General features: G+C 37.8%; 9 protein-coding genes and 2 long non-coding RNA genes across 25 annotated transcripts in view; 4 read left to right on the top strand and 7 right to left on the bottom strand.

Annotated features, from left to right (window-relative positions):
* The window catches only part of dhrs11b.1 (dehydrogenase/reductase 11b, tandem duplicate 1), a 33,641-nt gene extending 5,792 nt beyond the window's left edge, over positions 1-27,849 (bottom strand). The window contains exons 1-8 of one of the 13 annotated variants that reach the window (XR_007925040.1): positions 27,379-27,849; positions 27,065-27,274; positions 21,110-21,204; positions 20,882-21,011; positions 20,700-20,792; positions 20,551-20,616; positions 15,779-15,923; positions 13,142-13,272 (exon numbers count right to left, since the gene is read on the bottom strand). Coding sequence is in view for 12 of the 13 variants with exons in the window: in XM_051861391.1 (XP_051717351.1) it covers positions 447-488; positions 20,551-20,616; positions 20,700-20,792; positions 20,882-21,011; positions 21,110-21,204; positions 27,065-27,274; positions 27,379-27,510 (768 nt within the window). In the remaining variant the exon portion in view is untranslated. Of the gene's footprint in view, positions 1-167; positions 489-664; positions 731-818; positions 912-1,004; positions 1,135-1,216; positions 1,312-1,396; positions 1,607-2,988; positions 3,196-3,669; positions 3,992-9,889; positions 9,956-10,043; positions 10,137-10,229; positions 10,360-10,462; positions 10,558-12,217; positions 12,428-13,137; positions 13,440-13,738; positions 15,924-16,081; positions 16,148-16,219; positions 16,313-16,408; positions 16,539-16,632; positions 16,728-17,528; positions 17,739-17,842; positions 18,471-18,634; positions 19,156-20,550; positions 20,617-20,699; positions 20,793-20,881; positions 21,012-21,109; positions 21,205-27,064; positions 27,275-27,378 lie in introns of those variants that run through there. The other 12 variants (XM_051861391.1, XM_051861385.1, XM_051861382.1 and 9 more) reach the window with 12 other exon arrangements.
* Positions 27,850-28,082: 233 nt separating this feature from the next.
* ca4b (carbonic anhydrase IV b) lies at positions 28,083-33,990 on the bottom strand. The gene is given in 9 exon segments (XM_051861379.1): positions 28,083-28,561; positions 30,035-30,198; positions 30,392-30,458; positions 30,875-30,967; positions 31,742-31,864; positions 31,866-31,888; positions 33,005-33,169; positions 33,378-33,422; positions 33,845-33,990. Coding segments are annotated over 9 exon segments (915 nt in total). The 5' UTR covers positions 33,903-33,990; the 3' UTR covers positions 28,083-28,384.
* Positions 33,991-38,089: 4,099 nt separating this feature from the next.
* On the top strand, positions 38,090-39,360 carry LOC127495413 (uncharacterized). The gene is made up of 2 exons (XR_007925119.1): positions 38,090-38,514; positions 39,024-39,360. It is a non-coding gene; the product is annotated as an uncharacterized LOC127495413 (long non-coding RNA).
* Positions 39,361-39,522: 162 nt separating this feature from the next.
* Positions 39,523-42,687, bottom strand: si:ch211-105f12.2 (RIMS-binding protein 2-like). Its single transcript, XM_051862241.1, has 5 exons — positions 41,718-42,687; positions 41,425-41,587; positions 41,203-41,306; positions 39,972-40,043; positions 39,523-39,852 (listed from the first exon to the last, which is right to left on the bottom strand). The coding sequence occupies exons 1-5, from the start codon at positions 41,922-41,924 to the stop codon at positions 39,787-39,789; spliced, it is 612 nt and encodes a 203-aa protein (XP_051718201.1). The 5' UTR covers positions 41,925-42,687; the 3' UTR covers positions 39,523-39,786.
* A 4,840-nt stretch (positions 42,688-47,527) lies between these two features.
* On the top strand, positions 47,528-54,253 carry ywhag2 (3-monooxygenase/tryptophan 5-monooxygenase activation protein, gamma polypeptide 2). The gene is made up of 2 exons (XM_051861623.1): positions 47,528-47,782; positions 52,234-54,253. The coding sequence occupies exons 1-2, from the start codon at positions 47,696-47,698 to the stop codon at positions 52,888-52,890; spliced, it is 744 nt and encodes a 247-aa protein (XP_051717583.1). The 5' UTR covers positions 47,528-47,695; the 3' UTR covers positions 52,891-54,253.
* An 8,911-nt stretch (positions 54,254-63,164) lies between these two features.
* Positions 63,165-68,900, bottom strand: camkk1b (calcium/calmodulin-dependent protein kinase kinase 1, alpha b). Its single transcript, XM_051861622.1, has 16 exons — positions 68,638-68,900; positions 67,800-67,847; positions 67,650-67,703; positions 67,445-67,496; positions 67,215-67,348; positions 67,061-67,097; positions 66,467-66,488; positions 66,298-66,386; positions 66,011-66,210; positions 65,871-65,924; positions 65,708-65,781; positions 65,516-65,603; positions 65,306-65,434; positions 63,975-64,078; positions 63,848-63,874; positions 63,165-63,731 (listed from the first exon to the last, which is right to left on the bottom strand). The coding sequence occupies exons 1-16, from the start codon at positions 68,893-68,895 to the stop codon at positions 63,659-63,661; spliced, it is 1,443 nt and encodes a 480-aa protein (XP_051717582.1). The 5' UTR covers positions 68,896-68,900; the 3' UTR covers positions 63,165-63,658.
* Positions 68,901-68,917: 17 nt separating this feature from the next.
* LOC127495138 (uncharacterized) lies at positions 68,918-74,896 on the top strand. Its single transcript, XR_007925066.1, has 3 exons — positions 68,918-73,227; positions 73,317-73,399; positions 73,494-74,896. It is a non-coding gene; the product is annotated as an uncharacterized LOC127495138 (long non-coding RNA).
* A 134-nt stretch (positions 74,897-75,030) lies between these two features.
* Positions 75,031-97,089, bottom strand: c2cd3 (C2 domain containing 3 centriole elongation regulator). Its single transcript, XM_051861621.1, has 33 exons — positions 96,912-97,089; positions 96,347-96,613; positions 94,394-94,551; positions 94,082-94,269; positions 93,329-93,456; positions 92,750-92,876; positions 92,508-92,645; positions 91,749-91,896; positions 90,886-90,971; positions 90,502-90,696; positions 90,286-90,395; positions 89,947-90,065; positions 89,715-89,846; positions 89,163-89,609; positions 88,866-89,017; positions 87,987-88,230; positions 87,726-87,903; positions 87,471-87,654; positions 86,976-87,148; positions 86,725-86,860; positions 86,010-86,278; positions 85,473-85,553; positions 84,476-85,096; positions 83,771-84,067; positions 83,554-83,692; positions 82,414-82,478; positions 82,083-82,288; positions 81,563-81,696; positions 81,334-81,477; positions 80,620-80,810; positions 77,845-78,667; positions 76,662-76,770; positions 75,031-75,367 (listed from the first exon to the last, which is right to left on the bottom strand). Exons 1-33 carry the CDS (start codon positions 96,961-96,963, stop codon positions 75,236-75,238), a joined length of 6,573 nt encoding a protein of 2,190 aa, XP_051717581.1. The 5' UTR covers positions 96,964-97,089; the 3' UTR covers positions 75,031-75,235.
* A 2,010-nt stretch (positions 97,090-99,099) lies between these two features.
* Positions 99,100-100,239, bottom strand: med29 (mediator complex subunit 29). The gene is made up of 4 exons (XM_051863165.1): positions 100,021-100,239; positions 99,861-99,931; positions 99,593-99,677; positions 99,100-99,481 (listed from the first exon to the last, which is right to left on the bottom strand). Exons 1-4 carry the CDS (start codon positions 100,177-100,179, stop codon positions 99,257-99,259), a joined length of 540 nt encoding a protein of 179 aa, XP_051719125.1. The 5' UTR covers positions 100,180-100,239; the 3' UTR covers positions 99,100-99,256.
* A 188-nt stretch (positions 100,240-100,427) lies between these two features.
* rrp8 (ribosomal RNA processing 8) lies at positions 100,428-106,865 on the top strand. Of its 2 annotated transcripts, XR_007925191.1 has the most exons (9): positions 100,428-101,592; positions 101,774-101,878; positions 101,951-102,218; positions 102,297-103,074; positions 104,015-104,144; positions 104,226-104,332; positions 104,437-104,533; positions 106,215-106,295; positions 106,473-106,613. XR_007925191.1 is itself a non-coding variant. In XM_051863164.1 (8 exons), exons 2-8 carry the CDS (start codon positions 101,795-101,797, stop codon positions 106,584-106,586), a joined length of 1,578 nt encoding a protein of 525 aa, XP_051719124.1. In that variant the 5' UTR covers positions 100,428-101,592; positions 101,774-101,794; the 3' UTR covers positions 106,587-106,865. The 2 variants fall into 2 exon arrangements, 1 of the variants encoding a protein (XP_051719124.1); XM_051863164.1 differs by lacking the exon at positions 106,215-106,295 and having other exon boundaries at positions 106,473-106,865.
* si:ch211-149e23.4 (uncharacterized) lies at positions 106,863-132,897 on the bottom strand. Of its 2 annotated transcripts, none has more exons than XM_051863163.1 (14): positions 132,756-132,897; positions 117,397-117,720; positions 115,888-116,196; positions 114,491-114,778; positions 114,260-114,407; positions 113,912-114,081; positions 113,535-113,822; positions 112,445-112,753; positions 110,435-110,722; positions 110,190-110,346; positions 108,526-108,686; positions 108,352-108,427; positions 107,989-108,019; positions 106,863-107,898 (listed from the first exon to the last, which is right to left on the bottom strand). In XM_051863163.1, the coding sequence occupies exons 2-14, from the start codon at positions 117,572-117,574 to the stop codon at positions 107,752-107,754; spliced, it is 2,550 nt and encodes an 849-aa protein (XP_051719123.1). In that variant the 5' UTR covers positions 117,575-117,720; positions 132,756-132,897; the 3' UTR covers positions 106,863-107,751. The 2 variants fall into 2 exon arrangements, with proteins under 2 accessions (XP_051719123.1, XP_051719122.1); XM_051863162.1 differs by lacking the exon at positions 132,756-132,897 and adding an exon at positions 119,571-119,746.
* Positions 132,898-144,179: the final 11,282 nt, after the last annotated feature.

Raw genomic sequence — 144,179 nt, 5'->3', positions numbered from 1 at the left:
CCCGTCCAGTAAGTTTTACTTTACCTTTGCTCTCGTTTATACTCAGGAACTTATACTTAAGAACTCTTTAATAAAAACGTGGAAATGCGTAGGTTCCAATACATAAGATAAAACCACGTTTGTGAGGTAAAAATAATCATAAAAAATAGACTTTATTCTCCTTGCAGTTCTCTATTGAATATTGGCATTTTTATTACAAGAAAACCAGAAAGAGCTATTAGAAAAGCACCTCAAGTATTTATCAAAATCATGTCAGTTACAATAAAAACAAACATCATGATGACACAGAAAAGTGTTTTGTGTTTTACAAAATGCACTTAAAAATGTAGTGATTTGACAATAATTTACATCATAGTATCCTATTATATTGGACACGTCTGTGATCTTTGATCATCTGTGAACTTTGATCCTTGATTTTGGCACTTGATCATGTTTATCTTCTCAGTTTATGTCAACTGCTCCACTGGTCTCATCTGAATGTCACCAATCTACAGAAAGCAAAGAAAAAACTACATTACTATTAAATTATTATATCATCAAGTTTATTCCTTACAAATATGTGGATATACTACAACAAAGTGTGAACTAATATTGCTGAAAGACAGCAAACATTAATGCTAATGTTGCAGCACAATAGTTTTCTCCAGTGATGGATGATTCTTACTTGAACATGAGGAGGAGCACTGAGTACATACACCACTGCATTTGCTATGTCATCTGCTTGCAGGCACTATAAATATGATATTTAAATATTATAAAGGTAAAGAATGACCTACAAAATGCTCAAGAATCAGACAAGAATCAGGATTTGTCTATACCTTCATACTTTTGTAGGTAGCAGCAGCCTTTTCTGGGTTTTGACTAAAAAGCCGGTAGGTTAACTCCGTCTCCACTAAACCAGGACTTATGGACTGTTAAAGAAAGAGCAATAGTAATGCCAACACATCTTTGAACATTGGAAATGCAATAATCATTTTCATAAATAAAGTTCATCCTGCTCTTACTGTGGCTCGTATGTGTGTTTTGGCCTCGCGTAACTCTTGTCGCAGACCTTCAGTGAGAGCAGTCACGGCATATTTGCTGGCAGTGTAGAAGTGTGCATCAGCGTTGTTGATGACCCGGTGCCCACAAATACTAAAACACATATTTTAAGATACTGAATACTTTGGTGCCTCCTGAATATGCATACAAAAGGTGAAATAAAATTCTACTGTACCTGTTAATATTAATGATGTGGCCATCATCAACTTTTCTTTCTTTCATGGACTGGTAAGCCTCACGGGTACACACTGACAGGCCAATGACATTCACCTGGAAAAATGTAACATTTTGAGAGGACTAACATCACACATTCTTCATGTTGGCATCAGGAATATTTGCCTATTGAGTTACTTACATCCATCATAGTCTTCCAGCCACTGGTTTTACCACTCAATAGAGGCTCTAGGAGAGCCAAACCAGCATTATTAATGCACACGTCAATGCCCTGATGTTGAACTTTGATCCAGGAGAACATGGATAACACTTCGTCCTCCACAGTCAGATCACATTTATACGGGAACAGAGTGCCGCTGAATCCACTACTGACACATTCTGCTGCCAAATTCTGTGAAAGGAAAAAGTTCTTTGAAATTCATATTTCATGAAGGTTTTAAAGCTCAAAACTATTATTAATGCTGTTATATCAAACTATTTTGACAAAATCTAATATACATTGCATTGTTCTTATTGAATAACCTTTGTCCACAGCTTTCAGTATTTACAATTAATTCTTTTAGCAGACATATTTATCCGAACCACTTGCAAATGAGGTCTGAGATGGCATTTTTTTGGCACAAAACAAAGATTGCGATCATCTTTTCTTTCCTATTGTGTGACATAGCCTACATCTGAGTGAAATGGCTTCTTTAACAAGAAAAAAATGTAGGGCAGGACTTAAATTTTGTCCATTGGGAATTGATTGGATGACAGCAATTTGCTATTGCTGTGATCTCATGTGAGTGACAGGTTGTCACAACTTCGCGCTAGTAAACACGTCATCAGCAGTGTTGGGGAAAGTCATTTTTAAAAGTAATGCATTAAAATATTGCGTTACTCCCATTGCGTTAGTTACATTTTCTCACCTGGGCTGGGCTTGCTTGTTTGTTTTTTAATAACAACAAAGGAAGGAAATGCATTTTTACACCTGTACAGTAGAGGGCGCAGCTCAAACAAACCTTTCAGCTCTGCTGCCATTCTGGATTAAAGAAGAATAGGATACAGGAGAAGGAAGTTCAACGCTCTTTTTTCTAAATCTAATCTAAAGTCATTTTTGCTTATTTGTATGGTTGAATTCAATAATTGAAGGTCAGCAGCAAAGACATTGGTTAATAAAGTGAGATTAAATACATAAAGTATATTTGTGTGATTTAATATACTTAATTATTACAAAAAAAATAAATAAAATAAAAATAAGAATTATTTAGTGATGGCCGATTTCAAAACACTGCTTCAGGAAGCTTCGGAGCATAATGAATCAGCGTGTCGAATCCGCAGTTCGGAGCTCCAGAGTCACATGATTTCAGCAGTTTGGCGGTTTGACACGCGATCCGAATCATGATTCGACACGCTGATTCATTACGCTCCGAATCTTCCTGAAGCAGTGTTTTGAAATCGGCCATCACTAAATAAGTCGTTTTTTTTTTTTTTTTTGGCGCACCAAAAATATTCTCTTCGCTCTATAATATTAATATTGAACCACTGTACTCACATGAACTGATTTAAATATGTTTTTAGTACCTTTATGGATCTTGAGAGAGGAAATGTCATTGCTCCCTATGTAGGCCTCACGGAGCCATCGGATTTAAACAAAAATATCTTAATTTGTGTTCCGAAGATCAACGAAGGTCTTACGGGTGTGGAACAGCACGAGGGTGAGTCATTAATGACAGAATTTTCATTTTTGGGTGAACTAACCCTTTAATTCCTCAGATAGCTGTGTATAATTACCTCAATTTGCTTCACATTTCTGGCACATCCGACCACCTTCATGCCATGCTGCACAAGAGACTTCGCGATTGCAGCTCCGATTCCCACTGAAGCACCAGTGACAAGCGCAACCCTGCCTTTCCAGCGATCCATGTTACAAGTTCACAAAACTCTCACAAGAGCTGCTGCGAGTTTGCAGATCTTAACTGCAATCCCTTATGTAAACGAACACTCCCTGAGAATCTAGCCAACAGCAATGAACGTCCGATTCCACTATTATTTCGCATAGAGTAGGCTTATACAAACGACCCCACGATATTTGCAATAGCAACACTTTTGTCTTATTCTTTAGCAATTGCCACAACAAAAGAAAAAAGTAATAATAGTAATAATAAATGCAGTGAATTATGGCTATTGTAAATGACACCCAGAAGAAAATATTCATGAAGTACGACAGCAAAATTCATTTTGCGGCAAACAACACCTCTGCGTCCAAAACCACAACTGTCACTTGCGTTTGAAATGACCCAAAGCGTCCCGTCCAGTGAGTTTTACTTTACCTTTGCTCTCGTTTATACTTAGGAACTTATACTTAAGAACTCTTTAATAAAAACGTGGAAATGCGTAGGTTCCAATACATAAGATAAAACCACGTTTGTGAGGTAAAATAATCATAAAAAATAGACTTTATTCTCCTTGCAGTTCTCTATTGAATATTGGCATTTTTATTACAAGAAAACCAGAAAGAGCTATTAGAAAAGCACCTCAAGTATTTATCAAAATCATGTCAGTTACAATAAAAACAAACATCATGATGACACAGAAAAGTGTTTTGTGTTTTTACAAAATGCACTTAAAAATGTAGTGATTTGACAATAATTTACATCATAGTATCCTATTATATTGGACACGTCTGTGATCTTTGATCATCTGTGAACGTTGATCCTTGATTTTGGCACTTGATCATGTTTATCTTCTCAGTTTATGTCAACTGCTCCACTGGTCTCATCTGAATGTCACCAATCTACAGAAAGCAAAGAAAAAACGTACTCGGTTACTAACGTAACCTCGGTTCCCTGAGATACGGAACGAGTACTGCGTATGGGGAAAGGTCTCCTTTTTCCCCGTTACTGAAGCCTTTTTCAATAACGCAGTGTAACTGCATCGTCATTGGTTCACTCATGGAAAGTTGTTGAACCAATGACGGCGCGGCATAGCTGCGCGGCCTATGGTGACAAAGCGCGCGAAGAAGCCCGCCAAAAGAGGCGGGGCTTACGGCTATATAAGCAGGCATTTCGCCATAGGATTTCAGGTCATACGACTGAAGCGACGACACTGAAGCCGCAGCCTCGTGGCACGGCATGTAACGCAGTACTCGTTCCGTATCTCAGGGAACCGAGGTTACGTTAGTAACCGAGTACGTTCCCTTTCGATACTTCACTCGTACTGCGTATGGGGAACGAATTCAACCGCGCCGTGCCACGGCAAGGAACGACTGAACTTGTCTTGGACACCGTGAGGGGACCAGTGGACAAGTGAGAGGGCCGGAGCCGTCGAACCCATGTGTTACACTTGCAAGAGGGGAGCTAACTCCCGGGGTGGCATGAGGCGGAGCTCGATAGAGGCCGCCGTATCATACCGAGAGGACCCGAGCTTGTAAGGTCGGGATATCCAAGTTATAAAATCTGACAAAAGTGGACGGTGAGGACCAGCCGGCCGCCTCACAGATGTCTTTAATAGGAACTCCACTGGACCATGCCCAAGAGGAAGCCATTCCTCTAGTGGAGTGGGCTCTAACTCCTATGGGGCAGTTGAGGCCCATAGAGGAGTAGCAAAGAGCAATAGCGTCGACTATCCAACGCGAAAGATGTTGCTTTCAGACCGAAGACCCTTTTGTGCGGCCGCCAAAGCAGATAAAGAGCTGATCGGATTGCCGGAAAGGCTGTGATCGCTCAACATAGGTCCTCAATGCCCTGAAAGGGCAGAGTAATTCCAGCTCTCGCTCGTCCGACGACGGAGGAAGCGATGAGAGGGAAATGACCTGTGCTCTGAATGGAGTCGAGAGCACCTTAGGAACGTAGCCATGCCTAGGTTTCAGAACGACTTTGGAGTCGTTGGGCCCGAACTCAAGGCATGCAGGGCTCACAGAGGGGGCCTGCAAGTCGCCGACTCGTTTGACCGATGCTAGTGCAAGGAGCAGAGCGGTTTTGAGTGTCAGGGGCCTGAGGTCAGCTGAACGCAGTGGCTCAAAGGGGGGCCCTTTGAGAGCTCTGAGGACCAAAGAGAGGTCCCAGGTGGGAACAGTGAGAGGACGAGGTGGATTCAATCGCCTAGAACCTCTCAAGAAACGCACCACAAGGCTGTTTCGTCCCACTGACTGGCCAGCGATAGGAGCGTGAAACGCTGCGATGGCTGCTACGTAAACCTTGAGCGTTGAAGGGGTGCGACCCATATCTAAACGCTCCTGGAGGAATGACAGTATCGGTGATACGTCACACTCCACAGGGTCTATGCTGCGTGCAGAGCACCAGTCAACAAAGACCGACCATTTCTGGGCGTAGAGGCGTCTCGTGGACGGGGCTCTCGCCTAAGAGATGGTATCTAGCACGTCCCCTGGGAGGTTTGGAGGCTCCCATCGAGGGACCAGAGGTGCAGAGCCCAGAGTTCTGGCTGGGGATGCCAGATCGTCCTGTTCGCCTGAGAAAGGAGGTCCTGTCTCAGGGGGATCGGCCACGGGGCTTCCGTGGAAAGCCTGAACAGCTCTGAGGACCAGATTTGGCTCCTCCAGAGTGGGGCCACTAGGAGGACTCTGTGCTTGTCTTCCCTGACTCGTCTGATAACCTGAGGGATCAGAGCGATCGGGGGAAAAGCGTAAAGGAGGGTGCAGGGCCAGTCGTGGGCCAGAGCATCTTCCTCCTTCGAGAAATAAATTGGGCAGTGAGAGTTGTCTTCTGAGGCGAAGAGGTCTATCTCTGCCCTCCCGAAGAACTTCCAGATCGTGAGAACCGTCTGGGGGTGGAGCATCCACTCGTCTGAGGGGACGTTGCTCTGAGATAGCATATCTGCTCCCAAGTTTGTTCTCCCGGGTATGTGAGTCGCTTTGAGCGACTGTAACCTCGGAAATGCCCACTCCAGAAGACGTTTCGCCAGTGCGCATAAGCGGCTGGACGAAAGGCCGCCCTGGTGATTTATATACGACACCACTGTCATGCTGTCCGACTGGACTAGGACGTGGCGTCCCGTCAGGTATGCCTGAAACGCCTGAAGGGCTCGGAACACTGCCAACATCTCGAGGCAGTTGATATGCAGATGGCTTTCTTCGCGAGACCACGAGCCGAAGGCCGGTCTGCCCTCGCAAAGAGCGCCCCAACCCATGTTGGACGCATCTGTCGAGAGTACTGTCCTTCTGGACACCGCCTGTAGGGGTACTCCAAGACTGAACCATACAGGGTTCGTCCAGGGTTTCAGAGCTGTCAAACAGGCCTGATTGACCCTGAGACGCAGGCGGCCGTGCCGCCAGGCGTGAGGAGGGACCCGAAATTTCAACCAGTATTGCAGAGGCCGCATCCGGAGAAGGCCGAGCTGCAGAACCGGGAAGGCGGAAGCCATCAGCCCTAGCATCCTCTGGAAGAACTTCAGAGGGAGGTAGGCTCTGTTTCTGACTGAAGCCGCGAGCTGCTGAATGGCCAGGGCGCTCTGGCGAGACTACCGCCGTCATACGGACTGAGTGGAAAACTGCACCCAGGAACGTGATGTGTTGGCTGGGAAGCAGCGAGCTCTTGGCAAAGTTGATCCTAGGCACTCCAAGTGGCTGAGGAGCACGGATCTGTGGAGTTCTAGCTCGGCTCTCGACTGGGCCAGAATGAGCCAGTCGTCGAGATAATTCAGAACACGGATTCCCATCTGTCTCAGTGGGGAAAGTGCCGCGTTCATGCACTTGGTAAAAGTGCGAGGAGCTAGGGACAGCCCGAAGGGAAGGACTGTATATTGGTAAGCCACTCCCTCGAATGCGAATCTCAAGAATCGTCTGTGACGAGGGGCTATCTGGATGTGAAAGTAAGCATCTTTCAGGTCCAGCGAGCAGAACCAGTCCCCGGGGCAAATCTGCGCGAGGATCTGTTCCAGCGTTAACATCTTGAACTTCCGTCTCATGAGGGACAGGTTCAAGACTCTGAGATCTAAGATGGGTCTGAGACCGCCATCTTTCTTGGGAACCAGGAAATAACGACTGTAGAACCCCGATACGCTCTCTGAGGGGGAGACTGTTTCTATAGCTCCTTTCTTCAGTAGAGTCATGACTTCGGCTCGGAGGACATGAGCGTCGTCCGTGTTTACTGAAGTCTGAAGCACCCCGTTGAAGCGCGGGGGCCTTCAGGCAAACTGAAGCGAGTAGCCCCGACTTATGGTTCCCAGGACCCAACTTGACACCCCGGGAATGGCTTGCCAGGCCTCGGCCCGCGTGACAAGGGGTTGTATGGCATCGGATGACGGACCGCCGGTCGAGGGCCCGTACACCGGAAAGAGTGGAAGAGGAAGTTTGCTCCTTTTTTGAGGAGGTAAAAAATTTATAGTGTTCGCCATGAGAACGGCGTTTTGCATGGGCGCAACATTTGTGGGCCCAGTTAGCGCAACACTGAACATATCTCCCACGCCCGGAACTAAACGGGGCGGAGGGGAGACTGAACGAAGGAGCTTTTGGGGTGGTCCAGCCTCGGCGAGACTTAGCCCCATCCTCTTCCTTCCTGGCAGATCAGGAAGACTTAGGAGGCATCGGGTCCAGCGAAATCTTAGGCCGGGGTCCCTGACGTCTCGGGAAGGAGGAGCGCTTTGCAGGGCGTGAGCGCTGGCGCTGTTCCTTGGGAGGTGCTGCCTGAGAGGTGGAGGGGGCAGTCTTGCTCTGCTGAGCCGGCGCAGGCCTGGGGTGGCTGGAAGCAGAAGCAGAACTGGAGCGCTTGGGCAGGAAGTGTCGCATTGCTTGGGACGACTTCTGTGCTGCGGTGAAGCGTTCCGTGAAGCCCTCTACCGCTGGCCCGAAGAGACCGGAGGGAGAGACCGGGGCGTCCAAGAAGGCCGTCTTGTCCAGGTCCTTTATCTCGGTCAGGTTGAGCCACAAATGGCGCTCGAGCACGACCAGGCTGGCCATGGATCGTCCAATGGCCTGGGCTGTGGCCTTTGTGGCACGCAGGGCTAAGTCAGTGGCGCTGCGGAGGTCACGAAAGGCAGGTGCATCAATGCCGGAATCGTCCAGAGAGCGGAGGAGCTTCGCTTGGAACACCTGGAAGATCGCCATGGTGTGCAGCGCTGAGGCAGCCTGGCCTGCGGACGCATAGGCTCTGCCAGCCAGGGCAGAGGTGGTCCTGCAGGGCTTGGATGGAAGGGCCCTCTTCGTCTTCCAGCCCACAGCTGCGGGGGGACAGAGGTGAGCCGCCACTGCTTCATCCAGGGGCGGTAGGTGCTCGTAGCCCTTCTCTTCAGAGCCGTCCACAGTGGTGAGAGCTGAATGGTGCGTAGTGCGTAGGCGGGCAGAATAGGGAGCGCGCCACGACTTCGTCAGCTCGTCGTGCACCTCTGGGAAAAACGGGGCGGAGCGTTGGCAAGGGGCCTGGCGACGGCCCGGCAGGAACCACTCATCAAGCCTGCTCCGCGATGGCTCTTCTGGCGGGGCCCATTCGAGGTCCAGTTCCTCCACTGCCTTAGAGAGGACGCGGAAAAGCTCGGCGTCTATGCCCGGCTTGCAGTCAATGGGCTCCAGCGAGGGTAGGTGGGCGGGGTCCGAGTCACCGGCCCATCCCTCCGTTTCAGAGACATGGAGTCGTCGAGCGGCTCTTCATCCGATCCGCCAAATGAGACGAGGTCGCTCGCATCTGCAGAGGGACGCAGCTCAGGGCGTGAGAACAGGACGGGGGATTGCTCTCTAGTGGGAGAGGGCGAGGCACGCGGGGGCTGAGCCGGCGTGACCACTTTCAGTGAAGAAAGCAATCCGCGAGCGCAGAGAGGCTAGACTCATGCTCTCGCAGTGAGAGCATGAGGTCTCAGTGAGCGCGGCCTCTGCGTGGGACTTGCCCAGGCAGCCGACGCACTCACTGTGCCCGTCGTCATCATGCAGAGGGGCTCTGCATGTGCCATAAGAGTGGCGCGGCATTTGCAGCAACGCCGCCGCCGTGAAAACGGCGTTTGAGGGGCTCTTTTAGAGCGGCGAGGGCCGCTGAAAGCTCTTTTAGAGTGGCGAGAGCCGTGAGAAAAAGCTCTTTTAGAGCGTTGAAAAACCACGGGAAAAAGCTCTAATAGTCACGCCGGATGGCGGCAGGAGACGCGCTGAGAGGCGGCCGGAAGCGGGAAGCGGGCGGCTCGAGAGCGGCGCTCGAGGCGGCAGTCTGCGAGGGCGCCGGCGCTGTCTTCCTCCGGCGAGCTCAGCTCAGTCCGCTGCGGGAGCCTCTTCGACGGCGGCGAGAGCTTCTTTAGAGCGGCGAAGGCTTCAGCTCGGAGATCAGCAAGGAATGCGTTGTCGTCGCTGAAGGAGAGAGAACTGAAATCCTATGGCGAAATGCCTGCTTATATAGCCGTAAGCCCCGCCTCTTTTGGCGGGCTTCTTCGCGCGCTTTGTCGCCATAGGCCGCGCAGCTATGCCGCGCCGTCATTGGTTCAACAACTTTCCATGAGTGAACCAATGACGATGCAGTTACACTGCGTTATTGAAAAAGGCTTCAGTAACGGGGAAAAAGGAGACCTTTCCCCATACGCAGTACGAGTGAAGTATCGAAAGGGAACTACATTACTATTAAATTATTATATCATTAAGTTTATTCCTTACAAATATGTGGATATACTACAACAAAGTGTGAACTAATATTGCTGAAAGACAGCAAACATTAATGCTAATGTTGCAGCACAATAGTTTTCTCCAGTGATGGATGATTCTTACTTGAACATGAGGAGGAGCACTGAGTACATACACCACTGCGTTTGCTATGTCATCTGCTTGCAGGCACTATAAAAATGATATTTAAATATTATAAAGGTAAAGAATGACCTACAAAATGCTCAAGAATCAGACAAGAATCAGGATTTGTCTATACCTTCATACTTTTGTAGGTAGCAGCAGCCTTTTCTGGGTTTTGACTAAAAAGCCGGTAGGTTAACTCCGTCTCCACTAAACCAGGACTTATGGACTGTTAAAGAAAGAGCAATAGTAATGCCAACACATCTTTGAACATTGGAAATGCAATAATCATTTTCATAAATAAAGTTCATCTTGCTCTTACTGTGGCTCGTATGTGTGTTTTGGCCTCGCGTAACTCTTGTCGCAGACCTTCAGTGAGAGCAGTCACGGCATATTTGCTGGCAGTGTAGAAGTGTAGATCAGCATTGTGGAGGACACGATGTCCACACATACTAAAACATGGGAAGATATTTAAAGAAACTGGATGCTTTGGTGCCTGGCACTGGTATAGGAATATAAATGCAGAAAATATATAACTTAAAAACATTATAGTACCCATTAATATTAATGATATGGCCATCATCAATATTTCTTTCCTTCATGGACTGGTAAGCCTCACGCGTGCACACTGACAGGCCAAAGACATTCACCTGGAAAATTTGAACATTTTGAGATGACTAACATCACACATTCTTCATGTTGGCAGTAATAAGTGGGGAGTGGGGTAAGATGAGCCAGTGGGTAAGTTGATCCACCCCCTGTATCTTGACAACCGTATACTTTTATTGTCATGTGTGACCATATATTTTGGAACCACCCATCATTTCTGCCAGACTGTGAAATGGAGAAGCACATGGGAGGAGTGGAAGGCACTCATTTACTTTAAAAACGGTTTTTGTCTTGTCAACTAAATCACCAGAATTCATACTGGTGATTTAGCAATGTATAAAACCATGCAATCATCTAGCTAAATATTAGCCTGAATTGGTAAGCTAGCAAGTTTTTTTCCAAAATGGGGTAAATTTTGCCAGTGTTTTAACTTAACCCACCATAAGGCACTTAAGTTTATTTGATAGGAACAGTGTACAAGTACACCAAATCCTTCTCTGAAATGAACCACAAGGTGCTTATATCTTTCCACCTGTAGACCCTAATGGCCTAGTCTCACATAGCCAGTCCTTCAGACTGACAGCAGATGGTCTGGACTCTATCGCAGCTTACATTGGCCAAGGACTGCCCAAGAAGACGTTTGACTGACATGTAACGCAACCAATCATAGTTCGTTTTGTTCCGCGTCAGGTTTAGGGGCATGAAAATGAAAGTCGATGTCCCTACCGGCGTGCATCTAATAAATGATTAATTCAAGAACGTTGTGCAAGTTTACTGCAACAATGGAGCCGCAAACTTCACATACTTTTGAAAATCCAGCGTTTATTTGATCCTGGTTATCACAGTTGTAAACATGATGGCGTTCTTCTACAAGGGGGTTTGGTGTCACGGCATTTGTTTCCAGGCGGACAGTTAAAGAACGCGACACACACGTCTCCCGGACATCCTGTAGAATTCAACCAACCAGATGAGGACTTTGAAACTCCTGAAGTGTTTCCAGATAAGTGTGCCATGTGCATCAGACGTTCAGCCAACAGTCCGAGGGCATGACGTCTGAGGCTGAGACTACTAATGGCCTAACATGGTCGACATTGCAGAAAAACTACCAGGCCAAGAACGTTTTGACTAAAATGTTTATTAGTTTCAGTGACATTTATTAATTCATTCATATTTAATTTTATTCAACAAACTCTCTGTTTAGTCTGTTTTTGGGAAGGTTACAATTTGGTGTTAAACATATTGTTTCAGAAATGCAATCAATTAAAGATATTGAAATTTCAACTCCATTTGGTTGGTTTTATGTTGTTTAAGTTAGCTTTAAGAAAGGAAATAGGATTAATTGTAAATGGAAATTTGATTAAAATAGTTTTTAAAAGAGGTAAATTATCTTTGCAATTTCACATTGATTCAGATTCGGTTAGATGTCCAGTTTACACCCAGATGGTGCAACTTACTTACTGACTTGGATCAACTATAAGTAAATTGAGCCACAGGAACACTTTTTTTATAAGAAGCCATATTTTTAGAACCCTTTGTCACAGATGTATTCTGATCATTTAAAGTGATATGCAGCATCCTGAAATTGCTTTAGATACTTTCATTGTACTTCTGCCTCATTTTTTCTTATCTTCAGGACTACACAAGTAAAAAATGGCTCATCTTACCCCACCTGCTTATTTGTGTTTCTGCCAAGTTACTTACATCCATCATAGTCCTCCAGCCACTGGTTTTGCCACTCAATAGAGGCTCTGGAAGAGCCAAACCAGCATTATTAATGCACACGTCAATGCCCTGATGTTGAACTTTGATCCAGGAGAACATGGATAACACTTCGTCCTCCACAGACAGATCACATTTATACGGGAACAGAGTGCCGCTGAATCCACTACTGACACATTCTGCTGCCAAATTCTGTGAAAGAAAACTCACTTATTTAAATTTCATGAACACTCTTAAAAATAAAGGTTCCAAAAGGGGGTTTTCAGAGCAATGCCATAGAAGAACCATTTTTGGTTCCCCAAAAGAACCTTTCAGTGAACAGTTCTAAAAAGAACCATTTTTTCTTAGTGTGAAGAACATTCTAAAAAAAACTTTTTTTTTCTTCACTATAACGAATCTTTTATGGAATGGAAAGATTCCATGGATGTTAAAGTTTTTTCATGGAACCATAGATGCCATTAAAGAACTTTTATTTTTAAAAGGGTCAAAGCTCAAAACCATTGGCAGGGGGACAGCAAGCAATAATGGACCAAGCATAAAAAAAATCATAAGGTTAATTATTATACCAAGTTTTAGAACTTCGTCCTTATAAGAAATATGAAATGTTATGTAAAGCATTTTAATTGTTGGCTTAACGATGAATCCGAATCATGTTCTTTTAAACTTGTATGACTTTTTATTGTGTAAATTTTGAATAATGTTCACACTGCTTTTTTCTCCATTAACTAACCAGGGCACTGTCAAACTTTAAAAAGTAAGCAGAAAGTTTATCAATAAGGAATCAGAAATTTTCAGTGTTTGCCTGCTCTTGTTTCGTGCCACACGTTATTCATTCGTATAAAAATTTACTTCATCATACGCAAACCTTTAATCCTCTGCTACAAATGCATAATGTAAATTACCTCAATTTGCTTCACATTTCTGGCACATCCGACCACCTTCATGCCATGCTGCACAAGAGACTTCGCGATTGCAGCTCCGATTCCCACTGAAGCACCAGTGACAATCGCAACCCTGCCTTTCCAGCGATCCATAGCCTATTGTAAGTTCACAAAACTGTTACAGAAGAGCTGCTGACAGTTTGCGGTGATCTTTACTCAATATGCATTCCGTTGTCAATGAATATACTCATTGAGAATCTAGCCAATAGCAATGCAGGACCGATTCTGCTACTGTACCACACCTGATCACTCCTCCCTGTTGAAAAAAAACAGCATATGCTGGTTAGGTATGTTTTGAAGCATGGAAGCTGGTTTGAGCTGGTTTAAGTTGGTCAAGTGCTGGTCCTAAGCTTGTCCTGAGCTGGAGCTAGTTGCTTAGGACCAGCTCATGACCAGCTAAAGACCAGCATAAACCAGCTCAAATCAGCCAAGGACGAGCATAAACCAGCTACCATGCTTCAAAGCAAACCTAACCAGCATATGCTGTTTTTTTCAACAGCAGTTCCTCCGAGATTTTTGCAGTCGCAAGTAAATAATGCGAATTCAAACAATAGGCAACTCGCATTTTTTGCAGTAGTTTATTGCGTCTTCTGCATTTTCCAGTGAAGCAGTAAAATTCAGTTCAGTAAACGTGAATAATTGCTTCTGCAAATTCTGCGTCCCATATTGTGCCTGTGTTCAGTTTTCAGTTTTTTCAAAGAAAAAAAGCAATTTGATAGTTTCATCACAAACACTTGAAGAAAAGCATGACATAAATCCCTCTTTTTTTTTATCTTCAAAACATTTGTTTATTTGTGAATGTTTGTCACTATAATCAATGTAAAGCAAAAAATTACACTCATTCTGCATTTTGCAAGATGGATAACTCAATACTTGTGCACTAAAGTGTACTTTGCATAATTTCTTTTTTCAAAACATTTTTTTTAATAACATAGATTTGATAAATAATTATAAAAAAAAAAAAAAAAAAAATGTAAACTTCATGATCACACAGATCAGTGTTTTGTGTTCTTGTTATTTGCATTTCAAAAGATCTGGAGTGCAGAAACAATTTATAGGGACATTATTGTGATTTTCCCTATTTAATATTTAAAACTATATGGGCCATTATACAGAATTGGTGCAAACTGCTGTCCCACAACCAAAAAACACATTTAAAAAGCATTTAAGTATTCAAATTTTAGATGTTTACTAAGATTATATTATCTTTTGAATCCCACAATAATATTTAAAATATCAGTAAGCTAAATGTATATTAAATTATCATTTATTGGGGTGTGGCTGTCCCTAACCCTAACCTCTAAATTTCAACTTGTGAAAATATTGAAATAATTTTTGCATTTTTTTTCCATTGTTGTTCTTAAAAATATATTTTTGATTTTTTTTTTTTTTTAAGTGAAGCTAAAAAAATCATGAAATTTTACGTTAAAAAATGGCCCGCATTTTCATGTCACTACCGTGCATGTTTTAGTCCATTGGCTGAGACTGATTTAACCACACTTCTACATTTTTGATCAGGAAATATTCCTGTGTCCCTCTCTCTCATAGCCTCTCTTTCATAATAGATACCATCATTTTGAGTTAAATATGTTCAAAAGTCTGAAAATCTGTGTGTAACTTTAAGGAACATCACTACCAAACACCTTTTTTCTGCAATTAAGCACACTTTTTTGGGTGTTATTCCATAAAATTTAGTTTTTATGTGTGTACAACTGTTCAGAACTGTGCTAGGTAACAATGTACCGATTAGCATCTTTGAGCTAGACTCAAAAGTATCTAAAATTGTCACTACCGAAGCAGTCACTACCGAAACGACATTCGTTTTTGGGGTTATTCGATAAAATTTAGTTTTTAATGTGTGTACAACTGTTCAGAACTGTGCTAGGTAACAATGTACCGATTAGCATCTTTGAGCTAGGCTCAAAAGTATCTAAAATTGTCACTACCGAAACAGTCACGACCGAAACACTTCTTCTTTGTTTTGGTAGTGACAAAAGGGAACATATAATCATTTATTTGGGGAAAAATAAACAAAATTTTAGTACAGCTATATGCAAATCATTAGTATTTTTTATATGTTTTAGTAGTGTTTTAGTATGCAAGTTAAAATTCTATAATGTGATGTGGTCCAAAACATGGGATGTTTTATCAAAAATAAAGTATATTGAATTATCAACTAAGATAATAATAATAATAATAATAATAATAATAGTGTTTGGTTCAATGTATGTTCAAACTAATGAATCCTTAACTTTGAAATCAGTATGATAAACTTTATGCCTTTTACAAAGAAAGATTGGATCCAAAATAAAACTAATCGCATAAATTACACTTGAAATATTCTTTCTTTTAAATATTCTATTTACAAGAAAGATGTAAACAAAATCTTAATAGGTCAAAGTAACTTACTGAAATTTATTAAATTATTTATTATTGTGTTTCGGTAGTGACAAATTTGGGAGAGGAAAAATATTCCAAAACTTTCTGAAAATACAATATGAGAATTATCTGCACAATTACTAGAAATGTGTACTTTGGATATTCTACAATTTGCATACATAAAAAAAAAAATTTGTGGAAAAGGACAAAATTTTCTCAAGACCTTTGCAATTCTGGCTTTGAACCAATTCTGTAGAATGGCCCATATATGAGCCTTTAGGATGATTAAGATGTCAGCGATGCCTGATCCTGTTTATCTCCTCAGGTTAAGTCAACTGTTCCACAGGTCTCATCTGAATGTCACCAATCTAGAAATGAGGAAGGAAAAAATAATTACATGAAATCTTCCTAGAAAATACACTGCAGAAAATTCCCACTGCAGCTCAACCTCATTGTATATTTGTATGAACAATCTCAGGAATCATTTACAGCACAATAGTTTTCTCCAGTGATGAATGATGCTTACTTGAACATGAGGAGGAGCACTGAGTACATACACCACTGCGTTTGCTATGTCAGCTGCTTGCAGGCACTGTGAATACCATTTAAATATTTAGAAGTGTAAACAATTTTTGTATAAACAAGAATCAGGATTTGTCTATACCTTTATACTTTTATAGGTAGCTGCAGCCTTTTCTTGGTTTTGACTAAAGAGCCGGTAGGCAAATTCTGTCTCCACTAAACCAGGAGATATACACTGTTAAAGAAAGAGCAATCTTAGTGCCAACAAGTCTTTGAACTTTAGACATACAATAATCATTTTACCTAAATAAAATGTTCACCCTGCTCTTACCGTGGCACGTATGTGGGTTTTGGCCTCGCGTAACTCTTGTCGCAGACCTTCAGTGAGAGCAGTCACGGCATATTTGCTGGCAGTGTAGAAGTGTGTATCAGCGCTGTTGAGGACCCGGTGCCCACTCATGCTAAAACACCAAGATATTTAAGGATGTTTTTTTTGCCTCAGCACAGGTTTGAATTTGAATACATGCAAAAATGTCTAATAAAACATTCTTGTACCTGTTAATATTAATGATGTGGCCATCATCAATATTTCTTTCTTTCATGGACTGGTAGGCCTCACGGGTACACACTGACAGGCCAATGGCATTCACCTGGGAAAAAAAAAAAAAAAAAAAAAAAAAAAAAGTTAAAAAAAAAAAGAATTATTTCATGAAATGGTTTAGTCTGAGAAGTTCAACAACTCACTTTTTTAAATCCAAAAATTAAGACATTTTGGAGTAAACCAGGTTCTTGGCTGATAAAGCAAAAAATTAGTTAATAGCACAACAAATAGGTTATATATGTGTTTTTCAACAGTTTAATCAACATACATAGAGAAAACAGTTGGTTTTAATAGCATTGTATTCAAACATTGCATTCAAATTATAATTGTAAAAGAAAATGCAAATTATATTGTGGTTCACTTTTATAAACTGGCACATACAACAAACTGACCGTGGACATTAATTTATAATAAAAACCCTTAAAGGGATAGTTCACCCAAAAATTAAAATTACTCACCCTCAAGTTGTTCCAAACTCATATGAGTTTCTTCTGTTGAACGCAAAGGAAGATATTGTGAAGAATGTTGATAACCATAGTATTTTTTTCCTACTATGGAAGTCAATGGGTACAGTCAACTGGCTGGTTACCAACATTCTTTAAAATATCTTCCTTTGTTTTCAACAGAAGAAAGAAACTCATACGAGTTTGTAAAAACATAAAGGTGAATTTTAATTTTTGGGTGAACTAAATGTAACAAAAAAAATATATATATATAAAATGCACGCTGTGATGTCAGAGAGCACGTGATCACGTAAACGAATAACTGAATCGGTTCATTGAAAGAACCGATTCGCTGAAATGAATCACTGACTGGCTTTATGGCGTCAAGTCGCTGTTCAGTTACTTACATCCATCATAGTCTTCCAGCCACTGGTTTTACCACTCAATAGAGGCTCTGGAAGAGCCAAACCAGCATTATTAATGCACACGTCAATGCCCTGATGTTGAACTTTGATCCAGGAGAACATGGATAACACTTCGTCCTCCACAGACAGATCACATTTATATGGGAACAGAGTGCCGCTGAATCCACTACTGACACATTCTGCTGCCAATTTCTGCAAGACAAAAAACATGCGATTCTTCAACTTGTTTGTAGGCCTTCATTTACTTCTCGCAAGCAGTGAACCGTACTGCTGTTTTCTCGTTCACGGTAGATTACCTCTATTTGCTCTAGATTTCTGGCACATCCGACCACCTTCATGCCATGCTGCACAAGAGACTTGACGATTGCAGCTCCGATTCCCACTGAAGCACCAGTGACAAGCGCAACTCTGCCTTTCCAGCGATCCATGTTACAAGTTACTCTCAGCAAGATGAAGTGTTGGACAGCTGACTGTGCGGTCACACTTTTGTGCAGTGATGATCAGGAGGTTGCCAGGTCCAGCAAAGCTTTTCAGCCCAAAGGTGTTTTAAAACCTGCACTCAGACAACTGCTGGATTTTCCACCCAGTAGCCTACCTCACAGTACACGTTTAGCATTTTTTTTGTTTGTTTGTTTGTTTTGTTTTTTACCCCTGTTTCCCCCTCCATTTATCTGATTTGCGTATATGATTTATTTTATTTGATACTTCTATGCTTAGAACTATGTATAGAACTTATGTTCTAAGCATAGAACTTATTACAATGCTTTTTCATTTTTCCCAGTCTTTTTGATAGTCTACATCTTAAATTACATTTTCTTTTAAATGGAAAATTCCTAAAGTTCCCACTTCCTTCTCTCCCTCTCCTCTTTTTTCGGTTGCCAGATATTCAACACCAATATCAAATCACCCAACTTGGCGTGTCAATGAATAATCTGTCTTCAGATAATCTGGCTAGTGAAAACACACTTCCTTTTATACAACTATAACAGGTGCAATAAAATCTACAGTAGGTAGAAAGTGTTCAGGCTGTAAAATTTTCACAAGGTTAGTTATTCATTATACATTGAAATAAACAATTATCAAGAGCATGACATATATTTTTTTTTATTAGTGCATCACTTAAAAAATATATACCAGCTCAGAACTGCAGGCACAGAACTGAAAAAGAAATGTATAAAAAGCATCAGATTTCCTCAACAATCTTCAAAACATTTTGTTCATTTGTGAATGTTCATCACTATAATCAATGTAAAGCAAAAATTACACTCATTCTGCATTTTGCAAGACTGATAACTCAATACTTGAGCACAAAAGCGTACTTTGCATAATTTCTTTTTTCAAAACTTTTTTAATAACAGATTTGATGTATGATGAATGTAAACTTCATGATCAGACCATGATCAGATCAGTGTTTTGTGTTCTTGTTATTTGTATTTCAAAAGATTTGGAGTGCAGAAACAGTTTATAGAGACATTCATGTGGTTTTCTCCATAATATTTGAAACTATATATGAGCCTTTAGAATGATTAAGATGTCAGCGATGCCTGATCCTGTTTATCTCCTCAGGTTAAGTCAACTGTTCCACAGGTCTCATCAGAATGTCACCAATCTAGAGATGAGGAAGGAAAAAACAATTACATGAAATCTTCCTAGAAAATACACTGCAGAAAATTTTCTGCAGCTCAAGCTGATTGTATATTTGTATATATGAGCAATCTCAGGAATCATTTACAGCACAATAGCTCCCTTTCGATACTTCACTCGTACTGTGTATGGGGAAAAACTCCCTTTTCCTCGACACTGAAGCCTTTTTCAATAACGCAGTGTAACTGCATGGCCATTGGTTCAAACTGAAAAACTTTTTGAACCAATCACGGCGCGGCAGAGCTGTGCGAGCCTATGGCGATGCAGCACGCCAAGGCCCGCCAAAATGGGCAGGGGGTCTGGCTATATAAGCGAGCATTTCGCCATAGAATTTCAGATCTCTCTCCTTCAGCGACAACAACGCTTCTCTTCGCTGGACTACGAGACTGAAAGCCTTCGCCTTCTCTCGCCTGCTCGGATCAGCTTGCTTCTCGCCATTGAAGAGGCAATGCAGTGGACCAGCTGAGATTTTCTGTCTGGGTAAGTCCCACGCAGAGGCGGCGCTCACCGGGACTTCATGTTCTCACTATGACGAAGGGCTTCCGGTCACAAAGCAGCCGCTCTCACGTTGGATAGTGGACGCTATCACTCTGTTACTCATCTATGGGCCTCGATTGCCCCATAGGAGTACGAGCCCACTCCACTAGAGGCATGGCCTCCTCGTGGGCCTGGTCTAGTGGTGTCTCCATCAAAGACATCTGTGAGGCAGCCGGCTGGTCTTCGCCATCCACTTTTGTCAGGTTCTATAACTTAGACGTGCCGGCGTTACACGCTCAGGTCCTTTTAGTATGATTTGACGGCCTTTAGTAGCCCGTCGGTCATGCTCGTTACTTAAGGGAACCAGCTCTCTTTTTAGCATGTGTAACATGAGGGTATGACGGCTTTGCCTCCCTACTTATCCTCTGGGCCCCTCTGGTGCCCAAGATCGGTTCAGTCATTCCCTCCCATGGCACGGCGGGTATTGTATTCGTTCCCCATACGCAGTATGAGTGAAGTATCGAAAGGGAACGTACTCGGTTACAAACGTAACCTCGGTTCCCTGAGATACGGAACGAGTACTGCGTTTGCTTCCATACCACGGAGCTGTATCCTATGGTGAAATGCTCACTTATATAGCCATAGCGCGGGCTTTGGCACGCTACATCACCATAGGCTCGCGCAGCTCCGCCGCACCGTGATTGGTTCAAAAAGTTTTTCAGTTTGAACCAATGGCCGTGCAGTTACACTGCGTTATTGAAAAAGGCTTCAGTGTCGAGGAAAAAAGAGTTTTTCCTCATACGCAGTACTCGTTCCGTATCTCAGGGAACCGAGGTTATGTTCATAACCGAGTACGTTTTCTCCAGTGATGAATGATGCTTACTTGAACATGAGGAGGAGCACTGAGGACATACACCACTGCGTTCGCTATGTCATCTGCTTGCAGGCACTGTGAATAACATTTAAATATTTAAAAGTGTAAGCAATAATGTACAACATATTGTTTAAACAAGAATCAGGATTTGTCTATACCTTTATACTTTTATAGGCAGCCTCAGCCTTTTCTGGGTTTTGACTATAGAGCCGGTAGGCAAATTCTGTCTCCACAAAACCAGGAGATATACACTGTTAAAGAAAGAGCAATCTTAGTGCCAACAAGTCTCATGCAATAATCATATTACATAAATAAAGTGTTGATCTAAAGCAGCTCTTACTGTGGCACGTATGTGGGTTCTGGCCTTGCGTAACTCTTGTCGCAGACCTTCAGTGAGAGCAGTCACGGCATATTTGCTGGCAGCATAGAAGTGTACATCAGCGTTGTTGACGACCCGGTGTCCACTCGTGCTAAAACACCAAGATATTTAAGGATATTGAATGTTTTTGCCTCAGCACAGGTTTGAATTTGAATACAGGCAAAAATGTCTAATGAAACATTCTTGTACCTGTTAATATTAATGATATGGCCATCATCAATATATCTTTCTTTCATGGACTGGTAGGCCTCACGGGAGCACAATGACAGGCCAAAGACATTCACCTGAAAAAAAAAAAAAAGTAAACATTTTTATTTCATGAAAAGGTTTAGTCTGCAGAGTTCAACAGCTCACTTGACTTGACTTAAACCTACACTGTAAAAATAAAAGGTGCCTGGAGGAACCTTTTGGGGTTTTTCACTTTGCCACACCGGCGGAACCGTCTGTAGATCCTCTAGGCACCCTTTCAAAAGGGCCGGTTCTCTGAGGAACCACCCAGGTTTCCTGAGGAACCCTTAAATGAAGCATTGTGTGGAACCGCTTTGGGTGCCTCCGGGAACCAAATTTCATGTTTTTTATTTTTATTATTAATTTATTTTATTTTATATTGGTACTATGGTTACCATTAACTTCTATTATAATAAATAAATTGAAAAACTGAAACAAATGCAAAATAAAAATTGTTTATTGCATATAGATCCATTTTATTACATACACTTGCATGCACTTATAAAAAAGCAATAGGCTAAATATCAATACACATTTAAAAAATAGTGTAATACATCAGCAACATGACTAACCAACCATTTATATACAATAGGCTTTACAAGAATAGACATCTCAACAAAATGCATGGAAAAACAAATGTAATGTAATAAATCAATGTTAAAAAAACATTAAAGGGTTAGTTCACACAAAAATGAAAATTCTGTCATTTATTACTCACCCTCATGTCGTTCCAAACCCATAAGACCTTCATTCATCTTCAGAACACAAATGAAGATCTTTTTGATGAAATCTGAGTGATTTCTGTCCCTTCATAGACAGCTACGCAACTACCAATTTGATGCTTCAAAAACTTCATAAAGAGATTGTAAAACTAATTCATATGAATTGAGTGGTTTTGTCCAAATTTACTGAATAAACTCGATCACTTTATATGGTGAACAGATTTATTTTAGGCTTCACTGTGTTCACAATGTTTTGGCGAACAAAAACAGAAGCTCAACCGAACCACCTCATTGGTTCTTGCTGAAGCTCAAACGTGCTGTGTAACACGAGAATGAACCTTGTTGGTTCTTGCACATTAAACAAACATGTTTAAGCTTCCATTTACCACATTTACACACCCGTAAGACCTTCGTTGATTGTCGGAACACAAATTAAGATATTTTTGATGAAATCCAATGGCTCAGTGAGGCCTCCATTGCCAGCAAGACAATTAACAATTTCAATGCCCAGAAAGCTACTAAAGCCGTATATAAAACAGTTCATTCTTCAAAAAGCTTACGCTGTATGTCCTACGCCTTCCCTATTCTACTTAGTGAACGAACACGGCACCAGTTTCGTTTTTTTTCCGTGGTGGAAAAATGGTGGAAGCACTTGCAAGGCGATAATTTGTGTTTATAAAACATATACAGTTGTATTTTTTTTCGAAAATGACCGATCGTTTCGCTGGATTAGACCATTATTTCTCGTCTGGTATCGTTTAAAGCCCTTTGAAGCTGCACTGAAACTGTAATTTTGACCTTCAACCGTTTGGAGGCCATTGAAGTCCACTATAAGGAAAATAATCCTGGAATGTTTTCATCAAAAACCTTCATTTCTTTTCAACTGACGAAAGAAAGACATGAACATCTTGGATGACATGGGGGTGAGTAAATTATCAGGAAAATATTATTTAAAAGTGGACTAAACCTTTAATGTTATGAAGAGACAAAAATACTTTTTGTGCACCAAAAAAACAAAATAAAGATTTTATTCAATAATATCTAGTAATTTCAAAACACTGCTTCATGAAGCTTTGAAGCTTTACAAATCTTTTGTTTCAAATCAGTGGTTCGGAGCACATATAAAATTGCCAAAGTCATGTGATTTCACAAAATCACTAGATATTGTTGAATAAAGTCATTATTTAGTTTTTTTTTTGGTGCACAAAAAGTATTCTCGTCACTTCATAACATTAAAGGGTTAGTTCACCCAAAAATGAAAATAATGTCATTAATTCCTCACCCTCATGTCGTTCCACACCCGTAAGACCTTCGTTAATCTTCGGAACGCAAATTAAGATATTTTTGTTGAAATCTGATGGCTCAGTGAGGCCTGCATAGCCAGCAATGACATTTCCTCTCTCAAGATCCATAAAGGTACTAAAAACATATTTAAATCAGTTCATGTGAGTACAGTGGTTCAATATTAATATTATAAAGTGACTAGAATATTTTTGGTGCGCCAAAAAACAAAACAAAATAACGACTTATATAGTGATAGCCGACTTCAAAACACTGCTTCAGGAAGCTTCGGAGCGTTATGAATCAGCGTGTCGAATCAGCGGTTCGGAGCACCAAAGTCATGTGATTTCAGCAGTTTGGCAGTTTGACACGCGATCCGAATCATGATTTGACACAGAAGAATCATAACACTCCGAAGCTTCCTGAAGTAGTGTTTTGAAATCAGCCATCACTAAATAATTCGTTATTTTGTTTTTTTTGGAGCACCAAAAATATTCTCGTCGCTTTATAATATTAATATTGAACCACTGTACTCACATGAACAGATTTAAATATGTTTTTAGTACATTAATGGATCTTGAGAGAGGAAATGTCATTGCTGGCTATGGAGGCCTCACGGAGCCATCGGATTTCATCAAAAATATCTTAATTTGTGTTCCGAAGATGAACGAAGGTCTTACAGGTGTGGAACGGCATGAGGGTGAGTAATAAATGACATTATTTTCATTTTTGGGTGAACTAACCCTTTAAGGTTAAACCACTGTGGTCACATGAACTGTTTTAAATATGTCTTTAGTAGCTTTCTGGGCATTGAAAGTGTTAATTGTCTTGCTGTGAATGCAGGCCTCACTGAGCCATCGGATTTTATCAAAAATATTTTAATTTGTGTTCCGAAGATGAACGAAGGTCTTATGGGTGTAGAACGACATGAGGGTGAGTAATAAATGACAGAATTTTCATTTTTGGGTGAACTAACCCTTTAAGGTGCAGTAAAATTTGCTGCTGTTTGGCGAATGAATAATTACAATAGAAATCCACAGGATCATTAATTTCATGTGTGGTAAAAATTTCACTATGGATCCAAGTTGGTCACTGAAATTTGCTATATTTGACCAACAGAAACCTGCTTGAAAGTGACTCCTATGTGAGCTGCATCATATACTACGTCACTATATTGCTGATAATGGTCAATGGACCTTTTTGCTTGCATGATTTCACAGAAATGTCACAAATGTGACTGCACCTTTACTCACAGCAACATAAAATCCAATCAATAATAAAATCTTCACAAGGGAAATTTGAGGTAATTAATGAGTCAGAAAAGTAAAAAGGTACAGCAGCTTTGTTTTCTGCTAGGCTTCTTTTTCTCTTTTCTGGTGGATGGTCCAGGCACTTCAATGATTTTCAGGTCTACAGGAGGATTTTTATTCCTGTTTAAACCTCTGTTTCAGCATACTAGGCCAAGATCCCTGCAAAGTACAAAATTTACTGTTAGTAACATTATTAAAGTGATAGTTGTAAAATTAAAATAATTTCCTAATTACCTGTTTGACTTTCTGTCTGTGGAACCCAAAAGCAGATCTCAGGCATAATGCAGTCACCGTTCAATTTCAATGCATGAAACACAAGCAGAAAAAAATAGTTTTATGAAAATTATTTAAAATTATTCATGAATCAATTCAAGTCTCGTTTAATTCAATGCATCAATCTATGTAAAAATCGATAAATATTCTGAGCTCCAAAAATGTCCAAGATCCTAAAAAGTATAATACGAGTCCACAACTCAAGTGTTATGAGTTGTGTTGTAAGTCTTCTGAAGCCATACGATATCTTTCGTTTTTTATATATAAAAAAGACTAAACTTGAAGTTATAATTTCAAGTTCAAATGTCTTATATTCAAATGCATAAGGCATAAGAAAAAAGGCATCTAGCATCATTGATGCCACACCTGTCATATTATAGTACGAGGGAAGATTTTCAGAGAGTAATGGATTAAATTTTTGTCTGTTCATCACAAATAGCTATTGTATGGCTTCTAAAAACTAGGAATATAGTGTATGAATGGTTTTAAGTTAATTTTGAAGTTTCCTATACCCAATCACTTTTGATAAATGGAAAAGCAGCTTAAAATTACATTTATATCCTTAACCCTTACTTCCAAAACTCACCACATTACAGCACCTTGTATACCTTGATCAGTGAATATCTCCCAAACTGTCATTGAAATTAGATTTACAGTAGGTAGGTAAAGAGGATACATTAAAAAACGCAAGTACACAGTCCAACAATAGGCTACAATTTTACACAGAAAATAATAAAGTACTTACCTGTGGTGCAGGTACTCTTAATTCAATAAAGTCTCTGAAATTTCCAGGTTATTTCAGAAATTATTGTTCTGGGAAAACAAAAGAACAAAGCTGATTATATCCATGCACAACATTAAAGGATAAAAATGTATTGGTCAGTAAAGGGCTTTACTATTTGAGAGAATCTGTAAACAAAAACAGACCAAACTATATTAACCATTTGTGTTATTCTGTATGTCTAATAACAAAAGCCAATGACGACAGGTATCAGCTAAAATAGTAATGCTGGCAATTTGAAAACACAATTATGTTGAATGACTAAAAAAAAAAAAAAAATCTAAGACAATAGGTTAATGAACTCCTTTTGTAGCGTAAAGTTCATTAGATTCGTTAGCATCGCAGCTAAAACGGCTAAATCATTCTTAACGACATAGTGATTAGTAAACACTGTAAAAACGTAGTATTGTATAATAAATTAAGATAATATGTATGTGTTTGCACATATAGTGAGTAGACTGCGTGTTTATATCTCGAGTTTACAAACCTTATAACGGACAGCCGAACAAACCGCGGAAGCGGCGGCAGGCTTTGATGAGGAGCCGTTACTTTCAAATCCGATGATGATGTTGATGAGGTGAGCTTTGTTGCGCGCGAGCAGCGCGAGGATCACTCACTGAAGCGATGCAGCAGTACCGCGACAGCAGAAAATTTATCCTCCTCCTGTTTCTTCTTCAAATAATATTAATATTAATAATAATAATGATTATTATTATTATTATTATATTATTTAAGCTTTAAATTAATCTATAAAATATACCGAATAAATGTAGACCTATGTAGGCTATAGGCTACTTAATCAAACTTAAGTATAATAATTATAATAATAAATAATAATAGTAATAATAATAATAATACTACATGTTCAAGGCTGTACATCTTATTGTGGCCTCACAGAACTTTCGGGTTCCTCCAGATGCTGGCTTTTAAAAAAGAGATCTTCCAGGAACCATTTAAATGTTTACAGATCTTACAAGAACCCTTTTATAGAATTTGAGTTCCTCGAACTTCCCCCAAAGCACTTCAAGGTCTCATGGTAATGAAAAGGTGACTCCAGAACCTCAGGAGCTGAATACAAAGTGCTTAAAGGCTCCTACAAGTACCTGCAAGAACCGCAAAGACTGTCAATAGTTCCACCAGTAACCCCACTATAGGAGAAAGAGCTTTGATGCACTTAAAATACAATTTGAAGTTCCTTGAGTATCCAAAAGGATATTTGAGGCACCTTTAGTTTTTACAGTGTAGATTCATGTCTTTTTTTAAAAAACAACAACTTTAGAGTAAACCAGTTTATTGACCAATAAAGCAAAAAAAAAAAAAAAAAACTTTAATAGCCAAATAAATTGGCTATATGTGATTTTTCAACAGAGAAAACAGCTGCTTTTAATAGCATTGTATTCAAACATGCAAATTATAATTGTAAAAGTAAATAGTTTGATGACGTAAATGAATCATTGACTCAGTCATATCGGTTCATTGAAAGAACCAATTCGCGGAAAATGAATCACTGACTGGCTTTATGGCGTCAAGTCGCTGTTCAGTTACTTACATACATCATGTTCTTCCAGCCACTGGTTTTGCCACTCAATAGAGGCTCTGGAAGAGCCAAACCAGCATTATTAATGCACACGTCAATGCCCTGATGTTGAACTTTGATCCAGGAGAACATGGATAACACTTCGTCCTCCACAGTCAGATCACATTTATACGGGAACAGAGTGCCGCTGAATCCACTACTGACACATTCTGCTGCCAATTTCTGCAAGACAAAAAACACGCGATTCTTCAGCTTGTTTGTAGGCCTTCATTTACTTCTCGCAAGCAGTGAACCGTACTGCTGTTTTCTCGTTCACGGTAGATTACCTCTATTTGCTCTAGATTTCTGGCACATCCGACCACCTTCATGCCATGCTGCACAAGAGACTTGACGATTGCAGCTCCGATTCCCACTGAAGCACCAGTGACAAGCGCAACTCTGCCTTTCCAGCGATCCATGTTACAAGTTACTCTCAGGAAGATGAAGTGTTGGACAGCTGACTGTGCGGTCACACTTTTGTGCAGTGATGATCAGGAGGTTGCCAGGTCCAGCAAAGCTTTCCAGCCCAAAGGTGTTTTAAAACCTGCACTTAGCATTGTTTTACCCCCGTTTCCCCCTCCATTTATCTGATTTGCATATATTATATGATTTATTTTATTTGATACTTCTTTTGAACTTATGTTCTAAGCATTGAACTTATTACAATGCTTTTTCATTTTTCCCAGTCTTTTTTTATAGTCTACATCTTAAATTACATTTTCTTTTAAATGGAAAATTCCTAAAGTTCCCACTTCTCTCCCTCTCCTCTCTCTTTTCAGTTGCCAGATATTCAACACCAATATCAAATCACCCAACTTGGCGTGTCAATGAATAACCTGTCTTCAGAGAACCTGGCCAATGAAAACACACTTCCTTTTTATCCCATACAACTATAACAGGTGCAATAAAATCTAGGTAGACAGTGTTCAGGCTGTAAAAATTTCACAGGGTTAGTTATTCATTATACATAAATAAATGATCAAAGAGTAAGTTTATTTGTTTGTTCATCAGATTTTTTATTATTGTTTTACAATTGGGACTGAACAATTAGGCCTACCAAGCTAAAAATTGTACTTTTACAACGCTTTTCACAACAATATCAGTTCAATGACTTTTGTATAAATAATGTTCATTAGATACATGTGAGAAGGCCTCTGACATAGGATGTGCTTCAGGTTAATTTTATGTTAGATAATAACACTGTTGAAGCCACAGGCTGAACAACAGTAAAGTTTGATTGGTCTTGAATTATTAAGAAATGATAAATAACTTGCTTTGAGTAATACCCATAAATCACAACATGAGAGCATAGAGTGATGTGAAAACAGAGCTGATCAAGAAGGCAGTGCTAACACAGAAAACATAACTCCTAGAATAAAACACCTCACGATCATTCCGCAGCTGAACGGGTCGGTATGTGTTTACCATGGCAGTCCCATCAGAAAACGTCAAGTTTGAAAATGCAGAAAGCTGCAAGACAAAGATAAGATGACTACATGGTATTCTTTTATTCTGTGATAAAGTTTCACTTGTTTATCCACCTTATTTTTAACACGAGAGAGCATTTGTAAATTGAATGTGTCTGGCTTCCAGTGTCATCCGCTTCTATAGTTATTTCTAGCTGGACAAAACAGCTTGTTATGCTGCTTGATATTGCCAACTGGTATTTCATACCTTTTTATGTTTAATATATTGTCGTAATTGTTAACACACTGGTTTGTAGAGCAAATAGTTTGATTGTTTACGACACTTTGTTATTCTTCTAGTTCGGTGGCGTGCAGTGGTGTTTTAAAATGAGTTGGAAAAGTGTTTTTTTTATTATTTTTTTTATATATCAAATGTAAATTCATGTCCGTTACACTAAATGTTGTCACATTTTCCTGGTTAAATGTTCCTGGTTAAATGTTCCTGGAAAATTATTACATAAAGACCAAATACAATTCTATTTTGTATGTTTACACTATGTAATAAATATGTAATAAATAATCTCATCAAGTTAGTGTTTTTAAGCATTTTTACATTTATTCCAAAATAATAACTAAAAGGTAGTAACAATTTAAACAATTTTGTTTGTGAATTGATGTTCAGCTGAACTTATTTTCGGCAGTCATCAAGTTGTTTACTTTTTAATTAGTCTTCCCATTAACGGCATAATTTTCTTCATTCAGGCTGATTCGCGAACGCGCACGAAAACAAGATGCAGGATTTATCGCACGAACCAATCATATCTAATCATAACCGATCATATCCAATCATAGCGCGATGGAGGCATTGCCTCCTCTCATGTGAATTTCCCCAATTTATTCTCAATAACACCCCACCAAACCCACCGCATGCTTTAGGGGGTCTGTTTAAAGTCAATGGGCTCAGGGGAGGCAAGCCTTTACCTTTACTTTACCTGCGGGTGTCGCTGTTGGACAGTGTTACTTTAAAAAAAAAAAAAAAAAATGAGTGATTTATACACTTTTTAATGTCACATTTTTTAATATTTGCATTGTTTTATTTTTGTAATATTGATTATTTTTTCATCCAATATTTGTGAGGAGACGCCCTGTAGCGGTTAATGAATCGCACATTCACACATTCACAGAGCTTATGCTGCGATCATACCATGTCGTAATTACCGTAGGCTCGAGATAACAACATGTGATGTTCTATTCGGAGCCGTTCACATCCTCGGACTGGGAATTGTTTGTAAAAGTAATTCTATAGCACCACTGTCAAAGCCTAAATGAATCTGTATTGGTCAGGTGGTACAGCTGTCACATGGTACAAGTAGGATCTCTCAGAAAAGTCCCATCTTACAAGATGTGATTACGAGCTCTACAAGGATGTGAATGCTTTGTACAAGTTGAAACCTCAAAATTACGGTAATTTCAACATGGCGTAAACACACCTTTACTTCCGTGTTGCAAAATAAGGTGGATGCATATAATAAACTACCTGTTCTTTGCTGAGTGGTATTCTTTCCTCAAATATTGTCCAGACCACTGCTTCAGAGCAGGCTGGTGTGGTGAGGGACCCCTGGTAGCGATAGTACTTCGCCAATTTATCATGGGGGGGAATAAGCATGTCTAATGATACATCTCCAAGTGTAACATTGGTGCCTAAAAAAGATGTTCATAAACTGTCATTAAGTTCCTCTTTTTATCTCTAAATATAGCCTGTCTGAACAATAATACATTACACAGGCTCCTCCCATATTAGAGATAGCGTATTGTGACCTTGACTGACCTTCATCAAGAAGCGATGAAACAACATATTTATTAAACTTTGAAGTTAGATAAAAAAAAATCTTACCAGGGTGTGTAATATTTTCCAGAGAATTTATGATGGCTTCATAATTTTTATTGGCATTTTCTGATTCCTGGAAGATAAGATGCAGTAGATACAGTAAAATATGGTTTTCTTAGCTATAAATAACAAACATTTATGACTGCATCTGTCACACTTATATTCGGTGTTTTTAGCTACTATGTGCATACATAATAAAATAAATTATTAGGTACAATGTACTTATTGTGTTCATGTTCTATTGCAAAACACTTGCTGCTATTGAGATGGGATGAGGTTAGGGAAAGGTTTAGTGGTGTGGGTTGGTTTAAGGGCAAGGAAAGGGTCAACAGTGTCATTTTAGATTTAGCTAATTAAATGCAGGTGTTTTTTTAAATACAAGTAATGCAAAAACATGTATGTACAAAATAAGTGCATTGTATCAAATGCTTAATTTAAATGTTAGTACACACTTAATTTAAAGTGGGACCAATGCATCTGTGGTTTTACCTCATAAAAAAATCCAAGAACAGCCACTCCAGAAGAGTCATTGATGGCTTGTTCCACAGAGCTGTACTTTTCTTTTATATGTACAATATGCAGCTGTTAAAGATACAAAATACATGTTTATAACTCCTTATCGATTCACAAATAGGTGTAAGTAGGGCTGTCACGATTCCTCGATTAAATTCAAGTACTCGATTTAAAAAAATACTCGATTGCAATTTATCCGTGTCGAGTAACCGGCAAAATACCAGAAGTGACGCATTCCACGGACGACAGGAATCCATGAACCGCATTATTAGACTGTTTTCTAAGGCTGCACGATGTATTAAAAGCATTAAAAAAAAACATACTATAGCATAGTGCTATTGTGAACTCACAAAGGCTGAAATGTCAAAATAAAAGTTTAAACCCTCGCTCTGAGTTTGCATGTTTTGATGTCTACATATTTTTGTTCAAGAAATTAGAGTGGCTGTAGCATTTCTATCGTAAAGAAGTGGCATATATTAAACATTAAGTGAACATTTGAATTAAATGTCATTTGGCCAATATTAAACAAGGATTTGATCAAGGTCGATGGCGCCCTCTGCAGGCATTTGTTATAATTCATAATGTAGCCAACATAAGACGACTGTTTATATTATGTAATTATGTATTTTAGCAGTGTTGTTCTATAAAACCATATTACTTGTTTTTTATACTTTATTTGAACCAAATATTATTGCTTAGTTGTTTTTATATATGTATTTTAAGTCATTTTAAAGGCTTATGTCTTAGAATTACTAAAATAATTGACTGGTCATTCGATTACCAAAATAATCGTTAGTGACAGCCCTAGGTTTAAGAATAAAACCTGTCTCAAAAGCTTAATACCTCCATAGGGTATTTCTCTCCATCTATAGTATGTTCTGATCCAGGTCCACCATTCTTGCCCCAGTGCAGGTGAAGCTGCTGAGCTATGTAAGTGCCTTCTAAATTGGCCTCTTTAATTGTTGCTTATGTTTGGCAGATTCATTTGCACTAAAGATGACAAAATGACAAAAAAAAAAGTGTTTATAAAGTGAAATAATATGTGTAAAGGCTATTCACTATATCCTCCTGAGACCCAGAAAAAAAAAGGTTTTTTGAATTTTCATGTCATTATATTGTTTAGAGCATAAGAAACAAATGAAAAAATAACATTTTTGAAAAATAATATTTTATTCATATGTTATGCTATGTTATGTTATGCAGGACTAAGTTGTTTAAAAAATAAAATGAAATGAAATGACATGTATAGGCAAAAACAATGAAATTTTATTTTTAATCACCAATCAAATTTTAGGTTTCAGGATTGTTTTTAACCAAACTTTGTATAAAGATGATTCTCAACTATGTTATGAAAGATATAATGGAATTAATTGATATACCATTTTACTTTATGCAATATGTGGGTAAAATGGCCATACATCGGTTTTCCCATTCAATACAATGTATCTATACACTGTATCTAATTTGCATATTAATGTGTTCTTGGAGCAACATGCAATGAAAAGGAAAAATATCAAAACTCTTTGGTCATTTTTGTGCGAGATGCTAACGGTCTAATCAGATTCAATGAACTATGCTAAGCTATGCTAAAAGTGGTACCGCCAGATCCGGAGATCGGCTGAATGGATTCGAAAACGGTAAAACTCAACTGTTTACCTCTAGGGGAGTTGGAAAATGAGCCTATTTTCAAAAAAAGTGGAGTGTTCCTTTAAGTCTTGTTGTCCTCTACAGAGGTCATGTATGAAATCAATGTCCTGTTTCGTAACAGAAGGTCATATTTTGATTTGAAACCCCATAACATTTTCCTGAGATGTTGATTTATAACAAACAATTTGAAAATGAATCCGATTTAAATGATAATTACAAAATATTATCATATTTCCATAAGAGTGCTAATTTTCATTTTCAGTCATATTTAAAGACCAAGAAGTTGTTGTTTTCATGGCGAAACCTCTAAAAAGTTGGTATCTCTGCAAAGCCCTGAATGTGCTCTTTACAGGACATCCAGACTGTGACATGTATGATGTCAGAGAAAATCACTCAAATATAATGTCCACTACAGAGGACAAAAGTCTATTCCTGGGTCCCAAAATATACTTAGCCTACCTGTGTGTCCATTGTTTATAATGACTCTATTGATCATCTCTTCATAGCCTGTAAACACCATTTCGGTCAGATGACTGACTGTGGAAGCATTCTTTGTTACAATGTTAATGGGTGACTGATGTACATTTCCACAGTTTTGGTAAATGGTTGCCCATTCATCCGGTCCTATAAAAGAAAATAAAAAGATCATGCTGTAGTATAAATCATATATTACCGTTTACAAATTTGGATTTGGAGTCTTTAATGCTCACCAAGGCTGCACTTATTTGATCAAATATACAGTAATAAAAAATACTGAAACCAAACTATTGAACGATACTGTATCTTTGCTTTATAATTTAATATATGACATTAAACAAAGCTCAATTCTCACCTACGCACGTGCTATTGCAAGTGACTTGGGTCTGATAACACCATTCTGAAAGAAAACAAAGTTTCTAAAATTCTAAAAATATTAATACATTTACAATCCATATAAATAATGAATAGAATGTAATCACATTTAATATATTTCGCACATATACATGAACACAGACCAATGTCTATGTTCAGTCATTCAGTTAATAAATGTGTATTCTGTTCAGTCTAATGTGCTTCAACACTTGTTGGCAGATTCTCATAAATCTTGATATTCTATAATTCTGATATATTTTTAACTCAGAAAAAGATTGTACAGACAGGCCTTCCAACACTTACAGTACAAATGTTCACTAAAAAAGCCTATAAAACTAAAATCCAAAATGATGGATGAACTCAAAGCTCTATAAATTCAGCAGTAGCTGATTTAACAGTAAATCTGTTTCTATGATAAATAATATGACATATACACAAACCACCTACCTGCACATGAAGCAAACCTGCATAAAACAGTAAGTATGGAAAGAAAAAGCACATTCATCCTTAATATTTAGATTGAAAAAATTCTCCACCTATAATTACATCAATCCAGCTAAAGAGGAGAAAATGTATTTTATGACGGGCTTCATCGCTGGTGCATTTTATAACGGTGCTATCTTGGTGTCCCCTCCTTTTTAACTTTTACAGCACAAAACCTAGTGACCATAAAACTCATTTGTATTAGAATGTATCATAAAGTTTCCTGATAATTATGAGTAATTTAGTATCTAATCTGTTGTCCTCCACCCATAAGAAACTTTCACTTTTTTTCAACTACTACATTAAAAAACACTTACTGTCACTTATTATCAGTTATCACTAATTAATAGATTATATTGTTGCAGTAAGCAAACATTAAAATGACTTAATAAAATGACATAATAAAAAGGTTACATTTATTAACTGCTGTGTGTACTCTCTCAGAAAAAAGGTACAAGAGCTATCACTGTACAGTACCATTTCAAAAAGTAAACCTTTGTACCTAAAGAGTGCGTATTAGTACCTCAAAGGTACCAAAAACGTACATATATTAGTACCTAAATGCTACATATTAGAACCTTTTTATCTTTTTTTCTGAGATCATAATGTAAAAGATGGTTGTTTTGAATAGAATATAATCCAGATTGGCAGTTATAGTCTCTGATCGGTCCATAATTAAATAGTTATGCCATCTAGTGGTTATTAAAAGACAGAATATCTGCGGTCATGCAATATTTGTACCTTTTTCCTGACTCACAGCTCCAAGAATGTAATTGTGATGTAAAAGTTTTCTGTTTAAATGTTTAATTAACTTTAATGACAATTTCATGATTAATACATTGATTGTAGCATATTTGAAATGTCTGAAATTATTAAAAAAGGGGGGAAATCTGTAACTTTTATGTCTCTAAAAGGTAATGAAGCCACAAAGAAGGCATTTAGCTCGTCTTACATATTAAGGTAAAGAATATAATTGAGTTAACCCTGATCTAAACCTGTCTGGATAATACCCATCTTTTCACGCAGTTAGTTTAAAGACTCAATCTGTGCCGTGGTGTTTATTTCAGGAGTTAATCCAGTATTGTACAGAAATAGGTGTATAATGCAATTTCAGGCTCACCCCCCCCTGCTTGAACAGTGAGAATACATTTTACAGGAAAAGCATTGAACCAAGTTTTAAAACTCTATAAAGTTCATGGTAAAGTTGATAACGGATTCAGTGAATTGCTCAATGAGTGATTTGTGTGTCTGATAAAAGGGAGGCAAATGACGTCCTCTAGATTTGACCTTAGATTCAACCTTCAGCTTTCATAAGGTCTGATGCTAGTGTATCTCTCTCACACACACACACACACACACACACACACACATACATACACATACACACACATTGTATGCAAACTGCTGCAAATGATTTGAAATAAAGTAATTTATTCAGGGTAGTAGGCTGTTTTTTCAGCTTCCGGCACTTTCATGTCTAAGGTATTGAATTTTATTACTAACAGATCTTCATATTACAGCTCTTTTCCTTTTGCTATGTGAAGGTCACACATAACAAATTAACTGTCTCAGAAAATTGCCTCCATCATTTATTTTTACTATGTTTAAATACCTTTTATGTGTACATTTTATTGTTTCAACCTTGTCCCAGACACAGATGTACAATCATAAAACATCATAAAAGTTAATTGTAAAAAGATCCATTATTATATTTTACCAAGAAAAAAGAAGTGATATAATGGTAATACTTTTTTTTAAATGTATACATTTTTTAAAAAAAATACTTAGATTAGCAAGCAATACAAAGGAGTTGGACCAAAAATGTTTTCCACAACAGAAATTTCTCCCAAAGAATGCTATTAAACATAATAGGCCTACATCATATCAGATGAACTGGAAATATGAAAATGAAACCGTAGTGGAAATACCCATGACCATATATAACCTCAAAATGAAAAAACTGTCATCAATTACTCACCCTCATGTCGACATTCGTTCTTGTTCAAAACACAAACGAAGATATTTCTGTCCCTCCATTGAAAGTCCACTAGACGCTTCAAAAATTTCATAAAGAAATCGTAAAACTAATCCATATGATTTAAGGGGTTTAGTCCAAATTTTCTGAAGAGACTCGATCACTTTATATGGTGAACAGATTTAATTTAGGCTTTTATTCACATATAAACATTGATCAGCGAACATAAACAGAAACTCAGCCATACCTGCGTGACGCGCGAGAACAAACGTCTAGCGGAAGCTCAAACATGCTGCGTAACACGAGAAGGAACCTCATTGGTTCTCTCATGTGCACCAGGATATGCAAACTACTGCAAATCATTTGCAAAATAACCACTTTTCAAAAATATAGTGATGGACCGATTTCAAACCACTGCTTCGGAGCTTTGCGAATCGAATCAGTGACTCGGAGCGCCAAAGTCACGTGATTTCAGCAGTTTAGCCGTTTGAAAGGAGATCCGAGTCACTGATTCGATTCGCAAAGCTCCGAAGCAGTGTTTTAAAATCGGCCCATCACTATATTGTTGAAAAGTCGTTATTTTGTTTTTTTTGGCGCACAAAAATATTCTCGTCGCTTTATAATATTAAGGTAGAACCACTGTACTCATATGAACTGATTTAAATATGTTTTTAGTACCTTTATGGATCTTGAGAGAGGAAGTACCATTGCTGTCTATGCAGGCCTCACTGAGCCATCGGATTTAATCAAAAAATATCTTAATTTGTGTTCCGAAGATGAACGAAGGTCTTACGGGTGTAGAACGACATGAGAGTGAGTAATAAATGACATTATTTTCATTTTTGGGTGAACTAACCCTTTAACATGTAAGGGGACCCACGGTGTATGTAGAGAGAAATGGCTCATTCTGAGGTAATTAAAACATAATGGTTCATTATGTAAGGTTTTTATACACCACTGAAAACTTAGTTATGTATATTATATTGCATTTCTGTCAATAGATCCTCCTAAAATTTATACATTGCACCTTTAATGCAAGGCTCAGTATCATGGGCAAACAAAACTCAGGTTTATGTAATGTATGTCAGGAAATAGAAATTGTAGAACATGCTTTGATTAGATGCATTAAATATGTACAGGAAATAATTAATTTTATAAGACAATTGCAAACATTTGGTATTACATATTTCAATTTATGCAATATTTTAAAGATCAGATCAGAAACTGGCAACCCACCAATAAATCCACAAAAGAAGAAGAAAATGTGAATAAAAGCCTAAATTCAATCTGTTCATCATACAAAGCGATCGTGTCTCTTTAGTTTACGACTTCTTTATGAACTTTTTGAAGCGTTAAAGTATCACTTGCGCTGCTGTCCTTGGAGGGGCAGAAAGCTCTTAGATTACATTAAAAAGATCTTCATTTGTGTTTTGAAAATGAATGAAGATTATACGGGTTTGGAACGACATGAGGGTGAGTAATTCATGACAGAATTTTCATTTTTGGGTGAACTAACCTTTTAAACAAATTAAATAAACTAGTGAAAATGTGAAAAGTATGTTTACTTTCTAAAAGTCCACAGATCCAAAACTGCCAATATTTGAAGAATCGCCCAGTTAAATTTCATGGGATGTCTGTAAATTTCTTTTTTACAACACTAGGTCCATTATCATTGTACATCATAGAGAAGTGTCTGCACATCCCCCACTTCCTTCTGTGCGTGTCAAACGAGAGTTTGAGGTTTGGGTTGTCTAGACAACCAAGTCCATCTCGTGTACATCATGTTCAGGGAAATGGGAGAGCGGCCTCCTGTTTATCAAAGTATATGCTCAGGGGAGTCTGGGACAAAAGTGTTTAAATCGGAGCATCTGAGGAAAATGACACAGAAGAAAGAGTGTTTTACATATGATTTGATAGTCTCGTATCGGTTCAATTATCTACGTGCACATGCCCAATATTTCAAAAGGTCATAACTGTTTAATTTTATCAGCATCTTACCGTAAAGCAATGTAAAATTAGCAAGCAATGATCTTAAATTACACTCAAATGACATTTATATGACACATCACCACACCCTCATATTTGTCTCAAAGTATATGTAATATGCTGATGAAACAGTGTGGTTTTGCACAACACAGCAACCACCCCTCCCCCTCAGGAAAGAGCTGCAAGCAAGATTATGCTTCATATATTTAAGCCATTGTGAAGCTATTTATAATAACTCGCACAAAACGTGTACATCTTCCATTGATGATACTTTCCCATACACAGCTGTTATTTAAAATGACGGAATATTGTATTTTAGTTTAAAGAGACAAAGTCAGACTATGTGGAAGCTTGATGCAATCTGATCACATGTTTACTAGACTTCCTCTTTATTTCTTTGTGTGATTTTTATGTATGCTAAAGACCAGACTTTATTCTGTCATTTCTGATCTGACTTTTATCGGTTAAAATGCCCTTAAAAGGAATTGATTTGAGTCTGTCTTCGAACGAAACTTGCTGTAGTCCAATAGGCGTGCGAATTTGTGCATCTTTAAGACATGCGACTGCAGGGCCTCTTCCTGTGGTTTGCACCATGTGGCCTAAAATGTGTTAAAAGGCGACAACTTCTTTCTCTTTTCTCTGTTGTTTCCGGGATCAAGTTGGCAGAGTACTGGTAAGTCGCTGCTCTTTGGTTTAATCTAAAATATTGGATAAATATTACTGTTTAAACTTGGGTTAAATAATATAAGATTGTAAACTGCTCAGCGTGATTGTGAATATAATTAGGTGAATTTGCTATAACTTTAAAATTATGAAAAAATAAATAAATGCACACTCATTTTTAATTTTACACATTTATTTTTTACTAGTAGTTTTAAATGGCAATAGCAAAATGTAATAGTCAATTTAATTTCAAAGGTTCAGACTGAATTCATTTCACATATATAAATACATATATATTTTTTTTATATAGAAAGCAGCAAAACTGGAGGTATTATACAATATAGTGTTTTAGATTAGTTCATTACACATGTAATATTGCATTTTTACCTATATAGGCAATAAAATATTATTCTAAACTCCTTTGTGGTTTACAGTAACTCACTATGAACAAATGAAGTTGATGCAGCTGAACATCCAACCGTATTTAAACATGATTTGACATGATTTAATTTCTTACAGATTGAACAAATAGCTGTGAAATGAACATTTGGAGCACATGGGGATAAGAGGAAGCATGTAACGATTGAGAAGAGGCGGGAACTTCAGAGGTACAGTGCAGTCACTCATAAAGTAGACAGCACTACTAAAGGTCTCTACACAGTGTAGTGTTTCCTACTTTATGGATGAGTGTACTGTTGGCTGCGATGGAGCTGCAAAGATGCTGAATATGAATGTCTCATTTATGAAATATTAATAAAGATTGTGTTTCAAGTGTTCACCTGTATGTATGCACATTAACTTGTATAGGCAACTATGAAATGGGAAATTAAGTAATAAAATGAAGCGAAACTGCGTATTTATGTGCGAAGTTCTTCAAATAACACAGGCAAATGATATTACAAAAATAGCTTAAATCATATAAAGACATTAGTAGTGAAAAGAAGATATGCTTACTTATAAAGTAAAAAATTATAATTATTAAATTACCATTATCAGTAATTTAAGGGTATAATACACTATCTGCTTCCCATTATTCAGAAATTAATTCCTTTTAATGTACTTACTTGAGCTAAAGGTAGTGAATATGCAGAGGGAAGGTCGAGTGCATTAAGGGGGCGCATACAATACTGTCATGTACTGTACATTATAGGAAAAAAGACACTTTATATGGTAAAAAATGAACAGAAAAACAAAAAGCAATACTGGAGCTGAATTCAGTAAAGTGGGTTAGAATCAATCTGAGGTCACTCTTCTGTTCCTGATTTATGGTTGATCTTTTCATTCAATCCCAAGGCAGTGGTTGCAAGAAGTTTGATGGCACAAGACCTCGATAACCATGTAGATCCCCCTGGATCAATAAAACATTCATTCTTTAACTCATGATCTTTAAAAAAAAAAAAAATTACATATAATATTATTTTAAATAATCTAAAAAATAATACATATAGACAGAGTCATAATACTCACATAATAAAATCCATCACTGTCCATTTCCCCAAAAACATATATAATGTCTCCTGCACGAAAGGGAAGCTCATCCTAAAGAAGAAAACAACCAAAATACACTGATTTAAAATTATATTTGATATTTTAAGATTCATTCATGTGGTATTTCATGAAACAAATTGTCAGTAAATAGCTAGGATGTTGCTAGTATGTCTAGTTTATGTCCTGATTATTATTTGTTATATTGATATAATATTTTCATATAAAAAAAATCAGCAGTAATATCTGAATATTATTTGATAATAGTTTCAAAATTGTAATATATAAAAACATTAGGCTTATTAGATTATTAATAATTTCAATATTAAAATATTTTAACAATTAAATATTTCATTATTAAAATAATATATATATATATATATATATATATATAAAATAAATCATAAAAATAAATAATTTTTTTTTTTTTTTTTAAATAACACACACACAATGTTGGGGACATGGGGACTTTCCATAGACATAATGATTTTTATACTGTACAAACTGTATATTCTGTCCCCTACTTCTAAACCTACCCTCACAGAAAACTTTCTGCATTTTTATATTTTCAAAAAATATTATTCTGTATGATTTATAAGCTGTTTTTCTCATGGGGACCAAAAAATGGCCCCACAAAGACAAGGGGTTTGGATATTGCCATCTTTGTGGGGACATTTTGTTCTCATAATGTAGGGGTTGCCAGGACCACACACACACACACACACACGTTGGGGACATGGGGACTTTCCATAGACATAATGATTTTTATACTGTACAAACTGTACACTATCCCTACCCCTAAACCTACCCATCACAGAAAACTGTGCATTTTTTGAATTTCAAAAAAACACAGTTTAGTATGTTTTTTAAGCCATTGGGGGACCAAAAATGGCTCCACAAGGACAAGGATTTCAAATATTGCCATCTTTGTGGGGACATTTTGTCCCCATAACGGGTTTACCAGGACCACACACACACACACACACACACGTTGGGGACATGGGGACTTTCAATCGACATAATGATACTGTACAAACTGTATATTGTATCCCCCTTGTCACCTTTGTGCCCATAACGGGTTTACCAGGACCACACACACACACAAATATGCACAATTAAGAGCACATGGAGATATATAAAAAAAATATATATATATTTTTTTTACAATATTTAATGGATGTCAGGGAATCAAACAACAGGAAAATGCAATCACCTCAATGTCCATGTTTGGAGAACTTTCCCAAGGGTCATAATCAAAAATGGCCACCATCCTGTGGACCTTCGCACCATCCGGCACACTAGAAGTTTCACTGGGTGCTAATATTAATAGTACAAAGTATCCATGAATCAATCAATAAATCCATATTAGTTTAATACTTTTAATAATTACGTGGATAGTTTTATCAAATAAAAAATACAGACAAAAAATACTTGCCTATAGAAGGCGTCTCCTCTGGTAAAAACCCCTGCTGGAACAGATGAAGTTTAAGCTCTCCGTCTTCCACAGGAATCTCAGATACCATGTTGCTTGGCACAAAACCAAAGCGACCACCAGTCTCCCCACTGTAGAAACCGTCAGCATCTTTATCTCCATATACCTACAAGAGAACATATCCCACTGACTCTGAGGCTTCCCATCACAACATGAGCTAAGCAGAAATGATCTGAAGATGACGCATTTATGACTGATTGTGAATTGAGATAAAAAAACCAAAAAAACATCTTTACTTTAATGATCTGTCCTTGTTCAAAAGGCAGTTCCTCCTCCATTGTTTCAGGGTTTGGTGACATCAATGCAGGGTTGTATGAGAACAGAGCCACAAAGAGGCGTACATCCGGCTCATACATTTCCCTCTCTGATTCCCACCTCTCTATATCTTCTGGTGTAGCAACCCTAAGACCATCTGGATATAGATAGACATCCAGCCCAATCATTCCAGTCTTCTTCCTCTATGCCTGTGACTGCCCATCTGATGTCCCCTCAGTAGGCAGACAGGTGGTTATCAAACACCCATATGCTCCCTATAGCTTTAGTATTAAGAGAGGTAAACAAGATAATCTGCCTGAGACTAATCCTCTTGGAGGAAATGGATCAGTTTTACCTGAAACGTCTCCAACTGCAAACCTGAAATGTCAAAGTCCTTTTTTTTTAAAGATAGTCTACAGAATTCTTTAGTGAATGAACAAAATTCATATCACGGTCAGAAAGGACGGACTTGAATCACTGAGGAAAAGGAATAAGACTCTGCCAGTGGATTTGGCCCAGTCCTGCTGCTCACAGCCATGCCGATTAGCTGAGCCATCCGTTCTGAACTGTGCCAAGTAGAGCTAGCTGTTAACCGCATTATCGCCAAGGAAGTAACCCAGCATGTCCTTTTCACCTTTTCAGGACAATCCTTTGTGAACAAAAAAAGGTTTGCATGGACCTACCCAAGGAGAACCAAAAAATATTGTGCAGATATCTATAAACCAGATGCTACGGTCATAGAAAAAAACTTGATTCAGGGTTCTGCTGTTGACTGGTAAGGTAAAACAGCATCTATTCTATTCTATTCTATTCTATTCTATTCTATTCTGGAAATTCCTGTTTGTAATTACTAACAGTGTTATTCCTAACACTTACATATTATATTCTATTATATTCTATTCTGGAATTTCCTGTGTGTAATTACCTTATTCCTGACACCTATTCTATTCTGGAATTTCATATATGTAATTACCATATTCATGACACTTCCGTATTCTGTTCTGTTCTGTTCTGTTCTATTCTATTCTATTCTATTCTATTCTATTCTGGAATTTCCTATTTGTAATTACCATATTCCTGACACTTCCATATTCTATTCTATTCTGGAATTTCCTGTTATTAACATATTCATGTCACTTCCATATTCTATTCTATTCTATTCTGTAATTTCCTGTTTGTAATTACCTTATTCCTGACACTTACATATTCTATTCTATTCTGTTCTGCTCTATTCTAATTCTAATCTATTATAGAATTTTCTATTTGTAACCATATTCCTGACACTTCCAAATTCTATTCTATTCTATTCTGTAATTTCCTTATTTGTAATCACTATATTCCTGTCATTTCCATATTCTATTCTATTCTATTCTATTCTATTCTATTCTGGAATGTCACATATGCAATTACCATATTCCTGTCACTTTCGTATTCTATTCTATTCTATTCTATTCTGGAATTTCATATATGTAATTACCATATTCATGTCACTTCCATATTCTGTTCTATTCTATTCTGTTCTATTCTATTCTATTCTATTCTGGAATTTCCTATTTGTAATTACCATATTCTATTCTATTCTGGAATTCCATATATGTTATTACCATATTCATGTCACTTCCATATTCTATTCTATTCTATTCTATTCTACTGTGTAATTGCTTGTTTATAATTACCTTATTCCTGACACTTACATATTCTATTCTATTCTGTTCCATTCTAACCTAATCTATTATAGAATTTTCTATTTGTATCCATATCCCTGACAGTTCCAAATTCTATTCTATTCTATTCTGAAATTTCTTATTTGTAATTGCCATTTCACTGACACTTCCATATTCTATTCTATTCTATTCTATTCTATTCTATTCTATTCTATTCCATTCTGCAATTTCATATTGGTAATTACCATATTCTATTCACGCTCTCATATTCTATTCTATTTTATTCTGGAATTTCCCATTTGTAATTACCATATTCTGACACTTATTTAAGTGACCATGTATGGTTGTTCCATATTCTGGCCAGCTTTATCTGTCATACTTTTCAATTACCCACTTATAAAGACAAATGAATAAGACATTCATAAAGAGAATGTTAAAGATGAGTTAAACTTTGTGGCAAATTCCCCATGTGACAGCTAGCCCCAGTCTCACCTATTTAAGGGATACAAATTGCACCCGTCTTGTAAAATGACCCATATGAAGAACCAAGTTGTTTGTCTGTTCCATTGGTCTAATATATCTATAACCTTTCTGAGCATGGAGACACACAAAACATGAGACACTATCCTGAATGTTATCATAATTGTGTCATCCCCAAAATCCTCCACTCCATACAGGAGGGGTGCTAGAAATGGTAATAGGGGGTGACTCATTCTCCCATATTGCATTTGTTCTTAGAAGACCTCTAATGTGCCATCATCATCACTGCTGATAAGTGGCCTCTTGACTCCCATATAAGGACTATTACATCATGAGTGAGGCACCTATATGGCAAGCCATTTTAACATTTATTCTTTAAAACTAAACATTTTCTATTTTACATTAGTAGTTAGTAGCATCTACTGGTTGTTTTATTAGCACTTATTTATTAGACAAATACCTATTTATGAACACTAGTATATATATCAACTGTTACTAGTAGCATTTCTTCTGATGTTTTATTTGTAACATTTCTATCGTTGCTTTACTTGTCATATGCAATGACTAATCAAAATTGTTACTTTATAGTTGTTACTAGTTCGTGCTGCTATCTTCTAGTAAGATTTAAAATGTGACTAGTAACAACTGGAATTCACATTAGTGTCCAATATACAGGTAATAGTGTCCATCAAATTAGTACTAGATAAAATTGTATAAACACTAACAGCAATTTAAACAGTTACAATCAACTAAATAATAAGTTCTATGTCACTGGTACTGCTGGAATAGATGCCAGAAACAACTGAAATACATACTAATCAGAAGTGAATAATGACATCTGTGCAGTACCGCTGCTCCCTATATGCAGAGTTTGCGTAGGGCACCAACTGTCAGTGGGGCACCATCTTTCTCTCTCTCTCTCTCTCTCTCTCTAAAAAAAAAAATTCTATATTAATTTTAATCACAACAACATAGATATAAAAACATAAATATTTAAAATAGTTACTTGTCATTATTGTACAAGTACTAGTATGTAGCAAATAATCAGAGAACTCAATAAATAGGCCTATAGACCTATTTTGTGTTTGTAAACAGCGATGACTTTTTGTGGGCGGAGCCTACCTGGTGGCAGAAAATGACAGTTCTGCAGTAGCAGTCTGTGGAAGCCATGGAATAAAAGAATAAAAAAAGTTAATTTCGAGTTTATATCTCAGGATTCTGACTTTTTTTCTCGCAAATCCGAGTTCATATCTCACAATTCTTAGAAGGAAAAAACTGAATTCTTTCCTCAGAATTGCGAGTTTATATCCCACAATTCTGACCCTCAGTCTTGTGATATAACACAATTGCGAGTTATAAAGTCCGAACTGGGAGATATAAACTGGCAAATGCGAGAAAAAAAGTCAGAATTGTGATAAAAATGCTATAGGCTACGTTTAAAAGTTATCTACAGTGCACAGCATAAATGAGTACACTCCCTCTGAACAAATACAAAAGGTGTATTTTCTTTATGATCACTAATACAATTCATGGAACGATGGCAAAACTAAAATGTATTAAACATATACATAATAAAAACTGAGAAATATATGTCATTAATAGCCATAAAACAAGTAAATTAAATTTTGTTTAAATTAAGGATTGCAGAAATGAGTACACCCTAGATTTAATTCAACAAATGTATAATATTCTAGTATTTAGTATGCCCTCCATAATTTTGAATATACTGCTCTGACCCTTCTTGGCAAGTGTACAAGTTCATGACAAGTTGTCACATCTGTCCTTTTTAACTCCTGGATGATGAGCTCCTTAAATGCCCTGATCTTTAATGGGGAGTGTTGCTCAACTCGTCTCTACAGAATCCCCCACAGGTGCTCAAGAGTGTTAAGATTGAGTGCAATACATGTCCACAGAAGGTTTTTCACCTTGGGAGAATGCATATCCTCAATGTCATGTTGAAAAAAATGCCCAACAATGCAGGGAATGAGGAAAGGGTAACATCTTCTGTTTCAAGTTTGTGTATTAAATTACACAGTGGTCTGGGAATTCATGACAGCATTGATAAAGCACAACTCCCTCACACCTTCAGCACTCATACATCCCTATATAAGAGCTTTACTACCACTGAACTTTACTGTGGGAACCAGGCACTTCTCACTGTACTCCTCCTCTAGCAACAACATAACATTTTGGATGCTGTTAGATTCAAAATGATTGATTTGGTCACATGAGACCAGAGTATTGATTCCCAGAATCTATATTTTGTAAATATGGACTTTGGAAATGGCTAACTGACTCTATTGTGCTTTGGCTACAGTAGGTCGTTCCAGTGAGAACAACAACCATGCATGTCATTTCTGCAGGCTGCATCTTACTCTGTGAAATAAACAATCACTCTTTTCATAGCTTTTGCTGGCTCTGAGACACTCGCTTGTAATTCTCCTGCTCTTTGTCTAGCAAAAAAATCCCTCATCACTAAATGAAAGCTTAAAATGAAGGCCTGATTATTTCAGGGGCCTTGTCACAAGTCCATTGTTTTTGAATTTCTGTGTTACTTTTGCTATATTTTCACACTTAAAACAATGATTTGGTAATCCTCTTGTAGCACTGTCCTCTTTTGTGCTAAGAAATAAGTCTCCTGACAGTTCTCTACCAAGTGGTTCCATTGTTGTCAGCATTAAGTCTGAGAATGATTCAGTGGGCTATATAACACTTTTAATTGTCAAGAAATGACTTCTCTTTAAATGATTTGGTTCAACATACTTACCTGTTGATCAAACATTGCCTTAAACTTACACCAGAAAATTTTTATTTCGTTTTATTTAGTAACTTTTAGGAGGGTGTACTCATTTTTGCTACACAACATTTTATCACCTTGATAAGAAAATCTTATTTTCCCGAATAATTTTGACATGCTTCTTTGGTAATTGATGAAGCAGACTTGCTGGAACATTATATCTCTAAAGAACCCTAACATGTCTTCTAAGTAATTGAGTAATTGCTGACTTTCAGAAGTTTCAGAGGGGGTGTACTCATTTATGCTGTGCACTGTATGTAAAATATTATAGGTTTAAATATTATTTCATGCTGTAACTGCTATGTATGTATGTCCCCTATCAACTGCATATGTGAATATTATGTCGACTTACTGTTCACATCAAATTCATGCTTTAATAGTAGACTAATCATTGCAGGTTTCATCAGTCCAGTCTGTGACTTGCAACTTAAACATCTGCGTTTAGCTTCAATGGGCGTTTTCAACGACGGTATTCTATAAAAATGAAGACTAGATATTTTTTTCATTCCGATTCTGACATCCAAAGGCACAACAAAACATTTTTCTCTTTTTCTGTGGATTTTGCCCATTTTCCTCCATTTGTTACCGCAATTTTTCTGCCACCACTATGCACGCACAGCTGCAAGTGACGTAACTGACGTCTGCTCCAAATTGGTCTATTAGTTACTACTAGTCAATATTGGTAGGTATACATGGTGTCTAATATATATATAAAAAAGGTACTGTCACTGTTGGATTGCTTACTATTAATTAAAAATGCGCTAGTAGCCTAACAGAAGTTGCTAGTTTAAAAAAATAAATGTCTTGCCAGCTTGCCATAGCACCCACGTTTATAGAACCCTGACGTAGCCCTCCAGCGCGTGAGGAGGGGCGAGGGTGGCCCGTCGGCACGAGCGCAGACAGCAAGGAACAGCTGCAGAGAAGCTCTCGTTCATTGAATTACACCGCATAGCTCATACAATATTACTGTTTCCTCCCCAAAAAACAAATAATATCGTCCAAACCATAACCATCCAAAATGGTTGACCGCGAGCAGCTGGTTCAAAAAGCCAGGCTGGCTGAACAGGCAGAGAGATATGATGATATGGCAGCAGCCATGAAATCGGTAAGTCATTCTTTTAATATACCCTTGGGGTTTTATTCTTTTGATAGTTTAGTTTGACCAACAGGTCGCTAAATCTATCTATCTATCTATCTATCTATCTATCTATCTATCTATCTATTTGTCTATGTCTGTCTGTCTGTCTGTCTATCAATCTATCATATAGAAATAATATAATATGGTGGTATAATTGTCGTATTAAGCTCGATGCATTTGCAGGAAAAGGGGTAATGTTGAATTATCACATGGGTGAAGTGACAGTAAAATATTGCATGTAGCCTAGCTTTAATATGCCGTCGTATAATAATTTTGGGGTGGTGATCTATGATAAATCAGTGCTTTATTATTGAGAGTGCAGTGGATCGGGTGTAGACTGTCTGGATCTTGGGCGGTGCCTCCTGTCTTACCCGAGCCCACACTCAAATGAATGAGACGACACATGACAAATGTATAAAGATCTGTTTCAACATCGCTTTCAGCGTTAATGGGGGGAAAAAAAAATGCACTTTATTCTTTTTTTAAATCGTTGACATACTGCATATTCATGGTCATAAACGCAGTGTATAGACTAATATTTGAATTTACACTAGAAATAGGCGTTTTGTCATTCCTGTTCACAAGCATAGTGTATTGTCATAAACACATTTTATGTTCATTTTCCATCATCAGCAAGCATATATAAATTCCAGCTGCCTTTGTTTTTTTTTCCTCATGCACCCTCATAATTCAGTTGTCTTCCCATATTCATTTTCTACATATGGCAGTTGTTAAGATATTTCCTCTAAACCAACGTTAGAGGCAGCAGCATTCCTTCCAGAATCTTCCATCCTTGTCATATTGCAGTAAGGTCCATGATTCAGTAAGGTCCATGATTCCTTCTTGTTTTAAACCCACAGATTTATATAGTATTAAAGGAAACGTATCTCCTCTATAGTTCTTATTCATAGTGAATATTATTTCTGTTAAATATTTTAACAGTGTTTGAGGGGTTAGCATATAGAGCACCGAAATGAAATCATTGAAGGCCTTAGGGCTTCTCGAGAGGGGTGGGTGGGGGGGAAGCAAACATCTGCATCTTAAGCTCTAACGCTTCTTCACGTCAGCATCCTGACTATATTCCCATCCGAGTGAGGGCATTTAGAAGACTCTAGTCGTACATTGGCTTATGGAGATTAAGGAGGACCCCTCCGTTTCTGCTTTGTCAAGTGCTGACATCATGCTTTTTTTCTGGAGGGGTGTCATCTAGCATCTCTTCTCTTATTTCTTGAGTGATTGAATGTTTCTTACCCACGGCAATACGTTTCAGACTTAATTACAAATGACATGTCTACCTGTATACTCTTTACTTTATGACCTCAAAAGAAAGATTTGCATATAGACTACAATGCAAAAATCTACTTATTTATAATCTAGACCAGATGTGTTAGTGCTCATTAGCCATGTTTTACATAAAATTGAATACCAAAATGTTCAATAAGTGTGTTGATCGATTCAGATCAATTGTGCTAAAATGGAAATATTTTCTTACCGCCATATTACTTTGATCTAAATCCCCAAATAATGACTGTTAAAAGCAAGGTTCTCATCCTTTGAAGGATTGTTTTGTACAATTTTAGCTTCATGGATCTATGAAGGAGATTTAAAAGCAGTTTGACTCTAAAGTTACTTCGGTCCCATGGATAAAAGCCCATTTAGCCACAGAGCTGATGGGAAAGTGCCCACAAGCCTCCATTATCTTGATGCATTCAGCCAAATAGATGAGCAGCAATAGGCCGAGCTTAAAACTTCACATCGGAGTAAGATCATCCGGCTTTTTACTTAAAATTTGTGAACGACTGCCTTATGTGTAAATATTTGCATCCGATTGCAACACGGCTACCAAGATAACAAGGTTACCCCGTCACCCACCACAACTATCCGTTACTATCTGTCTCCGAGAGGAATGCCAAATCTGTGTTGTGCACAACTTGTGTACCCAGACATAAATAGCTATAAGTTTGTTTCCTTTTTAAATAAAACCCTTTCATATCCTCCTGCCTGTGTTTCGCTATGAGTCTCGTCTTCCTGTCCTACCAGTGTTCCTGTTTTCTGCTCTGATCTTTATTGAAGCCGTCTTTGAATTCAATTCTCTTTGTACTCTGAGGGAATAATTTTAGCTGAAATCTAAAATCAGAAACCTTGATCTGAGGCACAAAGTGTTTTATTGCACATGGGTACATGCATACAGTTCCTTCATCATTACAGAAAACACATTACAAACACATATTATGTAAGTGCACCACAAATAGGTTCTGACATTGTGACTAGAAGGAGATCTCTAATTGAAATAAATGAGTGATTTTTGTGAGATCACTCGTTTAACATACTTAATATGTTTGTCCCAGTTTGGCAAGAGAAAAGGTCAGAGAGAAGGCCACCGTAACACATGAACTGCCACACAGAGATCGTGTTAACTTACACTGCAGCTGCCCTGAGGGGTATGTGGGAACATTTCGCCTCCCGCCCCTGCCCCCTATCCTCACCCTGCCCCCACTCCCAGCTGAAGTGATTTCACCTCTAGAGCATTGTGTAGCGCTAGCGCTCCGTCATCTCGCTAGATAGAGTTGGACTACTGTACAAAATGAGACTATTGCCATGGAAACTGCACTTGGCATATAGCTTGAGCTCATGGCTGCACAATGCATTCAGCTGATGAAGCTCTGTGTGGAAATTATCATTATGCAACTGAAAAATGAAGCATTGTACGTTCATTTTAATGTCAAAGTCGGCATGAAACTGAAGTTGCGATCGTCTTTACTTCCCTATTGCGACATATATCCGAGTGAAATGGGTTCTCGAATGAGAACAAATGTAGGGCATGACTTTATTTTGTCAGTGGAGAAATGATCGGATTCTATTGGTCGATCTCATGTGAGTGACAGGTTGTCCCGCCCTCGTGCCATTAAACACATCATCAGAGAAGAGAAAAGATGTCGCTGCAAGAGGGAAAGGAAGTTATTTTAATTAAAGGTTATGAGGACACATGAATTAAAAATAAATAATGATGTGCATGGATATATTATTTATAATGAACACTGCAGTATTCCATAAAAAAACCAAGAATTTCCATTTTGATTTAATGGTGAACTTAACCCTTAAATGCATGAATGTTTCACCAATCATTATTACATATTCTGGTCTTTAGCGGATGGATCTCTACCTGTCGCAATAATATAAAACTCTCCTGATATTAGATTAACAATTACAGAAGAATAAAATAAAGCATATTTTGATATCTTTTGGAGCTTGGAAGGGTTCAGTTTGAGCAGATGTTTTATACCGTCATCACTGTCCTCGTCAGAGCTCATTTCCCAGTCCGTTCAGCATCTGGCTTATATTCGCGATCTCAATCATATTCTCAAAACTATCATTTTCAACATCTTCACAATCAATATTTTGATCGCTGACAGCTTCTTCACTAGAGTGAGTGACAGTGACACTAATATTTGATTTTTGAAGAGTAAATCGCTGAGCCATTTCAAGTTTTGCTGATGATACTTCCTATTCTTTTGTTTTCTGCCTGCGGTAACTATGAGTGAAACGTCACTTCATCATTGTGTATCAGACATTGCCACCTTGTGGAATAAAGGTGAATTGCACTTATTCATCAAAGATTCAACTATTGTTGTGCAGAAAAACATATACTATTACACACCTCGGGTCGTTAGGGAAAACAGGAATTAGCCTTTCGCCGGGAGTTTGACTGACAGGCGATCTAATCAATCATAGCCGAATCCGCCATTTTGACCGACAAAGCAGTCAGGGGAGTTAGTAGATTTATGTCGGTGGACTAGAACTTGAAAAAATGGTGTGTACTGACGTTTTTACGCGGTTGAAAGAGCATTCCTTCTGATGTTCATTCATGTTTATTTGATGCTATAAATTAACTAGTAGGAACGGGAAGAGATGATCGGTTCACAAGCTGCTTGAACTGAGGCGCTACAGCGATCTGTCACGACACATTAAAGTGCCACAAAATGATATTTGTTGTTTAAATTTGTTTTAGAAATTACAAAATTTGAGACATTGTTTTATATCAAAAGTAACCTGCTCTGTCTCGTCTGTCGACACGTTGTCAGTGTCCTCTTTGCTCCGCGATGTATTTTTCACTGCGTGAGAACATGATGCCGGACATAGCAACAGTAACTAAAGGGAACAGTCAATTCTTTTAAAAAAATTTTTCTTGTTTATAATGAATTGATTGAGAAATACTAAGAAGGTTGATGTCTAACTTAAAAAAATGAATGAGGAGGAGGGTAGTGAATGACGTCCCGGGTCACTAAAGACCCGAGGTATGCGTTTAAGGGTTTTTAATGTAAATTTGCTCAACTTATGAAGAAGGCATATCTGTAATTACCTTGTTGGATGTTGTACATCTCTTTCCTCAAATGGCGTTCTATTTGCCTCCTTCGTAGGTAACCGAGCTGAACGAGGCCTTGTCCAACGAAGAGAGGAACCTGTTGTCAGTCGCCTACAAGAACGTGGTAGGCGCTCGCCGCTCATCCTGGAGGGTCATCTCCAGCATTGAGCAGAAGACCTCCGCGGATGGCAATGAGAAGAAGATTGAGATGGTGAGGGCCTACCGCGAGAAGATTGAGAAGGAGCTCGAGGCCGTGTGCCAGGACGTGCTCAACCTGTTGGATAACTTCCTGATCAAGAACTGCAGCGACACCCAGCACGAGAGCAAGGTCTTCTACCTGAAGATGAAGGGAGACTATTACCGTTACTTAGCTGAGGTGGCCACAGGCGAGAAGCGCTCCACCGTGGTGGAATCTTCCGAGAAGGCCTACAACGAGGCTCACGAGATCAGCAAAGAGCACATGCAGCCCACTCACCCCATCCGGCTGGGATTGGCCCTCAACTACTCGGTCTTCTACTACGAGATCCAGAACGCTCCGGAGCAGGCCTGTCATCTGGCCAAGACGGCCTTCGACGACGCCATCGCCGAGCTCGACACCCTCAATGAGGACTCCTACAAAGACTCAACCCTCATCATGCAGCTCCTCCGAGACAACTTAACACTGTGGACGAGTGACCAGCAAGACGAGGAGGGTGGGGAAGGCAACAATTAAAAGTAGAAAACCTCTCTATCTAGTTACATAAAAATGGCTGGTGGACTTTGGCAGCAGCTTTTGCCATGGTTTCCTCTGCAGCAGCAGTTCTTTATTTTTCCACGAGTTTAAAGAAAAAAATATCAAGGGTGGTAAAGGGGGGGCTGAAGTCCTAGTTTGAATATATACAGAAATATATATAGTTGAATGGGCCTCCCTCTTCTTGGTTCTCTTTGACATTTGCCAAAACCACTGAAATGTCAGTCAATCAGCCGGAAGCGGTGGTTGTTGGTTGGGAATGGCAGCCTCACACTGGCATATGGACTGATGTATTTCAAAGGGATGCTGCTTATTTATGTTTTGGGTAGTAGAAATGCATTTCAAAAGAGGGTTAGGTGGTGTTCGAAGGATAGAAATAGTATTAAATGGTTCCAGTATTAGTCACGAGTTGATCTGTTCGAATCATCTTGTTTGCGCTCAATTAATTGAACTGGAAATCAAGTGAATGAAATTGTGTTCTTTGAATGCACCAAAACAGATTTCAGTCATTGTCATATAATCATAATAATCAGTCTGATACTACTGGAACCATTCACTTTTTGAAGGACAGAGACTGATCTGGATGGAAAAAAAAGAAAAGAGAAAAAAAAAAAAAAAAAAAATAGGAAAAATATTGCAGCTTCAAAGTTTGTGGTTTACTTCTGTGTTTAATTTATTTTTGCACTTGCCAAGTATACTGTTTTGTCAGTGTAAGATAATTACAACGATACTATCAATGATTCAATATTGTGCATGCTGGTGATGTATTTATACAATAGCTTGACTTTATTAACTTATATCTTGGATGTTATGTATTCCTATAATTGAAGAGTAAACTGGCTTCTTATTGTTTATTTATAATTTATCAGTTTTCGTTTTGATTTGCTATTCCAAAATTGTGATTGTTAACAATAAATCGATCTGTTATGGGCGTTGCCGTTGTGACATGGAATGTTTTTTCTTTAGCTAGGCTGATTTTTGAAAAACACTACTGATCACTTAAATGTACCGGTGTTTTTCTTGGTAAATTGTAACCATGACATTGTTAAGCAATGTTTTGCTCTCTGAGTGCTCTTCTTGTCATATTATGCACATTGAACGTGTGGTTTAAACAAGTGACGTTACCGAATCAGTGTTTCCGTGACCGATTCAGAACATGGACCATAAATTGTCTTTGGCAGTATTTTTAAAATTCATTCATTTGCCTTTTTCCTTTCAATATATATATTTATTTTTTTTTACTTTTAGCTGTATCCTGAGTGACAATATCTTGAATGTGAATAACTATGTAGCAGTTGCACAAGAGCCAAAATAATTATAACAATAAAAAGACAGAAAAAAAGAACTCAAGTAGTCATAGATGCATCATGTCAATGCTGGTTGTGTGTATTACTCCTGTATTATACAAACAATTACTCAAAATACTGAATTACACCAAAGTCAACTTTCTATTTGCAATGTCAAATCGAATTTTTTTTTTTGCCTACTGTATTTGCATTCATCTCAACCAATCTGAAGTTAAGCAGCATTGTAAAAGATTTAAAGGGATAGTTCACCAAAAAATAAAAATTATCCCAAGATTTACTCGCCCTCAAGCCATCATAGGTGTATATGACAATCTTCTTTCAAACGGACACAATCAGAGATATATTTAAAAATATTCTGGCTCCTCCTAGCTTTATAATGGTAGTGAATAGGGGGCGAGATTTTGAAACCTTTAAAAATGCATGCATCCATCCATCATAAAAATAATCCATACGGCTCCAGGGGGTTAATAAAGGCCTTCTGAAGGGAAGCGATGTGTTTTTGTAAGAAAAATATCCATATTTAAAACATTCTAAACTAAAATAACTAGCTTCCGGCAGACGGCCGCAAGTCGCCTTGCGCCACAAGAGTAACCCCAGATGCGATGCATGGGTCATGGGTTACTCTTCCGTTGCAAATCGATGTGTACGGCCATCTGCCAAAAGCTAGTTACTATAATTTATAAAGTTTTAAATATGGATATTCTTCTTACAACAACACATCGCTTCCCTTCAGAAGGCCTTTATTAACCCACTGGAGCTGTATGGATTATTTTTATGATGGATGGATGAAAGAGCCAGGATTTTTTTCAATATATTTAGGGCTGCACGATTTATCGCAATTGTCACACTCGATTTGGCAAAGGCTGCGACTATTTTATGCGCAGCTTGTCAGAGCTGTACGGCACTGTGATCAGTAGTAAATGCTTCTCCGTCTGAAAGCCAGAGAGCGCTCTTGCGCAGAAACTCTAAATATGCCCTGCCGCAGAAGAACATAACACGCGTCATATCGCTGTAGCTGAATAAACAGAAGATTGAAACGCTTTGATTGATTAAACATGACTAATAAACACACGACTGCCTTATTCTGCGTAAGAAGCCACATCATCTCACAGAAGGACGCTCAACTGTCGTTATGAAGTGAGTTTGGAGTAAAAACGTTATTAAATGTTGTCTTTTGTTGGACAAGATGTTAATAAGTGCTTCTCATGTCTGGAAAGATGTTTGACGCGTGTTGCTTTTTCAAATCTACATTATAAGCGACTCAAACTCGCAGTGCTTTCAGATTTATTAGCATTTGTAGCCATACTTCATTGACAAGCCGCGCATAAAAAAAAAAAAAATTCATAATCGCACTAAGAATCGCATTTAAGTTCAATGTTTTTTTTCGTATTGTGCGATAAATTGTGCAGCCCTAGATTGTGTCCGTCTGAAAGAAGATAGTCATATACACCTAGGATGGCTTGAGGGTGAGTAAATCATGGGATAATTTTCATTTTTGGGTGAACTATCCCTTTAAAAAGCACAAGATTCCAACAGGTTCAAACACTGGTGAATCCAGACCAAATGGTTTTTCTCTGCATTGCACCTACTATCCATGATTAGTGTTCAGCACTGCATTGCAGAGCTCACCTCTCCAAACTATAATAATGTGCTTGACATACAGTACGAATGTGTCTTGATAATGACCATATTATTGGCTTTGGTTAGAGTATGCACGCATTAAAATGATTTGATCTTTGATGAGAGTAGAAACTGCAAAGATATGGCTGACTTTCTTCCTTTGAAGGTCACATGACCAACCTGCATCATGCATGCCTTTAGACATTTCCATTTGAATTCATCTTCAGCATGACTAATTATTTGAATAATTATCTCACTGATGCTAAACTCGGATCTCTTCCGATGTGTGACTGCCACATAAATTGCACCTGAAATGACACTTTCATTGCATTCATACGATTTCCGTTGAGTTTATATCTGTTTCTTTTTCATATTGCGGAGGTAAAACAAACTTACACGCTGAATTGCTAGCTCTTTCAACATTCTGCTGCAGCCTCCTACAGCAACCCACACCCAGTAGAGCAAGAGATGAATTTCTCTGCTCAAAATGCTCCACAATAACAGCCAATTGCAGGCAGCGTGAGCTGTCATATCCACCAATCCAGTGCATGTTGCTAGGGCTGGAGAAAAAACATCCTCTTTCTCATTGGCACTGTTCAGACATCTAGAACAACCTGCAAAGAGATAAACATCAGAACATCAGAGACACCATTAAAATTCAAGGGAAACCTGTCTCCCCTCGTTCACATCGGGACTCTGTCATGTAGACAAAAGGAGTAAGCCACCATTTTCTGCTGCATTATGATCGGATGCAAGATAGAAAGCGTGTAATATTTGAACATGTTTGCCCTGGTTAAATTGTTCAGATAAGCTTTTCAGATTTGTCACCTCAAAATATATTTGAAGCAATATTTATTTCTATTCTATCGATGCTTAATTAATTTCATCATCTGATGAGACATTCTGTCTAAAGTACAATTGGAATAGGATGTAATACATCTGTTTCTGCTCCTCAAGGGCGTTCATATATAAAGTTTAATATGGAGAAAGAAAAGACAAGAACATTCATTAAAACATTGTACCATCTGCATAAATCCAAATGCCAAGGATTTGTGATCTGCCTCAGTCTAAGATCCCATCTGCCTATTGTGGAAATTAGTTCCAAATCAATAACAGAAGATGCTGAGATGCATACTTCAATAAAATCCATTGGTAAATGACTTGTGACTTCATTTCACTGTAGGCCACAATTAGCGTTTGAATATTTCACACTTCATATGAGATAATGATCTTAATTTTTTACTAATGCAGCAAATATGATCAGATAAGAGATTCCAGTAACAGTTTTACAGCTATCATGTTTTTAAATGCACAGAAAAAGGGCATATTGCTGAGCAAATAAGAATGAACTTAATTCAAATAAAAAAAGGGGGACTTTTAGGTTTATGCTTACATTCAGTTTTTTGTAACAGCCTTTACATTGAAGCATTGAAATAAAGTGAAGTATCTCTGAATAGTCCAGAGGGAATAGGGGCCGCAACACTTCCACTGTTCTTTCATTATATAACAAGACTATAAAGAGAGCACTTACTAATGGTTTTGACCTCTCCATCCACGTTTTTTTTTTCAAACTGTCTGCCTGAAAAGGTTATTTATAACATCTAGGGTTGCTAACGAAAATGCAACAAACCTGGAATTAATGCCGTACCAGCCTTATGACGCTGCGGTTTTCTGAATCACAAAATTTCCATAGCCCACATAATATTTTGTTGTATGAATATCTGAATATGCAATATATCAAAAGAAAGAACAGAGCCACTGCTTTAAAGAAAGAAAGGGAAAAGAATCTTCATGCACATTTTTAGCAACACATATTTTAAACAAAAAGCTGAGAAAAACACGTCTTTTTCAAAAACTACAACATGCATAATCAATGCTTCTATCGATTGTTTCTGCTCCTTTTTTGCACGTGTTTTGATCCGGAGATTGTACTCTTTCAGAAGTTGTGTAATAGCGTATAACAGTGAAAACACATTCAGGTAATGACACAGTATTAAAGAATTCGCTGTTTAAGGACTACAACAAACGGCTGGTAGGGACTACAACAAGCTTCTTCCCGGGTTTGTGACATCACTAACTCTAAAATTTACATAAATCCTGCCCCTGAGAACACACAACAAAGGGTGTGCGGCCATGTTGGGCTGCTTTAGACAAGAGGAAGAGTTGTTTGTTGCCATGCCAACATTTTACGCCGGACTGCTTCACAAACAAGGGTCAATTCAACACTGGATTTGCACAAAAGATTAACATGACGGCACATGCTAGTCGATGAGTTGAATCAACTCCACAGCAACTACATAAATTTATCCACTAACCATTCAGAAATGTCCAGATGCATTCTAAAAGTTGTAACTTCTTCCTGAGTCTCTCCATCAGTGTCCGACTCCGGATTGAACAATGTAAGGCTGAACACCGTTACTGACAATCCTCATTTTGGCTGCGTGAGATTCTCCAGCTTTGTTGTTGAGCAACCGAAGCACGAGCTGTTAAAGCTCTGCCCTCTTTTGGAAAGTGGGCCAGGAGCAGCATCTCATTTGCATTTAAAATGCGCAAATAGTGGCAAATTTGACAAGCTGTAATAAATGATCTGTGAGGTATTTTGAGCTGAAACTTCACAGACACATTCTGGAGACACCAGAGACTTATATTACATCTTGTAAAAGGGGCATTATAGGTCCCCTTTAAGAATCAAGTATATGTAAACTTTTGAACTGGGTCTTTTGTGTAAAATCAGTTAGGCTATTATTTTAACTGATTTTGACAGAAGTCTTTATGTAAACTTCTTTTATGTGAGATAGCTTCTTTTTTAAAATAGCAGTACTAAATAAAAACAAAATTATCTCTTTTTAAAATTAAGATTTTGCAAGGGTAAACTTATGACCTAAACTATATATAATGTTGCCTTTTCAAATTACTTTTGGTGCAATAAAGTTTATTTTTTGCTTTTGAAATTAATCAAAGAACAAAAAACAAAAGAAAAACTATGAATTATGATTTCAATTAAGTAAGATAATGATGCCCCACCGAGTTTCAAAGTCACCCAATCCTAGTTGTACACTCTTGAAATATATACTCTATTACAAAGTCAACAAAAGTAAAGTATGATACTTAACCTTAGGTTAAGTGTACACTAATGAAAATACATAGTGCACATCAGGAAAATATGACAGCAGGTAATCACACGAATGCCATATGTTAGGTGAGTAAACTTTTAACCTGAATATTGACAAAGTGAACTGCGTCATTTGACTGCTGTCAAGCGTCACTGAGGAAGACAATGAAATCAATTTAAAATGCAGTCAGATTACTATCAAGTGGTTGGGAATGTGAGTTATTTAATATAGGACACCCTGTTCATGCTCTCTGATCTGAATAGCTCAAATGACAACAGATAAATTGTCCATTAAAAACTGAAAACTGACTCATTTCACATCCAGCAATAATATATACATACAAGAATTGGGGGACATTTCAAATAAAATTAAAAATATAATTTCTTGTACTTTTCTGGGGTGAAATGTGTCTGTTTTTGAGCGATTTACCCTGTACAAAAAAAGAATTATCTGTTCTTTGCTTGTCTATGATAATTACACTATTTTACTGTTTGGTAGTTTTTTTGTGGAATACTTTGGAGAGACAATATGAATCAAATTAATATGCTTGCATCCTGTGTCCCAAATTACCCATGAGGCTGAACCTCTGATATAAAAAGCCACATTGTAAATTCCAGTGGCCCATTTTCTTTCACATTCTTTCATCATATACCACCCTACAGCTCATTGTGCCAGTCAGGGCAAAGCGAAGTACAGTGGGCTGATTGTAGTAAGACAAAGTGATGTATTCTTTTCAGTTGCTTAAATGTTTGTCTTCTCTTCAGTGTAATGGACTGACACTGTACAGGCAGCAAAGATAAGAACTGTGCTCTGACGATATTAGAGGACTAAATGTTGTACTGTTAAAAAGATCAAGGATGAACATCCTGAAATGTCCTGAGGAGCCAATAAGTGATTCCAGATCATCAATCCATTTATACCCCGAGTAAAACACAAATGCATCAACCTATAATATGTTAAGCCACAAAAGTATATTTAAACCAAATTGTTTTATTACAGTAATGGGCCAGAACAGGTTTTTATGTCTAAATGTCAGCTGAACAATAAAGTTAACTGCCATATTATTCTTCTACTGGGCTGAAACTCAAATGATGTGGTGTGGATAAAATCCCATAGACTTTCATTTAAATGGAAGTGCACTAGCGACCGCCGACACACTAATGCCTAGAAACTGCATAGCAAAGCACACTAGCCAAAAACCATTAGAATTTTCTTCAGAAAATCTAGTTAAAATGAATGCTGTTGACAGATAAAAACGCTTGATATAATTAAGTTCTGTAATACAACCTGTAATGAAATAAAGATTGTTGCTCATTTGTGGACTGTTGAAGTGGGGCCATCATAAAACTAAAGGGAATCGACAGTGAACTTCACTATGTTGACACATCTGTCCGGGCCATACAGGAGTTCTTACATACAATCTCCTTTACACTGTTATTTTTAAAAAACAGCGGCATACAGAGTCCCTGGGGCTTGTGTTGCTAATCAGAGAACAACCTCATGGAGGCACAAGAGTACTTTTGTAGTGATTACTAATAGTGCACACTAAAGGAGCCCAGGGTTAGGATAGAATATGTTTTTTGTTTTTAGATTTTAATATTTAATATTATATATAAGCAAAAATATTTAATTGTAAAACATGTTTTGCCAGTGAATGGCTGAGAGGTCTTTCCAACTACGCGATATTCTACCACAGGAACCGTTTCACCGTTTGTATCACTCCGCTTGTTGTTGTGCCACGGAATGTAGTTTTCAGATTTTTTTTTTTTTTTTTTTTTTGTAGGTAAGAATCAGTGGTGTGCGGTGGTGTTTTAAAATGAGGATGCAAAGCCCTTGATTTAAATGTTACAAAAAAAAAAAAAAAATTAAATAGATGTAAATTTATGTCCGTTACACAATTTTCCTGGTTAAATAAACATTAGGCCTACATATAAAGAGAGACCAAATACAATTATAATTTGTGTTTTTACACTAATGTTGTATTTACTAAAACTTCATCAAGTTAGTTTTTCTTTTACGCATATTTACATTTATTCCCAAATAATAGTATAACTAAAGGCAGTAACAATTATAAACTATATATATATATATATATATATAATTTGTGAACTAATGTTCAGCTTTTCTTTTTAAGTCAATTTATTTTCAGCAGTCATCAAGCTTGTAGGCTACACACTGGTCAGTGGTCACAGACACGAAAATGTAGGCTACCTTTAATTTCACCAAGCTGATTACTCACTAAAACCCCGCAGTCATTATGTTTTCTGCCATTTCATGTTTGCTTTTGACGTGACATAATGCGGTATCTGGTGAGTTGTTTACTTCAGAGTCCTGCACACGGGCGGGTACCCGCCAAATTTTATGTAACGGGTGGAATAATATTTACGTGTCGGGTGCGGTAGGCACGGGTAGACTGCGGGTCCAAGACTATCCCAACTCAATTCGGTGCATTTGACAGCTGCTTTCAAATGGTCCCGTGCTTATTTGTGTTCACGCGCTTTTAGAATATTTTTCGCGCTGCTACAAAGAGGACCAGCGGCCAGGTAAACACTGCATAGTTTCAGAAAAGACAACCGTATTTAAATGCCGCGTGAATCTGATAAAATATTTATTTCCTTTAAGCTTACAGTTAAATAGCCCTACTAAAACATTCTTTGTTCTTTTATTTTACTTGTGTTGTTTAGTGCAATGTTTAATTAGATGCAGCGACATATAATTACTAATGTTGGTTTTATTGCTTGTGTTAGGCTACATGAGAAAAATCTTTTTATCTACCTCATGTAGGAGATTTAATGCGGGTCGGGTCGCGGTTTTTATGTCAAACAGGTCGGGCTAAAATTAGTGTTTCTGTCGGATATCGGGTCGGGTGTGCTGTTAATAACTGCGGGTGCAGGTTTATCAAACAGGACCTTTGCAGGTCTCTGGTTTACTTACCTTTTAATTAGTCTTCCCACGCCATCGGTGTCTTCAGGCCGATTCGACGAGAATGCGGCAACGCGCACAAAAACAAGAGGTGGGATTTATCGCACAAACCAATCAAATCCAAACATAACCGATCATATCCAATCATAGCGCGATGGAGGCACTGCCTCCTCTCACGTGACTTTCCCCCATTCGTTCTCAATTACCCCCCACTAAACCCACCATACACTTAAGGAGTTCTGCTTTATTTCTATGAACTGAAGGGAGGCACAAGGACACGGACTCCACGCTGTAACTTCATCTGCGGGTCGCTGTTGGACAGTGTTTCTTTTGAAAAATGAGTGACTTTTAAACTTTTTAATGTCAAATTTTGTAATATTTGCGTTGTTTTATTTTTGTAATATAGATTATTTTCTCATCCAGTTTTTTGAGGAGGCACTGCCTCCCTTGCCTCCTCGGAGGAAACGCCCCTGGTAAGAATGTAGTTGTTTAAATTTCATATATGCGGTTTATTCATAAAGATAGTGCCGATTTGAAAATTTGCTTCGACATTTGCAGAGATGTGAGCTCCTGGGTGTCAGCAGTCATTCAACGCCCATGTATCCTGTCGAGCTGTTTTACCTCGGCAAGTTCTTCTGGAATTTGCCGCTGGCTCTGATGCTTCTGTAGTGGTTACACATGAGATATAATTCATTTTGGGTAGCTATATATCTAACGGCAATCTTTGGTTTAATCTATTATTTGTTCCAATAGTTTTGGCTGAGGGCAAAGTTTCATAACTTTATATTTTTCACTGAATTGCTTAGCAACTAATGGCTTGTTGTTTATTAAACATTATTGTTTAATAATATTTTATATAAATAATAGTACTATTTAATAATAGTATTGAGAAACGGTCTCTATGTTAGTAACATGATTTTGACTTCAGTGCAGGTTGGTGCTACGCCATTAGATGGCGACAAGACTGTCTTTAGGCCTATGGGTGTTGTAAACAAGGACATTATTTTTTATTTTAGGACATTTCCAAAACAACACCTTGTAAGACGCAACCAAATTGACTAGTGTTGTCATGGGAAATCCCCATAACCGCTAAAAGGATACTACGACAAAGATATCACTTTCCTCAGCGTTTTATGAATATGAGATTGACCTGAAGGATGAATGCTGTATCAGAAGCAGGTAACCATACTCGATCTCTCTCTCATAATACTCTACATAATAATAGTATATATCTTTAATAAAATGTAAGTAAAGTAGTTTTGTCAAGGAAAGAACAACCAACTCACAATTGGTGCAAAATAAAGTTTTTTAAAATTCCAGCTACACAAACTACAGACCATTCTGTGATACCACAGACCAGATACACAGTACAACTGAAAGACCTCAAAAAGACAATAAAACAGCATAAGACCTTTTATATAACACATAGACTTCTGTACATCTCATGCAAAGTTTTGCTGATTTCCACTTCACAGAAAAGTCATCACTGTTGCTGCCATATTATTTGCTAATATCAAATGCACCGATATCTTTTTAAATATGCATTTAAATCAATTTCTTTAAATTTGGCACTTAAATGCAATGAAACACAAATATTACTCTAATATAAAGTACTTATTACCAGATTCAGCATACATTTTAAAGGTACCTCAAAACATATCCATCATGCTGTCTCCAGTATATAGGACTTTGTTTTATAAAAAAAAAAAAAAAAAAAATCTAATGCAGATGGGAACAAAATAGTCTAATCACACAACTGGACCAATCTGAAAAACGACTTGAGCAAATTCATGAATAAGTTTCATCCTCAATCAGGTTTTCCAGCTCCCCCTCTCTGCTCCCATTACTGTTACTCCCTCTACTGTTGGAGACAGACCATCAAAACATGAATATGTAGTACAAACACACACTCAAGCATTAAGCATGAAATAATAAAATGAGCTTATTGTCATGGTAGTGAGGTCTATTGTGGGATACCTTAAAGGGCGAAACAGTGACATATCCCTGCAGAATTTATTGAGAGAAATAAGAGCAACATATCAGTGTCAGGTATTCTGAGTATCAGCATACAGTAAGATGCGACGACAGGCAGTGGTTCACTTACAAGGTCAGACCTCCAGGGGCAGACATGGACCTGCCCTGCCTGCGGCTTGGACACTCAAAGGGGTTACTGAAGGAGCGCTTCCGCAGCATGGATTTCACCAGGATCTTAAAATACAGTGCAAAACAAATTTTAGACATGCACTGCACACATTTACATTACAGAACCACACTCTTTGATCCAGAACATGGGACTTTTGAGCTACAGATATTACACAATGTGAATAACTTTGAATCTGCATGTAGCCTATACTACCATTCAAAAGTTTGGGGTCAGTAAGATTTTTTATTTTTGGTGTCTGGATCCCGGCTCTGTTGTCCTTTCAGTTTCAGTTCAGTGTTGGGGTCCGGACATTTATGCTCATGTTCAGGGCTGTCTCAAGCAGGGGGCGGGGCCCAGTGCAAGTTAGAGGAAGTAGGGCCTTCAGTCAGTCTGTTCGTGGTCACACTTCCCTTGGGTCCCCTTAGTCCGCGTTTGCCATGGGGCCCCTTAAAACGATCCGGTCGCATCAGTTGCACTGACCTAAGGACGGCCCTGCTTATGTTTTGTCTTTGTTGTGAGCACACGGTATGGGTGTTTGTGCCCTCACAGAGTGCTCTTACTTGGTTTTGTATGCAAGCATGGGCCGGGACCAATTTGAGTTGGAGGAAACAGGGCCCCCCTTGGTCCATTCGAGATCATCTTCCGGGGGGGTGGGGTGGGGGAGTGACTGGTTTTAGGCCCCTTTATGGTATAGGCCCCTGACTGGATTTGTGTGATTTTGTCAACTCTAAACCTACTCTGAAACTCCTGTTTACACCTGGTATTAAAGAATTAGTTCACTTCAGAATTAAAAAGTCCTGATAATTTACTCACACCCATGTCATCCAAGATGTTCATGTCTTTCTTTCTTCAGTCGAAAATAAATTAAGGTTTTTGAGGAAAACATTCTAGGATTTTTCTCCATATAGCAGACTTCAACGGTTACCAACAGGTTGAAGGTCCAAATTGCAGTTTCAATTCAGCTTCAAAGGGCTCTAATGCAATCCCAGACGAGGACTAAGGGTCTTATCTAGCGAAACGATCAGCCACTTTCTAAAAAAAAATAAACCACAAATGCTCGTCTTGCACTAGCTCTGCAATGCGCATTACGTAATGGAAATGTCACGCATGCAACCCAGCAGCAGGGTAGGGTAGGGTGAAAAACGATCTCATTTTCTCCTCCAGGAAATTTTAATTCTGAAGTAAACTAATCCTTTAAGATGCATTTTGGTCGATCAGATCACAAGTGGACGAGAGAGACATTGTTCCCTGTGTGAACTATATCTTTTGTTTTCTTTCTCAGATGTACTCACCACAGCAGACAGGCTGGGAACTAGTTTGACAGAGTTCTGCACCTCCTCCTCAGTGACCTCCACCACTGTGCAGTGCTCCTCCTCCAGGGGAAGGGGATCCGTGCCATCCACCGTCACCCATGTGTGCAACTGCCCACAGACACCAGATTACAGTAACACTGAAGTTCACATTTTAAAATACTTCTCAGCAATCTTTTATTATGATTTCACCTTTATTTCTGGTAATGTGATTCTAGTTTCAGGGACTTTGTCCAGCATTCTGGTAATGAGCTCCTTCAGCCCCTCACTGATCACAGGCCTGTGCAAACAATACAAAAACTATTACATGGGCTGTTTCAAATGCTTTGAGTAAATGAGGGGGGCTTAACCTTGTAAAATGGTTCATCTGTGTTTGTGACTCACTTGTCTGGGAACTCCACTGCCATAGTCCTGATCTTATCATGCAGGCCTAAGATGTATTCATCATGGAAAGGACACTGCACAACAAAATATTAACATATTGTATTTGAAAAATAATATTTGACAATAATATTGTATTTGATATATACACAGGTAAATGTCTTACCTTTCCAAAGACGAAACAATATAGCGTCACTCCCATTGCCCATATATCTAGAGCCTGAAGCCAATGAGAGTCAATTGTAAATGCTAAAGAATCAATGTCTTCATTGTATGCAAATCAGAATATTCTAGAAGTTTTCTAACCTTTCCACTGAATCTCAGGTCCTGATCGGTCAGAGTTTCAGGCGCCATGAAAGCTGGTGTTCCTGCACTGTTTGACAGGAGAGCATCATTCCCCTCAAACACATTACTGACACCAAAATCTGCTATCTTGATGTGCCCATCATCCCCCAGCAACAGATTTGAGGGTTTGATGTCTCTATGTATGATTTTCTGATAGTGCACTAAAAAATAAAACATGAAACAAAGAACTAACCTCAAAGTTTATAGATGGCAAATACAAAATACTTTTATATACTAGGGAAACGTACAGTATTCAATTCCTAAGATGACATCTCTGAAGTAGAAATGAGCCATTTCTTCTGTTAGTGGACTGTCTGTAGGGACCTCCATCACTGGACTAGGGTCAGGTGAAACAAATTATGAGAGAAAAAAAACAAACTAAAGAAAAATTTGTGATCTATAGGTACAAATACTCACCCTTTAGGTACCAACTCGAAGACTGAGAAAAGGATACACGGAATAAATCAAAGAGTATAAACAAAGTCCCTTTAAGACAAGTCATTTCACTCGGCGGCCATCTTTGAAACGCCTCTCGGGCATCCAAGTGCAGCTCCTATCTCTTTGAATGGGGAAACATCAAATTCTCCAAAGCTGTTTGCCAAGCTTTCGATTAAATTTCATATTTGAAATCACCAATGAAATCTGACAACAACTGTCTCATAAATTTTGTTTCTAAACGTTCGAATCATGACAAAAAACTGTATTTTTCAGGCTGGATCAAGCTAATGCGCATTCGCAGTCCTAAATGCGCGTCTCTCTTGTGCCTTATTTCGGAGGCGCGCGTCTGACTGTTTCTATAGAAACCGGAGCTTCTAACGGCCGCTGCAGTGACGCGATGACTTTACCAATCGGCGATTGGCTCTTATTTAGAAGGCGGGACTTATTCCACCATATTGCGCGTTGCACTTTCTCCCATTCAAAACAGTAGGAGTGACGCGTCTTGTGTTATTCTATAGTCTTTGGTATAAAGCAAACTGTTCTATATCGAAGAATAATGACAGAATTACTCACCCATGTGCAAGTTATCCTCAGCTGGGTCATCAAGAACCTTCAGTTAAATATCAGGGGACAGATGTGTTTTGGTTTGTTATTCTTTATAGCTACTACAACATATTTGACTTGTCCAGTGAAACATTCTCTAAGAAACAGTACAGATCTGACTCACCTCAACTAATTTGACAACATTAAGATGGTCAAGTTTCTTCAAAATAGCAACTTCTTGATATACTCGGTCCAACAGGCCAGAATGCTTTAAAAGATTCTCTTGTGATCCATTGGAGTCTCTGGAAGGATGTCGACCTACACAACCATCACAACATTAATGTTCTGCAGACATAAGACTAAACTTCATAAGAAAAAAGTCACAAGCTTAAAATGGAAATGTGTATTGCTTACGTGGGAATCCAAACTGCTTTATTAACTTCTTTTTGGATACCAACTTCATAGCCTGCAATAAATTATATTATACTATTTTATACCATTTTATTGTTTTATAAGCATTTAGTCATTATAATATAATTTTTTTAACAATTACTATATGTTACGAATGATAATGTTATGACTAAATGCTGACATACAATTTTACAACACATTTACTTACATAATACTGGTCATCATCTTCATTATGTGCTAATTTGACCACCCCATATGAACCCTGGGTAAAAAGGAAGGTTACCAGATAACATTATGTTTATATTTATGCATGTGTGATCTTTCCAACCAATCATAAGTATTTAAAACAATCACAAACCTTTCCTATTTCACTCTTTAACTTGTACTGGTTTAGCTGGACACAGTCCTGTGGGTAAAAAAGGATATACAGTCAAACCAAAAATTATTCAGACGTTTTTTTTTTTTAATTTTTGATATATTTTTACTTGGGTGCAGGACACTATAGTTCATTTATGTAAGTGAGGATAGCAAAATAAAGTAAACTGTGACATATTATATCCAAAAAATTCTTCATACAGTGGACTACCAATAAAATTAATAAAAATTTGGAACCAAAAATTATTCAGACACTTTGACCTGAACATGTTTTGCTTAAGTGTTATCTGACATAATTAAGATTAATTTTTTTTTTTACACAGTTTAACTCTGAAATCTTGTCATATTTTATTACCATTTTTTTTTAAACTATAGTGAATAAACTGTACCAAAAAAGAAAAGACACAAAATAAACTTAAAAAATAAGGTTAAAGATTAATTTGTTCCCCAAACTTTTGGTAAAAATGATTTTTCAAGGTGGTAAATAAAATTTGTAGTAATAAAATACTATTTCAGTCTTTCTGCTTCAAAACTTTGTGTTTATTACTTGCCATTTCTTTGTATTTAGTTGTGAAATTTACTAGCAATTTCAGAGTGAAAATTATTTCTAAGTAAATCCTACACCAATTTTGTTCCGTGTAGAAATTGCGATAATATCCTGAATTCTTTTGGCCACAATCATGTAATGAAAATCTGATATTGTGATAGCCCTTACATAATGAATTTCAGTAACAATGCCATATTTTGCTGAACATACTCATTGATGGTCAACAATCTGAGGTAACATGCTGCAAAAGTCAAAAATCTTATGCCCGACTCACATCACCATCAGAGATAGACACCCGCTTCGATTCAATAGTGGGTCTTCTGGCTATTCTTGGGGTGAAGCCATTCACGGAACTTGATCTCTCTTGGAGTGACATCTTGCGATCAGAGAGATTGAGGCGATGTGGGGTGGTCCTCTGACCATTTGGAGGGGTCAGTCTGTTGGCAGACACATTCATGGCTGCTACCATGTCAGCCAGTTCAGCATTATAATCAGGGTCCAGATCCATCCTGTTGGCTGTGTCGGCACTCATGAGTGTCCTGCCTCAGTCTGAGCTGCTTATAACAAAGTACACATCTCAATGGACATCGCAGAGTCCAATGTCTTCAGAGAGTCCATGACAACCTCAAACTGTTACAGCAGAACAGGATAGTTGTGTTAGAGACAGCAATAACATGCACTTACTGCCATTTCACAGGCCCAAACACATTTAAATGATGTAGACAACAGAGCTTGTGTTGTTAAACATTTTTAGCCACAGCTCGGGCTATATGTAGGATTCAGAAACTCTTGTTTTTAGCGACACCGGTGGCTGTTAAGTGAACTGCGGCCAGCAATTTATTGGTCGTGCTCGTGCTCGCACTAGTGCGCACGAAACGTACAAGACACTGGACTTCATTCAGTCAAGGCCCCGATGTACTCACGGCAAAGTTGTGTTTTGTTCTTTGCTTAGAAATAAAAAGAAGTTGGAAATACCTTTGCAGCGATATACTGTTAACAAACATCCAGACACCACCCACGCTGCTGAGAGTGACGGTTAGATATGTTAATATGTTCTGCTCACTTTCCTCTCAATAACAAAATAAACGCAACAAAGCTGTGAAAAAGCAGTAATTGATCATAGCGATGTGGATATGTTTGCACCAGCTCTGCAATCCACCGACATCATGTCGACAAATGAGGTAAATAAAATTACACTGTTATGATAGTTTGATTATAAAGTATATTTGAGAACATAGATCTGACTATGTTTGAATTAATCCCTTTTCTTTGTATGACATTCTTTGTATTGACATTACAGAATAGCTCTTTCGGTATTATCCTCCTGAACATAGCATAAACATTAATTTATTGTGTCATTGGACGGAAGAGAGGATCTCGGGAGCGCGCGTAAACGTCTCATCCTTTTAATTTTCCCGGCAAAAACGTCCCGAGTCCTTCACAAAAAAAATCAGGCTTTCATAGACAACCTAGGAAGCCGGGGAAGGTCTCGTTTTTTAAAGTTTCGTTACAAGCTCACAACTTCACACATTGGCAAAAATAAAATAAAATAAAATAAAATAAAATTAATGTAAAAAAAAAAAAATCGAATAATACATGAAAATTCTTACATATAGTCCTCAAATATGCTTACATGTACTGCTATTATGGAAGCACAAAAAAATGAAACACTGCTAAAGAGAATAACTCATAAAACCATCTGTTTTTCTTCTATAAACATGCATAAACAGAGAAAATATACTGTAAAATAGTCTGAATAATGGCTTCATTAATGAGGAGGCACAAAAATAAAAGCTAAAATGGTCCAAAACAATAATCAAATTGTGGTCCTGTCTGATTCATGGTTATTATGGTTAACTAAAACTAAAACCCTTAAACGTATTTTATTTCAGCTAGTTACTACAGCAACATGTAATTTTCATTTAGTTTAAGTTGATTAACATAATGAAGCCTAAACCATATTGACAAAAACGAATAAAAATGACAAAACAGCAAAATCACTAAATCCAACTAAAATTAAAACATAAAATCTAATTCAAAATATTAACTATAATAGCAGCTCAGTTCTAAACAACATTCTAAACAAATCAGTCTAACCTCATACACCATATTGGTACAGAACTATATTATCTTGTATACAACAAACGTTTATGCAACAACAAAGCATTTGAAAAGTGGGTGACCTCAGTCAAGAAAGCATTATTTGTACAGGTTTCTAGTTTTTCTTATAGTATGTGTTGGGGTTGTAATTACTTACATAGAGCAACATGAATCTGTATCGCCAGCCATAGTGTTGCATGCTCTTCCGCTCATCAGGCAGAAAACACCTTTGAGTCTCTGAAGTCCGGAGGACTCCAGACTCTTTGGGATCACAGAAGCAAAGAGGATTAGCTAGCATGGTCACATTTAGTCTACCGTGGCTATATCTGATCCAAAAGACTGTTTACTTTAACTGGCTGCAGTCAGTGAAAGGACATGAACAACAGTCAAGCTACGTCATACTGGGGGGCATGTGTGGTAATGCCTGGGTAAGTACCTAAGGTGTGAACACCCAAATTATGACAAGTTATTCCTGTTGCAGGGTGGCTTGGAAATGAATGACTAAGTGGCTAAGTGCTTGAACCTCTTAAAGTCAAAGTATAACAGGATAACACTTTAAGGTTAAAGTAATATAAACTTGAAACAGTGGGAAAGAAGATCAAGTGTTACATAACCTCATAAAGGACATGCTACTGGACAGCAAGATAGGATTTAATCCAAAACAAAGATGTCATGTCAAGCTCTTTATAATCAGAGCATTGTCTGTCTTGTGAGTTTTAGAAGGCATTTGTCACATGCTTAATAGTTTCCACCCCTGTTTGGAAAATAATATCAGAAGTTTCATTCTATCAATGGCGTGCCTTTGCCATTTCAAAGAGGTAATATTTTAATTTTAATCTAAATTTAAGGGTTAGTTCACCCAAAAAGGAAAATTCTGTCATTAATTAAGATATAAATTAAGATATTTTTGATAAAATCCGATGGTACAGTGAGGCCTCTACTGCCAGCAAGATAATTAACACATAAGATAATTAACTTCATGAAGCTTCACAAATCTTTTGTTTTGAACCAGTGGTTCGGAGCGTGTATCAAACTGCCAAAGTCACTTATGACATAACAAAGCCTCGTTTACTGAAATCACATGACTTTGGCAGTTTGATACATGCTCCGAACCACTGATTCGAAACAAAAGATTTGTAAAGCTTCGAAGCTTCATGAAGTAGTATTTTGAAATCGGCCATCACTAGATATTGTTGAATAAAGTCGTTATTTTGTTTTTTTTGGTGCACAAAAAGTATTCTCGTCGCTTCATAGCATTAAGGTTAAACCACTGTAGTCACATGAACTTTTTAAAATATGTCTTTAGTACCTTTCTGGGCATTGAAAGTGTTCATTATCTTGCTGGCAATTGAGGCCTCACTGAGCCATCGAATTTCATCAAAAAATATCATAATTTGGGTTCCGAAGATGAACTAACCCTTTAATGAAAAGTAATATGTTTGAATATAACTAAATGTAAAGTAACAGGGTTGACGATAACCATGTTGACAGTTTTATAATTCATTTGGCCATTATTATGTTGTGTTTGTGGTCTTGCTAGAAAGAGGGTTTTTAAATAACAGATTATTACAGAAAATCACAGTAACAGGGTTGACAATTTATTGTCATACTCTTTAGACAAACCGTACGAAATTAATTATAAAATGCAAAAAAAAAAAGAGGATTGCAACATTTACTTCCTGAAAGGATGATGTCATTATGAGTTTGGTTTGTTTATAAAATAGGGGGAAATAAAATGGTAACAGGGTTGAATAGTCTTTTAATAATACATCACAAGATAATAAATATAATAGTTATATGTCCTATATGTTTTATATTTTACCAATCAAACGTGCACATTTGCTAATATAACAAATGGAATTTGTAAACACTTAAGTATATAATTAAGTAATTAAGAAAGTAAATATTCTACTGTTTAAATATGAGTTATCTATGTTTAATTTTTTGGAAAGTGTAAATAATGATAAAAGAACCTTATCTCATCTTCTCTGCCTATCGTAACAGACAATAAATGTGGGTGTGGGACATTCTTTTATAATTATTTATGCATTTCATAGAATAAAACCTAGATAACTCATATCTAAACAGTTGAATGTAGATAAATAACACAAGTAATATTTTCTAAAGTTTTTCTAAGGTTATTCTAAATTTTCTAGAGCTGTCCAAGGTGCTGAAGGCCCACAGAAGCCCTCATTTACATTAATAAAGTGTGTAGGAGAATGTGTAGTTCTGTGCTGGTATATGTTGGCTCCAGTATAAGCTCAGAAATCCCTTGTAACCAACCTCTCTGGAGCTTGTTATCATGTTACAAGATGTACAAATGCACCGTGACCTCAGAGCTCCAGTAGATCAAGTCCCGGGTGAGAGGCAGTGTCTTTATAAATGGGCTGCAATGCCTCATGAAGGGGATTCAATGCTAAATCTCAAGTGTTTGAACACTGCTCAGCTTCTGGAGCTCTTGGAAGACGAGGAAAGGATGCGAGAAACTGTCAGGGTCAATTCAAAGGTACCAAACTACAAGTACACCATCAAGATTTTACATGTATTTTGCATTTGTACATGACTTACTTGATCTGAAGGACTTGCCTGCAGTTACAGCATCTTCAGAGGTGTAAAATGATCTTGATGACGTCCAACTGTTGGCTCGCAGAGCAGAATTTAGCACATCAGCCACATCTGAGCAACTCTAAAATTCTCTTAGCTGAAAAGTACCAGATTCTTGGTCAAATGGTGTCTTCAATTCAACGCAAACAGAGAAGGCTGGGTAAGTTCTCTGTGTGGTGAGATTATGCTTGTAATATGACGCTTTTTTCTACTGTACAACTGATGTAATGCTTCTTGTGCCACATGCAGAAACTTTACAACAAAAACTCAGCCTTAGAGCGATTCATAAACTTATTAAGGAGAAGACCAGTCAGTCCTTGCGTCAGTCTGAGGTACATCTGAGATATGACTCATGAAATGCAGATTTGAAAAACTTAAGTTATCATTTCAAAGCCTTGATTGAGACTTCCGTCTTCCACTCTTCAGAATCTCTGGCAAAAGTTCACAGAAGGAAAACTTCTGCTGACAGATTTTGTGGAATCACTTCAAAGCTCTCAGACGTTATGCCACCGTCATCTTATTCAAGCTGAGAAGATCCAGAACCTCATACTACAAGCACAAATATACAATCAAGATGTTGATTTTTCCCGTCTTCGGCATCATCCAAACTTCGGGTACTCACCGACCGCGATCAATGTTTACAGTGGCCTCTATCCTGTTATCTTACTGCCTGGCTTCCAGTATCCTCATTTATCTCCGATATCATATCTTCCTCCTCTAAAGCATCATGGCTGTGTTGATATATGCTCGACTTTGATATCCAAAAATGAACGGAGCCATAAACAAGGTTTATGTAAATGCACTGAGATTTGCCGACGGCCACAAAGACACGCTGCTTTACAGCCACTTGACAAGATTCAACCTAACATTCACCAGACTCCCTAGTAAAGTTGTGCTGGTGATCCAGAAACTCTAAATTATTTTTAAAACCATTTTGTTTCTGATATATATTTGTTTCTGAGATATATATATGGTCACACTTTAGATTAGGGTCCAATTCTCACTATTAACTACGACTTTTGCCTCAAACTCCTAATTACTCCTTATTATTAGTTAGTAAGGTAGTTGTTAAGTTTAGGTATTGGGAAGGAGGAAGGGATGTAGAATATGGTCAAGAAGAATAAGGCATTAATTTGTGCTTTAAAAGTACTAATAAACAGCCAATAAGCTAGTAATATGCATGCTAATAAGCAACTAGTTAATGGTGAGAATTGGACCCTAAACTAAAGTGTTACCATGTTTATATATATATATATATATATATATAACAATTGTGTTTTAGTTTATTTTAGTTTAAAAATTAATGTCCATTTCATTTCAGAAATACTGAGTACCATTTGTCATCATTAATGTATAATGTCACTGACTGTTCTGGTCTCTAAATATATTATTATATATCATATAATATCATATATTATATGTTGGTCAAATAAATACAACCATTAAAACATATTAACTGAATGTTGCATTTTTATCATCAAAGCCTACTTTTACAGTTTAAATAAACTATTGGTAATGTTACATTACAAGTATTTATCAATAGTAAAATTGTTAATAACTGGTATGGTTAATAGTTTTCATGCATTATATTTAGCCTAATTTGCTGCCATTCTCTTTGGCTTCGAGTCTGTCAATTGATTCATCTGGTTTAGAAGAAGGTCAACATGAGGTCCAGTTCCTTGATCAGACTCATCTCTCTAATTAGAGCTTATTAAACAGGCTGAGAGGGTAAAGAGAGGCTTTTGTCTGACCGTTGGCTTCTTTTGTCTCTGGATAATACTTTGGTTACATCACTGTCAGTATGTGCTATTGTCTGCAGCAGCTCAAATTGGGCAATTTTCTCATCTGTCAGCTAAATGCTTAAAGCCTTTGAGCAGCTCAGTCTGACAGCATTTACCTGCCATAGACAACCAACAATGTAAAACTAAATAGTGAAAATGGGACAAAAACAATTAGCCATATATGGAAATACAAAAATTATTTATTACAAAAATAGTTTATTACTGCAAATAAACAACTTTTTTAATGCTTACATTATCCAAAAATCCCATTAGGAAACCATATTGCATTATGTAAGAAATAAATAAGCATCAAAAATGCACATACTTTAAATACAAATTTAAAAAAAAAAATTAAAAACAAGTGCACACATAAATCAGAAGAATGTACTAACTTCCTTCTGTAAACTTTGAAGCAAATATTTTTGCAATTCTCTTGGTCTCTTCACTCCTCTGTGATGGAGGGATGCTGGGTCTTGATCGAGGCATTCTTCGATATAGATTCACAGGATTTACAGTCTCCTGAATGAAAGAATTTTGAATGATCAAATCAGGACAACTTTAAATTAATTAAATAATTTTACAAATAAGAAAGCGTACCAAGATTCATGAACTTTGGAGATTGTTCACAACATAAAGGTCATTGTGGACCACATTTGAAAGTGTATTCACTCATATCTACTGAATGATTTGATCAATAGCCTAGGATGACCCCAAAAAGTACGTTTTTAGAGGCTTTTCAGTTTTTTTATATAGGCGTAAATGGAATATATATGACCAACAGATCAGGTGAATGGATGGATGGACAAATATCTAACTAACCACTTACCATAAATAGGAAAAAAATGAACCATCCTGGGAGAGGTCACAGGATTATTATCGTTAACTAAAACTAAAACTATTAAACATTTCTCTTAATTTAAATAAAGCTGAAATAAAATGAATATTAGCTAAAATTAAAATAAGTTTAAGTTGAAGCACTAAAATTATTAACTGGAAATAAATAAAAACTAAAATGAACTAAAATTAGGGATGCACGATATATCGGCCACCAGCCGATATATGTTAATTTTTAATGTTATCGGCCCGATAAGAAAGCCGACAGATAATGGCTTATTTCCTTCAGCTGAGACACTTCAGATGCGCACTGTTCGCCATGATGGTTTTGAATTGCTTGAAATATGATTGGAGTCACTTCAAAAAGGAAAATAGTGTGTGGCACAAATCTGTCATATAGGCTACATGAAATTATAATGAGAACATTATAATTGTGTGCTTTGGACATGGCTTTAAATGGTGAGCCTTTTGTTTTTGTAATCAGGCTCTCCAAAAGTATATAAAAATTTGGATTTAGATTCATCGGCCAATATATGGTTTATCGGCTTTCAAATATAAAGATTTATCGGTTATCGGTATCTGCCAAAATTTTCATATTGGTGCATCCCTAAATAAAAATAAATTGGAAATAAAAATAAATTAAACCTAAATAGCAATATTTAAAAAAAAAAAAAAAAAAAATCACTAAGGCTAATTCTAAGGCTAAGGCTAATTCTAAAATATTAATAAAACTATAATAAAAATAAAAACTAAAACAACACTGTCCTGGGACTATCTCCATACTTATATTCTCTGACAGTTTCAGAAAAGAAAATAATGATAAAGAAGAAAAATCATAAGAAAAACAACAAAATGCATTAACTGAAGTATCTTCAGTACATTAAATCTGAAAAAGTATTGTTTTATCTATAATCTATAGTCTTTCACCAAATGGTAGCAGTATCTTTATTGAAACTTCTAAAAATGGGAGAGTACTCACAGATTCATTTGCTGCTGATGGAAAGACAGGTGCCATCCTCAAAGCCCTCATGGATGCCTCCAGATGGTGCGCCGATAAGAAGAAATTTGGAATCTCTACAGATTCCGAACTGCAAGGAGGGGTTTAGCCAAAAATAACACAGATATCAAGTAATAAAAACAGCAGTTTAAAGGATATTCACCTGTCAATGGCAGCTTTTTTTTGAACACTTGTCCATAGACTTCCACTGTAAATTCACTTATAATCAGGGCTTGACATTAACACTCGCCAACCTGCCAAATGTGGGTGGATTTCAGCAGTGGCGTGTAACGCAGTCACTCCTACTAGCACTCCATTTGGCGGGTTGAATTTTATATGTAATATAACATTTTTCAAATGTAGTTGTTTAAATAAAAATAATAAACTAAGTGCAATGTAGTGTCAAAAATATAGATTTTTCGATACATATTGACACTGAAATATCTGAAATGCTTTCAATACTCATTTACCACAGAATAGATACACGATACCAGCTGCACTTTCTCACTCTCTCATCTCTCCAACAGCGAGCTGACACACAAACCCACCTCCCTAAATCACTCGTTTCATTTGCTCCAGATGAATTTCAGCGTGAGATTGCGCATAATTTTACTCATTCCCACATATTTTGTGCTCACACTCAAAGTGCGGCACATAAAGCCATCTCTCAGTACTAAATTGAGTTCTTTTTCACTGCTTAATACACACAAAATAATGTCAAAATTCCAGTCTTGGCGAGTATTCAGATAAACACAGTCAATTGTTTTAAGTGAAAGAAAGCAGTTGAGAAAGAAAACGCATGTGTAACAGTATAATGGATTAGTGTGTCAGGTCTTAAAGTGACAGCAGCCTAATATACCTGCTGCCAAATTATGAGATAATATTAAAAATATCTATATGGCAGTTTTTTCCCCCAATGGTATTGATGTCAAAATTGTGGTCAGTAAAAATGCTGAGTGGCTAGTAACTTGGAAAACCACTAGCAAAAAAGTTAATGCCAAGCCCTGCTTATAATGTAAGTCTATGGGGAAAGTGTCAAAACTTTTTTTGTTGCTTTTCACAAACTGAGGCACAGGATGACAATTTTCAGAGGTAATCAACAGCATGCCACATGTGCTGTCAAAAGAAAAAGCTGTTTTGTGACATATAAAGCTTGGAAGGATACGGTTTTGTTCTCCTCTCAACACTTTTATCATCCGTTTCTGAACCAGACTCTGTAGGAGGAGGCGAGTTTGATTTCTCATCTCTTTCTTCAGGCCCACTGTTACTTATGTCATAATCTTCAACCTCACTAATGCTAGAAAGAGCACCGTCTCCATCCAGACCATCTGGAGAGGGCTGCTGTTCCCGATGATCTGTGGCAATAGCTCTTTCACTCCTAAATGTATCCAGATCAGTTTCAGATCCTTCACAGATATCTGAATCAGAATCAATGCCTTGTGATTCTGCAGTCAATGACTGCGGGTTAACACCTGGAACAAGTTCTCTGACGTTTCTTTCCTCTCCTTGAGTGTGGATGGTGTCGTCATGCAGTAACTCCAGACTCTCCAGAGATCCCATATCTGGGTCAGACAGTAGGCTGGTCCAGGGACTGGTTCTGTCTGTGACTGAAGTGACCTCATTGAGAGCTCGGGGCTGTATTAAAGTTTCCTCAAAGTCTTCATGCTCATCTTCATCTTTATCGTCTTCTTTACACTCATCTTCATCAGATGAGTGATCGGTGGAGCTGTGATGGAGCTTTTCATCTTCAGATGCAGCTGGTGACTGTCTGATCTCTGCAGGAGGAGGAAAGCTGATGGGCAAGACTTCATCTTCATCCTCCAACAGCATGTGTGAGTCTTTATGAAAGCGTGGCTCTATCTCACAGCTGTCAGACTCTGATAATATCAGCTGATCAACCCCAGAGGATAAACGCTCATCAACCGCATCAGGAGTGGTGGACCTTTTATAGGTAGTTGGTGCTTCTTCCATCTGGTGTTCACTTAAGCCTGATTTAAAATAAATACAGTATTAAAAATATTGCTGCAAGCAGCAATTAAGGGTCCAAGCACAACAGAAGCAAACAAAGAAGCTAATAGCAGACCAACAATGTCATAATGAGACAAAGACACCACATGTCAATTTTAAAGTCAGACTAACAGTGCTGTAGTTAGAGCCAATTTCATGAGCATGTCAAATTTGTTGAAAATATCTCATTTCGTTTAGGAGTTGTAGTTATTTATATGTATGAACAAAAAAAATGACCCACACCTGACTTTGATTACATTTTTTTTGCCACTTACTATCAAAATTTTGACATTTGGCAATCAACATAATGTCAGCGACCTATGTTACCGATTTTACTAAGGTGGTTTCATCTCGATCGGACTAACAGTTTCTAAGATATTCGCGAATGTTGTTTAAACGCTAAATCACAATGTTGCAATAACCATAAGGCGAAACCTAGCATGTTTGGTGTCATTGGACTCAGCAAGGATTCAGGAATCCATGGAGATGACATCCGTGAAAATAAGTCAACCACATCTAAAGTCAAGCATGTAAATAATTTTTTGGTCCAAAAACTTCTCAGACTTCTTCAGGGCATCATACCAGAGTTTCGTAATGATACATTCATGTGTTCATAAAATACAGCATTTTACTACAAAATTCAAAATGGTCGATGCCCCGAATCTAACAAGACCACTTTTATGATTTTTGGACAAACCGTCCAGAAGTTAAAAGCAAAAATAGCCATTTTTCGTATCTCCTGACCAGTAGGTGGCACTGCGCCAAAACTCAGCATGTAACCTCAGGTCATGCTTGTGATGACATGGACAAAGTTTGGTCTGAATACGATAAAGCGTTGAGGAGATACAGCCTTACGTCTATTTTCGCAAGCACTACTTAAATTCATTCACACGTTTTTCGAAAACGGTTCAACAAATCAACTTGAATTCCACAACTTGGTCTGAAGATGATCTGGTTCAGTTTTCGTGAAAATTGGAGCAATGGCCTAGGAGGAGTTCGAAAAAGTAGGTTTTTCAAAAATTCAAAATGGCGGGAAAATTTTCATGACGGAACATGACAGCGTGATTTTTTTCCACAAACAGTTCAGCGGAAATCCCCGCCCTGCAACCAATTTCATTGGCTCAGGTTACAGTGACGGGAAGGGTTGGGTGTAGGCAATCGTTATTGTGATTGACATGGACAATTAAATGTTTAGAATCGGTTTCAGGACGGGATTTCCGCTGAACTGGTTTGGGGAAAAAAAAAAAAAAAATCACGCAACATAATGTCATCGGGTCGAATTGTCTTAAGGCCAGACACCACAGGTGAATGATTACATTAAGAACTGCATTTTTCTATTGCAAGTTATGTTTAAATATGCAAATGAGGAATTATCTAATTAAATATGCACTAATCTGCATACATTTCTAGAACAAAAATCTGGATAAAGACAGGATCAAAATTCTAGTTAAAATTCAGCATGTTAGAGTCAAAGGTTTTTACAGAAGGGATTTTGGATATCTCTTTTTATCACTCCATAAACCAGAAAATAATGTCAACAGCCAGAAAAAAAAATTCAACATTCCATAAAATCAGGCAAATAATACATGAACAAACCCCTCTGTAAAAAACCTGCAGAATATAGATAGGAATAAAACTGTAAAGTTTGGTGTATGTACTGTAAGTGCTGCCAAAGTAGAGATTTCTGACTCATTTTGAGAAAATGGCCTTTAAAGATATGTACTGTTATTGAAATCTACAGACACAAATAGATAAAGTGCTATAAAAGATACACTTACAAGTATATTTTGGATTTCTTTCCACTAGTCTGAAAAAAACACTATGAAAGGCCCAAAATCTCAAAATTAACAGATGCATGAAAAAAACTGTGTTTTTGCCTGTAGTGTCTCGCCTTAAATAAAACAGGAAATCACACAAACCGATAGCTACTCACCCTTTATGATGTTATTGACCTCTCCCACCAGCTGACTGGACTTCAGTAGGAGTTGTGTCGTGTCCGTCTCCGAGTCTCTGTGCTCTTCCTGCCTGGGGGTTCCTCTCAGCTCACTCAGCTTTGAGAATGTTGGAGTGGACAACTTCCGGCTGAAATATCTTTGAATATCATCCAGCTCACCAAGGTTTTTCCTGAAAACGCAACAAAAATTCCATTAATAATCAAAATGACAGCCAAACTGGAATGAATCAATTAGCAGTCCAAATAAAAGCCTAGATCTGAAAAAAAATTTTGAAGTGTAATTTATTCCTGTGATGCAAAGCTGAATTTTCAGCATCATTACTCCGGTCTTCAGTGTCACGTGATCCTTCAGAAATCATTCTGATATGATGATTTAGAAGCATTTCTTATTATTATCAGTGCTAAAAACAGTTGTGCTGCTTCATATTTTTGGTGGAAACTGTTTTCAGAATTATTTGATGAACAGAAAACGTTTTTAAAATAGAAATCATTTGTAACACTGTACATGTCTGTACTATTACTTATGATATGGTTTCTCTGACATTAAATGCCAGTCTTTGAATGTGCATAACTTTTATTTGGAGTACATGTGTTGAACACGTAAACTGATATTTGTATTTCATATAGACTCTGATAATTATCTGATGTGACATCTTAACCTTTCAGCCAGGAAGTGGAGGACAGTGTGGCTACCTGAGGGCAGAGAAGAGTGTTGAACTGGATGGATGGGAATCTCCAGCCAAGGAGGAGCGAGATGTTTTCTCACCCTCATGTAAAGTCTGATGGAACATTCTTACGTTGTCCATGTGCTCGTCGTGCCGATCTGTCACACTGGATCTGACAAAACATCCCCATAGATTTTATTTCAGATAGTAAATCTGCTAATAAGGCAGATTCTATTTCATTGTCCCTAAATAAATACCTGTCAGAGAGCAGTCTTTCAAAGTGATCAGGTGGTGTGTTGATCCTCTGCTCTGAGAATCGACTAATGTGGCTGGGGAAGCTGCTGTACGTAGCTGTTGTCTGATAGCAGAATGGAAGTGCACTAAAGAGAGCCTGCAAAAGACATAATCATCACCATGTGTGGTCGACATTTTCAGGTGGAAAGAACAGGTTATTTATTTTTATACACTACCAGTCAAAAGTCTGGTCAAAAGTTTCTGATGCTCAATTATTAATAAACGTTTTTATTTTTATAAATGTTGAAAAGACTTTTGGCTGCTTAATGTATTTGTGGAAACTGTGATTTCAGGATTCTCTGATGAATAGAAAGTTCAAAAGAACAGCATTTATTTGAAATAGAAATCTTTTGTAACATTATAAATGTCTACTGTCATTTTCCACAAAAATATTAAGTAGCACAAACTATTTTCAACACTGATAATAACAAATGTTTTTTGAGCAGCAGATCAGCAAGAAAACAAAATCCATGAATGGCTTACACTCGAGTCTGGAGCAACAGTCTCGTGGGCCGTCTGTCTCTGTGCCCGGAGGTCATGTACTGCCCTCAGAGGAGACACAGACACCTTTAGCTGTCCCTGACACTGCCCGCTGAAATCAGTGATGTTATACCAGCCACAAACTGACTGAAATCCTGACAGAAGTGGTGACAAGTCTACAGACACAAATCCAATCACCCGTTCGACCTCTGAAAAGGAAAATACATTGTAAAACTAGCCGTTTACATTTTCTTAAGAAAATATGAGTGGTGCCTGCCTTTGTAAAACTTGCCACAATGCTAGGCTGTTGTGGATGATTGCTATGTGTAATTACCTCCTTTATGCCAAACTTTAAAAACCAAGGACTGCTGGGGATCCAAAAGTAGCTCCTTTGACAGACTGAAAACAAGAAACAGCCACGTGTTTTAAAGGGATAGTTCACCCAAAAATGAAAATTCTGTCTTCATTCTGTCATTCCAAACCCGTAAGACTTTCGTTCATCTTTGGAACACAAATGAAGATCTTTTTGATGAAACCTGAGAGCTTTAGACAGCTACACATCTGACACTTTAAAAAGTTCATAAAGAGATCATAAAACTAATTCAAAATGAGACATGATCGCTTTATATAATGAACAGATTTAATTTAGTCTTTTATTCACATATAAACATTCACCAACTCACACATCTGATATGGTAAATGGAAGCTCAAGCATGCTTGCTTGACGTGCGAGAACCAATGAGGTTCATTCTCGTGTTACGCAGCATGTTTGAGGTTCCGCAAGAGCCAATGAGTTTCATTCTCATGTGTTACACAGCATGTTTGAGCTTCCGCCAGACGCTTGTTCTCAAGTGTCAAACAGGTTTGGTTGAGCTTTTGTTTATGTTCAATGATCAATGTTTATATGTGAATAAAAGCCTAAATTAAATCTGTTCAGTTCATATGGATTAGTTTTACAATCTCTTTATGAACTTTTTGAAGTGTCAAAGTGTCAGTTGCGTAGCTGTCAATGGAGGGACAGAAAGCTCTCAGAATTCATTAAAAAGATCTTTATTTGTGTTCCGAAGATGAACGAAAGTCTTACGGGTTTGGAACGACATGAGGGTGAGTAATTAATGACAGAATTTTCATTTTTGTTTGAACTATCCCTTTAACATGGACCCTTTTCACATTTCCAGGGTTCTCGGAAGCGGCAGTAGTCATAGTTGGGTAAACTTCTATAGTGGTGAATGGGACACGACCGTTGCGTTTCCATTTGCTCCAATAGCAAAAGAAAAAAAAAACATGATAGCATTTCTATGAGATTAATTACATTGGTTACATCCCATAGCCATTGTATTAGACGCACTCAACAGCCTTAACTTTCCTAGATTTACAATATTAAAAACTGTGGAAATGCATAATCAATCACAGTTTGTGAAAAGGGTCCATGAGAACTGCATGAGGAATGTCAAATAGGTTTAAATGGGTTTACCGGCATTCTTGCTGGTGGTCCCACACAGGGCAGTCACTGTCTTTGATCAATTCTGTGGTCACTGTGCCCGGGGCATCGGTGATAGCGTAAGAAACACAGCAACTAGGCAACCCTCCACCCCGCTCAGCGAGAGGACAACCTGAGGATGACAACAGCATTAATATGTTATGAAGTCAAGGTACTTTCAAATGAGAATGAAGCGAATAAGTTATTCTACCCTTCAGACTCAGATGCATGGCTCTGTCCACAGTAACATTGGCTGCGAAGGTGTCCTCATTGTTGAGTTCTTTAGATGGTGGAGAATCAGATCTCACGGCTGATTTAATGAGCTGTTTGCTGGGGGATTGAGATTGTGTGTTGGGGAGGCCTTCTTCCCCCTCCTCTTCTCCTGAACTGTTGAGCTCCTCAATATCGTGAAGCTCAAGTGGTACAGAGTCTGTTGTCACAGTGATATGGACTCTGACCGCAGCACCACTCAGGTTTACAGCAGAACGCTTGAACAGAGGATACACACCTAAAACGAGAGAGAAACAGGCATTAGCCAGAGGAGATGAAACAAAGACTGAAATAAAGATTAAATTTGACCTTAAATAAAGGGGAAATCATCATGTGGTAACACTGTTGCTGTATAATGATTTTTATAATGATTATATAATATGCCAGCATAGTATTATATTATAAAGCATTACAAGATTTCTATCTAATTCATTAAATAACAGTTTATCTATAATATCTAATTTAGTAGCCATCACTCTAAAGAATGTGCCTTGATTGTGTTAAAATAAATAGAAATATAAATGGTCATGTAAAACTAAATTACAATTGTTTTTGACTAATATCATTGTGAACTAAGGGGAAAAAAATTTAAATTAAAATTTTAGCCCCTTTACAGGTAAACAACAAAAAGATGAAATAACTCTACCGCTGATTGTTTGGTGGTGCTTCAAGGTCCCAGCAAGAGCAGAGAGATCCACAAAGGCAGAGCCCACCAGACGATCAGCGTTATGAGGCCGGACTCTCTTCTCCTTCCCAAAGGACACCCACAACTGCACCTCCAGCCTCTCCTCCCTCAGGTACCAGCGCAGAGGTTGAGTCCTCCTCAACACCACGCTTCTGCTCCCCTGAAATGCCACCGTGGCTAAACCCTCTTCTCCCTCGCTCTCTTCTGGAACAGGATGTCTAAGTTCTGAGCAGAAGGTCTGCTGGTCGTACAGTTTGTATCTGTAGTAGCAGTAGGTTGAACGCTGTAAGTCTTCATGTCCTGGCAGCAGCAGGCAATGGATGGGCAGCCACACTCTAGGCATGGAAAGTGATAATGCCAGAGACTTTGTGCTTTCTTCCAAAGTATCTTCGTCCTCTATATCGGCCTCATCTTCACTGTCTTGCCCCACGTCCCACCCGAGTCCACGGGCCGAACTGATTACTCGCTCTCTATCTGCATGATGGGAAAAACTGATGGAGATTTCAAGTCCTCCTGCTGAAGTCAGACTGTGAGGTGATGCTGTGCTCTGAGGTAGAGAGAGACTGTACCAGCCTGATATACCTGTAAATAAATAAATAAATAAATTCATTTTTTGAAATATATTATTTTATTTAAATCCTATTAATATTCAATACCCTTATACCATAAACAAATAAATACAATTAAATAATAAAAATACGGCCAAGCAAAAGAGATACATTTTTTAAATGCTAAAATGTAAAAATTAAATAAATAAATATATATAAATTAACAATACAAAATAAAAATTAAACATTTAAATCCTAATAATATTCAATACTTTCATACCATAAATAAATAAAAAAAATAATAGAAATATTGCCGAATAAAAGTGATGTTTCAAAATGCTAAAATGCAAATAAATAAATATTATTATACTATATATAAATTCTTATTCACATATATAATACTTTCATACCACTTCTTTTATGAATCAGATCTGCAAGCTTAATTTTCACAGTGCCCAAGACAGCATCCTTCGATCTTGTTGTATCGACCACTGCAATGAGATAAAAGAAACTTACAATACATAGTATTTACAACGCTGAAATGGAGTGATCATAATAGTAATTTAAAAATAAAGGTTAAAAATTATACTAAACGGTAAGTGTAAAGCCAAAAATAACTTTTACATTAAAAAATGTGTTTGTGAAAATATGAATAGTAAACAGAAAAAAAAATGTAATAATTACAAAAAAATAATAATAATCTGAACCACTAATGTAATATATAGTGACCTGTCGAACCGAAAAAAATATATATTTTTTTTTCTTACAACACAGAACTACACCCCCACACACATCCTTGGATCTTTTGCAAGATGGGATTATATAATGAAAGGCTGCATGTCATGTTTTTGTCATTTATAACCTAAAGGTATCAAAACATCCTTGACAGAAATGTGTCATGACAAAATGACATCTCCACATCTACCTTTCCAAGTGGAGTAACTCACTTTTGCGCGTGTCTCTGTTGTAAACGGTGAAGACGGCCACTGCCTCCTGCAGGAGTTCAGCAAGACTGACGCTCTCCCCGCTGTCTCTCTGCACCAGCAGGTTACAGCAGAACTCTGCGTGATGTTCAAACTCCGGGCAGAAACTTCTGGCCGCCACACGCGTGCTTCGAACCTCGCTGTCCGGCAGGAAGGACAACTGCATGGTGATGAAGGAGTTCAGCCCCACTTCAGAGTAATACTGCAGTGAGCTGTCTGTATCTGCAAGAACTCTGAGAAACAACAGAAAGATGCTCAATAAAAATAATACTAATACTAATACTATATACTAATAAAAAAATACTATAAAGATGGAAAATGTTTGCCATTAAGTGAATGACTGTCAGTTGGCGGGACCTATGTTGCGATGATGATGCCTATTCGTCATTGTCTTGCTCTGGGGGCAGTCATATGCAAATGTATTTGCACGTGTGACGTTACAAATCCCACAAAATCCAAATGAGCCATTTGTGGAGCTTGATTAAATAAATGCTTTGTTTATAATGAGCAGGATGTTTTAATGGTACAAAGACCTCTTATATGTCAAAAGATCAAGGAAAATTTGATTTCTCATGTCATGACCCCTTGAAATTAATTTAATCAAGCTAGATTGCTGTGTGGAAAGCATTTGGGGTAATTGTTAAAAACCTAAAGGGAGACTGGAGGTAGATTGACTCACTTGGCTGCAGCTTGCAGCCCGGCTGCTCTGTGCACCTGCACCACCAGTATCACTCTGCGGGAGGGCACGACCCCACTCTTCACTCCGACACTCCTCATTGGTCGAGACTTGTACTGAACGCTTACTTCAAGCAGCCCTACAGGCAAGTACAGACAAAAATAGAATTTTGTTTTTTTACATTTGCTTCAAATTCATGTTATACTTTATCTGTTATCTGTATGCAGTTTTAAAAGAATTAGGTATATAACTACCAGGGGACTGAGGCTGCGTGTCAACAGGTCGGTCAGTTCTTGGTACCAGAGGGAGGGAGAAAAATTGCGCATCGGTCTGACCTTGTTTCTGCATGGTTACCATGCCACACAGTTTGGACATGGGAAGCAGTCCTTTGGCTACCAGCTGATCTCTAACATTCGGATAATAATACCTGAAAAATGTTTTTCAATAGGCCTGTAAATAAGTCATATTTTTCACACAAACAAGCAAATAATTACCAAATAAATGTTTTTTTTTTTTAAGGCTACAATGTGAAAAATGAATCAATACAATTAAATAATAAAAATATTGCCAAATAAAAGATACACATTTTTGAATTCTAAAATGCAAATAAATAAATAAAATTAAATAATAAAAATATTGTCAAATAAAAGACACAATTTTAAATGGTAAAATGTAAAAGCAAATAAAAGTGTCCAAGAATACATACATTAAAACTGAGGACTAAACTACAAGTTCTACATTTACTGTACCTGCACCAAACCTCAAACTGCACTCCTCCTCCGTTCCTTATTCCCTGATTGACCAGTGAGCTTAGCAGTATTCTTTGCACTGGGAAGTCAGGAGGAGTCAGTAGGACATGGGTCTCATTATGTCCAAAAACAGGGTCAGGCACACAGAGAGTGGTCTCAGTGCGGTACGCCTTTAGGTCCACATCTGTGGAAAAGAAAGTTGGTTGAGCTAAACAGAAAAAGTTTTCTGATACAGTCAGCAAGAAAACAACTTACTGCTCTCAACAACATGTGGATCCATGTCCTCTCTCGACTCATTTTGTGCAGGGAAGGAGTACTGGATGTAACAGTCAGCCTCTCCCCACACTGTGGACTGCAGAGGCGTCAGACCCTTCACTCTCTCTACTCGGATCATGAAGACATGCTCACGCAGAACATCTGCAATGGTACTGGCCTAAAAGAACATTGATTTAGAAACAATTTAGGCTTCAGTTTTAAGCATCAGTGCTGCTTTCTGGAGTTTTAAAATGAACTAGCCTTGGTTTCTACACGTGGCCGGTGGTCTAACATGTGCGCCGGTCGAGGCAGCGGAGACACGCGGGCCAACTCGTCGTCCCTCATTCGCTGCAGTGCCGTGATCTGCTGCGCTAGACCCATTGCTAGACACACCCTGAGGTTTCCACGAGTGCTGCCGGTGAATACGTCAACCACGGGCATATAACTGTCCACTCCAACCACTGGATACTGAGACTGCAAGAGCAGCTCACAGATCTTAGGGTCTCTGAAGACAAAGTAAGAAGACAAATTATGATCCAGTGCAATTTTACTATTATTTATAATATTTTGAATTAGCTTTTATTTTTATATTTTCACTTTACATTTTAATTCATTCTAGTTTGTTTTAGTAATTTTGTTATGTGCATTTGTATTTATTATTATTTTATTAAAAAAAAAAAAAAATCTATTTAGGTTTAATTTTATTTCAGTTTTAGTAATTTTTATTTTATTTCAGTTACTTGCCAAGGCAACATTTCTAAATTTTTGTTTTTGCATCTAATATTTATATTTTATTTCAATTAAAGAAAATTATTTTTAATAGATTTTGCTTTATTTAATGCTATGTTTGACAAAGTTATTCATTAAATGTTAAAATTAATATAATAAATTGTTAATATTTTTTATTATCATCAATAATATATAATGAATATTTTATTACATATAACATGATATTTGATTATATATTTATTGTAATAAGAAATGTTAAGAATAGACACAATACTGCTGCATATAAATATAGTAACTACTGTCATATAGATGTTATACATATACTATAATGTAATATACTATAATATAATATAATATAATATACTACAATGTAATATAATATAATATAAAATAAATATAATATAGACCTACCTGAAGGACATGTAGAACTGGTGGAGAGGTAATTTTACTAAACCAAGGAGTTTATCACGATCTGAGCTGCTGGACCTCAACCAAACTTCAATGACCATCATGTTGTTCTTCATTCTTTCCAACAGTCTGCTGGTCAGTGCGATTGGAGCCACCTATACCATGTGAAAAATTAGGTTAAAAGCAAATAACGTACACTAGATTTTCACATTTCGTATTATGGGATTCCAGATGGTTTCCACCACTAACTAATATGGCTAAAGTCTGTGAATTTTCCTCAATTCTCCATTGTGCACAAACCTGAATAAAGTTGAAAGTTGGATGTTTATGGCCCCAGCTCACTGTCGATCGAGCGGTTTCATCGGATTCGAGGAGCTTACAGTTCAAGTAGATATTGGGCTGCATGGGTGCACAGTTAAAATCTTTCCCATCAGGCACCATGAGCAACATATGAAGCAAAACCTCAGTGTCTACCACTTCCTGCCGCAGAGGCTGATGAAGAGAGCTCTGGTATCTGACGTGTGGTGATGTGGATCGAGATCTGGTTGGAGGTATCAGGATACTCTGGACTTGAACACCTGCACTAGGAGACGGGTCTCTCCTGTGGTCGCTCACACATAAACCCTTCTGCCCACCGTGCTCTTCAGTCAGACGAGAAGAGAGAGGTTTTTGTGGACTCAGCATGTGCTTTGCAGGTCTCTTTTTGGTGGAGAAATCATTCTTGTCTGCCGCTAATTCAAATGAAACCTTTACAAACAAAGAACAGGCTGAAGTACAGAACGAATATGTGGGGAATGAATTGCTGGGTTGAATAAAATCTCCTAGATTTGGTTATTATGAGTGATTCATTACCTTCAGAGGACCAACTGCCTGTTTAGCAGTGTTTCCATCCGGTTTTTGAACAGGCAGGGCAGCAGAAATGCTCAGCGACTCACTCTGCATCATGGAGCTCAGAGGAAACATTGCTGATCCAATGAGAATGGGCTAAACAACAAATAAGACAAATAAAATAATGTAAGAGTCTTTGTTTTTTTAAGTTTGTTTGAGGTGTGTATATACTGTGGTTGGCACACACTGCACTTACTGTCTTTTGAAGGCTATTTCTGGAGTAGATCTTGAATGCGACGTTCATCTCCCACCACTGTTTAATAGAAGACCTACTGAACCTCACTGGAAACAAACTTTGGTGCTGAAACGTCACCACTGAAACAAAAATGAATCACCAGTTTGTTACACTAATTCTTGGTTAAACTTTCTTTTGTGATAGTTCACCCAAAAATGAAAATTATCCTATGATTTACTCACCCTCAAGGCATCTTAGGTGTATATCTTCTTTCAGACGAACACAATCAGTAAATCATGGGATAATTTTCATTTTTGGGTGAACTATCCTATTAAAGTTCCCTAAAACTAATGTACTCACCACCCTCTATTACTTTACTAGAGACAACTTTAGTAATCTCTGAAGGCACTCGTTGAACATCCTCATGCCCAGCAGAGACCAGTGGAAAGAGGTACTCTACAATATAAAAACTAGAACAGGACAAGTCAGGTTAGTTTTAAAACAATGAAACTGAAATTTCTAGCCATTGCCATCTATATTTATATTATCTGATATGAAATATCCTAAATGTCGTACCATTTCTTTGTGGTGAGGGGGCGAGGTGGTCTTCCTTTTCTAGAGAGACTTCTTGAAGTACTGTCAGTGGGAACTTTTAACTCACTGATGGTAACCCTTGCAAAACGAATATCTCCAAGCAAAGATATTTTATCCATGCTAAGTCCATAGAGATCATCTCTTGCTTCTGAATGCTGCACATCATCAGAATCAAGCCTTTAAAAAAATATAGGCAATTTACACAACAGCAGATATGAACAAATTATTTTAAAATGTATTGTATTATATTCTGTACCTTTACACAGATGTGAAACATTTACGTGTGTTTATTATTATACTTTTTATGTAGTTTTCTTGTAACTTCAGGATATTGAGTTTTGAGCACTGTGTGTTAATGAAACTGACCGGTTATTTTTAGCTGAGTTTGTGTGTTCTGGCTTCCCTGCTGGGCCTTTCTTCAGATGGTCCTCTTCCAAACATTCATTTGATATCTAAATCAGGAAATGATTTACAAAGTTTTAAAGAATTACAAAGTTTTATGTTTAAAGTGCCCCTATTATGCTATTTTAAAGGCTCCTAATTTAGTTTTAGAGGTCTGCTACAAAAGGTTTGATAAAGGATTCAGTCTCTCTAAACCCCTCCTCAGAGAGCCTACACTTCTGTGATTGGTCAGACGGCCCAGTCTGTTGTGATTGGTCTTCTTTTTATAGTGCGTGTTGGAAAAGAAACGTCCATTACCATATCTGGATTCAGCTCATGTATACACAGCGCATGTATACACAGTGATATGAACAGTAACGATGACGTCAGTTTTACTGTATCAATTCGAGACTGAGTCCAAGTGCATGTAAAGTGGATTTCCTTTCACAGCATAGAAAACAGCGTCTTCTCAACATGTAGACAACATGAACCAAACTCTTCCAAGCCTCAGCTACAAACTACAGTGTTTGAGGGTGGATTCAAAGTAGACATTGTTCGCGAACAGGCAATGAAGACGGGCATTCTACAAATCTGTTACAAACCTACGTAGGTTTGAGCAGGAAGTAAGACTTGAATTACTGACGACTCATTTCAGGCAGTTCACAATCGCTTCTTTCTTTTGGGAGACAATAACTCCATTTATCATGGACATCTTTGAAACTTGCAGAACTTTAACTGTACATTTCTAAACAGCTATAGTACACACTACATGAACGATATCCAGAAAAAAAGGGGCACTTTCAGGAAACTACATATAATAGTGTGCTGTTTTACATTGCATGACTTACAGGAGCTTTGTAGAAGAGGTTCTCCAGAAGACTCTGGTCATATTGAGGGTCATTGAGCTCACTGTCCATGAGCACACTACTGTGATCAGACAGAGAATCTGGGAGAGAACCCTCGCCATCCCAGAAATGCAGCACAGATCCATTAACACTGAGGAACAGAGCCATTACAAATATTTAAACTTATATTTTGCAATCACAGATAAAAACATTAAACTCACTCTAAAAAGCTAAGTTGAGAGCAAAGTTACATTTTCATCACTTAAAGGGATAGTTCACCCAAAAATGAAAAATATCCCAAGATTTACTCACCCTCAAGCCATCCTAGGTGTATATGACAATCTGAGTTATATTAAAAAATATTCTGGCTCTTCCAAGCTTTATAATGCGTTGGGTCAGAGAGGTCATTCTTTCGCCGGAACTGGACTAGGAAAAGCCAGTTATTATAGCTTATAAAGTTTTAAATATGGATATTTTTCTTACAAAAACCAATCGCTTCACTTCAGCAGGCCTTTATTAACCCCCTGGAGCTGTGTGGAGTACTTTTACGATGGATGGATGTGCTTTTTTGGGCTTCAAAATGTTGAGGCCCATTCACTACCATTATAAAGCTTTGAAGAGAGAGAATATGTTTTTATATAACTGAGATTGTGTTCGTCTAAAAGAAGATAGTCATATACACCTAGGAAGTAAATCAAGGGATAATTTTCATTTTTGGGTGAACTATCCCTTTAATTTAAAGGTAACAGTAGCCTTGACTACCTTCCCAGCAGCAGATCCACTGCCATGTCCTCTGTGTTGACTCTATTCTGACTTGGTTCTTCGAGGTCCTGAGCAGGATGCTGGAGTTCCGATTGAAGGATATTCTCCAGAAACTGTCCTGATGAGGGCCTATCCGGCCTTTAGGAGGAAGACGATGTTTAACAGTATTAATCAGCACCATTCTGCTAATTTGCTGTCTATTTTGACTCATTAATGTGTAAATGAAATAAAAGTGTTCATACAAAGCGTCACTGTTGTCTTTAAAGAGGGTCGGGGGAACGTCCTTCAGAGGAACATCTGACTCCACATCAGACTTTAAGGCTGAAACCACCATGGCATTTCTGAGTTTGCTACCACGCTCCAGAAGAACTGAGAAATATAAAAAAAAATAAGAGTAAAATATATTGCAAATATTTAAACTACTTAAAGAAAAATAAATAAATAAATAAATACTTTATGCATCAGGTAACTAATTAGTGTCACATGAATATAAAGAGCTGTCTGGTCTTTTTGTCAACAGATGGCTGCAAACATCTCTAAAGAAAAATTGTAATTGGTATAGTTCTGTATCAACACAACAAAAAGAACTGAGCACTATTAAAAAAGTATGTTAATTATTTGTAATAAATTTAAAAGAAGAACTTAGGCTCAATCAGCAGAATTTGGCAATATTAGTTTAGTGATTGGCAGATGATCCTTTAATTTGACCAATGCTTTAAAATTATTTATGAAACAAAGTATTTCAGCCAAACTTTTGCTGTGTTCAACAACAATGTCAATTTGATGATTTAAATTCAGTGAATCAAGTGAATGTGTTTTACCTGACAAAAGGTCAACAGGTGTATGGCTATTTCCTGGAAGATTTTGGGCGGAAGCAGGTTTAGGTTTTCCAGTGGAAGAAGCTGGCATGACGTTACCACATTCTTGAAAATACAAGTAATCCTTCCCTCTAAAACAAGAATTTTGGAAGAAAACAAAACAAAACAATATTTTTATTGTTAACTAAAACCAAATCTGTTAAAAATTGTTTTCATTAAATGAAATAAAACTGAAACAAAATAAAATATAAATATTAGATGAAAAAAATTAAACTCAAGAAACTTAAACAAAAATTACAAACATTGCCTTGGCCACTAACTGAAATAAAATAAGTTTCAGCTGAAGTACTAAAAAAATTAAATCTAAATGAAAATATATATATAAAAAAAAACAAAAACAAACAAACATAAAAAAGCACATAAACTAAACTGAAAATTAAATCTGAAAATTAATTAAAATAAATATTATTAATAAATGGCATATAATTATAATAATATAAATATAAATATTACTAAAATAGCATGGGGGGTTAACCCATTTCCAGAGAATTACTTTAAACATTTGTCACTTAAAAAAATAATTTTAATTATATCGTTTAAATATTTTATGCATATTTTAGTATTTTCATAGACCACAGTCAAGTCTGAAACTGACAACAAGATTTGTCATAAGGCTGAATGTTGTTGCAGTACAACAGCATGTCAACTAAGTGATCTAGTTCCACAATGTTCATTCAACAAAACATAAAAACCAACCTGGGCATGTGACCGGAGCTGCTGCCAGCTGTCTCCTTCACACTCGGGTGAGCCTGATCCAGAGATGGCAGTACAGGCATGTTCTGGTCAACAACTCCAGGAGCCTGTGCGTCGAGGCTCATATCAGTCGTGGGTACTGAACTACTGCTGTCATATCCTTCTGTTAACGGTTCCAGGGCAAGTGTGACCTACAGTACAAGTGAAACAATCACACACAATTAAATTAAGAACCTAAACAGTGCAGTGAATTTGATCAGCTGAATAAATGCAAACTCAGCTGAGCTCAATCTTACAGCTGAACATGTCACCAACCTGAAGCTCGCCAAGTTTTTCTGATGTCGGCGAAACAAGTGTGAAATATCCATTTATGGAGTGAGACAAAGACAGCCGGGCAATCCCAGGGATTTGAGCTCGAGCTATAGGCAAATGATCAACCTTTGTAAGCACATCCAGCACCAATGAGCCCATATCTGTGAACAAACAAATATTATATTCAGTTATGCACCACACGAGATACTGAGGGTACGGAGACTCGAACCCGAGACCTTCGGGTTACAAGTCCGACTCTTTAACCATTAGGCCACAACTGGATAGTTCACCCAAAAAAATCATTTACTCACCCTCATTCCATTCCTGATGTGTATGACTTTCTTTCTTCAAATAAACACAACAGAAGTTTAGAAAAATAATCCATCTCTATAGACCTATTTTGTGTTTGCAAACAGTGATGACTTTTTTGTGGGGGAGCCTACCTGGTGTCAGAAAATGACAGTTCTGCAGTAGCAGTCTGTGCAAGCCACGGAATAAAAGAATAAAAGTTAGTTTTGAGTTTATATCTCACAATTCTGACTTTTTTTCTCGCAAATCTGAGTTTATATCTCACAGTTTTTAGAAGGAAACACAGGATTGTGAGATTTACTCGTTATTTTGACTTTTTTCCCTCAGAATTGTGATATAAACTCACAATTGCAAGATATAAAGTCCGAACTCGGAAATATAATAGGGCTGCAACAATAAGTCAATGCTTCTCGATTCGTGGATCGATTCTGAGATTTTCTGAATCCATCGTGGTTCTTTCTCAAATCGTTTGTGAGCTTAGTTTTTAACAGCAGATGGCACTCTAAGCTAGTTTTTAACCGCATGCTCAAATGCTCACGAAGAAGAGCGTTCGTGCATTCGGCTGAGTCTGACAATGTATTTGCACCTCAGAATGCTTTTATGACGTGAGATTAATGTAAACAGCCCACTGCAAACACCCTTGTAATTCGCTTCAACCTTTTCAAACTTTATGAATGATTATTTTATAGAAGGTTCAAGTGGTGTGTGTGAGGAATTGGAAGCAAGCAGAGTACGGCTGTTTCAAAAGCACGCAGTGCCATCTGCTGTTGAAAACGACTGATTTATTTTCCCAGCCCCAAGATATAAACACGCACATGCACAGAATTGTGAGATAAAAATGTTAAATGTTTAAAAGTTATCTATGTAAAATGTTATAGGTTTAAATATTATTTCATGCAGTAATTGTATGGTTATGTATGTATGTCCCCTTTGAGCTGCATATGTGAATATTACGTAGACTTACTGTTTACATGAAATTCATGCTTTAATAGTAGACTAATCATTGCAGGTTTCATCAGTCCAGTCTGTGACTTGCAACATAAACATCTGCGTTTAGCTTCAAAGTGCGTCTTCAACGACGGTATTCTATAAAAATGAAGACTATATTTTTTTCATTCTGATTCTGACATCCAAAGGCACAACAAAACATTTTTTCTCTTATTCTGTGGATTTTGACCATTTTCCTCCACTTGTTACCACTGTTTTTCTGCCACCACTATGCGCGCGCAGCTGCAAGTGACGTAACTGTGATATCTGCTCCCAAATGGTCTATAACTCCATATAATGCAAGTGAATGGGTGCCACTTGGTTGACGCTTAAAAAAAATACACACCTATCGTTTTGCTTCAGAAGACACCAATTCATCCACTGGAGTCGTATGGATTACCGTCACAATCGCTGTTTGTGGTTTTTCAAGCGTCAAAAGAGCGGCACCAACTCACTTGCATTATATGGACTCAGAGATTGATTATTATCCTATGTGTTTATCTGAAGGAAGAAAGTCATATACATCTGGGATGGCATGAGGGTAAGTAAATGATAAGAGTCAACAATCCCTTTAAATACGTCTCTCTAAAAAGGGACCACCAACAATTAACCATTAAAATACACTATCATATATGGACCTGTATTGCAACCAAGTCTAACCTGTCAAATAAGACGTCAGCTGTTTCGGTCCACATCGAACTGGAAAGCGGGCTGTCGATTTAACCCCTTTCTGTTCAACGTGTCCATCTCTAGGCCTGAAGAAGGTGCCACTGGAAGACTCTCCCCACCATCTCAGCCTGATCAGAGTCACAGGAGGAGGTCTGATGATTGTCCACAGCACTTTACTCACTGTCACTCTCAGGAAACATCTCAGCTGGCCTTCAACCAGAGGAGGAATACTGGTGGATGGGGACACATCACTGAGCACTGCAGAGTGTGGAGAATAAGAAAGATATGAAGGTCATACAGGGAAAAAGCCATTTCAAGTTAACTAGTTTCTTTTTTATATATAACACACAGTCCACGGCGCATCCAACAACAAATAAGCATCAGTCTGTCTCAAAACGGACTGTCCCGCCAATGATACCCTAAAAATGCTGTCTAGGTGGGCAGCTCACTAAGTTTTGAGACACAGCTTTTGTCCTCACTAGGGTTACGAGATTTTAAATCTCTTTAAAAGACTGTTGGATTAGCGACAAATAACCTCCACACTAATGCAACTTACCTTTTTTTCTGTAGCTCACACCCTTTGAGGGTTTCACCTTTTTATTCTTCATTCCTCACATCGAGAGTGTACTAAATATTATTATTAATGAATCAAAACTACCATACTTTGTTGACAGTTGCGTTAACAAACATAATACCGCTGAGCAACAGCACGACCAATCAGATCGCAGAACAACTTCTTCTCTTTGCTTTGACGATCAGTCAGAGGATTTTCTAGCGCCCCTAAAGGAATTATGTGGAATTACGTGTCATTACAAGGGAACAAACTGATACCGCGGACGTTAATGTTAAAATGTAGTAATCGTAAAACCAAGATAACTTACTTATTATACCTATTATATTCATATAAGTATTATATACTTATTATATTAAGTTAATACTTTAATGTACACTTACATTAACTAATATAATAAGAAAGGCAATAACTGTCATTTAACTGTAAATAATTATTATATGCAACAATTAAATGGGAACATTTAAAGTCATTTTGTTCATATAATGCAAAGTTAATTAGACAAGAACTGACTGACACTTAAACTGTAAAGAATATACTTTCACACAACAATTAAATAGGGGCATGTAATGTTGTTTATAATATTATGCAAACTTAATAAGACAGACCTTAACTGACTAACTGCGAGCAATAATTGTAAATAGCATAAATAATAATAGATTTATAATAATAGTATGCTATCGTAATATTACCAGTTTGTATAATGTGCGGGCACAAATGCTCTTAACTAGACCGAAATCGCCTACACACTGAATTTTTGCCCTATGTGACAGACATATTAATTACTGCACAGCTTCCTTAATTTCTTTGAACCCTTAAGATTAGAGGTCATTAACGAAGAAGCTTATTCATAATAAGTGCTCTACAGCCATGCAGACCAATTTGATATGGTATGGCGTATGGTCTGAGCACTGACAGGTTGACCCCCCACCCCTTCAACCTCTGCAGCACTCACACGTCTATTTCCTAAACACAACCTCTGGATATGACTCTGAGCACGTGCACTCAACTTCTTTGGTCGACCATGGCGAGGCCTGTTCTGAGTGGAACCTGTCCTGTTAAACCGCTGTATGGTCTTGGCCACCGTGCTGCAGCTCAGTTTCAGGGTCTTGGCAATCTTCTTATAGCCTACGCTTATAGCCTTCTTATAGCTTATCTTTATGTAGAGCAACAATTCTTTTTTTCAGATCCTCAGAGAGTTCTTTGCCATGAGGTGCCATGTTGAACTTCCAGAAGGAAGCCTCTTCTAAAGATAATGCATAAGAAAGCCCGCAAACAGTTTGCTAAAGACAAGCAGACTAAGGACATGGATTACTGGAACCATGTCCTGTGGTCTGATGAGACCAAAATAAACTTATTTGGTTCAGATGGTATCAAGCGTGTGTGGCGGCAACCAGGTGAGGAGTACAGGGACAAGTGTGTCTTGCCTACAGTCAAGCATGGTGGTGGGAGTGTCATGGTCTGGGGCTGCATGAGTGCTGCCGGCATTGGGAAGAGCTACAGTTCATTGAGGGAACCATGAATGCCAACATGTACTGTGACATACTGAAGCAGAGCATGATCCCCTCCCTTTGGAGACTGGGCCGCAGGGCAGTATTCCAACATGATAACGACCCCAAACACACCTCCAAGATGACCACTGCCTTGCTAAAGAATGTCTCCAGACCTAAACCCTATTGAGCATCAGTGGGGCATCCTCAAACGGAAGGTGGAGGAGCGCAAGGTCTCTAACATCCACCAGCTCCGTGATGTTAGAGACCTTGCGCCGTGATGGAGGAGTGGAAGAGGACTCCAGTGGCAACCTGTGAAGCTCTGGTGAACTCCATGCTCAAGAGGGTTAAGGCAGTGCTGGGAAATAATGGTGGCCACACAAAATATTGACACTTTGGGCCCAATTTGGACATTTTCACTTAGGGGTGTACTCACTTTTGTGGACAGCGGTTTAGACAATAATGGCTGTGTGTTGAGTCATTTTGAGGGGACAGCAAATTTACACTGTTATACAAGCTGTACACTCACTACTTTACATTGTAGCAAAGGGTCATTTCTTCAGTGTTGTCACATGAAAAGATATAATAAAATATTTACAAAAATGTGAGGGGTGTACTCACTTCTGTGAGATACTGTAGGTAGCTTGTTAGATCAAAACAGCAGATTAAAAGACACACACATATTACCTTTTGAAAATACTATCATTTTAATTGCATAAGTACATTTGTCACAGTAGTAAATAGACAAACAAAATTGAAAATACCAAAAAAATATATTCTTCAATCAGCAAAGTTATGCAAAACACAAACAAACAAACAAAAAAAGGAAACTAAATACAACTAAGTACAAGCTCCCTGACCTTTCCCAGCAATCTTTTTTGAACACTCTAAGAGAGCATTATGAATGTCTTTAGCACATGAAATCTGTGATTTTATCATACTGAGATACTGAGAGTAGGATAGAGACTCTGTTTGCACCGTGTCTGGCTTGGTGGCTGTAGGCACGAGATTTGGAGAATGCTTTGTGCTGTCGATGCTCTGTGAGAGGCACTCGTGGGCCAGCCGCTGCAGAAAAATATTTGTGTTAAGAAGTTGAGCCATGATTTAAATTGAAATCATCAATTTAATAAAATATACCTGAATGAAATATTCAACAGAAACACAACAGTTCCTTACCAGGCAGAGTTCCAGTTGATCACAAAGAGCATAAAACTCTTCTAAACTTTTGTCAAACCGCTGAACTGCTGCATCATTGCCTTTCCTACATTTTGAGAGGAAATATATGTTTTTATATATCTCGTTATGCAACCATCACACAGACACAGAGACAGAGACAGAGACAGAGACACACACACACACACACACACACACACACACACACACAGACAGATAGGTGACAATTATAATAGGCTACACTACAGAAAGAGTTTTAAAGGGATCTTACTCTGTTGTTCTTAAGCCGTTGTCAATAGCAGTATTATGCCCAAAATTTAATGAAGCAATGGTCATGACATTCTGAAAACATAAATGTGTAAATGAAAGTTAGTTTCTGTCTCAAGCAAGTACTTTTAGCTCGCATGCTCAATGAAATACACCAAACAAACCTGTAAACTATCTTTGAGCAGTGGAATCAGCATTTTGAATCTGTGAACGGGGTCAAAATCTTGTTGTTGACTGAGCTGTTGAGCTTGCGGTTGCTGTAAAACAGCCGGTTGCTGAACGCCCATTTGAGCATTGTTGGTGTTCATCTGCTGCGACGCCATTGTTGATGACAAATCGACCACTTCCGCTTGAAGCTGTCTGTAGCGGATGTGAACATATCAAGCGGCAAATGTTGCTAGCAAGTAGCTGAGACAAAAAAACGTGTTTTCTCACAGGGGTCGCATTCATTCTCTGGGCATATTTGCGTAATAAACGTGTTATTGTTCACATTTAATTATCGAAATTATTTTTACATGACAAAATCTTCTTTCAGTAACTACAAATGATAGGATCATTCTGATCAGCGCTGAGAAAAGTAACAGGAACCACATGATAATGCGCTACTACAATTCCATGTCTAAAATATTAATGGCAGTTGATTGCTGAATCGCTGTCAAGGGTTAAAATTATTCATATTTGCAAAAGAAAATAATAGGCTTAATTTATTCATTACATAAAATATCAATCATTATAACTCTTTACACGTTGTCATGCGAACAAACGAGCTTAAGTTTCGTGATGGTTTACTACAACACTGGTTATTTTCAAGTCAGACATAATTAAAGTAATAACGTAAATATTTGAGTCAGATTAATTTTGTAATCGCTAGTGTTTTTGATTTACATAAAAGTCTTTCGTTGGACTTCGGGACACTGCCTACCTCAATATGTATTTCAGATTTAGATTTCTCACAATAAATAATACAGAGAAATGTAGTCACAGTCTGATCAACGCCGCAGATTACAGTTGTTTCATAAATCACGATTGGAATCAGCGTCGGTGAAATGAAAACAAAGGGTGCCATCTAGAGGAAAATCTGTGACACAGCGCTGAACTATAATGTCATAACTTTAGAGACTAAATTTTTCGAGGATCGAGATTCGAGACTACACAATCTGCTTAAAATATGATGAGACACACGACATTAATTGCCGTGGAAAGTTTGAACAGAATCATTAGTGTTATTGTTATTATTTTGGTTCATTAAAACGAACTGTTCAAAAGAACCGACTCACAGAAATGACTCGGACTTCCCCTCGTTACGAGTTTTAAAACACGGTAATGACTTTATCAGTTCATTAGTTAAAATTCGGAATTTGTTGAATCTCTGCCCATATAAGAGACCATGTGTTATTCACTTATTATTTTCTTGAAATCTTGTTTCATTGAAACGAACCGTTCGAAAGAACCGATTCGCGGACACGAGTTGGACTTCCCATCACTACAACTAAAGGATGTAAGTGTTAAAACACGGTAATTACATTAATGTTAGTTAAACGTAATATAATCAGCTTCCAAATTCGCTCACTTTCTGCCAATATTATGGACCATGTATCATTTACTATGTACTAAATAGTGAAAGATTGAGCGCATTTAAACGGCAGCATCCCAGTTTAGAAAGGAAGTTGTCACGGTAACCCGGATGTACACAAAACCACGTGTCGGTGCTTTGCACATGTGAGAGGGAGCAAGATGTAAGTACGGCGTAAACGTAAATTAATCTGAAATGTGTTGGGGTGTGTGAAAATTAATTTCTGCCAACAGCACGATCAGTTTTATCATCTGACTAGATAAGCAGTCACATAACTGTTCACTGTTAGATTGCAGACTCTATACATTTAACTGATACTCGTTTTAACTTATCACGGTTTACAGTGTTTATCCAACATTACAATCATGTTTGCTGAAGAGGAATGGACTGATTCTCCATCAGCATATGGATCATCTCACACTTTTAAAGTGTCTCCTGCCCCCAGCAAGGTATTATGATTTTTTTTGTCTGTGTAATAGAGACTTGAATTCAATTTTTCATTGGTATTGTTATCCCAACAGGATAAGGTTGTGGGTAAAAAAAGTCTTTTGAGAACCTTGCAAACGCTGGGGTCAGTTCCAAACTGGGAAATTGAGAAAACTTTAGAGGATAGCGACGAGGAGAAAGACACCTCTCCTGCAGTCCAGACAACGAAAAAGAAAAGGTGCAAAAAGCGTAAAAGAAAGTCTAATGCTGATGATGAAGGGAAGCATCAGGATGAAGTGGATTCATCTGAAACACCCGCGAAGAAGAAGAAGAAGCCAACGAAGAAGACCGTGAAACAAACAAGTAAAAGCTTGTGCTAGTTATTTTATTTATCCACCCTCTTGAACATACTGACTTTTTCACATCAAATTGTGTTTGCAGGTTCTAAGGTCTCACAAGAGTCCAGAAAAGATAAGAATGACAAAGGAGCCGGACCTCAGTTGGAGGAAAACGAAAGTCAAGCAGAGACAAAGCTAAGCAGAAAACAGTGGAGGAACAAGATGAAGAACAAAAAACGGTGTAAGAACAAATATCTCACGAAAACCACAGGTGTCGATGATTCCAAAGCAAAGAAGGAACCCTTGGTTCAAACACAGGATATCAAAGAACCCAAGAAAGTGCAGAAACAAAAGTCCAAAAAAATGAAAAAGTCACGTGAAAAGAATGGAATTTCCTCCATCACGGACAATGTTGAAAATGGCAAAGACTTTAAAACAGATGAAACTTCCAGAATAGCAGATCACTCTCTTAGCAATAATAACGTCTCACATGAAGTGGGCAAAAAAGCAAAACCTTCTAAAATGACAAAAAAATCACAATTACAGGAAGAGAAATTGCGTCGTATTTTAAAGTCGCATCTTACTGATGACAGTAATAAAGCCACAGAAGAACCAGAAGATACAAGAGTGAATTCGAAGGGTGATGAGCAAGTGGCTCCTGACCGCTCAACTGCTTTAAGGGCAAAGATGGAGAAGCGGTTAGAAGCCGCTCGATTCCGCTACATCAATGAGCTGCTTTACACCTCGACCAGTGGTGAGGCCAAACGCATGTTTCAGCAGGACCCAGAGGCCATCGCGGTTTACCACAAGGGCTACACGACACAAGTTCAACATTGGCCCACAAACCCTGTGGATTCAATCATTTCTTATATTTCTAAAAAGTGAGAGAACCTGCCTTTTGTTGCCTTTACATACATATACTGTGTATATATATATATATATATATATATATATATGAAATGTGGTCAAATCACATCTAACATAAAAGTTTGTTTACATAATGTGTCTACATATATATATTATATATATATATGTGTGTGTGTGTAAATAATAACATATATACACATATGCTATGTAAACATGTAAACAAACTTTTATGTTAGATGCGATTACTCGTGATTAATCAATTTGACAGCACTTCAGTTCACTACAGTTTAATTTGTTAATTGTTTTGAAACATCAGGCCAAACTTGTCTTAAAGGATTAGTTCACTTTCATATAAAATTTTCCTGATAATTTACTCACCCCCATGTCATCCAAGATGTTCATGTCTTTCTTTCTTCAGTCGAAAAGAAATTAAGGTTTTTGATGAAAACATTCCAGGACCTTCAACCGTTTGGAGGCCATTGAAGTCCATATCCTTATAATGGACTTCAATGGCCTCCAAACGGTTGAAGGTCAAAATTACAGTTTCAGTGCAGCTTCAAAGGGCTTTAAACGATACCAGACGAGGAATAAGGGTCTTATCTAGTGAAACGATCGGTCATTTTTGAAAAAAATGTAAATGTATATGCTTTATATAAACAAATGATCGCCTTCCAAGTGCTTTCGCCAAAACCGTACTTTAGTATTCTTCAAAAAGCTTACGCTGTATGTCCTACGCCTTCCCTATTCTACTTACGGAATGAACATAGCGTCAGTAACATTTTTTCCGTAAGTAGAATTATCAGGAACATTTTATATGAAAGTAAACTAATCCTTTAATTATATTGCAGTGGTCATACATTGAATGATCTTCCATGATTACAAAAATATTTTAAGTTTTCTTCTTTTTGGATGTCACTAAATGTCAATGAATTTCTTTTCTTTTCTTTTTTTCAGACCACCTTCTTTAGTTGTTGCAGACTTAGGTTGTGGAGACTGTAAAATTGCACGGAGTGTAAAGAATAAAGTACACTCTTTTGATTTGGCTCCGGTTTGTGATCTTGCCACTGCATGTGACATGGCAAAAGTAAGTTATTACAGTTATAAAGCTTTGATTTGTAATGCAGCCAAAAAACTAAAGGCAGCACTGTTTATTGCTTTTTCACAGGTGCCTCTTCGTGATTCTACAGTAGATATTGCTGTTTTCTGTCTTTCTTTGATGGGGACGAATCTAGGAGAGTTTTTGGCAGAAGCAAACAGAGTCCTGGTGATGGGGTAACTGTCTTATATTATTGATATTCCACTAAAAGGTTTGTTTTAAAATCCAAAACCATTGTGTGTCTAGAATTAGCCCTTATATGTCCTCTTTTCCAACACAGGGGTGTTCTTAAAATTGCTGAAGTGGCCAGTAGATTTGAAAACGTGCGTTCGTTCGTTGGTGCACTGTCAAGTCTGGGCTTCAAGATAGTCAATAAGGTAATGTCCTGTTTATTCCAGTGAATGTACAGTACTGTTCAAAGTTAAGCTGGGTGCACACTGTGCGATTTATAATAGTTTTTTACGATTGTTGCTTGTCAGACTGTACGAACATGATCCTCATGTCACACTGTGGGATCTCAGCTGTCCTATATGTCAGACTGTATGGCAGTCAAGACGCGTTAAAAATGTGCGGTTGAAAACATCATCATCCCACACACATTCGGTGACTGTGAGCTGCATTACACGCGGGACTGAAATGGTGGCTATCAAAGAAATCTCTAGCGTTAATTTTGATCGCGGCTTATCTTCAAAAACAAAGACAATTTGACGTTTGTCGTAGGAGAAGTCACACTGCAGGACTGTGCGCCAAATGTTCTGACACTGCCAGAATTTCGTCTGAGGTAAAATTTGATCGCAACGCTCATTAATCGGCTGTCGGCGAACATGTCAAACTAACCATCAAAGACTACAGGAATCTTTTAGGATTCTCAAAATTTGTCTCAGATAACCAAATCATGGCCAAAATCGCACAGTGTGCACCCGTCTTTAAGGGTCAGTAAGATTTGTTGTTTTTTTTTTTTTTATTAATTTATTCAGCAAGGATGCATTAAAATAGTCAAAGGTGACAGTAAAGACATTTACAGTGTTACAAAAGATTTCTGTTTCAAATAAATGCCATTTATTAACTTTGTACTCATTAAAGAATCCTGAAAAAAATGTATCATGGTTTCCTCAAACATATTAAGCAGCACAACTGTTTATAACATTGATAATAATGTTTCTTGAGCAGCAAATCAACATATTAGAATGATGAAGGATCATGTGACACTGAAGACTGGAGTAATGATGCTGAAAATTCAGCTTTGATCACAGGATATAAATTACATTTTAAAACATTAAAATAGGAACTTTTAATAAATATAAAATGTATTAAAATAGAAAGTTGTTTTATATTGTAATAGTATTTCACAATATTGTTTTTACTGTATTTTTGATCAAATAAATGCAGCCTTGTTGAGCATTAAAGAGATTTCCTTCAAAAACATTACAAAAATCTTAATTATTTTAAACTTTTGAACTGTAATGTATATTTGACTCTTGATATGATTTGAAAATACAGTCTAAGAATACTTCAATGTTTGCACCATAACATACCTCTTCTTCATACCTCGCTTAATACATCTGAGATGATTTGACAGATGCCAGATCTTCTGATCTCTGGCTAATTTGGTTCTTCAAACAAATTTGTGGATTTGATTAAAATATCTGGATTCATTTGCTCAAGTTACCATGCATTCTTGTGTTCATTGAAAAGGGCAGATAATATCGATACTCAAAGACCGCAATGTAATGACACCACATGTAAGTGTGTGTTTTTTTTCACATGGCTTCATATGTGTTTGATGAGGCAAATAGTAGTAGGCCTGGCAGCATAATACAGCGTTTTTAGTCATTTTCGTGGATCCATGTGAACGGGGATCGTTTCAACAATGTGATCGTTATGCGAAAAAAACGCAAAGGAAAACTCAGTTTTTAGTACATCGTTGTCGTGTAAACATACCAGTAATCTTTAGATGATTGTGCAAAACTCATTAAAACATTTTCTGCAGACTTACTGTTAAAAATCTCTCCAATCATTAGAATTATCTCCTTCTTAATTATCATGAATGATTGTTAGTTGCAGGTCTAATGCTGTGTTAGGGATGGAAAGTCAGGCCAACTGTGCAGTGTTGCAGACTAGGATTGTGCTGTTCTGCAAGTATGCAAATCAATAATGGAATATATTAAAAACCACACTATCATAAAATGTTGTACTTCCTCAGCTTTTCAGTAAAATAATACAGATTGCATCAGATCATAATTTATTAATCAAAATGTAGCTTTAATTTATTATATAATGAATGCAAGCTATTTATTTCCACTTATTTTTCTTTAGGACACAGAAAACAGCCACTTCTACTCTTTTGAATTCATAAAGACAGGAAGAGCACCAAAGAATGTGAAGAAAGCCGGACTTCAACTGAGACCTTGCCTGTACAAGAAACGATAAATGTACATAAAGTAAATATTTTGCTTGGACTGTGTATGAAAGTTTTATCAGCAATAATTCAGTTTAACTCAAGGGTTTAATCTCCTCTTAACATTGTATTTGTAAGTTTTGTAAATCAATGTAACAGGAACGTACATTTTATAAAAAAAAAAAAAGGGAGGGTTTAATGTGATATTCAAAGAATTTTGTCCTTTGTGAAAACTGTATTTGTTTTTTGATATATATTTGCTTATGATTGGATTAAGCATTTACATGAAAAACAAACTGACTCAATACGTATTTAAATTTGTCAAGTATTTTATTCTTTTTACAAGTATCACAGTGACATTACTTCACTTAAACGGCTCGCAGCAGAACATCAACAAAACATAGGAAGACCAGTCATCATTCAGACAAAGACTTTGAAGGTAGTAAAATATCAGACTGGACAGTTGTTCGAGAACAGCTGGTGTCCAAACTCGGTCCTGGAGGGCCACTGTCCTAAGTTTCTAGTATGCCTAAGACCTTGATTAGCTGGTTCAGGTGTGTTTAATTGGGGTTGGAGCTAAACTTTGCAGGACAGTGGCCCTCCAGGAGCAGGATCGGACACCCCTGCGTCTAGAAGGTCCATACCAGGTGTATAGATTCCCCCATCCATACACTGCACGATCACCAGAGGGCGCTACAGTGTTACCGATTCAGTCAGTTTGTGCACTATGAGCCCAATTGGAATTGAAACAAGATAGAAGACACCAACGAGACATTTAATGTGTAAATCAGACCAAAATAACAATCTAAAATGATAGTAAAACATTACAAATATGCTCATACTATTTATTAAAACAATGCTACTTAATTATCACAATAAATCATAATGCTGAAAATAATACCAAGCTACTTAAATCTGGGACTTTCCCCTACAATCTGTATTCGTAATTGAGGAATAAGAACAAATGCATATCGAGAACACTGATGTAAGCCAACTGCAATGTATGTATACAGTAGGGTCCGAAAGCGAAATTTCTATATTAATTTCTCTTTTCATTACCAGTTATATTATTTTATATGAAAATAAATGTTTTTCTAGGCATGTCCCCCTTTTTGAAAGCATGCACTCAAGCTGACCTGAATTCCACAAGTATGTGCAAAAACGGATATATTGCCTGCATAAAACCGAACAGGTGAGTTACACAGTGCTTTTAACATCAAGAACAATAGAATAGTGCACAAGTTCGGCATAGTTCGGCCCAGCCTCGCCTGGAAGTGCCGTCCTCTCCGGACAGCGAGGGTCCTGCATTAGAGCTGCCAGAGACTCACGCTCTTTCCTGTTTTTCTTTTGTAAACAACAAAAAAAAAAATCCTTGATTTAAATGAGCCATTAATATCTTATTTGACAAACTAATCATTTAACACTTCTAAGTACCTTTTGTGATGAATGGCTTTTCCCACATTTACTAGAAGGAAAAAAAACAAAAAACAATTGGATAAGACGTTAATTTATATGGTCACTTTCTTTGTATAACAATTTTCAATTGGCGTCATCAGTGTCTACCACTGAGGCTTGTGCAATCTGTTTATGTCGCATGAATAGCAGAGTAGTGGTAGATGTGGTTTCTTCTGCGAGCCTGCGCAAGCCACCATGTATCCTGTTTATGAACACTATGCATGTTATTGGTCTAGGTAAGCTACCTTGCTTCCTGTTTGCCTCCACTGATCTCACCTGTATGGTAATATCTAAAAAAGAAAAGAATTGTACCTAAGCTTGTTAGAAAGCGTCTCTACTCACCAGAGGACAAACAACATGATGATCAAGACGAGGGTGAATGCAGCGGCTGACGTGAAGCAGATGGTGATGAATATCACTGCGGAAAATCAGAGAATTATGAGCTAATTCACAGCACATCTATATACTAGCAATATTGATCATCTAGACTAGGACTATGATATGTGCAAAACTCACTGTGTTGACTCTCTTCACTAGTTACATCCACACGAATGAAAACTTTAGCCATGTGGTGGTGGTACGAGACATGGCATATGTACAGTCCTGCATTCAGTTCAGACACTGGTTCTGTAAAAACTAATGCCGTGCCCACAGTGTGTGCTGCTGACCAGTCATCCCTGGGATAAGAACAATTCAGAGACATGGCTCAAAAAACAACAGCAACACTGGTGTACGTGCAAAAAAAGTCAATGTTTTCCCTGAAACTGAGAGATGGAACATAGAGAAGAGTTTTGGTTAGTATGTCTGACATAAGCACATACAAAACAAATCACAATGTTAAAGGAATAGTTTACAGAATTTTCATTTTTGTGTAATCATTTACTCAGCCTCATGTCCTTTGAAACCTCTTTGAGTTCAACCAGTTTTGGTTAAAACTGTATCTCCTCGTAGGGCTTTCAAGCTACAACAACCAAACCTTCAGACTGTTCTGACTCAGTATGCTATACCTTTTCTAACTTATGATTTTCATTAAACAGATGATCAACTCTACGAAAAGTCCCATAGACTTTCATTGAGGGGGTCAACACTTTTATAGAATAACTCTAATAGTGTATTTAAGCTTCATCCACCAAGTATCTATCACTAACAATGCCTAGCAACTAATTTAGGACATGCTAACAGTGTGTTAAAACATGCTTAATTCATGTTAGAAATGTGCTAAAACATGTTAATTCATGCTAGCAATGTGTTAAAACATGCTAGAAACATGTTAATTCACGCTAGCAATGTGTTAAAACATGCTAATTCATGCTAGAAATGTAAAAATATGCTAGAAATGTGTTAAAACATGTTAACAAAACATGCTAATTTATGCTAGCAATGTGTTAAAACATGCTAGCAACATGTTAGAACATGTTAACTAATGTAACCTTAAAGTGTTACCAATATTTTTATTTAGCTTTATTTTTATTTCAGTTTTAGTAATTTTAGTACTTCACTGTTTTCAGTTAGTGGCCAAGGGAACATTTCTAATTTGTTAATATTCATAATATTCACATAATTTATTATATTTCAGCTTAATTTCAATTAGCAAAAACAATTTGTGATACTTATAGTTTTGGTTTTAGTGAACAATAACACTGTAGCAGCTTGACAGCATCTGTCACCATTCAGTTTCATTGTGTGGAAAAGGGCAGCTTGAGCATTCTGCTGAATATCTCCTTTTGGGTTTCATAGAAAATCATAAAATTTTGGGATGAGATGAGGGTCAGTAAATAATGACAGAATATTGATTTTTTTGGTCAACTATCCCTTTCAGATATACTGTGCATTGAGTGTTTATTCAAAATGGCAAATTTAAGGGAACATTGCTCTGTGCTGAGAGTATTAAAGGCACCACCACATTTATGGTCTATGTGATGTGTCAAGCAAAACGAATACTCTAGAACTTCACAGTCTGATGCGGTAAAACATTACTGTGAAACAGTACTTTCTATTTATCCCACTGGGTGTCTGACATGAAAGAAAAATCAATGTGCCACATTTAGGTTTTAGGAGAGAGTGCTGTGGAACTGCACCTTAGGCTGTGATACTGTCATGTTTTTTTCTGTTTTTTGATGAGCACAAACTGATTTCTTAAGTATGTTGTGCCTTATTTAAGCATCCATGACTCAACATACCTGCGACATGTTATCTTGTATGATGGTACATTGCCGTGGACTCTGAGAAGTATCTTCTGATTAGAGAGGTTTTCTTGCAGTGCTAATCGATGCTCATGCTGGCCATGACTTCTACGATCAAGTGTGGTTTTGTTTACAACCTCAATAGATGAGATAGCTGAGTGGAAGAAACAGCAGATTGCAATCAGCAAATAAAATACTTTTTTTGTTGTTGTTGTTGTTGTTTCCATTTCGTTTTAGCTTACAGTATTTTGGAACATGCATCGTCCGTCTCTCATCCCTGCCGAACTTGTTCTGGATCAGACATGTCAAATTCTTCCCCTCATACTGACTGAGTTGAAATTCAAAAGTTGAATTGACATCTACTTTAATTCCATCACACTTGGTCTCAGTAGTTGTCTGAATTATGGTGTCTTCATCAGAAAGGACCCAGGAGATGTTGGGTTTCACCAAATTGCCACTGTACTCGCACACAGCATGCCAAATATCAGTGTATCTCTCTTCAACCAAAAACATGCGGCTTGCAGACGGACCTAATAGCAAAGAGGTTTTCATTAGTTAATGATGTGTCAGCCAGTGCTCCCATTATATAATCTTAAGGCCAATTCACATTGGACCATCAGACACAGACCAACGACAACTGACACATTCACGCGAGTCTAGTTCCGGCGGAAGAGTGACCTCTGACCTGACGCATGACGTATTGACAGAGGATAGAGCAAAACAAAACACCGGTCACGAATTATAAGTCTAAAACAAGATTTTTTAAAGTTTTGATAGAATATAGAAGGCTAAGCTCGGGTTTGTTGCCAAGCCGTATTTAAACCGCAAGAGGCGTCTACTCTCACCTAAGCTTACTCTACTCCTACGTCATGCGTCGGGTCAGAGGTCACTCTTCCGCTGGAACTTGGCTTGCATACAGCCGTTGCCGGAAGCCAGTTATTATAGTTTATAAAGTTTGAAATATGGATATTTTTCTTACAAAAACCCATCGCTTCGCTTCAGAAGGCCTTTATTAACCCCCTGGAGCTGTATGGATGCGCTTTTTTGGGCTTCAAAATCTTGAGCCTCCATTCTTCACTACCATTATAAAGCTTGGAAGAGCCAGAATATTTTTTAATATAAATCAGATTGTGTTCATCTGAAAGAAGATAATCATATACACCTAGAATGGCTTGAGGGTGAGTAAATCATGGGATACTTTTCATTTTTGGGTGAACTATCCCTTTAACACACATATAGTTTACATCTTGTGTCTATATTGTTCACAATGAGTATTTTAACATTTACAGATTGACCCCATTCACTTTCATTGTTCAGTAAGTGCCTCACTGTAACCCACATTTTTGGAGTGACAAGTTGCAATTTAGTGTTAATTAACATTATGCCACAACTGCTGTTGATTAAGCTTAAAAGATTAGTTCACCCAAAAATGAAAATAATGTCATTAATTACTCACCCTCATGTCGTTCTACACCCGTTCATTCGTTCATCTTCGGAACACAAATTAAGATATTTTTTATTAAATCCGATGGCTCAGTGAGGCCTGCATTGACAGCAATGGTACTTCCTCTCTCAAGATCCATTAATGTACTAAAAACATATTTAAATCAGTTCATGTGAGTACAGTGGTTCTACCTTCATATTATAAAGCGACAAGAATATTTTTTGTGCGCCAAAATAACGACTTTTTAACAATATCTAGTGATGGCCGATTTCAAAACACTGCTTCGGAACGTTATGAATCTTTTGTGTCGAATCAGTGATTCGGTTCGCGTATCAAACCGCCAAACTGCCGAAATCATGTGACTTTGGCGCTCTGAACCACTGATTTGATTCGCAAAGCTCCGAAGCTTCATGAAGCCGTGTTTTAAAATCGGCCATCACTAGATATTGTTAAAAAGTCGTTATTTTGTTTTTTTTTTGGCACACAAAAAATATTGTCGCTTTGTAATATTAAGGTAGAACCACTGTACTCACATGAAATGATTTAAATATGTTTTTAGTACATTAATGGATCTTGAGAGAGGAAGTACCATTGCTGTCTATGCAGGCCTCACTGAGGCCATCGGATTTATAAGCAGCACAGCATACAGATTGGTACAGTTTCACAGTGATAAACATACAGTGACAATTAGGTCACACTTAAAATGAATGAATTGTTTGACATTTAGTTTCCTAATGCAATCAAATTAATACATTTTTAAAGTGTGGCTCAATTGGGGTTTTGGGGTTAACATAATAATAAAACTTACCTAAGGGCGGAAGGTCAATGCTCTTGTTCTCTGGTTTCGCTAACCCTTGAATCTCAACCGCACAGGTCACGCTGCATCCGGCATGTGAGTAAATAGGAATACGTGCCACACTCTGAACGGCAACCATATGACTCTGAAAGTCAGGCTGACTCATTACGAACTCACTAGAAGTACTGTCAATGCCATGGCAGTCTACGGCCCAGGTGATGCCCGCTGCTGGAGTCTGGCTCTGCACCGAACACACCAGCCATGTGTATGCAACACCACTGTCCCATTTAATACTAGACCGCAGGGTTATATTTGGTGGTGCTGCAAAAAAGAAAAAATAAGATGTCAGAATGTATTATTGATAGCTGTTATAAAACCTAGTGTGTCTGTCTATCTATCTATCAATCTATCCACCCATCTATGTCTGTCTATCTATCTATCTATCTATCTATCTATCTATCTATCTATCTATCTATCTATCATCCATTCATCTATCTATCTATCTATCTATCCATCCATCCATCTATCTATTAGAATAGATAGATAGATATAATATCTATCTACATATCTATCTACCTATCTATCTATCATCCATTCATCCATCATCTATCTATCTATCTATCTATCTATCTATCTGTCTGTCCGTCCGTCCGTCCGTCCGTCCGTCCGTCCGTCCATTAATCCATCATCTATCTATCTATCTATCTATCTATCTATCTATCTATCTATCTATCTATCCGTCCGTCTATCTATCCGTCCGTCTATCTATCCGTCCGTCTATCTATCTATCTATCTATCTATCTATCTATCCATCCATCTTCTTTAAAAACATTAACCAAGGTGTTTTCAATGGTTTGTGTATGACATTTTGCTTTTAAAAATTACAGGTAGGTTTTTGAATTTCAATTACATTCAAATTTGAATCGCAATTCTACATTCAGTTTGCTACATCAATTAAAATGCAAGAATTTAATTTAAAATTTAAAAGGCATTCCCAATTAGGTTCAGAATGGTGCACAACCCTGCTACATGTAAATATTTAGAACTAATTTGGAGAATAAAGAGGCATTGTTTATGATGACTGTAGCCATCAGTGTCTTACCACACACAGGAAGAGCAATCTGCCGCCTCTCTTTTTCCATGAAAGCAGGATGGTCGACTACACACTCAACTACATATTCACGTGCCATGCAGTTGGGCACAGTCAACACGCTTTTGACAGAATACGATCCATTAAAGGATGTGACATTAGACTGGATTGTACAATTCATCTCTTGTGAAATGATCCAGGACACGTTTGCAGAGGGAACAGCATTGGAGGCCAAACACTCGATGTGAATGTAATCTGAATTCTCTACTAAATTCACACTGATGTTTGGGGAAAATGTCACTAAAAACAAAAACAAGTTTAAAATGTAAATAGAGTGTAGAATGTAAATACAGTCTGATGATAAAACATTATGACAGCAAATACAGTACCTGGCAATAGAACTTTTGGATTTACTTCAATTGTGAATTGCAAGGAAACTTGATGTCTACGGTAAGAGGCCTGACAGAGATACTGTCCAGCGAGGTGCAGCTCTACAGGTCCTCTGAGAAAGATATCTCTGCCAACCACATCCACATCCTCAGGTAGTGGTTGCCCTTCCCTTGATCAAATCAAACAAAAGTGCAGAGCAAGCATTTCACAACTTGTCTCAGTGTCTTTATGCTATAGTAAACATATTAGAATAAAATATTTTTATAATGTTGACGAAACTGACTATCATTGTGTTGCATCAGTGCTTATTTTTTTAATTATCATTTTAGGCTCATAATTAATCTTACCTGGAACAGTTTATTTCATAACTTGGTACATTGCCCAAAATATCCATCCTGATTGTAATGCCAGTGTCCCCCTCCTCAAACGCCAGTGAAGTCTGATTCTCACTGTTAATGGCGTAATCAACGTCCTTCAGCTGAAGTGAGGAAAGATCTAGAGGGAACAAAGTTTTACGAATTAGAGGGCGCTTCATACATTCTACATATCTGTTCAGTTTAAATAGTGCTGGTACTCACAGTAAATTGGCAAAGTGATTGTCTTTGTGTTTATGAAAGGGAAAAACATGTAGCCAAAAACACAAGAGATATTTTCTCCTTCATAAGGATCGGATGGGAACCGGTAAGAACTGTTAACTGAATCTGGATTGGAGTCATTTCTCAGAATAGGTGGTGTGTTTTTGAATTCAGGCAGTCTCCATGTGATATTTGGATGTGGCTTCCCCCCTGTTGCCGTGCAGATGACCTCTTGAAAGTCTTCTCCTCCTTCTTGGACCAGGACGGTCTCCATGCTCATAATAGGAGAAACTGTTAAAAAGGGGAAAAGTGCCAATAAGAACAGGGGAAGTTCATGAAAAATCCTCTAAGAGACTATTCGTTTTAGAAAACTGAGAAGCGTATCTGTTAGTATTATCTTAAGGTTAAACAAGCTGACATTTGAGTTTAACTGAGTTTTATCAGCTGTTCGGTCTGTTTACCAAGCTGTTGGAGACGCTAACTATAGCTCAAACAAAGACACTTGGTTTAGATGTCATGTTTCAAGAAATAATAAAAGGTGAATTCACTAAAAAGTAGTGGCACTTTTGTGTGCAATATTTCAGTGCAAAATCCTATTCACTAACCACCCGAAATCTAGTTTTGCTAGGCACTAAATGCACTGAAATAGCATTGAAATTAAGCTGTTGTTGTTCTTTTCAGGCTAAACACTACTGCTTTATGCAAATGCTACTTTATATGTAAAATAGATAAACAAGTATGTATGTTTATAAGTAAATATGTTAAATTTCAAGTCAAAAATCTACTGCAGTTGCGCTATTACCACTAACATAAGGCAGGGGGTAAACAGAATTTTCTAAAGAGACGTTTATGTACATTTTTATATCAATCATGGCTGCAGTAATTAAAGAAATGATGGAGAACAGCATTAAAACTGGGAATATATCAAGATGCATGACACTTTCTGCATTTAAACAGCAGTTTTATGTGCCTGGATCCCAGTGAAGTGTTTGTCAGGCGCTAAAAATGTTAAAAACGCTAACTCTGAGAACAGTTCTTGCTGAGTTCACCAGTATTCATAAATTTGGTTAGCAGGCATTTTTATATATTATGTTGTTTCTACTGACGTTTTTGTATTCTAAAAGAAACACCTCTATGCTGTAGCTTCAGAGTATGTGACGTTTGTGGTCAGACAGCTGCTGCAAATATGAAGGTACCGCAGAAAGCACATGCAACACTGGCGCAAAGTGCAGACAGTAGAATACCAACTTGATTTCTCAGTTCTGTCTTTAGGTTTCATACTGAGCTCAGCTGATGCACAAGAACAGAAAAGTAATTTCATGTTGCCTGATACTCTCTGGCTTTTCCTAATAGCAATATTTCTTTTGATTACTTGCTGTACCTATCAAAACTGAACTTACCAAATGTTTCCACCTCAATGTTGGCTCTTTCAGGTTCAGTAAAAGCTGGATGATTGACCACACAGGTAACAGTGCTCTCATTATTCATAATTAAGGGGAAGCTCAGTACACTGATTGAACTGGTTGTGCCATTGGGATGATCTGTATTAGTCGTGTTCACAGAGAAGATGTCATCTCTTGGAAGGGCACCAGAGATCTCCCATCTAATCACAGCCTCAGGCTTGGCACTGGAGGCAGAGCAAGTGACAGCATGGTAGAGGGTCCTGTTCACTACTTCCTTCTTCAGAGTTAAGTCAATACCCGGCCGAGCTTAGAGACAAAACAGATACTGATGAGTTTTGCAGTACAAGGTAATCTCAAAATTAAACGAATAGATCACTCAGCAAATTGAAAATGTCTTCATTTATTCACCCTTTATGTCATTTCAAACCTGTAGGACTTTTTTCTGTGGTATACGTACATTTTTGCATTACAATGAAAGTGAAGGGGAACTTGGGCTGTCAAGCTCCATAAAAGTAAACCATTTGACTTGTGCCCTGCAGGAACCAATGATGTTTGATGTCAAACCTGACATGACATGTATTAAGGTCTTTGCACACTGAGTCCAAAATTTGTGTCCGAAATTTTCGCATGTTAAAAAGTAATACAATCTCACATTGAGTCAATCATGTTTACACACTGCCTCTGAAACTTTCGTCCTTGTTAAGGAGGTGCAACTTTCCTTCCTCTCTACGCAATTTCAGGATTGGATGGACCCAGTATTTCCTTTCTTGTTCTTTTTTTAAGAAGAGAGAGGACAACAAAACCATTCTCACTGCTTGAAGACTCCATTTTGTATTGTTTTGCGAATCTTTTTTGCAACGGATTAATTAATACACATCGGACTCAGTGTATGTTTACACGACAACGATATGCTTAAAATGGAGAAGTATTTCCTTTGAGTTTTCCACGTACAGATGACACCATTGTCAAAATGATCCCCATTCATACGAGTCCTTGAAAACGACTAAAAACGCTGTATTCTGCTGGCCGGCCATTAGATGGCGATGAAACACTATAGACAGAACATGTAATATGCATGTGCATGACGTCATCGTTTTCACAGATTCACGTTTTTGTTCTTTATATGGAGACCGTTTTTGAAAAGTTTGCGTTTTCAGGCCACCAAAACGCCATTGTCGTGTAAATGAACGGCCAAAACGCATACAAAGTTTTCCGTTTTAGTTGAAAACGGTGTCGCAAGGTTTCTGGATGACGAATTTTGAGGATGACGAATACGAAAATTTCGGACTCAGTGTGCAAAGACCTAAGGTGATGTATTTTCACTATTATTTCACTATTTTCACTTGTTTGTGTGTTCAACAGAGGAAGAAAAGTAGGTTCAGTACGACATAAGAGTGAGTAAATGATTTGAATTTTATTTTTGGTGAACAATTCCTTTAAGAACTCCAAATCCGTGGCCTAAATGCACTGATTATATAGCACTCTTCAATCTTTATTCATACTCACCAATAACTCTGAGAAACATGGTGTCCTTCAGTTCGTCCTCAACAGTGTTGATGACGCATGTGTATTCTCCCTCTAGATCGAGACTTGTCACGTTCAACTTTACGGTAAGGTTTTTAGGTGATGCCGGAATGTCAAAGTTTTCTCTTTTGAAAGGGGTAAGCTGATTGTAGCCTGCCATTTTCCTTGACCTCTTTGAAGAATCCAGCCGGTTCCAAGAGGAGAACAGGATTTCTATTTGTCCAGTGTACAGACAACGCAGGTAGACCTCCTCCCCCAAAATCCCTGTCACTGTTTGGTTGAGAACCAAGTGTCTGGGCTCTGAATCTATATAAAAAAAGAGAGGGATGAATATTACTCAAAGACTTAATGACATAGTCCATTACAATAATCATTATGGCAACAACTAGTTTTATTTGTTGTTTATGTTCACAGTGTCCCCTGCTAACCCCACATATATAAAGCACAGTCGGGGATAGTGTCAGTACTTGGCACTCTTAATAAACCTTGACAGATTTCTTTAGGGCGGCCAAGAAAAGGATTTCTTGACATGTCCATTTAACACTCCCTAACATTTTGTGAAATTAATCCAGAAGGGCATATATTATGTAACCCAGAGTAAATTAAGAAACAACATTCTTAAAAGGATAGTTCGCCCAGAAAAAAAACAAACAAAACAATTCTGTCATTATTTACTCACCCTCATGTGGTTTCAAACATCGTGAAAGGCAAAAGAAGACATTTTAATATCGAAAGTTAATGGGGCTAACTGGGCTTGTTAAGCTCCAAAATAACAAAAAGCACCATAAAAAACTTTTGTGTGATATATACCGCAAGTCTTCTTAAGTTATACTGAACTTTAAGTCATGTCGACTAGTTTTTGTGGTGCTTCTGCATCCTTTTTGCATCTAGTCTCCATGCATTGTGATGGAAAAGAGCGGCCAGCACATTATTCAAATATTTCCTTTTGTGTTCCAATGAAAAAAGAAAGGATTTGAAATGACATGAGGGTAAATAAATGACAGAATTTTAATTAAGACATTTTTAACTATAAGGACCATTCGCAATTTCGCACTGTTCAGAAAAGCTAAAAGTATCTTAAAAAATGCAATGCACAGGCAATGTTGCTTACAATGTTCAAAGAATATGCATAAGGCAATGATAAAAAAAAAAAAAAGTGACATCACATGCAGTGTGCATAGAGTCTTGGATGGAAATTGAGTTGCTTTGCACGAGAGGAAGCAGATGTTTTTGGTTTTTCAATCACATGACACTACTTTCCAACACAGGTCTTTTTACACACATGTTGCGTGCTGCTGTAAACCGCACACAGTCCCTGATTCATTGTCATTTAACATGCAAACACAATTCTGTTCAAAATCACAGCTGCTGAATGCGTCATCACTACCCTGATTTGATACATTTATATATCTTGACAACACAAAACAATTGCAATAGGCATTTTTAGCTTTTATTCACTTCAGTGTCTGAAATAAGATACATCTTGCATTACTACTGTACATTTTAAACCACGTTATTTCTTTTTTAAAGAACTTCATCTTTTCTAGGGATCTAATTTGATCAGTACTTCCAAATAAATACAAGCCAGAATTTATTGTTTCCATGCCCCAGCATTTATTGGTTTCAGAATGAAAGGGACATGTGGTTAAATGCTTTTTTCCAAATTAGGATGTTTGCCGAAGGACAGTGGAAATGCCTAAAGCAGAATGTGTGAAACAATCTCCATTCATTGCATGCAGCTCAATGAGTAATAGATAATATCATTATGATAAGCATCACATACTCAAAATTCTGCTGCAATAACAGCCAAAGCTCAAAAAAGCAATAGCAACGAGTCAAATAATGTTAATTTAAAGAAATAACAATATATTTTTATGTGCACAATTGCAGAAAATTGTCATTCCCCCCTTAGCCCCTTGTTCTTGTCCTCTCAGTGAGAATAAAGTGACACAGATTCAAATGAAATGCACAGGTTGTGTACACATTCTACATTCTAATGTACATTATTCCATCCAAAAGCTGTCTGTTCTTATATATTTAGCCTACCATAAAATATGCAAGCTATTCAGAAGGGCCAGAAAATACAAAAGCATCATCCGATACAAACTGCTCAAATTAAGCCAAAAATGATTAAACCTGAGAGGATATGAACCTACCTTGCAATTCCATGCTGTGAGCAAGATTCAGAACCATTCCTAACATAAAAAATATTGGCAGGCCCATGTTAAAGTCATTAAAGAAGGCAACTGGAGCAAAAAGCACTTGAATGTATGTGCCAGGGTGTGTGTGTGGTTCAATCTGTTAGGCTGTGGGGCAGAAGAGGTCATAGTCAGCTGCCATAGTGTGTGTGTGCGTGTGTGTGCTCCTCACCCCAAACCCCAAAATACTCACACTTTGAATAACCCACAAACTGCTTGTCTCCACTATATTTTTAACCATTACTTCAAAAATGAATCTCATGCCCATTTATTATGGTCATAGATATGATATATCTATTTTTCTGTATGTTCTGGTGTGACAACATGTTATGATCTTATGGTAATGAGATTATAATAATGTGTTTTAATGTGTTTAAAAATGTTTATAAAGATATACCACAAAAGTTTCCATTTACATGTTCCATTTCATTTCCATTTTACTGCCAACCATTCAGACCAAAGTCATATTTGAAGAGACAGGACTGGTCCCATTTAAAATAATTTTGTGTTAAATGACAAACATTAAAATGACATTAAATGACCAGATTAACAGATTAAGTTTGGCTTTATAGAAAAAGAGAAGCAGTGTCTGGAGAAGCAGTCGAGACAAGTCAAGCATTTCCTCTCCGTCACTAAAAGTAACCTCTTACATTTGCTTACAACTGACAAATTGTCAGTTATCATTCTTAGTCATGTATCCCCTTTCAGTAAGTCTCATTTGAAAAGTGAATGTAGAGAATGGAGGTCACCGTTTAGGAAACTACACTAAATCTGTTGACTCATCATACTGAGGTTTCAACGACATTTTTACTCATTCACCGAACAATGAGAAAGAAGTTTCAGTCCACGGCAGACACTTGGCTTGAGGTTTCTCAGTTTCCTACTTCAAATAGTGGGTGTCAGGAACATTTGCCGTCTGTTTTATTGAGATGTTCTGTTACTTGCTGAGTATTACTGTGCACAAAAACAGTCTGAGATGAGCACAAAAGATTTACACGCTCACTCATAGACATGTTTTCTCACACGTTAACACCACAGAACGACAGTTATCAAGGTAAACAGGAAGACTATGAGCCAAATACCAACCTCAGCGCAGGGTTCCTGTGTCAGTCACTGTAAAAATCTCCTTTAAAGGCAGTCAGTGGAGCTTGTGCAAAATAAGTTTTTATCAGATAATGATAACTTCATTTATGTTTGAAATGTTCTTAGATTGCTCTATAATGATATTGTATCATTGTCACACCAGTTTGGAGGGACTGTAATAACTGCAATAGCTATCTTTTCCCAGAATCAAAGAAAATTGCATTCAAAGAATTACTTTTGGGGATAAATTGTTTATCGATACAGTGTCTGCTGTTAGTGCCTATGCTGTGATGCACTTTGATGAAATGCAAATGAAAAGAGATCATTACTGGAGAACATTTTACAAGAAAATACTGTTTTAGTCTTTCTACTTTAAAATTTCACATTTAATTCAATGAGTTACTTGTTGCTTCTTTGCAATTAATTGTGATTTCTGAGTGAAAATTGTTTCTACAACTTTTTTTTTCAGTGAGGCTACACTAAAAATCTTCTTAATGAAAGAAGAGTGTAAAATGCTACAGTAAAAAAAGACCTGTTAACTGAATGTCACCTTATACAGTGGAAAAACTACATTTACAAAAACAATGTATGTAATTTTACTGTAAAAAAAATGGGGGTGTGGGATTACAAATTTAAGAATCTGTTTAAGATCTGCTGATCCTACATCCTGACATAACATTACATGAAATACTAAGGTGAAGTACATTGTATTTAGCATTTTAGGGTAAAGATGATGACATCAGATGAATGATTTTATTAAGCAAAGTTTCCAGCAAGAGTTTTCTGCCAGTTCCTGTTCTCTTTATTGTATGTCTAATGAGTCAGATTTCTGAGATTCTCACCCTTTGTCTATAATGGTTCCTGGAGCCCCTGTCCCATTTATTGAATAGTTATGCTGATTGGATTAGTACTTGCGACACTCTAGAGTCTAGGACGGGTTCCTATACCTGGATACTTCATTTGCATGCTTTGTTTAAGGTCGTCAGCCGGGTGCTTTGTCTCTATTTCTAAGCACTGTCCCCTAAAATGTATATAAATTGCAATGTACACTGCCTTAGTTAGACTTGATGACTGCAGCTACAGACAGCACGTGCTCTCAATAAAGAATCTGCTGAAGATACATCCAAGTCTCCTGGTCTTCGCTTCTGAGATTTCCAACAGGGGGGAGGGGATTATGAATAACCCTTTACATTAATTAAGACTAAATGTGTACATTTAGAGTAAAATATTGTAAGTAAAAAGTATGAGCCCATTAATATTTAGAGAAAACAGTAAAATGACATACTGCGAGTTTTATATTTATCAGTAACGTACACTTTCAAAATCCACTGTAGGCGAGCTGAATGAACCAAAGTGCAGTTAATTAAGTGCAAAACAATCACAAACAAAACAAAAAAACAAGATGATGACTTGAGAAACATGAGACTAGCAGCAGGTTGACACAACCAATACACGACATGGAAACTTGACAACCATGAGGACTTAAATACATGAACAGGGGGAAACACTTGTCAACAACAACCACTTTGGGCTCCGGAGGAACTAGAACTAATGGCGGAAGTACCTGCTTTTTGCTGTGTTCGCACCGCAGTAACTGGGAACAATTTTAGTTCTAGGAACGCCTTTTGGGGGAACTAAATTACCTCTTGTTTCAGAGTAGGGTCTAACCTAAAGCAATAAAGGCTAAATCCCAAATGGCACACTTCTATACACTTTCAGTCTTGTGGACATGCAATGGCTGCCGCGTATGCGTGTCCGTTAAGTCCACAAGACCGTAGGGTGTCCCATTCATCATTTTAGGTTTCAGAAGGGTGCTCGCAAGCGCCCCCTTTGCTGCCGCTATGCGCTCTCAATGCGCACTTCAGCTGAGCCCACAAGTCTGTGAACTACGCAGAGGACTTTACCTGGCAGTCAAAGTGCCATTACGTCACGAAAGTGCAGACTCAGAGGAAGACCGTGAGGGTTTAGGGTGCCATTTGGGAACTACCAGTGACGTAAGTGTATGCTGATTGGCCGAACGCATATAAAACACCAGCACCCACCATTTAAAAAAAAGCTGTGTACACACACAAATTATGGCCTATATATTTACTCCACAAACTAACTTACAAATATGGAAAACAGTGATAGATTGACCTCTCAACCTTACGCTAAGTAGAAAATCCAACACGACTTTGAGGGGGCCAAGTGAAACATGATTATGTATTTCTGCTCAGTTAGCAACACTGGGCATCAACAACACGGCAAACGCTAATACTGTTTCATATACTGTATACTTTCTTTGTATAACAGTTCTATCTAATAACATATTAGACAGGACTGTTAAACAGATCATAAACAAATGAAGATGGAGAATGGGAGCACTGTGTACTCTCTGGCATTCTCAGCACCGTCACAATAAAAAGTTAACAGTTAAATAAAACAACAAGCGCGGCTTACGTCACTTCAGAGATCCTACTTGCGGTGCGAATGCAACCAGGAAAATGGTCCAATGGGACCATTTAGTTCTCAGGGAACCACCCTGGTGTCTAGTTCCTATAACTGAGTTCCAATAACTACCCAATGTGAAAGCCCCTAATGACAAATTAGAACTAATCAAACAAGAACCAACGACAGAACAAAGACAATGAACCAATGAAAACAAGACACATGTACTAAAGAACCAATCGGAACATGACACATGAAACAAGGAACCACATGGGGTGCTTCTCATTTCTTATTTGTGCATCCTTATTTCCTTTCCTGTCTTAGCTCCACCCCCTTAGGATGTGAGGGTGTCACGCAACTGCTCCAAGACTTTGGGTTGAGTATCCAAATGCAGTCGTATATATTAGCCTAATCCAGAATCGTAATCTATTAAACATTTAATAGGTCAAAAAACACAGGCAAACAATCCATATAACCAGGCAAAAGAGTCAAAACCATAAACATGGGAAACCAGAATGGCACTCAGAGGCCCTGTCCCAAATGGCACCCTAAACACTCACGGCCTTCCTACGAGTCCACACTTTTGTGACGTAATGTCGCTTTGACTGTCGGGAAGAAGTCTGCCGTGGAGCTTGCACCAGTGCGGGGTCAGCAAAAGTGTGCATTGAGGGCGCATATCGGCCACAAAAGGGGAGCTCGCAAGCACCCTTCTGAAGCCTAAAATTGACAAATGGGACACCCTACGGTCTCGTGGACTTAACGGACACGCACACGCGGCAGCGATTGTAAGTCCACAAGACCGAAAGTGCATAGAAGTGTGCCATTTGAGACAGGGCCAGAATTGCAGTGTGACACAAACAAGACTTCGCAATAAGTGACTGAATAAACAGGGCTTATAGAGAGAGAGAGATCAAGTGTAATGACACACAGGTGGAAGTGATCACACAATAATGAGTCCGGGCAATGGGTTATGGGAAATGCAGTCCATGATGATATAACAAAGACGGAAGTAGTCCCCTCTGGTAACTATCATAAACACTCCGGTTAGCAGGTGTGACAGAGGGAAGGACACACCTATGTATCCTCACTCGTGACTCCTCATGAAGCTTTCTTGCTCCTCGTTGGCTGAATCTCAAATGGCACACTTCTATGCACTTTCGGTCTTGTTGACTTACAATGGCTGCTGTGAACACGTGTCTGTTAAGTCCACGAGACCATAGGGTGTCCCATTCATCATTTTAGGTTTCAGAAGGGTGCTCGCGAGCACCCCCTTTGCGGCCGCTATGTGCCCTCAATGCGCACTTCAGATGAGCCCGCAAGTCTGTGAGCTACGCAGAGGACTTTACCCGGCAGTCAAAGCAGCATTACGTCACGAAAGTGCGGATTCAGAGGAAGACCGTGAGGGTTTAGGGTGCCATTTGGGACTGGGCCGTTATTGGGCATAACATCACAACCTCCTCACGATGCAATTAGAGAATTAGGATGTCCTTCAAGATGGTGGAGTTTGATTTGTTTCCAGGTCACGGGCTGGAGGACATAGTAGCATAGAAAAAATGAAGCATCAATTTGAGTATTAAAAAGCACCCATTATTTGGATGCAAGATGCCGTTAAACCCTGAAGAAGAAAAAGGCTACATCTGAAATCGCATACTTGCTTGAGTAGTTATTTATTTTGAATAAATACTAACACTATAGTTTTGGGACGTCTGCCTTTACATGCACATGAACTTTCATGATATCCCATTCTTAATCCGTAGGGTTTAATATGGAGTTGGCCCACCCTATAACAGCTTCAACTCTAATGGGAAGGCTTTCCACAAGGTTTAGGAGTGTGTTTATGGGAATTTTTGACCATTCTTCTAGAAGCGTGTTTGTGAGGTCAGGCACTGATGTTGGACGAGAAGGCCTGGCTCACAGTCTCCGCTCTAATTCATCCCAAAGGTGTTCTGTCGGATTGAGGACAGGACTCTGTGCAGGCCAGTCAAGTTCCTCCACACTGAACTCGCTCATCCATGTCTTTATGGACCTTGCTTTGTGCACTTGTGCGCAGTCATGATGGAACAGGAAGGGGCCATGCCTAAACTGAAATTGTCCAAAATGTCTTGGTATGCTGCAGCATTAGGAGTTCCTTTCACTGCAACTAAGGGACCAAGCCCAACCACTGAAAAACAACCCCGCCTCAGCATGCGCTGACCCCGCTCTGTGATCTTATGTGGCCTACCACTTCGTGGCTGAGTTGCTGTTGTTCCTAAATGCTTCCACTTTGTTATAATATCACTAACAGTTGACTGTGGAATATTTAGTAGTGAGGAAATTTTACAAATTGACTTTTTGCACAGGTGGCAACCTATCACTGTACCACGCTTGAATTCACTGAGCTCCTGAGAGCGACTCATTCTTCGACAAATGTTTGTAGAAGCAGTCTGCATGCCTAGGTGCTTGATTTTATACACCTGTGGCCATGGAAGTGATTGGAACACCTGAATTCAATGATTTGGAGGGGTGTCCCAATACTTTTGGCAATATAGTGTACTTGGTGAGTGCTAAAAAAGTAAGTTCTATATAGTATGAATGTGTGTAGTATGAATGTAATCCGGACATACCACATTCACCATGTTGTCATTATCACGTGACCTACCAGCGTCAGTTGCGTCACTTCACTGCCATTCACAAATCCTCTTCCATGGCCTCATGGGATAGTAAAGTCTCCATTACTGGGATGTAAATTATGTTGTTTTGTACATGTTTATTAGCCATTGTTAATGGATAGGCCATGAAATTTAAGCCACAATGTGGCCTTCTAGTTTACCACCTCTATTTTTTTGGTGGCTATTAGTCTGAAATGGCAGTGAGAACATTAAACTTGTACTTACAATTTTAAAGGAAGAATGATATTTACATAGAAACGTCTAGTACTGATGACAATGGTAACAGATGGCAGAAGATTTGGTGTCCACAGCACATTTCTGAGAGGAAGCCAAACTTTCGCCCCTAATGCCTGGCAAGTTGTTCACCACTCACTGTCACTGTGTAAAACTAGAAAACTAGGAAGCTTTTATCATGCCAACAAGCACTGATGTCCTAACATTGGGGAGTCTACATTTTCTCCAGCCAAGGGATGATGTCAGCAGAACACCCTTCTTATAGTTGAGCTCAAGGGAAATTTTACTAAGCCCACTTTTCTGGATCCACTCAATGCCCAATGGATAAAATCAAGTCAATCTTAGATTACAGAAGTAAAATGGGTTGCAATTTCATGCTGAATTCATTCATTCATACATCTAGATTGTAAAAAGAAGTGGTCTCTGATGAAAGGCCAATTCTGATGAAAGTATTGCATGAGTAGATGAGCTTGCGCAGATTGAGAACAGAATGCTATTAATTAAGTGGCAAGTAATTACAATTACATCTCCTTTCATGCAAGCATTCCTTATTATTTCTTCAAGCTGACACAACAGAAAATCCACACGCAACCTGTGAATGAGAGCATAAAGTGCTGCGTATAGAGGCAGGGCATTGGAGAGAATAATCAATACATTTCTTGAAGCCGAATCATACATAAATGCTCACTTAAGTGTGCTATATTTTGTTCCCTGGGGAATGTATTTTAAACACAGTCAGCACTCCACCTGATCGCCCAACCAGATATCATGTATTTTTTATGAGGCCATTAAAATGTTATGTTTTTTATTGTTTTCAGCAATAGATCTAATCAATTCCAAAATTTGTCTTTTATGATAGACACTTAATCAAACTAGTGTCACTTTCAGAAGGAAATTTGAAGTCTTATAAAACAAGTCATCAGTCATGCAGAGTGCCAAGCACAACTCATGACTGCCATCTAAGGGTAAAAACTCAAACTGACGCAGATGTCCATTAGGGACACTTCAAAAACGACATTAAATTAACTTTTGGAGGAAGGTACATTTACATTTATTCAGCTGTAACAGTATTAACCGCATGCATTAGGTGTAATCAGCAGTGTGACTAGAATAAAAAAGCACATTAATGCTTTCTATCTCATACCCTCAAATTCTAAAAATAAATAAATGCATGAATAAACCAACATAAAATCTCCCTAAAACAGTCCATCCCATGGGAGCGTCTCTGTGCTGATCTAATAGTTTCAAAGTGGAGCTCATCTAAAATGGTCTGTCACATTTGCTGTTGCAACTGTCTGTTCATTAGCATTATTGATCTGGCTCTAATGACCTTACAGTCAGCGTCCTTGTGTATGCTTGAATGTTTTAAATGCATTTATATTGGTTCCACAACTAGTTCCACTATCAGGCTTCTGATAGTGTCAAACAGCTAAATGATGACCCTGCACTGATGTTATCACATATCAAATGTTTAGAAAGAGTGGACTCAAGACAGAAGCGCAGTCTGCTTCAGTAGCTTCCAGCGCTTTGCATTTCTTTGTTCAATTCGCACCATCAGAATGAACCAAATGAAATGTTGGCCTCAAACTTTCATTTTCCATTTCTTTAGAATAATTCACAAATTAATAATTGTCACTCAGTTTAATTTTCGATTCTACAAGTTTGAGTTGTTGCGTCCCAGTCTGATTTTTGAACAAACATAAAAAATGACTCATTATTCTGATTTTCTATTTCTATTTTAAATGTTTGGATCGTACCCGTAAAGCCGGAGGATGGAGCGGGGTGTATGTATTCAGACATCAGATTCACAAATCAGACTGGGACCCCACATGAAAAAATACTATAGTAATTTATAGTAAATACTATAGTGTTTTTGAACCATACTATATTAAAGTAGGCTACTTGAATTAATTTGTTTTGGTAATTCTATAGTTGCTGTGGTAATATAACAATTATAATATAAACAAATTACTTTACCCAATGCTGTACAACCATAGGGTATATTATACTAAAACACTACAGTTTACTGTAGTAAAAATTAAAGTATACTACAGTATTTATTACAGTTGATCAGTTCACTATAGGTAATACTACAGTATGCTGTAGCATTCATTAACAAAGTGTTGTAAATACTATAATATATACAGTATACTACAATTTACTATAGTATGGTTCAAAAACACTATAGTATTTACTATAAATTACTAGTATTTTTTCATGTGGGATGCAACAATCCAAACTTGTAGAATCGAAAATTAAACTGAGTGACAATTATCCGTTTGTGAATTATTCTAAAGAAATGGAAAATGAAAGTTTGAGGCCAACTTTTCTTTTGGTTCATTCTGATGGTGCGAATTGAACAAAGAACTGCAAAGCGTTACACGGACCTTCCAGCCCACATAATCACTGCTCAACCTTTAATGTGATACAACAGAGACAAAAGATTCTATTTACTCTCAGTTTGCTTGTGCTGACTGTAGAAATACATGTGGTCAGGAGTATCAGTCAGAAGCACCTTGCCATTGATGTTTATAAACAACAGCTGTAGCAAATCGTTTTGCCGATGGCAAGATCGATTTCCCTAATAGACCGATGCTAATTGGAAGTAATTAGTCGTGCTATTAACGCTCAATGTGAGGTAGTTTCAGCTCATGACATAAATAACGATGCAATGAAACTGAAACATGAATAAGAAAATTAAAGAAATGGTTCAGAAAAACAGTGTTAAATGAAAAAGGGTTCACAACATAGTGCTTTGCACAGCAGTAGTGATAAAATACTAATATTAGATCAATTTATAAATGCATATATACAGCATTAAAAATAAACAAATAAAATAAATGTTAAATAAAATGTAAATATTTTAATTAAAAATAAATGCATTACTTATGTGTGTATGTACAGTGCTCAGCATAAATGAGTACAACCCCCTTTAAAAAGTAATATTTTAAACAATATCTCAATGAACACAAAAAGAATTTCCAAAATGTTGACAAGAGTAAGTTTAATATAACATCTGTTTAACTTATAACATGAAAGTAAGGTTAATAATGTAACTTAGATTACACATTTTTCAGTTTTACTCAAATTAGGGTGATGCAAAAATGAGTACACCCCACAACAAAAACTACTACAGCTAGTACTTTATATGGCCTCCATGATTTTTAACGACAGCACCAAGTCTTCTAGGCATGGAATGAACAAGTTGGCGACATTTATCTTTTTCCATTCTTCAAGAATGACCTCTTTTAGAGACTGGATGCTGGATGGAGAGTGATGCTCAACTTGTCTCTTCAGAATTCCCCATTGGTGTTCGATTGGGTTCAGATCAGGAGCCACTGAATCACTTTCACCCTGTTCTTCTTCAGAAATCCAACAGTGGCCTTAGATGTGTGTTTAGGATCATTGTCATGTTGGAAAAGTGCATGACGACCAAGGGCACGGAGTGATGGTAGCATCTTCTCTTTCAGTATAGAGCAGTACATCTGTGAATTCATGATGCCATCAATGAAATGCAGCTCCCCGACAGCAGCAGCACTCATGCAGCCCCACATAAGGACACTGCCACCACTATGTTTCACTGTAGGCACCATGCATTTTTCTTTGTATTCCTCACCTTTGCGACGCCATACAGTTTTGAAGCCATCAGTCCCAAAAACATTTATCTTGGTCTCATCTCTCCAGAGTATAGAGTCCCAGTAGTCTTCATCTTTGTCAGCATGGGCCCTGGCAAACTCTAGGTGGGCTTTTTTGTGCCTGGGCTTTAGGAAAGGCTTCTTTCGTGGATGGCACCCATGCATGCCATTCCTCTGCAGTGTATGCCGTATTGTGTCACGGGAAATAATCACCCCAGTTTGGCTTTCTACTTCTTTAGTTAACTCCAGTGAACTTGCATGCCGATTTTCTTCAACCCTTCTCATCAGAAGACGATGACCTCGTGGTGTTAACTTCAGTGGACGACCTGGACGTCTCTGTGAGATGGTTGCAGTTCCATATTTTTAAAATTTTTGTACCATTTTGCTACAGTATTCTGACTGATAAGTAAAACTTTGCTACTTCACCTTTCTGGTGTAAAGAAATTATTTTCTTTCTCAGGTCTTGTGACATTTCTCTTCCATGTGGTGCCATTGCTGACAGCGTGAAATGGGAAGGGGTTTTAACACCCTTTTATAGTCAACTGTCTGCTGGACACCTGTGTAATAAATAATTAGACTCATCTGTGGTTGAATTCTTGTTAAATTAGACATTTGTAGTCTAAAATTTAGCTTTGCTCCAGAGACTTTCAGTCTTTTGCATCACCCTAATTTGAGCAAAACTGAAATTTGTGTTCTCTAAGTTATATTATTAACCTTACATTCATGTTATAAGTTAAACAGATAACTTAGTCTTGTCAACATTTTGGAAATTGTTTTTGTGTTCATTGAGATATTGTTTAAAATGTTACTTTTCAAAGGGGGTGTACTCATTTACGCTGAGCATATTTATATATAAATTAATATTGATGATGAGCTTGTCTGAGAAAATAATAAACAAGCAAATGAAAAAAATAAAATAACACAAAATGTAAATATTTTCATATATATATATATATATATACGTACACACACATACAATACATTATATAAAATATATGTAATATAAGTGTGTAAATATCTTCATATAGATACATACAAATATATATATATATATATGAAAATATGTACACACAATATTTAGAATGTAAATGTTATTTTACTATATATTATAGTATAATATATAGTTGTGTGTGTATGTATGTATATATATATATATATATATATATATATATATAAATACCTAATTAATAGTGATGACGAGCTTGTCTGAGAAAATAATTTTACGTATATGTATATACATACATATACACAAGTTATATAACATATATGTAATATAAATGTGTAAATATTTTCATATAGATACATACAAATATATATATATATATATATATATATATACACATACAAATATATATAATACTATAATACAATATATATATATATATATATATACACATACATACACACAATAGTATAGTATAGTATAATAAAGTGTAATAAGTATAATAAAGTATAATAATAATAATATAGTATAATAAAGTAACATTTACATTTTAAATAATTGTCTACATTAATATAGGTTATTTAGTTCAGTGACTCATTTAAATATTTAATAAATTAAAAAAAAAAAATTTAAATATTTTAAAAATAATATAAATATTTGAATAATGAGACTGTCAGATGATAAAAGAAAGAAAGAAAGAAAGAAAGAAAGAAAGAAAGAAAGAAAGAAAGAAAGAAAGCTGTACAAGTAGTTGATCCCACATTTTTCTTTCTTTTTTTTTTTTTTTTTTAAATATTGTAGTTTTTTTTTTTTTTTTTTTTTTGTCACAGCAGTAGCCAAAGTTCTGATCAATGGGCAGTAAATTTGATAATTTATATTTATTTATTTTTGTACTACAAACCTGAACGACCTTCCTGGTTTGCAATTCAGGCAAAAGCCAGCCATAATTCAGTCAAAACATCTCTATACAGAACACTCCCAGAAATTTAATTATTTAAAGCAAATGCTATGCATCAGTGGGGCTGATAGGCCCAGTGAATATATTTATCTCCACAAGGGCATTCTGACCAAACAAATAAATTGGTTGTTTGTTTAATCATCCCTGAATAAAGATACAAATAATTCTATAAGATCCATGTGGTATCTACAAGATAAGAAGGGCTAAAAGTACTGAAGGTTTTGGGTCTTTTTTTGATACTTTTCAGCATTTTTTTTGCTTATTCATAGCAATGGAAAACACTTGAATACAGACATTTTGTAACTGCAGCTTCCAACAAATCATGCAAAACCACCAAAATGAAAGACGGCCACAGTGGAAACTTTTGCCACCTCTATTCACTTAAACATCAGCTTCTTCTACCAAAAACAAGAAACCAAAATGACTCTATAAACTTTTAACAGATAAGACATTTAATACCCACACACAAACCTCTAACACCAAAGTGACGACTGCCAAATCAAATAAACAGATCTTTGATTTGACCTGTAGCCCAACCTTAAGTATAGGTTAGTCATTAAAACGTGAGGTTTACCTCTTAGGTAGCCTAGTTAGTAACTCACTTGTCCAGCAGCTGCTCTTTGGTGTAAAGGAACAAGGCGCCATTATTCTACATTTTAGAGTCTGACATTTCGCTACTAATAGTTTTCAGGACTAGAATTTTAGGTCAGTAAAACAGTCTGTCTGGAGCCAGACAGTTTTATTGCATTCTGGCATTACAAAAGCTGGGAGAAATGAAATTGCATTGTCACGGCTTCCAGAGCCCTTATCCCAATGACAGAGAGACATAAGCGCACGAGCCCTCCAGGTAGCGCTGCCAGTGGTGAATTTAATAACATGACTGGGCGCCCAGGCAACACAGGACCTGAGGGGACGCAGAGAGATGTCAGAAGGCCTTTTGTTACTCAGGCACCAGAGGTGCCACTAGCGAGACGGAACTAATTGAAAGCATAGTGATTTACAGTTAGTGGGCTACAGATATAACTTTAAGGTTTTGCCGTCTCACAGGCTATTTAATTACCTTGGTTGTTTGAGGGCGGAAACATACTTTACGCATGTACGTGAGCTCGGACAAACCCCAGTACGCAATGGGGCGATAAAGTTAAATTCAGATGTCCGTCTGATAATTAACCGGATTCAGGGAAGTTGCTATACACATACTGATTCAGACTCTACCTTACTTGCTGAGTATAGTCTTTGGTAAGATTCTCTTCTGTTCGTCCGCCATGACAGTAGTTGAAAGAAAAAAAAAAAACTTCTTGCCGTTCTCCAAGTATACGCTAAAGCGCCCCTTGCGGCAGCGCGGATAATGCAACTATAAGTACGCGTGAAATCGAGCTCACGTAGGAAAATGCATCTACACATATCTATTCAGTCTAAGAAGTTTTTGTTATGCGTTTTTTTTTTTTTTTTTTTTACATCTGTCTATCCACTGATTAGAATCAAAGTCTCTTTCAAGGAAAGTCTGTTCAGTCGGCGGCCATATTTGCAACGCCTCCGGCCATCCAAGATCAAGTCCTATCTATTTGAATGGGGGAATCCTGAAATCTAAAAAAAAAACTGCTTGGCGAGCTCACAATTTATTAACATATTTCAAATCAGCAACAAAAAGGCTTATTTTTCAGGCTAGACGAGCCAATGCGCATGTGCAGTCCTAAGCGCAAGTATCAGGTTTCTATGGGAACACAATGCAGTGACACCATGACTTTATCGAACAGCGATTGGATCTTTAGGTGCGTTCACGCCATATCGTAATTCCTGTAACTACGAGATTCTGGTGTTCACGTCTGCGTAGAGCTCGTACAGCTTGTAAGCTGGGAGTTTTCTGAAAGCTCCCACATGTATCACATGGCCGCTCTACCACCTGACCGCTGTAGATTCATTTAGGCGTTTATAGTGGTGCCATAGAAACGCATGATTCCCAGTCAAAGGACGTGAACAGCTCCGAATATAACGTCATGTGTTGTCATCTCAAGATTACGAGGTGATTACAAAAAATTACAAGATTACAAAATACGAGGTGGCGTGAACGCAGCATTTTACTTAGAAGGCGGGATGTATTCCGCCATATTTCGCGTTGCAGTTTCTCCCAATGTTGCCAAGTCCTCGGTTTTCCTGCGGAATTGGTCTACTTTTACACTGTTGCCATGGGTTGTTTTTCATGTCCGCGGGTTGAAGCAACCCCAAATAACATGATATTTAGCCCCTGCAGCGAATTTTACCAGGGGAACCCCACCAAAAACGCAGATTTTACCCACTGGAAAGCGATTTTTACTGTGGGACCCCCCACCCCCCCGAAACGCGACTGGGTTAGTTTTGGGCTAGTTTTGAGTAGCAATTGGGTGGGTTTTGTCGTGAAAACCTGGCAACCCTGGTTCTCAAATTCATAACTAATAGGAGTGAACCTCTTTCTATATATATATATATATATATATATAGTCTTTGTTAGAATTTAGTTTTTTTTTTTTCATGTTTACATGGTGAATTTAATATCATTCTACAAACAAAGAGCAAAATTGAATGCATGGGCCATTACACAAATTAAAACCTGAGCCACACAAACTATTTTGACAGGCAAATTAAACTGAATTAGTCTTTTTCTATAAATATTTTATCCCCTGTATTCTTTTTCAAACAATGCTAGGCTAAACAAGACACAATATTTTTATATTTTGTCTTTGAGTGATTTTTTGGGGTATGTTGTATATAGGATTTCAATAACTTTTAGTTAATGCACCATCTAAAACATTTTGGCAACTGATAATGTTACATAAAGAGCATGACTTAGTTTCCCCTCAATGTGGTATTGATTAGAAAACTGCAACAGGGACCCAGAGGAGAAATTACATTGAAGAAAACAAAGTAGGCCAAGGTTAAGAGGCGTCACGTGAATACTTCCTTGGTTGCTTTTTCGACTCGTAATGCTCAACTCTTTTCTTCTCCGTCTCCTCCACAGTTCATCTTTCTTGCTGTGGAATTTTAGTTGGCACAGACACATAATAGAGCATTTGGGGGCAATTTAGACTTATTTATTATATGTTTTAATGGCTTTTGGGGTGTAACCATGGATAAAGTCAAGTGCCATTAAACACTGAAGTCTGAATTTGCATTCTTACAATTTTTCTTCTCATTAGGTTACTTGGCAATGTGATTGAAAATCTTAGCAATGCGCTGCGCAACTCCTCATTGCTCTGACAGGAAGAGTCTTTGCTTCCTCTAGCGCAGCAGGCCAAAACAGAGGCTAACTTCTGACCGTCACAGCATGAATGCAGCACAGCCCAACATTAAGTCCCTGTAATTAGGGCTTCAAGCTGCTTGCCTTTAATGGCTTTTAAAGGCTGGCTGTTCCCCTCACATTCTATCATGAGCAATTTATTAGACTCCTTAACCTCATCCTCCTCCCTGCCATTGTAGAAATGTATTTTGTGGTGAACCACTTTTAAAATAGCGAAACTGTTTTAAAACTAGGATGCCTTAATCACTAGTGTCTTAAGCTTTCATTAAAAGAATCAAGAAGGAACACCAATTAATCAAAGCAAATGACTACAGCAAGAATATTTTTACTGAACAGCTGCTATGTTGCTTGAGGAGTGGGCAAATGTATGTACTTGCACTGTCATGTAATTGTTCTTCTTTGTGAAAAAGTGAACTTTATTTATTTATTTGAATGGTAGTGTATATGTTTCTAATATCCACAGATGCTGTTAGATTTGTATCAATCTGTGACATATGGAAGAAAATGTAAAATCTTACAATTTCTCCCATGGCAATAGCAAAATAAGCTTCAAGACATTAAAATAAAAAGTAGATGCAGATGTTGATAGATGTTTTAATGATAGCAGCAGACCATGTGCACACACACTAATAAACTCACACATATTCTAATACAGTCCTTGAACCCACATAATGCTTATTCTGAGATGGTGCTGTGTAAAATCCTCTGTCTTTTCATGTGGTTCTCGTCCAGTTACTGTCCACCTGTTAGCAGCGCAACAGGTGGGACAAACACTTTAAAATCCCTCAGCGACACAAGGAAACTGTTCCAGTAAGTGCCAAGAAACATTACAAGATTGACAGATGGCTGTACATGGTATTACAATCAATAGACTTTGGCTTGAAAAAGAAAACATTAAAGAAGTCAAAAGTCCAGAACTTCAGGAATTGGGGGGTATATATTGTTTCAAAGGATTTACATTCATGTAGGATTATATCTGCCTCAATTGGAAACACTGTGAGGTAGAATTTACTGTCAGTTTTCAGTGAAATTGTTGCCCACCCAAATTGTTCACAGGGCTTACATGCCATGATCCCAATTAGAGCCCAGGTCATGAGAGAAGCTTTAAATCACACATGTTCTCATTAGCACAACCACAAACTACTGAACTGTATTTTTAGGTGTTGGTTCTCAACAGATCCCAAGACTAGTCAAATGGTTGGAGCCACTATGTGCAAGACTGAGGTTTCTCATGGATACTGCAGTAACTAAAACATGCTTCTCACATTTTGTCTTTACCCTGAAAAACCTCCAGAAATCAATGCAGTGATAAAACATAACTCTTTCATCATCTTTGTTCTCAATCTCACTGGGGTTAAAAAAAACCCAAACAGGCTTTTATTCATTAAGTTTCTGTATATAAAATGGCTCATTTGGAAAGCAATTTCAAGCCATTCAAACATGCCAAGTCTCATTTGATTGTCCATGCAAATGTTTAGGATAAATCTGGATAGTCAAAGTTACACAGGCAGTACTCTTTAAATGGGTTATAAAACAAATAATGTAAAAAAAATTGATGCACCTCTTGATGAAAATAAATGTTGTGGTGATATTTCCATCAAAAGGTGTGTCAATTTTTGGTCAAGATCTTGTATTGACAATGCAAGAGGTGAGCACTCTGTAAAGTCTACTCCAGCACATCCCAAAGACTTTCAATGAATTTAAAGTCTGGATTCAGAGGTGCCAATTCATGTGTGAAAATGATTCTTCATGCTCCCTCCCAACCATTCTGTCAGCAAGGGCTGAAGGAAGAAGATGGAGGTGGATCTGGAGGTGGATGAGGAGCTGGTAAAGGGATGGTGATAGGAGGTGGCAAAGGGATGGTGACAGGAGGCAGATAAGAGAAGGGATGGTAGTGATGGGATGGTGATAGGAGGCGGGCGAAGGGATGGTGATAGGAGGTGGCGAAGGGATGGTGACAGAAGGCAGATAAGAGAAGGGATGGTAGTGATGGGATGGTGATAGGAGGCGGGCGAAGGGATGGTGATAGGAGGCAGCTAAGAGAAGGGATGGTAGCGAAGGGATCATCATAGGAGGCGGCGAAGAGAAGGGATGGTAGCGAAGGGATCGTCATAGCAGTCGCAAAGGGATAGTGATAGGAGGCAGCTAAGAGAAGGGATGGTAGTGAAGAGATGGTGATAAGAGTGATAAGAGGCAGTGAAGGTACGGTGATAGGAGGCGGCAAAGGGATGGTGATAGGAGGCGGCAAAGGGATGGTGATAAGAGGCGGCAAAGGGATGATGATAGGAGGCAGCGAAGGGATGGTAATAGGAGGTGGCGAAGGGATGGTGAGTGAGGAAAGATGACACCCCAGCTGTGATGATGAATGATGCCCGAAGCCAAGACCCAGAGCACAGCAGGGATGACAGCCCATGGTGGAGTCAAGGGAGGAGGAAGGCCAAGGTGTCAATGTGGCTGACAATGTGGCAACGACCGACAGAGACTGAGCCGATGGATCCCAGGCTGCGGAAGGAGAGCCGATGGTAACAAGTAACATCGCTGGCACTGGAGACCTGGTGGAGCCGAAGGTGGAAGGAGCCAAGGCAGAGCCGACAGGTCGAGGGCTCACATCCCTGGCCATACTCACTCTGAGGCTCCACTCACTCTGTTCTCTTCTCCTCGAACTCTAGCTCACCCATCGTGGCGGGCGGTAGCTGTCCGTCTGCAGGGGGGCTCACATGAAGCTCTCCAGACATTGGACGATTGCCTCCCTCCATTCCATTCCTGAGATGTCTGAGAGCTACCTAGGATGTATAAAGTTCACCCCGGTCTGGTCCAATGATTTGATGATTTCGTCGTTCAAGGGGCTGGTGATGGCAGACGTCAGAATCCCTCTGGGAAATTGAAGGAAGAAGAAGAAAATGATGATGATCAATTTTCAAAAGTCTTTTAATAATCCACAAAAAGGTAATCCAAACAGACAGGCAGGCAAACAAAACACAACATAGCCAACGCAAACGAGACCAGACAAACACTGAGTGAACATGAGAGATTTAAATACACATGGAGGTTATCTAAAAGATGAACAGCTGTGATGATGAATTGGGTGGCGGGAGACTCTAACAAAGGAACACATGTGACTAATGAAAAAACTAAAAGTCCATGAAAACTAAAACAAACTGAACATAACTGTGACACATTCTTTCACAATTTGAGCCTGATGAATCTTGGCTTTGTTGTCCTGGAATATGGCCATGATGAGTCTTCCTACATAGTTGTGTAAGAAATGAAAAAAGCTACACACTTTTTATATGTTACGGTGAACAGCTGCTAATTTTTTACTGTGAATTTAAGATTTTTTTTTACAGTTTATGAGCATGCAACTGGCTGATTTTTCTCTCTCAGTGAAGAAACTCTAAACAACAAACAGTCGTGGGAGTCATTTGGTAAATATTGGAGAGGCCTGTCTTGCTCAATGACTTGTCCTCATTCACAGAGTGCAGCAAGCCAAGTTTCTATGGAGACAGCATTTTTCTGCTGATGCAAGAAGAACCTCTTCAAACCCCCCACATTCCCGCATTTACCTCCAGAGTCACTCACATAATCAGACGTGAAGCATTGACCCATAGGGAACGCTTGTTCAAAACAGAGGTAGAGTGTAACTCTATTTAGTTTTCTGGATGAATTTTCCAACCAAAATCACGTAAGGCATTCTTTCCACAGGACCCCACTTTGTGTTTTAACTATCACCCACTCTCTCACCCTCTGAATCATTTCATTATTTCCAAATCCATGAGCTCAGACAATTTGTGTGTTCTGCTGTGTCAGTTGTGGCCTTTGATGTGAACTCCCCGATGCTTGGGTTGTGTTCATTAGCCAACAATGGTGTGATCTTGTGCTCTTTTTTTTCTAGGAATAACAAGAATGAGTGTAGCCTGCTCTATAACCTTTAAATCCAAGCTACTGGAACCCAGTGGGAGTCCCAATTTCTGACCTGAGAAAATTTGAACAACACTTAAGTACTTACAGGAGCGCATGGTGAAAAAGACCCTGGTACTCGGTACTCATCCTTTGAGTGGAGATACAGTGGGGCCCAAAGGACCACACTGAAAGTCTGGGATTCAGAAACTGACTTTAAAGGGTTACACTGTAAAAAGTAATATGCTCTATCTACTCAATAAAATTGTGGCAACACATTACAAGCAATATTATTAATTAAATTCAACATATAAGAATTGAGTTAGAATTAATCAAATTATTCCTTAAAATTCAACCATTTAAAATGTGTAAAATTAGCAAACACCATTATAAAAACCACAAACTGACATAAAAAGCAAAGAGTCAAACTGAACTACTAAATGAAACACTGATCTCCATAATGGTGATAACCAAACATTTTCAATAAAATCAACTACAACCTCTGTTAACCTCTGTTAATTCATGTGTTTCTCTTTCCTTGATTCTACTTGTTATCATCAGGTGTCTTCAATGTTGGCAATAAAAAATAAAGAGTTCTTAATTCATCTTTGATGTCTGTCTGTTATTCAGATATTTTTGTTTAAATTTTACTTAAATTTTACTTGTTTTAAATGGTTGACATTTAAGGAATTAATTTGATTAATTCTAACTCAATTCTATTTGTTGAATTTAATTAATGATGTTGCTTGTAATCTGTTGCCAAAATTTTATGGAGTAGATATAGCATATTGCTTTTTACAGTGTAATTCACCCAAAAATGAAAATTCTGTCATTAATTACTCACTCTCATGTCGTTACACACCCATAAGACCTTCGTTTATCTTCAGAACACAAATTAAGATATTTCTGATAAAATCCAATGGCTCAGTGAGGCCTGCATTGCCAGAAAGACAATTAACAATTTCAATGCCCAGAAAGCTACTAAAGATGTATTTAAAACAGTTCATGTGACTACAGTGGTTCAACCCTAATGTTATGAAGCGACGAGAATACTTTTTGTGCGCCAAAAAAACTAAAAGGACTTTATTCAGCAATATCTAGTGATAGGCGATTTCAAAACACTGCTTCATGAAGCTTCGAAGCTTTACGAATCTTTTGTTTCGAATCAGTGGTTTGGAGCGCGTATCAAACTGCCAAAATCACGTGATTTCAGTAAACGAGGCTTCGTTCCGTGATAAGTGTTTCGAAATTTCAATGGTTCACCACTGGGGGGCGTGACTTTGGTAGTTTGATACGCGCTCTGAACCACTGATTCGAAACAAAAGATTTGTAAAGCAAAAGGGAGAATGCAACAAATACTACGGCATTATGATAAAATAACTTGAAATAAAATGTGTATTCATTAAACAAAACAAAAAAAAAAATACAAAATTGAACCTTTTTTTTTTACTAGTGGTTTCAGACTTTGGCCCCCACTGTACATAGATTAGATAACATTTGGACAAAAGCTGACACCGATTTAGTCACTTTCGCTTTTTTTTTTTTTTTAGATGTGTTAAGTGTAAAACATAGAGGAGTTGATGCTTATGAAAGATAGCTGAAAGTAGTGAGAAGGTAACTTGAGGCCACCAGCAGAGAGATATTTATACTCAAACTGGACAAACGTGCTGCTGAAAGCAGTGATGGATGAGATTGGGGCCACTGCGGTGAAACAACACGACAGCACAAAAGCTGTCCCGCTGTAGAGAAGACACTAAAGCCACTTGAGTGTTGAAAGCAAGACAGCGGGTAGGACATGAGGGTGACTGAGGGTCTGCTTGCCTCGGAAAAACTTCGAAGCTGCTGATTAACCACAAGGATGAATTTGATGTGAACTTTAACTTTAAATTATAGTATAGTATTTCAAATAGGTCACTTTGGACTAAAGTGTCACCTAAATGTAAATTACTACAAAAAATGTTGGCAAAGGCTACTGGAATAAGGCCGAAGCTTCTGGGGGTCTCATTTTACCAGGATCACATTGCAGGATCAATCAACAGCAGGGAGAAATACTCAAGACTGTAGCGGTGGGGCAGATCCAGAGCTGACGTTGTGTGTGGGTTGTGTCTGTGTTTTTGTGTGGTTGGTCAATACAGAGAAGAATAGACAGCATGATGTATCAGGGTTGTGCTGATGTGATCGATTACCTCTCATTGCCAAAAATCTATTTTCCCTCCCAGTGATGGAGAGGGTGCTGAGTTGGACCTAATGGAGGGTGATGTGTCGGGTCAGTAGTCAGTAATCACAGGTGCGAAGCGTTCTTTTACATGGGGCTTTGGGGATGTGGCTTTTGGGTCTCATTTTATGGCGAAGTTCAGTTTTTAAATCTAATCAGGTCCAACTTTGCAGTGATGAAAGAAATACTTTCCTTCGTTGGTATTTCAAAACATAAATGTCCTTATCCTTTCAGAGGTACATAACATTCTGCTGACACAAATGGTACAAATCGATGACAAAAAAGCGCATAGTTGGTGTCCGTGACTGATTGGACATCACTGCCTCCAATGGCTTTATCTGGTTATTGACAAAATGTGAAGATTTAAAGGGATAGTTCAGCCAATATGAAAATTCTGTCATCATTTACTCACTCTTATATAATTTACAAACCTGCATGATTTTAATTCCTCCACTGAACGCAAAATGAGAAAGTCCAAACTGCTTTTTTCTATTCTGAACAGTTGTCAAGCTTCCAAAAAAGCACTATTAAAATAACAAAGGTTTGTCTATATTCCAAGTCTTATGAATCCATACAATAGCTATGTGAGGAACAGTTGTTATTTGCTGAATATTTTTCTTCGTTCATTGTAAAAATTGCTTAAAATAATTAAAAATCTTTCAAACAAGATCAATTTACTCGGCAACACTGCATTAAATATTATTTGCATAGACTGTATCTTGAATTTAAGTACTTTGTTTTACTGCACTGGCAGTTTTTTCACTTGTTTTTAAACTTCGTTTTAAAGGGTTAGTTCACCCAAAAATGAGAAAAATTGTCATCATTTACTCTCGCTCATGTCATTCCAAACCTGTAAGACTTACGTTCATCATCAAAACACAAATGAAGATATTTTAATGAAATCTGAGAGATTTCTGTCCCTCCATTTACAGTCCACACAACTACCACTTTGTCGCATCAAAGGCCCTGTTTACACCTGGTATTAAGATGCGTTTTGGTCGATCTGATCTCATGTAGACGAGGGAGACACATGCCTGTTTACACCTGGTGTCAAGATGCGTTTTGGTTGATCAAGATGCGTTTTGGTCGATCCAATTGCATGTAGACGAGGGAGACACATTCCCGTTTACACCTGGTGTCAAGATGCATTTTGGTTGATCCGATCGCATGTAGACGAGGGAGACACATTCCCGTTTACACCTGGAGTTAAGATGCATTTTCATTGATCCGATCTAACGTAGACGAGGGAGACTCATTCCCGTTTACACCTGGAGTTAAGATGCGTTTTGGTCGATCCGATCTCATGTAGACGAGGGAGACACATTCCCATTTACACCTGGTATTAAGATGCGTTTTGGTTGATCCGATCTAACGTAGACGAGGGAGACTCATTCCAGTTTACACCTGGAGTTAAGATGCGTTTTGGTTGATCCGATCTAACATAGATGAGGGAGACTCATTCCCGTTTACACCTGGAGTTAAGATGCGTTTTGGTCGATCCGATCTAACATAGACAAGGGAGACTCATTCCAGTTTACACCTGGAGTTAAGATGCGTTTTGGTTGATCCGATCTAACATAGACGAGGGAGACTCATTCCCATTTACACCTGGTGTTAAGATGCGTTTTGGTCGATCCGATCTAACATAGACAAGGGAGACTCATTCCAGTTTACACCTGGAGTTAAGATGCGTTTTGGTTGATCCGATCTAACATAGACGAGGGAGACTCATTCCCGTTTACACCTGGAGTTAAGATGCGTTTTGGTCGATCTGATCTCATGTAGACGAGGGAGACACATGCCTGTTTACACCTGGTGTCAAGATGCGTTTTGGTTGATCAAGATGCGTTTTGGTCGATCCAATTGCATGTAGACGAGGGAGACTCATTCCCGTTTACACCTGGTGTCAAGATGCATTTTGGTTGATCCGATCGCATGTAGACGAGGGAGACACATTCCCGTTTACACCTGGAGTTAAGATGCATTTTCGTTGATCCGATCTAACGTAGACGAGGGAGACTCATTCCCGTTTACACCTGGTATCAAGATGCATTTTGGTCGATCCGATCGCATGTAGACGAGGGAGACACATTCCCGTTTACACCTGGAGTTAAGATGCGTTTTGGTTGATCCGATCTCATGTAGACGAGGGAGACACATTCCCGTTTACACCTGGTATTAAGATGCGTTTTGGTCGATCCGATCTCATGTAGACAAGGGAGACACATTCCCGTTTACACCTGGTATTAAGATGCGTTTTGGTCGATCCGATCTAACGTAGACAAGGGAGACTCATTCCAGTTTACACCTGGAGTTAAGATGCGTTTTGGTCGATCCGATCTAACATAGACGAGGGAGACTCATTCCCGTTTACACCTGGAGTTAAGATGCGTTTTGGTCGATCCGATCTAACATAGACAAGGGAGACTCATTCCCGTTTACACCTGGTGTCAAGATGCATTTTGGTCGATCCGATCGCATGTAGACGAGGGAGACACATTCCCGTTTACACCTGGAGTTAAGATGCATTTTGGTTGATCCGATCTAACGTAGACGAGGGAGACTCATTCCCATTTACACCTGGAGTTAAGATGCGTTTTGGTCGATCCGATCTCATGTAGACGAGGGAGACTCATTCCAGTTTACACCTGGAGTTAAGATGCGTTTTGGTCGATCCGATCTCATGTAGACGAGGGAGACTCATTCCCATTTACACCTGGAGTTAAGATGCGTTTTGGTCGATCCGATCTCATGTAGACAAGGGAGAAACATTCCAATTTACACCTGGTATTAAGATTCGTTTTGGTCGATCTGATCGCATGTAGACGAGGGAGACATTCCCGTTTTCACCTGGTGTCAAGATGCATTTTGGTCGGTCAAGATGCTTTTTGGTTGATCTGATCGCATGTAGACGAGGGAGACTCATTCCCGTTTACACCTGGAGTTAAGATGCGTTTTGGTCGATCAGATCTCATGTAGACGAGGGAGACACATTCCCATTTACACCTGGAGTTTTAATCCATCTCTTTTGTCCACTTTCAACCACTTCTGTCATGGTTTTTTCAAGGGGAGGGTCTATGGGTGAGTAAATTCATGGCATTTTTCAGATCTTTTGATCTAATGGATGAAATAATACGACAAACATATTTTGAGGCTGTTCAAACACATTTGACCACATGAGCGTCTACAGTACGAAAGGACAAATGCATTTTCGACTACCTCTGGTAGTGGTCAAAAGTGGACAAGCTTAAAA

This window comes from Ctenopharyngodon idella, chromosome 15 (assembly GCF_019924925.1).
Source record: "Ctenopharyngodon idella isolate HZGC_01 chromosome 15, HZGC01, whole genome shotgun sequence".
Classification (NCBI taxonomy): domain Eukaryota; kingdom Metazoa; phylum Chordata; class Actinopteri; order Cypriniformes; family Xenocyprididae; genus Ctenopharyngodon; species Ctenopharyngodon idella.
The sequence above is the reverse complement of the archived record's forward strand: the minus strand, read 5'-3'. Positions and strand labels throughout refer to the sequence as shown.

Bases quoted from the DNA above. Each gene is read 5' to 3' on its own strand.
- ywhag2 (XM_051861623.1), top strand. From the start codon at position 47,696: ATGGTTGACCGCGAGCAGCTGGTTCAAAAAGCCAGGCTGGCTGAACAG. The intron at 47,783-52,233 runs GTAAGTCATTCT...CCTCCTTCGTAG, and splicing joins TGGCAGCAGCCATGAAATCG to GTAACCGAGCTGAACGAGGC.
- rrp8 (XM_051863164.1), top strand. From the start codon at position 101,795: ATGTTTGCTGAAGAGGAATGGACTGATTCTCCATCAGCATATGGATCA. The intron at 101,879-101,950 runs GTATTATGATTT...TTATCCCAACAG, and splicing joins TGTCTCCTGCCCCCAGCAAG to GATAAGGTTGTGGGTAAAAA. The intron at 104,534-106,472 runs GTAATGTCCTGT...ATTTTTCTTTAG, and splicing joins GCTTCAAGATAGTCAATAAG to GACACAGAAAACAGCCACTT.
- c2cd3 (XM_051861621.1), bottom strand. From the start codon at position 96,963: ATGAAGAATAAAAAGGTGAAACCCTCAAAGGGTGTGAGCTACAGAAAA. The intron at 94,552-96,346 runs GTTAGACTTGGT...GTTTGTTCACAG, and splicing joins GCTGACGTCTTATTTGACAG to ATATGGGCTCATTGGTGCTG. The intron at 81,697-82,082 runs GTAAGCCATTCA...TGTCTTTTGCAG, and splicing joins CTGTTGCTCCAGACTCGAGT to GCTCTCTTTAGTGCACTTCC.
- med29 (XM_051863165.1), bottom strand. From the start codon at position 100,179: ATGGCGTCGCAGCAGATGAACACCAACAATGCTCAAATGGGCGTTCAG. The intron at 99,678-99,860 runs GTAAGATCCCTT...CTCAAAATGTAG, and splicing joins AACGGCTTAAGAACAACAGA to GAAAGGCAATGATGCAGCAG. The intron at 99,482-99,592 runs GTAAGGAACTGT...ATTTTTCTGCAG, and splicing joins ATCAACTGGAACTCTGCCTG to CGGCTGGCCCACGAGTGCCT.
- camkk1b (XM_051861622.1), bottom strand. From the start codon at position 68,895: ATGAGTGCCGACACAGCCAACAGGATGGATCTGGACCCTGATTATAAT. The intron at 66,211-66,297 runs GTACGTTTCCCT...TTTATTTTTTAG, and splicing joins CATCTTAGGAATTGAATACT to TGCACTATCAGAAAATCATA. The intron at 63,732-63,847 runs GTATCCCACAAT...TGTCTCCAACAG, and splicing joins TCACTGTTTCGCCCTTTAAG to TAGAGGGAGTAACAGTAATG.
- si:ch211-105f12.2 (XM_051862241.1), bottom strand. From the start codon at position 41,924: ATGATTGGGCTGGATGTCTATCTATATCCAGATGGTCTTAGGGTTGCT. The intron at 41,588-41,717 runs GTAAAGATGTTT...GTTCTCTTGTAG, and splicing joins AACAAGGACAGATCATTAAA to GTATATGGAGATAAAGATGC. The intron at 40,044-41,202 runs GTGATTGCATTT...TTTCTTCTTTAG, and splicing joins CTCCAAACATGGACATTGAG to GATGAGCTTCCCTTTCGTGC.
- si:ch211-149e23.4 (XM_051863162.1), bottom strand. From the start codon at position 119,637: ATGGGCCTGCCAATATTTTTTATGTTAGGAATGGTTCTGAATCTTGCT. The intron at 114,082-114,259 runs GTAAGATTAATT...GATTTGATCAAG, and splicing joins TATGAAATAAACTGTTCCAG to GGAAGGGCAACCACTACCTG. The intron at 108,020-108,351 runs GTGAGTAGAGAC...TTTTCCTTCTAG, and splicing joins ATCATGTTGTTTGTCCTCTG to TAAATGTGGGAAAAGCCATT.